Here is a 101,905-nt window from a genome sequence, read left to right as displayed (position 1 = left end):
TCTCTACAGAAATGCATGTTTTACATGGGGGGGGGGGCGTTTTGAAGACAGGGGAACATGCTAGGGCGGGGTCTTTAGGACAGCAGGGCTCTGCACAACTTAAGGCTGACCCTGTCTAGCGCACTAAAACAACAAACGCTGACCTGGGGGAATAACCTTCATTAGAGAATGACACAAGGACAAATTTTCCCCATCCCCGTGAGTTCTTTTCCTGTCTCTGCAAGCTCTGTCCTCATCTGCACAAGCCTCAAACACTTTTAAATCATAAGCGTTCGAGGTTTGTGTGGTTAAGGCAGAGCTTACAGGAATGGCGCAGGGACAGCGACAAAACTCACGGGGGATGGGGAAATGGAGTTCCTGTGGGGATGGGGACAAATTTGTCCCCGTGTCATTCTCTAACCTGCATGAAGCAGCAATTACCACCCCAACAACTGGGCACACTGGATAGGCCAGGCTGGTCTTTAGCTGCTGTCATTTACTATCCGGCCAGTATTAAGCCTGCAGTGATCACCAATTACAGTGGCACCAACCACCATGGGCAGAAAATAACCCAGATATTCAATGCTGGTTCTAATCTAGGTATCGGCACTGTATATCCAGCTCTCCAGCAGTCGACAGAAGTTAGCCGGGTGCCAGATGATACTCCGAGCAGTGCCGAGATAACTACCCTGTTAGATTTTTTGGAACCCCCAACTTTGCTCGTATCCTAGCACCTATCCAGCTAGTGGACTGAAAATCACTGCCGATAGGACCTGGAGTGCCCTGGCGTTAACCAGACAGTGTCACGGCAGTCCATGCTGATATTCAGCAGCACTGTCAAGTGTTGATGAACATCAATGATGGAGCTGGCCAGCAAAATTTAACGTTTGTAGCTGGTTGAATCCTTTTAAATATCCATCCCTAGTGTGGCTGCCATGTTAATCCACTTTAAAGATAAGAAATAACAAATAAAGAAAAATACAATCATACCTTTTTTATTAAACTAACTTAACACATTTTTGACCAGCATTTGAAGGCCAGAACACAAGAATAGCCATACAGGGTCGGATCAAGCTCAGTTTCCTGTTTCTAACAATGCCAATCCAGGTAACAGTACCTGGCAGAAACCCAAATAGTACCAACATTCCATGCTACCGATCCCAGGGCAACCCGTGGTTTCTCCCCTGTCTGTCTCAATAGCAGACCCTGTACTTTTCCTCCAGGAACTTATCCAAACCTTTTTTAAACCCAGCTACACTAAGCACTGCTACCACATTCTCTGGAAATGAGTTCAAGAGCTTAATTTTTTTTGAGTGAAAAACATTTCCTCCTATTTGTTTTAAAATATTTCCATGTAACTTCATTGAGTGTCCCCTAGTCTTTGTAATTTTTGAAAGAGCGAAATCCACTGCTTATTCCTAGAATAAGCAGCATAAAATCAGTTTTACTTGGGATCTAGCTAGGTACTTGGAACTTGGGTTGGCCACTGTTAGAAACAGGATACTGGGCTTGATGCACCTTTGGTCTGTCCCAGTATGGCAGTTCTTATGTTCAATTCACTTTTACCCATTCTATATCACTCAGGATTTTGTAGATCTTAATAAAAATCTCTCCTCAGCCATCTCTTTTCCCACCTCCTTCTCAGGTCATACCAGTGTGAGCAAAAGATGACAATATCAGAATATATAAGGGAGACACAAAAGCATTCCAATTACAGTCTCAAGGGTTGTAAGGATGAGAAACTAGACAGATGTATGGTGTTTCTTACTCCCAACCACATATCCACACGTTTCCCTTCAGACGGTTATTGGAATGCTTGTACGTTTCATTTATGTATTCTGATATTGTCATCTTTTGCTCATACTGTCCTGAGCTGAGAAAGAAGGTTCTGGCCTTTGAAAGCTTGTAAAATAATGTATTAAGTTAGTCCAATAAAAAAAGGTATTATTATCTTCTTTTCTTTCTATTTATTATACTAAGATATAAACTTGGCCAACAAAACCGGTTCCTTCTCTCTTCCTGCTGTAAACACTGCAGAGACAACTGAATCCTCCCCACATTCATTGCAGAGTCCTTGGTGCTTTTCCTAGGCTTTACTTCCTCACTTCCCCCACAGTTAAGAATCCTCTACTTAGTGTTACCATATTTGTGAAGACAAAAAAAAAAAAAAAGGAGGACACATGACCCCCCACCCATGCTCCACTCATTTCCTTGGTCCCCCTTCCCATCCTCTGTACCCTTTTAGTGCTTCTCCATCTCCCCCTTCCTCCAATTCTCCTCTCCCTCAAGTGCTTCTCTCTCACACACACTTTCTCCTTCCAACTCTCCTCTCCTGTGGTGCTTCTTTCTTGATTTTCTTTCTCTCTCTCCTTCCAACCCCCTCCCCCCATGGGTTCCTTTCTTTCTCCTTCCAACCTCCTCTCCTGCTGTTTCGGTCTCTCCCCTCCCATCCAGCACTACCCTATACCATGCTCTTTTCTCCAGCACTCTTTTCTTTCCATAATGCTTCTCCAGTACTCTATCCTTCCTTTCATGCTATTTCTCCAGCTCCCCTCCCTCCCACATGTTGTTTCTCCAGCCCCCATCCCCTCAAATGCTGCTTCCCCTCACAACCTCTCTAGCTCCCGACTCCCCCACATACCTACCCCCCAGGACCACTGCTGTAGTTTAATCTTCGGGCAGCTAGCAGCAACAATGGGGTGATCCTGCTGCTGTTGGCCTGCCCCGGAAGCCGCCTCTCTGAAGCGACTTCCTGTTCTCACGTAGGCGGGACCTGCAGAGAGACAGCTTCCGGGTCAGGACAGCGGCAGCAGGCTCTCCTCATTACTGCTGCCAGCTGCCCAAAGATTAAACTACAGCATCCAGGCCCGTGGAGGAGGTAAGTAGGGGAGTTGGGAGAGCTGGCTCCCCCATTTGAAAAAAAAAACATCTGGACACCCAGATGACTGGTAACCCCTACCTCTACTTATCTCAGGCTTTACTCCCTTACTCTCCCACAGCTAAGAATCATCTGTGCTTATCCCAGGCTCTATCCTCACCCCTCACCCAATAGCTGATCCTCTGTGCTAATCCAGGATTTACCCCTCACTCTTCCCCCAGCCAAGGATCCTCTGTGCTTCTCCCTAGCTTTCTTGAATATCATTACCATTAACTTCCCTTTTTGCCTGAGAGGCCACTCCATGCACCCATTGCCCTTAATGTGAAAGAATAATTGTTCTGATTCAGGCAGGCTACGGATCTCTTGTTAACTTTGCTGTTTTTTCTCCCAAAGGTATAATTTTTTTTTTAAAATACAATAAGGGATGCCATTTCCAGTTGAAAAGTCAGAACAATCCGTATTCTGACTGACTTACCTCTTTTAAAAAAGGTTCCTGTCATTTCCCAGTGGGTTCAGTTCCTGTACCAGCAGCTGAATTCCACCGATATGGAGCTAATATTGTGAGGCCAAACATCCTGGCAGGAACCAGCCAACTCTTGCACAGGAAAAGTGCATTTATGCTCCATAATATTAGGGTTACCTTATGGCTCCAGAAAAAAAGAGGATGGATTGAGAAATCCAGGTTTTATTTCCATTGCTTTCAATAGAAGTAAAGCCTGGATGTCTCAATCCATCCATGTTCAAGTCTGTCCACAGAATACAGTGAGAGTGAACATAAAACATGAAGTCAGACACAATATGGGTTGATGAAAAGCAGTGCAAGAAAAATATCAGACCAGTCCCACATTAAGAAAGGATCAAATCAAACCTTACAAAACAGGAAGTATAAAAGAAGTGCGCCAGGGAATTTAAGTAGCTTTTCTGACAATTGCCCATTTAGAGCTGGGCAAGTCTGTAAACGTTCTTTCAAGTGTCTTTTCTTGGGTTTTGTTTTGTTTTTCTACACCGGTTCATAGCTAGCAGCACTCGCTCAATATGCTGGCAGTTGTGACACCATTTCTGCCTGTGAGTTCATCTCTGTAACATCACCTGTACCTGGGACCATCCCAGGACAGGCACATGCTGCATGCCTTCTCTCTGTAAATCTCTTGGCTTTGACGTCCATGCCTGCATCACAGCACAAACCAGTTCAGGTCTCACTAACTTCCTGAAGGCAGAAACAGTTCTTGAGATTTCAGCTGCTGCTGCTGGTGGCAGTGAGGAACATTGGTTCTAGGGGGAAGGGGGAAGAAGAAGTTAGTGTTATATGGTTCGTGTTACTAGAGAGAGGGATGCTGACATCCTGCGGTGCAGCTCCAAAAGCCATGGCAGAAAAAATTGGTGCCTTGCTGCCAGCGCGACTTGTGCACCACTCTTTTTACTGATGATTCGGTTCCAGCTTATAGGAAAGGTCAAAGAGCAGATTCTGATTGTCAATAACTTGGAACTGCCGCACATAAGCTTTTGCCTGCAAGTGATTCAAGGACGATTCAGTCTCTAGACCTGCAGGGAAGATAGGAAAATGCAGAATAATGTGAGCCAAGTTGTAGTTTCAAGAAAACACAGCAGAGGGCGTTCACCCTTTTCAAATATCCATTCAAAAGTAAACTGTGGGATACATCACATTAACAACCAAACAAAAAAGAAGGAACTTGCCTGAGTTCTCACGGGAAGCAGCGCAGGACCAGGCAGGCAACCTGGTGCACCGCTATGCCACCAGAGAACAGAAGAGGAGGCAGCCATGTCTGCCGTTCTCGGTGGAAGCGGGGACCAGGCAACCAGCAACCCTTCTGCGCCACTCTCAGCGAGTGGGGCGCCAGAAGTTTTTTTAAAAAGGTACGCGTAAGGGGGTGTGTGGAGGAAGAAGAGGGCTGGCAAGAAAGGGAGGGTGGCAACATTAAAATAAGTTAACTGGGGGGGGGGCGCTTTGCATATTCGCTCTATTATACGCATCCTTATTTCCACCCACTTTTGGGGGGAAAAAGAGTGCGTCCAATGGAGCAAAAAATACAGTAACTGTTTAAATTCCAGACATATCATAACACAGTGTATTAAAACAAATCTATCTTGTGGACCCAACACAGCCGTGTTTCGGCTTTAAAAAGCCTGCCTCAAGGGTGTGGATGGTGATCAGATAGATGGTGTTAAAACAAGTGACTGTCTAATAGCTCAAATGGCAACGGAGCACTAAAAACCTGTGTAGCTACTCAACCGTCAACAGCGAAAAAGAAGGCAAGTATGATGTCCAATCCAACCACACCAGTTTTATTATATAGACACTGTCCCAACCATGATCATAGTATCGGCAAAATGGATTTCCTTCCTCAGGGGACAACAATACATTGGAAGTCAACTCAAATATACAAATTCGGTAGACCAAACCATTGGCTAAATTATGGCGTAAAAGCACGGTCACTGCAAGTACTGAATATAATCCAAGGTGCACTGACTGCTGTGAGGAAACTGACTGCCAGCCAAGTGGTGTAATACCAAAAAGTCACTACAAAATGTCTGTTTTTCCCCCCTATACTGCTTCATAACCGGCATACCATATCCACAATACCACCAATGTGTCCTAGCCAGTTCACCACAGACAGATTCTACGATGACATATATAACTGATGAGGTTTATAAAGATTTTGAATCACTGTGGGTAGAGAATGATACAGTGGCTGTTACCCTTGGCTAGTCACAGGTAACCAACCGAAACAGTGGAAGAAAAAGTCGTTGTCGCCGTGGGTACGGAACAAGGCCATTCACCGCCTCATGGAGCGGTGAATGGCCTTGTCTCCACAGTTAAGGTCGGGAATGCATGCGGTTCCCTCCCTCTCCTTACCAGGGCGATTTTGTGGTGGTTTTTCATCTCACAGCTGCCCGAGCCAGCTTTCATCAAGTCGCATTTGGCTGCCGAAACTTCTCCAAAAACAGGAAGTTGCATCAGAGGAGAAGTTTCGGCAGCCAAACTCAACTTGAAAGCCAGCTCGGGCAGCTGGGAGATTAAAAAAGCCCAGAAAATCACCACAATAAGGTGAGGGGAAGGAAGGAATGGAGGGAGATGCCCTCGGATGACTCAGAGATGACTTCAGTGATCGGGAGGGAGGGAGGATCTCCAGCAATCAGGAGGGAGGGAGGATTTCTGGCGATCGGGGGGGGGGGCTGCTGGACCACGCACGCTGAAGGGAAGTGGAGAGAGAGGGAGGGGTGAGAGAAACAGATGCTGAAAGGAAATAGGAAAGAGAGAGTGGGGAGAAGACACTGAAGGGAAATGGGCAAGAGAGAGGGGAAGATGCTGAAGGGAAATGGGGAAAAGAGAGATGCCAGACTATGGGGGGGAGTGGAGTGAAGAAGATTGGTGCCAGAACAATTGGGGGTGGGGGTGGGGGTGGAGGGAGAGATGGAAGGGAGAGAGAAGGCAGACAATGGATGATATGAATTGAATGAGAACATGAGGAAAGCAGAAACCAGACAACAAAGGCAAAAAAAAAAATTATATTTCTTTTCTTTTGCTTTAGGATAAAGTAGTATATTAGTTGTGTTGATAAACATTTATAAACAAAGCCCTGCCAGCTCAACATCTCTTTCTCTAGTCAGCAGCCAGAACTTTGATTTATAAAATGACAATTGTACAGAATATTGTTTCTTTTTATACTTTAATAAAATAAGTTCAGTATAAAACGATTCTGAGGCTTGCGTGGATGGAATCAGATGGTTTGTGGGGACGGGGACCAAGCTCCTCGGGGACAGGACGGTGATGGGGACCGAGCTTGCAGGGCTGGGACAGTGACCGGGATGAACTCGCAGGGACGGGACGGTGACAAGCACAAATTTCCCCCCCTGTTATTCTCTAACTGTGAGGGCACCCAAAGCACCTAGATTCCATTTCAAAACACAAATGCAACCCAGTATCATCACGCCTAACATTTAGGCACCTGTACATAAGCGGAAGTCCCACCCCCTTGCAAAACCGCCACTCTAGAAGTTTAGAAGTCATTGTATTTACCACTCTATGTTTGTTCTTCTGTAGTAACTACAAAATTTCTGACAAATGTTCATAAATTATTAATCCCTTATTCCCCCAATAGAACTTTAAGATCAGACCAACAGCATCTACTAACGATCCCCTTGCTAAAAATAATAAATACGCGCCGTCAGTATATCTTTTCAGTCACAGCTCCTCAAACCTGGAATTCTCTCCCCACTTATCTACGAGAAGAAATCAATTTAGATAAATTCAAAAATAAACTGAAAACTTTCTTATTTAACGACGCTTTTATAAATTAACACTATTGATTTCCTTTAATAATATTCAACAAGTCCTGGAACCAAATGTTTCTTCTCCTCACAAAATTTATTCAATCATTCTTTTCCCATCCATATGTGTTTTCCATTTTTTGTTCCCCACTCTGCTTAAATATATTGTAATTTCTTCCCCTACCTATCCCTTCGTTTCCAGTTTGTGTAGTTATTGTCTGTGTCTCGTTAGTCTTTAACTATTTTAAAACTTCTTTTAGTTTGTAAACTTAATTCATATGTAAATCGCTTTGAATGTAGACAAAGCGATTAATCAAATAAATATTAAACTTGAAAAAAACTTGAAACTTGAAAAAAATGTGTGACAGAAAGTGCTAATATTCACAAATACTTACGCAGTGGAATGCTGCGGTAACTCCGGATCGTCCTCACTTTCTCTGCCACAGAGTGCTACATGAAAGGGAGCATAAGGTTAGTCTTCTGGTGGTGCATCCTGTCCTAGCAAACAGAGGGACCCTGCACATGGGGTGGGCATCTTGAGCCACTATTGCCCAATGGTCAGTACTTTGGAAAGACAAGTGACAAGGCAGACCAGTGGCAGGCATGGAAAGAAATACCAGGAATACACTATGCTACGTAAGATCAACAGAAGAGAATGGCATAGGAACAAATTTTTCCCCATCCCCGCAGGAACTCAATTTCTCCATTCCGTCCCCCATGAGTTTTGTCCCTGTCCCATTCCTGTAAGCTCTGCCTTAACCACACAAGCCTTGAACACTTATGATTTTAAAGTGTTTGGAGCTTGTTAAGATGAGGACAGAGCTTGCAGGAATGGGGCAGGGGCAGGGACAGGAAAAGAACTCTGGGGATGGGATAGGAAAATGAGTTCCTGCAGGGACATGGAAAAATTTGTCCCCATATCATGCTCTAATCAACAGTCTACTGAGCCTAGCATCCTGTCTGACAGAGGCTAGTCCAGGTCACTTGATAAAGACCAATAGGTTATTGTTCACTGGTTTATACCAAATAATTGTTAATTATTCTCTGCACCTGCATTGCATAAATTGATCTGAACTGTTTTCTGATATACTGTAACTTCGCTGTAAATGTACAGTCTCTTAACCTGTAAACCGCTTTGAACTGTTTTGTGGTATTGCGGTATACAAAAATAAAGTTATTATTATTATTATTATTATAAAGGGACAACCCCTTTCTTGTTACTCCCACAAGTTAGGAGGAAAGGACACCTGATGGGACTGCAATGGTTATTCCATAATCACAGACTACAAAACCTTCAAAAAAGAAATAAAAACCCTTCTATTCATAAAACACATAAAACCAAACTAACACAATCAGAAATGTCCCAAGCATCACCTGCAACTACTACATATGAACTTCTAATATCATGACAACTCAGATGGAATCCTTAGCAACTCAAAGAAATATACAAACTATTCCTAAATACTTCTAATCTCCGGACAATCCATTTGTAATCCGCCTTGAACCGCAAGGTAATGGCGGAATAGAAATCCCTAATGTAATGTATAAGTCACAAGCACCTGCCACTGTAATGGATTTTTATCTCCTAGATGAAGCTGAAAATCATGCTTAATACCACAGATTCTTACATCACTAGGCAGCATTCACATGACAGCTCTACAGTAAATGATAACCCTTGTGATTACATCTGATCGATGCCACATTCTGTTTTCTACCACAAATAATTCAGTGCACAGCATTCAAGACCCAAATAACACTGTCTCTAGCAAGCCAGGCACTTTTACAATCAGAGTGATCATGGATAGATTCCCAAATTTTGACCCTTTAGAGTTAAGTAAAAATCAGATGATGTCTTCTTCCTTTTTTTTAACAATATTGTCTGCTTTTTTTGCTGGAGAAAGTTTGAGGTTGCCATGGAAACCCTGGCTCTGATTCTGCTGCGTGGGCCTCTAGGCAGCAGCTCCCAGCCTGCCACCAGCATAATTGCAGATCTTCAGCTTTGCGATCGGGCAGTCCCCCCAGTGTCTGCAAGGCCCGGGTGTAGTGCACAAGAGGGATGCCACATTGTCAGTTGTGCACACCTGGCACCGAATCACACTTCTGGCAAGCTCACGCTCACCAGTGGGGATCTCAGTAGCTCTTCAGAAAGGGACACTGCTAGCAGATGCAAACTCACCATTTTTTCTACATTAACTAATCCATCCAGGAAGGTTTTGCTGCCTTCATTCAGAAAAGTCAAATCTGGAATAAAAGAAAGAGAATTTTATTTCCAAGCATATTTCTCCACAGATGGAAGAGTGATAACGCAGCAGACGGAGCCTGGGAACAGAGGGAGCTGAACAGAAGGAGGAATGGTGATCAACATTAATAAGTCACACAAGAAAAGAGAAAGGAAGGAAGTTTGGAAAGAGAACGCCAGATTCTATTATGTGGCCTTTCTTGGGTCAGAAACTGTGAAAAGTAAAGTCAGCCAGTTCCTATTTCTTATCCTATCTTTGCAGGTCTTTACTACCCTCTGTTGCAGCCCCCAAAACCCTTACGCTTTGTTCATCTCTGCCCTGAACTGCTCTCTAAAAGAGGTTCTTGTGAATGGTCACTTACCTTTCAGTATCAGAGAGCATAAGAATAGCCCAGCAGCCCATACTCATGGTGGCCAATCTAGGTCTCTAGTACCTGGCCAAAACCCCAAGAGTACCAACATTTTATGCTACCGATCCAGGACAAGCAGTGACTTCCCCTGTGTCTTTCTCAATAACAGACTATGGACTTTTCCTCCAGGAACTTGTCCAAATCCTTCTTAAAACCAGCTACGCTATCCACTCTTACCACAACCTCTGGCAATGTGTTCCAGAGCTTAACTATTCTCTGAGTGAAAAAATATTTCTTCCTATTGGTTTTAAAAGTATTTCCCTGTAACTTCATCGAGTGTCCCTTAGTCTTTGTCATTTTGGACGGTTCCTGTGAATGGTCACTTACCTTTCAGTATCAGAGGCACAAAGGGAATCACAGGAGGCTTCATCTTGGAAATGACCTCTCGGTAGCTCTTGTGATTTCTGCATGGGTCCTGGAAAGAGAAGGACAGCAAGATTTATTCTCCCCCACTATTAAAATCTAATCTAATTTTGTATTCTGCTGAATCCTATAAAGGTGCAAAGCAGATAACAGCGATAGTCATATAATATAAGAGCCAAAAGCATAATATGGAACGTGCCAAAATATAATCAAATCAACAGATACATTGCTGAAATAGAAAAGTTTTCAGTGAACCTCTAAAAAGACAGTAAAAATGAAGACATCTGCCAACACTAAACAGCTTGGAACCCAAAAAGAACTTTAATGTAAACCTTTTGGTGAAGGAAAGTGTGCATGTGCTGACAGATCTTAAAAATTTGGCATTAATAGGGTACAAAAATAATTGAATCATATGTTCAGGACCAGTTCCTTCAAATAGTTTAAAGACAGTACAGGCCACTTTGAAATGAATTTGAGCCTGGATGGGGAGCCAGTGCACAGGTCAATAATGGAGTGACTCTAGTTGTTCACCTAAAAATCATTAAGAAGGGTATCACGACCAGGACGAAGGAAGTCATCCTGCCACTGTATCGTGCAATGGTGCGCCCGCACCTGGAGTACTGTGTCCAGTACTGGTCGCCATACCTCAAGAAGGACATGGCGGTACTTGAGAGAGTCCAGAAAAGAGCAACTAAGCTAATAAAGGGTATGGAAGACCTCTCATATACTGACAGACTGAAGAAGCTGGGGCTTTTCTCCCTGGAAAAGCGGAGACTTAGAGGAGACATGATAGAAACCTTCAAGATCATGAAGGGCATAGAAAGGGTAGACAGGGACAGATTTTTCAAATTACGGGGAACCACAAGTACAAGGGGGCACTCAGAGAAATTGAAAGGGGGAAAGGTTTAGAACAAACGCCAGGAAGTTCTTTTTCACTCAGAGGGTGGTGGATACATGGAACGCACTACCGGAGGATGTGATAAGCAGGAGCACGCTACAGGGCTTCAAAGAGGGTCTGGACAGGTACCTGGAGGACAAAGGGATTGAGGGGTACAGATAGGAGTAGAGGTAGGTAATAGGGATAGGATTAGAGGATTAGAGGCAGTTACAAAATTAGTCAGGGACACTGTTCAGGCAATTAGGCCTGATGGACCGCTGCGGGAGCGGACCGCTGGGCAGGATGGACCTCTGGTCTGACTCAGCGGAGGCAACTTCTTATGTTCTTAATCATATGAGCTGCCACATTTTATAGCGTCTAAAGTTTCATAATTAACTTATTTGAAATGCATCAGCCTGATTAAAGGACCAAACTTTTTCTGAATAATGTTCTTCCACAAATAAAGACATTCTAGCTGTCACAGTCTGAAAAAAACAAACCCAGTCTTAATTATTTGATTGATCTGGAGCTCAAATGTGAGATTAGTATTTCAAATGAACTCCAACACCGAAGAGGATTTCTCAATTTGTAAAGATAAGCCAGTAGTTAAAGTCTGAGGAACCAATCTAAACGGGTTACTGGACCATAACAGCATGTTCTCTCTCGTGTTCAATTTCAGGACATACGAATTAGACCAGCTTTCTTTCGCTTCAATACAATTTGACAGTTTAGAGAGCGCCACATCACTCAAAATTGTGAAAGGAACAAGTATAAACATTCCATCAACATATGAATAGTGTAGGACATCTAAATTAAGTTGATTCGTAGAGCTAGTAAAGAAAATCGGAGAGAGCAGAGAGTTTTGAGGTGGCAAAAAAAAATTCCTTCATTTTAACTTGGGAGAACCTATTAATTAAGAACTCTCTAAACCGGTGTCTTGCAAACTTTGTGAAACTGTGGCACACTAAACGTGGTGGCCGTAGCTCGAGGCATCCAGAAGTCCGTGGATGTCACGCGCATGTGTGACATCACCACGCCAACAGTCGCACATGTACGAAGGCCCTCCAGAAGGGGCCCTGAGTCACCAGTGCGGGGTGCTGGAAGGGGCGACATGCAGAGAGAAAGAGAGGCGCCGGATGATTGCCTTACAGGATATGCCTCTTGCCGCAAGAGGCACGTCCTGTAAGCAGTCAGCTGGCACCTCTCCTCCTCCCCACTCTCATGGCACACCTGGAATCTTGGGCGGTACACTAATGTGCCACACTGGTGTAAAATATCTTAAACCTGCCTGCGGTAGAGAATGACACAGTGGCAAAATTCATCACCGTTCCCGTAGATAACCGCGGGAAACCATCTCCATGTCATTCTTTAAGGAGAGAGGGAAGAATCAAAGTATGAATGGGCACAACTACTGATCCTCAAGCCATGCTTTGAAGAATACTGGTGTAGAAGGAATGGGGTTCAAATATACACAAATGAATGACAGTCTCTGGTATCCAGAGCAGATATTGTGATGTCATAATGCCTCATTCCACCAATGCCTAAAAGCCAACCTCATCAGTGATGTCACAATGGCATCATTATCCTATACTTGGCTCACATAAGAATCAGAGTATAAATGGGCTCAGCCACTGACCCTCAAGCCTTGCATTGAAGAATGCTGGTGTAGAAAGACTGAGGTTGAGATAGACATATTGGGACAGACTGAAGGTCCATCAAGCCCAGTATCCTGTTTCCAGCAGTGGCCAACCCAGGTCCCAAGTACCTGGCAGAAGCTCAAAGAGTAGCAACATTCCAGAGCTGAGATTGTGATGTCATAATGCCTCATTCCACCAATGCCTAAAAGCCAATCTCATCAGTGATGTCACAATGGCATCATTATCCTATACTTGGCTCACATAAGAATCAGAGTATGAATGGGCATAGCCACTGACACTCAAGCCGTGCACTGAAGAATGCTGGTGTAGAAGGACTGATGTTGAGATAGACACTAAAGAATGACATGGGATGGTTTCCTGCAGTTATCCGCAGGGAAGGGAACGATGATGAATTTTGTCGCCATGTCATTCTCTAGCCTGGAGAGCTTCATTTGTAAAATAACACAAATGCAGCTGAAAAGTCAAACTGAAGAACTGAATCCTTAGCCTTTGACAGAAAATTCTTCGCATCAGTTGTTAAAGACAGCAAAAGAGATTCTGTACTATGTGCAGGTCAAAAATCAAATTGAGTCCCACTCAAATAATTACAGTGCTACATAACATCAGCCCAATGTGTGAAAGGAGATTACCTCTAGTGCATGACCGCACCTCTATTTCAGCACTTGTGCTATAGTGAAAAACAGACAGGCGTTCCTCATTGCTCCTGCAGGGAGGGATCTACAGAGCTGTTCTGAGCTTTAGTTCTGCACAGAGGCAGAGCTGCCAAAACACGTGTAGCATCCAGAGCCAGGGCACAGTAAAGGACGCGCCTGTCATTTCAAGCAAGTCAAAGCAAGTTCTCCTCTGCACCCACTGAGAAGCCTCAGCCCAGCCATCATACTCTCCCCACATCTTTGTGGCATTGCTCACCTGTATCTGAGGGGGGGGGGGAGGAGGAGAGAGGAATCTGGGGCTAGGACTGACCTCATCATGCTGGTCAGTCAAAAGAAAATATAGCTAGAGGAGACATAGAGCCTACAGCACCCAGTCTGCACCGAAACTGTTTCACTCCCTTTCCCAGAAGAGGCTGCAGATTTAATAAAACATGACTAGACATTTTTCAGTTTAATCTTTCAGATTCCCATGAAACTTTAAACAGTGTCGACAGAAATCAGCATGATTAGGCTGTGGTCAAGGAAATAAAACTGAAGCCATGAGTGGTGGCCCTCCAATCTCTCACAGCCTCCTGGGAGCCTTGGCTATGCTTCCACTTCACTTGCTGTGTCCTCAAGAGATTTGGGTCTGGATGTACAAAGTTCTATACCAAAGTAGAAAATACCATGGTAGAAGCAAGTTTTCTTTTACTGGTGATGCTCGGCACAATAGCATGCAAATTACTGTATATGCATGCTATTTGTGCAGAGAATTGTCAGTAAAATAGGGAGGAACTGTGTCTGGCACTTGCTCAGAAGAGCAATTGATAGGTACAGCTACTCCCTCCTGTCAAGTTGCTCTCCCTGCCCAAATCAAGTGAGCTGCAGGTCTCCCGGAGGCCAGCGGGGGCTTCGTTGCTTCCCCTGCAGCTCAGCTGTTCCGGGCTTCTTCCTCTGCCAGTTCAGCCACTATCAGCTGAGCTGTCAGGGGAAGCTCCAAAGCCACCAATCAGCAGCTTTGGGGAAGTTCTACTGGCTCAGATGATCAGCCGGCAGGGAGAGCAGAAACAAAAGTGACCCCAAAAACAAAACCCTGGTGGTCTAATGGGCTGCCCTGCCCCAATGCCAAGAGCCACCCCATACCCCTGTCAATAAAAAAAAAAAAGTTGACCCGAGGGATTCCCACTCCCTCCTGCCCCAGGCCTAGCCCCCCCCCACCATGCCATGTCCTGCCCCTGACCACCCCCCCTACCTTTTTGTTGAAAAGTTGAGCAAGAGGGTTGCTCACTTCCTCCTGCTAGCAGGCCAGTCTCTTCAAAATGGCAGGCCTTCCTCTTCCAGGGACCTAAAACCCAGATTGGCTCAGGCACCTAAGGCCCCGCATGGGAATCAACGCATTTCCTGGCTGTGCATTACATGGAGTACTCATTAGAATACTAATGAGCCCCTTGTAATGCATTAGCATAGTATTCTTAGAGGCCGTTATGACAATTGGTAGCAGCCATGGAGAACTCTTATGAGCATTGACAGAGCATTTCCTTGCAAATAACATTAGTTAAAACCAGTCTTACTTGCAAGGAAACCTTTTGTGCTTTGGGTTCTTGGTAAATTATTTTACAGTAGACTTGTGCTAGAGGAAAACATAGAAACATGAAGGCAGATAAAGGCCAAATGGCCCATCCAGTCTGCCCATCCGCAGCATCCACTATCTCCTCCTCTCCCTATGCATTGTGAGATCATAGAACTTTATGGTTATAGAAACATGATAGCAGATAAAGGCCAAATGGTCCATCCAGTCTGCCCATCCGCAGCATCCACTATCTCCTCCTCTCCCTATTGGCTAAGGCTTTTTACACCTGTATTGTGAGGTCATAGAGCATTATTGTTATAAGCGAAGGCTCTTAACACTTGCATTGTGAGGTCATAGAACTTTATGGCTATAGAAACATGATAGCAGATAAAGGCCAAATGGTCAATCCAGTCTGCCCATCAGCAGCATTCACTATTATGACAGCAGATAAAGGCCAAATGGCTCATCCACAGCATCTACTATCTCCTCCTCTCCGTAAGAGATGCCCCCATGGTTTCTTGAATTTAGGCACAGTTTCTGGGGAATTTTATAAATGGTGCCGCTAGGCACTAATTGTAGCTGCTTAGTGACACCTAAGTTCGGAATCAGCACCAATTAATTGGCACAGTAATTGACCATGCCAGTTTTCAGCCAATCAAAACAAAAATATTAATTAAACAATTTAAGAGTTCGGCATCAAACTCTTAGGACGCCTAGCAACTCCTAAGTGGAGGCGCCCTCCCACGCCTATGGGAATTGGAGTGGTTGAATAAGGCATCATTAGGCATCTAACACAGATGCTGCCAATTAGGTGAGTGAAACGCTGGCCTAATGGAACGGCACCTATGTTTAGGACACCTAGCGATGCTTATGTTTGCTTAGGTGCCGCTAGGCATGGTTCTATAAAGGATGCTTAGCAGTTGATTGACAACTGTGCTAAACGGTGCCACCAAGCACCATTTATAGAATCTGGCCCTTTTTATCTCCACTACCTCTTCTGGGAGACTATTCCACACATCCACCACCCTTTCTGTAAAAAAGTACTTCCTTAGATTACTCCTGAGCCTATCACCTCTTAACTTCATCCTATGCCCTCTCATTCCAGAGCTTCCTTTCAAATGAAACAGACTAGACTCATGCACATTTATATCACATAGGTATTTAAACATCTCTATTGTATCTCCCCTTCTCCCGCCTTTCCTTCAAAGTATACATATTGAGATCTTTAAGTCTGTCACCATACGCCTTATGATGATGACCACCAACCATTTTGATAGCCTTCTTCTGGACCGAAGGATGATAGGGTGCATAGGGAGAGGTATGGCCAGTAGGAAAAAGGAAGTATTGATGCCCCTGTATAAGACTCTGGTGAGACCTCATTTAGAATATTGTGTACAATTCTGGAGTCTCTCCAGAGGAAGGATACTAAAATGGTCAGTAGGAATACTGTCTCTATCTGCTCAGGACAGGAAAGGGCAGTTTCATCCAGCAGCAGAACCTCATCTTCATTCTGGTATGTTAAGTAAGTGATCACCTTTTTTTGGCACAAATACATGCCCAAGAGTGCAGAAACAGTGACTGAACTGAGAATAGAGCCCAAGAATCATCAGTTGCTTCAGTGGTGTAGCGAGGGTAAGTGGTGCCTGTGGCAATGGCGCCCATCTCCCGCCCTCTTCTCCACCCCCCTCCTGCTCCTTCCTGACCCCCATGCTGTGCACGTGCTCCCTTCCCTTTCCCCGTACCTTTTTAATTTTCTAGGCTGATAACAGCATAAACTTGCTGCCCGCGTCATGTCAGCTATCCCTCTGATGTCACTTCATAGGCGCGGGGCCTGGAAGTGGCATTAGAGGGATAGCCACGGGAAGCAAGTTCGTAATGCTGCTCTTGCAGGAAAAATTAAAGAGGTACGAGGGAAGGGAAAGGGCGCATGCGCGTGGCAGGGGTTATCGAGAAGAAGGGGGGTAGAGAGAAGGAGGGGCACCTGTGCCCGGGGTGGATCTCCCCCCCCCCTCCCCCACTGCACCCTCCTTACTACACCAGTGAGTGGCTGAACTGAGAACAGAGCCCGGGAGTTTTAACATCAGCCTACTACCAAACTCCTGCCACTGTTGAAGTGCGATCTGCACAGCCACCTCTGGAGTGCAGCATAGCAGTAGATGGTGGGTAAGGAGAGGGCAAAAGGAGACAGTCAGACTTTATTCTTAGCTCTCATTTTTTCACCATCTCCTGGTGAAAAACCTTAAGAACCAGAAATCAGCTTTCAGTCACCAATACTTATTACGGACTCTGCGGATATGAACTGACTTCCCCCACACCTCTTCCCTGCCCCAGCCACCCTTTGAACGGTAACTTACTGTTAAATTCTCAAACTTGTGAAACAGGCTCTTGAATTTCCCAGGCATTTTCTGAAAACAAGAAAAAGGAAGGTCATAGATAAAAACGCAAAGTACCTATTGGACATAAGGCCTCAACAGGATAAGTGGTCCAGGCAGACTTCTGACATAAGTCAAAGGTCAGAGGACTACCCTATCAAAAGGAGATGTCAACTCTGGGAGTGTCAAGCGGCTTAGTTGGGCCCAGAGGGAGCAAAATGCTAGCAAAAAAATAAAACACACACGTACAGTGTCTTAAAGTCCATTGCTGGAGAAGATTTAGGCCATTTTTCATGTTAGGGGGAAAAAACCCTTTTGATCACTGGTATAGCTTCATAAGACTTTATCTTTAGCAGTGGGGGGGGGGGTCAATGGTAAAGCCTGGGATAAGCCCAGAAAATCCTTAGCTGTATGGGGTGTCAAGTGGTAATGGGTACAGAGAATCCTCGGTGTTGGAGAAAGAAAAGTAGGCTTTTATCTATTCTTAGCGGCAGCGTAAGGGAAAACAGCATGGCCACTCAGTTCAATCAAGTGTTGCACTGGCTGATTTGTACTTGGGAGAGGGTCCTGAGGGCATAGCTTGCCTCCAGCTTATTGAACACCAGAGACCCAGGAGACCTGAAAGGCTCTACATGTGGTGTAGTAATGGACAAATGAACAGGTCCTGCCTTTGACCTACCTCCCATGTTAATCGCAGTCTGCTAACCGCAGCATTGTCCAATCCCAGGACCACAGCAAAGAAAGTCAGCATGTCCTGATTCTGTTTACAGCTGGAAACAGAGAGGAATAGAGTCACACAGAGTACATGCCCAATACCAGGGGTGAGGAGTAGGGAAGGTGTACTGGGAACTTAAAATATACACTATACTATCCATCCCCCACCCCCATTATCACTGCATCACACTAGAACTTCAGAAACATTGATTCTGCATATTAAGGTGATGCCCATGAAGCCTGTATAGGGAAAGAAGAGGAGCTGAAATTCATTTTCTCAGCTCAGATATTCTATGGTATTCTATCAGTTCAATGCCCAGGTTCACATATGTATGTAAGGTTTTTTTTTTTAATAGTGTAGAGGGTTCAAAGTACATTATCGGGTGTGTCTACAGTGCCTCCTCTCAAGAAGTGCATTACAGGTCTTAAGCAGTAGCAAACTGTAGTAAGGAAGTACTCTGGAGAAAAATGCCTTTCCTGGGATCAATGACAGCAAGAAACCACTCCCAGGAGAGCCACTCCCATTCAAATGATACTCCCCTCCCCCCACCCTGAAGCTGGTTATACAACACTCCTTGGAAAAGATCATCTGTGCCAAGAAGGGAGGGAAGCAATGGAGATTTCTCGCCAAGAATCTCTGCACAATACACGGGCTTTCTTATAGGCTCCCCAAGGATGCATCAAGGGTCAAATCACACATAGACCCAGCAAAAATGGCTAATGCCCTGTGCAGTCATGCAGGTGACAACTTTGCCTTCCCCACTTAATCAGCAGCATTTTGCCCTCTCGGCAGAGGGGAGGGGCTGTGCTAGGCCAGCTTGGGCTCCATGCTCCTCGCCTGTAGTACCGAGCCACTTACAGCGCAGCGATACGGATGAACTTCTTTAGCAGCTGGGTTCGTTTGCCCACAGACTCACAGAGCAGGACCTCGGTGGTGACCCAGTGCTGCACCTCGCTGCAGCGCTGAAGAAGCAACTCCAAATTCGCTGTCTCCCGCCTGCCCCTCTCACTGTGGAAAACGTAATCCACAAACTCCAGCTGCAGCCAGGGGAAAGCAGAAAGAAGAGAAAATCAAATGATCTGTGTAATTTAGTGCATTGCCCTGAAATGATATAAGCAGACTGATCCTAGCCCCTACACCCCCATCCCTGGAGCCTATTGTGGATGCTCTTCCCTGAGGGATAGTGAACTTTAATTAAGACACTGCCCACTGACTGCACATGTCTTTGATGTTGCTTTGGTTTCTAAAATCTCGAAAATTCATCCAAACTGGAATTACACCTTTTTTTTAACTTCTGAAAAGTCTATCCAGAGTGACAAAAAGTTCGACACAAGGTAATGCTATATTAAGCCAATGTGTAATGCCTCCTGTTTGGGTAAAGGAGCAGAGAAGGTGTGAATGGGTCAATTGGATTTTATGACCAGGAAGTTGTGCTGGATGACCATTAGTCTGGCTTTACAATGCACAGGACAGAAGTGGTATCAGATGACCTATTAAAGTGGCTCAATAAGGGATATAGTCAGTGGCGTAGCAAGGGTGAGAGGCACCCCCTCCCTCACCCTCATCTCTGACCCCCCAATCCTTCTCTGATCCCCCTTGCCGCACACATGTACCTCTTCCCTTCAATATGCTCCTCGCGACCCCAGTGGCTCTCCCTCTGATATCACTTCCTGGAAATGATGTCAGCGGGAGAGCTGACGTGGTCACGAGGAACACACTGAAGTTGTTGTTCATGGCGGTGAACAACTAGAGGTACAGGGGAAGGGAAGGGGGTGCATGCATGGTGAAGGGATGAGTGCGAAGAGGTGGGGGGCAAAAAGGAGAAGTGCTGGCACCCCCACCAACCTGGCGCCCGGGGAGGAACGCACCCCTTACCCCCTGTTACTACGCTACTGTCTTTCAGGTTTGGCAAAATAGGTTGTCAGTTTCATGTGGTGGGTATCAGGGGAAAGTGTGGGGCTGGATGTCTTCCTTTTCAGAACAGAGACCTAGAGCTTGGCTGTCGGAACCCTGGATTCCAAGTAGTAGAGTATCACAGGTTTCAGTATTATCTGTTTATTAATACTGTACCCATGACATTTTGGGCCAGATTCAGTAAATGGCAGTACAAAATAAGTTCTAGGAAAAAAAAAAAAAATCAGTGCTCAGTGCTAATCTATAAAAGGGCACTCCGTGATCAGTGCCTAGCAGGGATTCCCGCACCCAACCCTGGGCACAAGGACTTATGCCAGCTGAAACCTGCTGTAAATCCTGGAACACAAATTGGGAGCAGATACCCAGAATTCTCTAACATAGTCTGCAGCTTTTGGGAACACCCCTAACCTGACCATGCTCCTACCACAGCCATACCACTTTCTGGTTGGCATGCTATGGGATTTGCGTGCTACAGGAGTTAGGTGCCAATTAATGTCAATAGTTGTTAATCAATTAAGTTGCACACTCTTCTCTGGATTACACCCATTTGGGCACCTTAAAGAATCCAAGGGTCTGTACAGTTCGCAGGTGGACAAGGTGGTGCTGGAAGGGCTGAATGTGTCTGGCACACACAGAGGCAAGAGCTAAATTAAATATTTCGAGGTCAGAAATAAACTTCCATCACAAGGCCAAATTATTTTAGGAAGACAGTCTTTGCCATGGGCACTGAAGGTGAAGGATTTAGGGATACAGGTGAACCCTAAGCATTTCCCTGAACAGGTTTGTGCCTTGACTAAAACCAGCTTTACAAACCTAGACCCTACTTTTCATGAAAAGATCTAGCCACAATAGCTCGGGCTCTCATTACAACAGGACTGGGTTATTACAATTCTATGTATGCTGAATTGCCCAACAGAGTCTCTGCTGATTGAGGCTAGGGCAAAACATATGCAAAGCTATGGGTGAGAGGTGTCAACAGATGGACTGTGTTTCACCTACATTGAAGACACCAAAAAGGGAGCCCAAGGAGCCTCAACGATGAGCCAATCAAGGCACAACAGAGGAGTCGTGAGGATGAGATGTCAATAATTCAGCCACGGGTGTAAAGTTCAAAGTTCACTTTATTGATAGTAGCACTGCGAGGAGTCGACACTGACAGTGTTTCAGCATCTATGCCTTTGTCAAGAGTCTCAATGGCTGGTAGTTCTATCAAATAAATAGAGCATTCAAGACAGGTCAAATTTAGAAGCAAGCAGGAAAATAACTGGCGTCCAAAGCGGCACAACTCTGGCTTCCAAAGGAAAGTAGGGCAACTGTTAAGCTACTGATGGCTACCTCTAAGATGGCGAGTGGATTAATGCTGAGGTAGGTAGTATATGAGCTGTTAGGCATCAGTAGACAAGGGCTTGTTAGAAGTACCCGGGTGACCTACAGTAGATAGGTATGGAAAATATTGAGTCTCTTCTGTGACATCCCCAGTTCTTTGGTACACCTTATCAGTGGGGTCTAAGACGATTCATCATGGCCGAGGATCATCGCAGCCATTTCATTGCTGAAACTGCCACAATGAATAGTCCACAGCAGCACATGGCCTCTTATAGGGGGGCTATGCCTCTCCACATACCCCCTTCTGTGTTTAACCTTTGTATTCTTTCCTATTAATGTACTGTATTTCTTTCCCTTATCCCTTCTGCATCTTGTTGATCATCCATGTGGATATCCTTGTATTTGAATTTTTAATCTATTTACTTATTTTTATGTAACCGGTTCAGACATTTGATGAGCGGTATATCAAAATTTAAATAAACTTGAAACTTGAGTGCCCCACAAAAAATAAGAGCGCCCCCTATATCCCTCCCACCCACCCACCCAAGGTAGGAGCATCCTTGTCCCACATACCTCTTGAAAAGTTTGTTGGCGCGAGCAGCATATTCCACCACCTGCTTGCGCCAGCCTCAGCTCCCCTCTGATGTCACGTCCTGGTCCCACGACTAGTAAGTGATGTCAGAAGGGGGCCAAGGCCGGCCGAGTAGGGGGTGCAAGATGCTGCTCACACTGGCAAACTTTTCAAGAGGTATGCAAGTGGGGAGAAGAGAGAATCATTATGTTATAAAGTGTTGTTTGGCCTTACTGCAAATTATCTGAAGGAACATTTTGAACTGGCTTTATCTAAATGGTCTCAACACCTCTTTAATATAATTCACTTTCCCTTCTGTTATGAAATATCGATATTAAAAAAAAAATACTTTGATAGGATATTCTCGATTCAAGCAGCAGTCAGAGACAAGGAACTTAAAGTCAATGCTGTATCGTATAAACATTTCAGAAAACTCTTGAAAACTTATCTATTTGATAAATTTTTGTAATGTATGATCAGGATTTAACAATCCCATTATTTTGTTGTAATTCCTGAGATTGTCTCAGATTGTGAACCGCATAGAACTAAATAAGGTTATGCGGTATACAAATAATAATGGAATGGAATGTAAGGAGGAGAGGCACTGGCATGGGGGGGTGATTAGATGCACCAGTATGGGGGGGGGAGAGACACCGGTGGGAGGAAAAAGGAGAGACACCAGTTGGCAAAGCAGAGAGGAGAAGAAGCATCAGCGAGGGGAAGGAGGAGAGGCACCAGTGGAGAGGGGGAGGGATTGTGGACAAAGAGAAGGAGAGGCACCAGCACCAGGAGGAGAGGCACTGGTGGAGGGGAGACTGTGCAGATTATTTACAATGTGGGAAACAGGTAAAATCGTGGCAGATGTTTATAGGAATTCAGGTGTGTCTGAGAAGAGAAAGCATAGTCAAAAGGGGAAGGGGATGGGATAGATGGAGCAATAGCTGTTATCCAGACTGTGTTGGGGAGAAGAGTGGAAAAGCTGGTTTGCATTATGGAGCACATTGGTGACTGGATATTGACTGGATTCTCTTCTAACACAATAATTTGTAGTGTTCTAAGAAGGTTGTAAATTGCTTTGGATCAAGTGATAAATAAATGAACTGAATGAAATAAATAAATCCTTCCTTTGCTTCCCCTCTTCCTGCTGTTCAATATGCATATTGTATATGCATTGGTATTTGTCACAGACAGCAAAAGGACACACACCTCATGGACACACTTGAAGAGCTCCCAGTGAAACGCTGACAGGTGATTGGAAACATCTTCTGCCTCAAGCCGGTGAATCTCAGTGTCTCCTGGTGATACTGGGATCTCCTCTGGCAGAGGGACCTGGAGGGGTCAGAGTTGCAGTAATCAGAACTCTCTTACTGAAGGGCTCTACCACTTCATAGGAAAAACATCATCACTCCCCCAAGCCTCCAAATTACAAACATTGTACAAAGAAAATGGTGGTTCTATTTCAGCTAGATTACTGTAATTCAGTTTACTTGGGGATATCCATTAAACTTCAGAAGGAAATGCAGCTCTTACAAAACATAGCAACTAGAATGATTTTTCAGTTAAAGAAATATGACAAGATGGCCACTTGCTTGGTACATCTTCATTGGCTTCCAGGCCAGGCCTGGGTTGTATATAAGATGGCCTGTTTGATATTTAAGGCAGCAATCGGCGTTTTGCTGACTGTTGCTGGGCATTATACCCAGAAATTCAATGTCAGGCCTTGTCCGGGCATTGAATTTCTAGGTATACAGAACCAGTGAAAGAATAACCAGTAAAGTGCAATACTCAGCACTTAACCAGCGATGAAAAACTGCGTATTATTTGGTTCTGTTTATGCGGTTATCTTAGCTGGTTAAATGCTCAAAATTGGCATTTAATCGGCTAAGTGCCAACTCTGCCCCTGGAACACCCCCAAAATAGCTGGTTTTGGCTTGGACACTAACCAGGCATTTTCAGTGGCACTGAAAATGCCTGGTAAAGCCATGGATAGGCGATTTAAACGGCCAGGCACCTCTCCTGGCTGTTTAAATAATTTTGAATAATGGCCCTTAGATTCTATGGGGTCATAAGAACATAAGAATAACCACACTGGGCAACTAGCCCAGTATCCTGTATCCTGTCACAAGTACCTGTCAGAAACCCAAATAGAAGCAAAATTCTACGCTACCAGGCTTCTGTTTACTAATGTGGTGGATATTTCGACAACTAACTGTACACATCGCTTGTCTAACTGTTGTTTGCTACGTTTTCCTTTAGTGAAGGTCCCAGGTTTTAAAGAAATTTTGGACCGCACTTGTTTTCAGGCAGCACAAATGTGGAAGAGCTTACCCTTAATTAACACTATACAATAATTTCCTAATTTGCTTTCTGTAAACATTTAAACACTCTTTTTATTTTACAAATTGTTGATTCAAGAGAGTTTATAATGCATTTAACTGTTTTGTTAATAAATAAGAATGCTCCACTTATTAGTTTAAGAGCACTATCTCAACGGAAAAAAAAAAAGCCTCAGGTATTATCATGGTAGTGCTCTTAAACTAATAAGTGGAGCATTCTTATGTATTAATATTTATTTACCCACTTCCACTATTTTAAACAGTTTAACTGTTTTGTGCCATTTTCTAATCTAATCTAATCTAAACCTTAAGTTGATATACCGCATCATCTCCATGAGAATAGAGCTCGACACGGTTTACAAGAGAAGAAGAAAAAGGATTACATGAACTTATGTGTAGAAGTGGGGAGAGAAAGGGGGGAAGGATAGAGTTAAAATTTGCTGAAAAGCCAGGTTTTCAGTTGTTTGCGGAATTGCTGAAGGGAGCTCAGGTTCCGCAGCGGGGTGGTGAGGTCGTTCCAAAGACCTGTGATTTTGAAGAGAAGGGATTTTCCCAGTTTGCCTGCATAGTGGATGCCGCGTGGAGAGGGGAAGGCTAGTTTAAGCCTTTGGGCAGTTCTGGAGGAGTCGGGACTGGAGGAGTTGAAAGACAGTGGGATAAGAGGAGGCAGGATTCCGTGAATGATCTTGAAAGCCAGGCAGGAACATTTGAAATGGATTCTGGAGATTATTGGGAGCCAATGAAGTTTGGCAAGGAGTGGGGAGGCATGGTCAGACTTGCGTTTTGAGAAGATCAGTTTGGCTGCAGTATTTTGTTTTTATTTTTTAGTATTATTATTTCCTTTAGCTGAGACTGGCTAAATCTATATTTATTTATTTTTAGCATTTATATACCACTTCTAGCCTAGGGGGCTCATAATCAAAACAGAAAAACGTCTTAAAACCGGCCTAAATCGGTACTTGGACGATTAGTGAGACAAGTCGTCCAAGTGCCGATAATCAAACCGGGTTTTAGAATTTAAAAATGACCTAGGCCCTCACGGTGCTGCTTAACGACCACAGCTAAAAGGGGCTTTTCAGGAGGAGTGTCGAGGGTGGGATTTGGGCGGGACATGGGTCATCCTAAACTTAGTCATACTGTATGTATAACCAAAAGTTTTACAACACTGCCAAGATGGAATTTGGACGTTGTGACTTAGGCCATCTAAAACCAGGTCTAAGTCCACAGAAGGTATCCAAATAAGAACCAAATAAGAACTGCAGACACAAAGTATAGACCCCCCACACACTGCCCCTGTGATCACTGACCCCCCTCCCCCCCCCCACCACCACCATAAAAATCGTAATAACTTTACATATCTGCCTCCAGAATATCAGCACCTGGCAACTTGGCATAAGAAAGCCTAGTAGAGCTGCATAGAGGTGGCTTAAGTGGTCTTAGGGGTGGGTTAATGAACCATGGACCCAGGCCCATAAGCCACTCTAATCACTGAATTCATGGTGAAAAATGTGCACCCCCCAAAAAACCTTTTTGTACTGCTATATAAGTGGCTCCTGCAGCCATAAGGGCTATTGGGGTGGTAGATAGGTGGGTCTAGTAGATTCTGGGAGTGTTTTGGGGGGCTCACCATGACCTATAAGGGAGCTGTAGTGAGATGTTTATGTGGGACCCTTTTTGTTACGTTCATAGCAGTGCCCTGTAAGGTGCCCCACTACTCTGGTGCCATGTCTGGGTGTGCAGTCCATCACTTTTCCTGCCTCTCCTGCGCCCAAAAGGTCTTTCTCTAGGCGTTTGTGAGTTGGACCAATTTTTGGACGAAAATGGGATATAAAGATGGACGATCAGATGGCTGGACGTATAGTTGGACGATTTTCGAAAAGAAAAAAAAAAAAAAATGTTGGACGTATTTTTCGAAAATGGACCTTTTCCTGTGTCCGACTTTGGGCAACTTGCGACTTAGGCCCAAAACGGACTTAGACGTTTCTTTTGATTATGCCTCTCCACATGGTTTACATTAAGATACTCAAGCATTTTTCCCTCTCTGTCCTGGTGTGCTCACACTCAATCTATGTGGGGCAAAAAGGGGATTAAGGAGCAGCGTGGGATGGTGTGGAAAACATGAAGATGGACCTTGTGAAGCTTGAGGAATGGTCTGAAATTCGGCAACTAAGATAGTGTGTGATCTTATTTTAAGCTGCTTAGGACCAGTGATGGAAATGAGTGGATTGGACTGGATTTATTTCATTTGATATACTGCTTGAACTTAGGTATTAAGCGATTTACAATACTAGATATAGGCACTGAGCTACTCTCTCTGTCCGAAAAGACTCACAATCTAATTAAGCATATAAGAGAAGACATCACTAACATTACGGAGATATATAATAAGAGGGAGGAAAAGAAAGTACCCCATGGAAAGTAAAGATCATTGAAGGCAAAGAACAAAGAAAATGAGTATTATCCCAGGACAAGCAGGCACCCTATTCTCACGTGTGGGTGACATCATTCACAGAGCTCGGATGTAGACAGCCCCGCAAGCAGACTTGCTTGAAGGAAACTCAGAAGTTTCGAGTCTGCCGCACCGCGCATGCACGAGTGCCTTCCCGCCCAGAACAGGGCGCATCTCCTCTGTTCTCAGTTTTCCGCGGAGCCAAGAAGTCCGTCTTTGACGCTCTGCACTGAACTTAGTTCGCTTCCTGTCTTCTCTCACCGCGGCTCGTGTTTTATTTTATTTATTACCGGGTCGCTGCGTTTTTCTTTTAGTTATTTTACCACACGAGAGACTGCTTAAGAAGATATGGAACCACGGGGTGCAAGGGGAGGTCCACCAATGGATCAAAAACTGGCTGGCAAACAGGAAGCAGAGGGTTGGTGTAAAGGGCCATTACTCAGGCTGGAAAGGGGTCACGAGCGGAGTTCCACAGGGGTCGGTGCTAGGACCGCTCCTGTTCAATATCTACATAAACGATCTAGAGGCGGGAACCAAGTGTGAGGTCATTAAATTTGCAGATGACACCAAACTATACAGCAGGACTCAAACCAGGGAAGACTGCAAAGATCTCCAAAAGGATCTAACGCAGCTGGAAAAGTGGGCCGAAAAATGGCAAATGAGCTTCAACATAGGAAAATGCAAGGTCATGCACGTGGGGAAAAAGAACCCGATGTTCACGTACAGAATGGGGGGAACACCGCTAGGGGTCAGTAACCTGGAGAGAGACCTGGGAGTGATGGTAGACGCAACACTGAAGGCATCGGCGCAGTGCGCCACAGCCTCAAAGAAAGCAAACAGAATGTTGGGTATCATTAAAAAGGGTATTACGACCAGGACAAAGGAAGTCATCATGCCGCTGTATCGTGCAATGGTGAGGCCGCATCTGGAGTACTGTGTCCAGTACTGGTCGCTGTACCTCAAGAAGGACATGGCAGTACTTGAAGGAGTACAAAGAAGAGCAACTAAACTGATAAAGGGAATGGAAAATCTCCCATATACCGACAGATTGAAGCAGTTGGGACTTTTCTCACTGGAAAAGCGGAGACTTAGAGGAGACATGATAGAAACCTTCAAGATCCTGAAGGGCATAGAAAAAATAGACAGAGACAGATTTTTCAATTTAAGGGGCACCACAAGTACGAGGGGGCACTCGGAGAAATTAAAAGGGGACAGGTTTAGAACAAACGCTAGGAAGTTCTTTTTCACTCAGAGGGTGGTGGATACATGGAACGCGCTTCCAGAGGCTGTTGTAGACAAGAAAACATTAAATGGTTTCAAAGAAGGTTTGGATAGATTCCTAGAAGAAAAAGGGATTGAAGGGTATAGATAGGTATAGACCACTACTCAGGCAATGGGCCTGATGGGCCGCCGCGGGAGCGGACCGCTGGGCAGGATGGACCTATGGTCTGCCTCAGCGGAGGCAACTTCTTATGTTCTTATGGTTAAAAAAAAAAAGTTTTATTTTCGTCAGCTGACTGGCGGGGCCTGCCGCACTCCCTCAGCCTGTAGGCTTCGACTTTGCGGCGGCTATCTTTCTTTCTATGTCCCAACCGGTCACGGGCTTCAAGAAGTGTAGCCTCAAACGTCATCAACTTCAAGTGGAGAAGATTTTTAGTATGGACATCCCTGCTCTACCCTCGACCTCTGACTTGGTCAAGCCTGCTGCAAGATGTCCTCCTGCCTCCACAACTCCGACCTCAAGTCTCATCAGACCTTCCTCATTTGGAAAGTCCTCGACCGCGAGTAAATCTGTCAAGTCTTCTCCTGAGCTTCCCTCAGGTCAGATACCTCAGCAGACGGTTCTGGCGGTGGTCCTCAAGCATCACTCCTCCAAGTCGAAGCATGCTTCTTCTGCCACCTTAGAGCCTTTAGCCTCAGCAAGTGGTCCAGTTTCAGACTCGGATCCACAATTGCAGGCTATCATCCAGACCATTCTAGAGCGGGAATTTGTTCAGTTACTGAGCAAATACAGTCCTCCCTTGACTCTGCCTTCTGCAGTCCAGCCTGAGCACTCAGCAGGCTCACAAGAGGTCGAGTCCTTGCCTGTGCTTCGAGCTGAATCTACACACTCTATGCAAGGAGTCGAGTCTTTGCGAGTGTTTCGACTGGAATCTTCACACTCTATGCAAGGAGTCGAGTCTTTGCGAGTGTCTCGACTGGAATCTTCACACTCCATACAAGGAGTCGAGTCTTTGGGTGTGCTTCGAGATTCCTCGATCCAAACCACTGAGCCTATGGGGTTTCGATCTACAGCTTCCAGTTCTATGCTCTTTCCAAAGGCATTGCCCGTTTTGAGGCACAGGGCGAAGTCTCGACCTCACACGAGACCTGTTCCAGGCAGCACTCTTGTCGCTGGTCGAGGCCCTCATTGAGGCGCAGGTCTTCTTCCAGAGAGAAGCCTACTTCGTCCAGGCCTAGCAGCTCTTCGAGGCCTCCAACTCCTTGATCGAGGACACCGATCGCAGAACCCGAGGGCTCAGCTGATTCCAATGCCCCGTTCCAGTTTGCCTATTCACTGGGATACCAATACTCCAGAGAGGCCTCGCCTTCGTTTTCCACTCGAGGTCATCGAGTCCCTCTTGAGGCCATGCTCTGGTGGATCACTTGCCCTTTTCCTCCTTCCTCTGTCAGAAGGCTGAGGACCTGGACCTTAAATTGGACGCTGGATCAAAGTACTCTAAAGAGTAATTAGAGGAAATGAGTATGCCTCGACCTCCTGCAGAGTCTCTCAAGCTTTCTCTTAACAGGCTTCTGTCTCAGACTTTCAAATGAAACCTGGACACTCCTTATGCTTTCCCTGCTGTTCCAGGCAAGCTGGAATCCAGGTATAGAACTCTACATTGCAAGGGCTTTGAGAACTCCCAACTATCTCATCAATCCCTTCTTGTGGAATCTTCACTGAAGAGGAGTCATCCTTCCAGGGTCTATGCTACTGTACCTCCTGGAGGAGAGGGCAGGACCATGGACAAGTTTGGCCATTGTCTTTATCAAAATTCGATGATGGCATCCAGGGTTTAAAATTATCATTTCATCTTTACTACTTATTTCTAATGTTCCCTGGTTTCTCTAATGGCCTTAGTTTCAAGTTTATTAAAAATCTTTTTAAATCGCTTAATCGGTATTCTAAGCGGTGTAAACTCTAAAATTATTTAAATACAAGTTAAAACAAGGGATGCTAGGTAAAAACCAAGCATCATAACGAAACACTGATACATATGGACTTATTTCAAACAATAGGAGAGTGGGGAAGAACTACAATCATGAAAGAAAAGTGCAACATTAAAGGAGGTCACCCACATGTGAGAATGGGCTGCCTGCTTGTCCTGGGATAAAGCACAGTTATTTACCATAACAGGTGTTATCCAGGGACAGCAAGCAGCTATTTTCACAACCCATCCACCTCCCCTGGTTGGCTTCTCTGCTAGCTATCTGAACTGAGGAGACGTGCCCTGTGCTGGGCGGGAAGGCACTCGTGCATGTGCAGTGCGGCAGACTCGAAACTTCTGAGTTTTCTACAAGCAAGCCTGCTTGCGAGGCTGTCCACATCTGGGCTCCATGGATGATGTCACCCACGCGTGAGAATAGCTGCCTGCTGTCCCTGGATAACACGGTAAGTAACCTGTTATCCATTCCCTCTTTAAGACACATTGGCACCATGCATACTAATATCTTTTCTGTTACGACCCCTACCATCTGGAACTCAGCACCAAATTATATAAGAGAAAGTTCATCACTTGATAAAATTTAAAAGTAGCTTGAAGGCCTTTCTTTTTAAAGACGCATTTGGAGTATAATAGTCCTTTTAAGGACTGTAATGGAACTTCGTTCCTTGCTTTTCTTATTCATTTTAATCTTTTCTACAAAGTGCTAGATTATTTATTTTTTGTTCCCTCCCTTTTGTTTTGATCCTTCTCCCTCTCTTTTTCATTACACAAATGTATTTCTACCCTTTTTCATTTTGTTTCGGTAAGTTAATGTTCGTCTATGTGTTTGACTGTCTGTTTTAATAATTATAATTTGTTTTTAATGTATGCCTTTCTACTCTTTGTTTTTATATATTATGTAAAACCGCTTTGAATTTTGATAAGGCGGTATATCAAATTTTTAAATAAATGTGAAACGATCCATAGTGAAGATGAAAGAGAATAGGTTTCAATAGTTTCCAGAAGTGGATTAGAAAGGGTCCCCAATGAATTGGTCTAATGACAATTCATCTAATGGACAATTGGTCTAAAATACATGATGGCTAATGGGTCAGTTGGTCTAGGACAATGGGTCTAATATAGTCTTGTCCAACCTATGGCCTGAAGGCCAGAACACAGCCCTCCAAGTGCTGCTATACAATCTGAATTTGGCTGCATCAAAACTGCACAACTCTGTCTTCCTTGCTACAATTCTGGCTTTCTTCAAGCTTGAGGTGTACAGTGCAAGAGATCTGAGAGCTTCCAAACTTCCTATACTGCACAAATCAAGCTTGAAGGAAGCCAGAGTTGTGCCAGGTAAAAGAAAGTCTGGGGGACATGAGAGATTGAAACAGGAGAGAGAAAGAGAGACTGAGTGAAGGCTGGGAGCAGAGGCGTAGCTAGGTGGAGTGTAAGGGGAGCAGCCACTCTCCCAGATTTTAAATGAAATGGCAAATTGGGCCTGCAGCCTCACATGGCACCTATTTTACAAAAGGTCTGTTCCTCCCAACATCAAAACCTAGCTATGTTTCTGGCTAGGGGGTACATGAGAGAAAATGAGACTTGGTGAAGGCTGGGGGTGGGGGATTACTGGAGAGAAAGAGAAACTAGGTGAAAGTGGGAGGGGTACATGAGAGAGAAAGAGAGGGACTAGGTGTCGACCTGACCTCGACACATCGGACCAAAGTATCAAACAAGGATACTGAACCAGAAATTTCTAAAAGAGGGCTCGGGACTGAGAGGGAACTTTTGGGAAAAGGACACAGGGACGCAATGCAGGGAGCAAATGCACAAACGAACCTAGCAAGCAGAATTAAGAGAGAGCAACAGGAGCCAGAGGGACATCCAAACATGGGGGAGCAGGCTGAGGACAACATAGACACACCGCAGGATGGGGATGAACACAACAAAGCTCCGGGGCTGGCAACCCATGAGGAGGTTGGCAGGGGCGCCAAACCACGAGGAAAACCAGCGGAAAAGGCAAACAACCAGGACTTAAATTGCCTATACACTAATGCTAGGAGCCTAAGAGCCAAAATGGGAGAACTAGAAGTCATAGCCAATACAAAGGACCTGGACATAATAGGAGTCACAGAAACGTGGTGGACTGACGACAACAAATGGGATGTGGCCATACCAGGGTACAAACTCTACAGGAGGGACAGGACACACAAGAAGGGTGGTGGAATAGCGCTTTATATAAAGGACTCCATACCTTCAACCAGGATAGAAACAACAGTAAGGGCGGACGACTTGGAATCACTATGGATTAAGCTACCTGGAGGAGCTGGAGCAGACATAAAATTGGGCCTATACTATCGCCCACCTGGACAAACGGAAGCACTCGACCAGGACCTGGAGGCTGAGCTGAGGCAGATATGCAAAAGCGGAAGCGTGATGGTGATGGGAGACTTCAATTACCCTGGGATAGACTGGAGTATTGGACACTCAAACTGCACAAGGGAGACCAAATTCCTGGAAACCACGAGGGACTGTTTCATGGAACAGCTGGTCACGGAACCAACACGGGGGGATGCAACTCTAGACCTAATCCTCAATGGACTAGGGGGACCTGCAAAGGAGGTGGCGGTTCTAGAACCCCTAGGAAACAGCGATCACAACATGATCCAGTGCAAGCTGGAAATTGGACCATCAAAGGTGAAAAGATCCACAGCGACAGCACTCAACTTCAAAAAAGGGAATTATGATGGCATGAGGAAACTGGTGGGAAAGAAACTCAATGGTAGCAAAAGGAAGATGGAGTCTGTAGAAAAAGCCTGGTCCCTACTCAAGGGCACGGTGCAAGAGGCACAGAACCTGTACATCCCCAGATTCAGGAAGGGGTGCAAAAAAAACCGGACAAAAAACCCAGCGTGGATAACAACTGCAGTGAAAAAGGCGATAAGTGACAAGAAAGCATCGTTCAAAAAATGGAAAAAGGACCAAACAAAGGACAACCAAAAGGAACACAAAGAACACCAAAGGAAGTGTCACCGTGTGGTTAAAAAAGCTAAAAGGGAATATGAGGAGAGACTGGCGGGGGAAGCAACAAACTTCAAATCGTTCTTCAGATATGTGAAGGGGAAGCAACCGGCAAGGGAAGAAGTGGGGCCATTGGATGATGGAGACAAAAAAGGAGTGGTAAAAGAGGAAAAAGAGATAGCAGACAGGTTAAATAAGTTCTTCACGTCAGTCTTCACGAGGGAGGATACATCCAATATTCCGGAACCGGAGGACATCGTAAATGGGGATCGAGATGAAAAGCTGGTCCAACTAGAGGTAAGCCAAGAGGATGTCCTCAGGCAGATAGACAGACTAAAGAGCGACAAATCGCCAGGTCCGGACGGCATTCACCCAAGGGTACTCAAGGAACTAAGGAACGTAATAGCAGAGCCACTTCGCCAAATATGTAACCTATCCTTAAAAACTGGAGAGATCCCGGAGGATTGGAAAATTGCAAATGTCACACCCATCTTCAAGAAGGGTTCAAGGGGGGACCCGGGGAACTACAGGCCGGTGAGCTTGACCTCGGTCCCGGGAAAAATGATGGAAGCACTGATTAAGGACAGTATCTGTGAACACATAGAAAACAATGGACAGCTAAAGTCGAGCCAGCACGGCTTCTGCAAGGGTAGGTCATGCCTCACAAACTTATTGTACTTCTTTGAGGGGGTAAACAGACAGGTGGATAAAGGGGAATCCATTGACATCATTTACCTTGACTTTCAAAAAGCCTTTGACAAGGTACCGCACGAAAGACTGCTTAAAAAGCTGTGGAGACACGGGGTGCAAGGGGAGGTCCACCGATGGATCAAAAACTGGCTGGCAGACAGGAAACAGAGGGTTGGAGTGAAGGGCCATTACTCAGACTGGCATGGGGTCACGAGCGGAGTTCCGCAGGGGTCGGTGCTGGGACCGCTCCTGTTCAATATATTTATTAATGACCTGGAGGCGGGAACAAATTGCGAAGTTATTAAATTTGCGGATGACACCAAACTCTACCGCAGGGTTGAAACCATGGAAGACTGCGAAGATCTGCAAAGGGACCTAACGACGCTAGAAGAATGGGCCAAAAAATGGCAAATGAACTTTAATGTAGGGAAATGCAAGGTCATGCATGTAGGGAAAAAGAACCCGATGTTCAGCTACAAAATGGGAGGATCATTGCTAGGGGTAAGTAACCTTGAAAGAGACCTGGGAGTGATGGTGGACACGTCTTTAAAGGCATCGGCACAGTGCGCCACAGCCTCAAGAAAAGCAAACAAAATGTTGGGTATCATTAAGAAGGGTATCACGACCAGGACGAAGGAGGTCATCCTGCCACTGTATCGTGCAATGGTGCGACCGCATCTGGAGTACTGTGTCCAATATTGGTCGCCGTACCTCAAAAAGGACATGGCGGTACTTGAGAGAGTCCAGAGAAGAGCAACTAAACTGATAAGAGGTATGGAAAATCTCTCATATACTGACAGACTGAAAAAGCTGGGGCTGTTCTCCCTGGAAAAACGGAGACTTAGAGGAGACATGATAGAAACCTTCAAGATCCTGAAGGGTATAGAAAAAGTAGACAGGGACAGATTTTTCAGATTACGGGGAACCACAAGTACAAGGGGGCACTCGGAAAAATTAAAAGGAGACAGGTTTAAAACAAATGCCAGAAAGTTCTTTTTCACCCAGAGGGTGGTGGACACATGGAACGCGCTTCCGGAGGCTGTGATAGGCCGGAGCACGTTACAAGGCTTCAAAGAAGGTTTGGATAGGTTCCTAGAGGATAAAGGAATTGAGGGGTACAGATAAGAGTAGCGGTAGGTTATAGGGATAGTCTGGGACCATTGCTCAGGCAATGGGCCTGATGGGCCACCGCGGGAGCGGACCGCTGGGCGAGATGGACCTCTGGTCTGCCTCAGCGGAGGCAACTTCTTATGTTCTTATGTTCTTATGTTCTTATGTGTCAGAGAGTCTGTGAGTGTATGGTTCTCAGTGCGCGAGTGCACATGTGTTTTTTGGCCCTCCAAATGTTATAAAAATATAAAATGTTGCTCCCCCCTAAAAAGAAAAAGGTTGACCAAGCCTAGTCTAATAGCTCAACTGATCTAAACAAAAGAGGACACAGGATACTGATGCAAAAATCAGTATAATTAAAACTACAACAAAAGACAGATCTTAGTCCTTTTGATTTTCAGAAATCAAATATCAGAAGTTAATTTTATCAACTCCTTTGACTGGGTGACCAGAGAATTGGTTATAGGGAGTGTGCTAGATGTGGTGTACTTAGATTTTAGCAAAGCCTTTGACACTGTTCCACATAGGTGTCTAATAAATAAACTGAATGCCTTCAGGATGTGTCCCAAAGTGATGGAATGGATCAAGAACTGGTTGAGTGGAAGGTAATAGAGGGTAGTGGTCAATGGAGATCGCTCTGAGGAAAGGGATGTTACCAGTGGTGTGCCTTAAAGGTTGGTTCTTGGGCCTGTTCTTTTTTAACATTTTTGCAAGTGATATTGCTGAAGGGCTGTCTGGTAAGGTTTGTCTTTTAGAGGATTATACCAAAATCAGCAATAGAGTAGACACCCTTGATTGTGTGGAAAACATGAAGTACCTTGTGAAGCTTGAGGAATGGTCTAAAATTTGGCAGCTAAGATAGTATGTGATGATCTTAAGGTGGCGAAACAGGTTGAAAAGGCAACAGTGAAAGCTAGAAGGATTCTTGGATGTATAGGGAGAGGAATGGCTAGTAGGAAAAAGGAGGTGTTGATATCCACATATAAGACTCTGGTGAGGCTTCATTTAGAATATTGTGTACAATTCTGGAGACCATACCTCCAAAACAATATAAACAGGATGAAGTCAGTCCAGAGGAAGGCTACTAAAATGGTCGGTGGTCTATGTCATAAGGTTACAGGGACAGACTTAAAGATCTCAATATATATACTTTGGAGGAAAGGCGGGAGAGAGGAGATATGATAGAGGTGTTTAGTATCTACATGGTATAAATATACAAGAGGCGAGGCTCTTTCAACTGAAAGGAAACTCCAGAGTGAGAGGGCATGGGTTGAAGTTGTTGAAAGAGGCTATGCTTTCACGCGCGGTTTTTTCTTGCTTTTGAGAAATCCTCATCTGCGCAGAGTTATGGCTCAGTATTGTTTTCAGTTTTTAATCCACGTGTTTTTATATCAGGACTTATAGGGACCCCTGAGGTAGACAGCATTGTCGAAACACGGACTGTGTTGAGTCCACAGTTCCCAATGGTTTGGGTCCTAGATATATTTTATGTGGATTATCAAATTGTATATTTTTAAATAAAGCCTGCATCTTGAATATCACCATCTCCATAGAGTTTTTGTTTTCAATGAAGTTAAGAGGTGATATGCTCAGGAGTAATTAAGGAAATACTTTTTTACAGAAAGGGTGGAAGATGTGTGGAATCATCTCTCAGAAGAGGTGGTGGAGGCAAAAACTGTATCTGAATTAAAAAAAAGTGTGGGACAGGCACGTGGGACCTCTTAGGAAGAGGAGGAGATAGTGGATGCTGCGGATGGGCAGACTGGATGGGCCATTTGGCCTTTATCTGCCATCATGTTTCTACTGTAAGTTTCTATTAAGTTATATATATGGGTGAAGAAAATTAATGAAAAAGTTAAAAAGCATGAACGTTTGACAGTGTTCTAAAAATAGTGGGCAGTGTCATGTAGGGTTAATGCGTTGATTAAAGGATGTGGCGTATTCTCATTATTGACTTTATAAAGTGATCCGACACATGACAAATGCACGACTTCACATCGTTATCTTGATTATTTAATTTTCGTTCTAATTGCCCATTAGATGAATTAACGTTTGGATGAATTGGTCTTTAGACAAACTGAGTCATTAGACCAATTGACCGACAGATGAACTGCCATTAGCCAAACTGTACCAAATCCAATTAGAAATGCTTGAGATTAGATTAGATTAAAAGAGCTCTTTAGGGAGAATTTACGTGTTTATAGATCCCTTTCCTCAAAAGCATACAATATAAGGTGGAGTAAAGGCAGGTTTGGAGTCCAAGTGCAGAGGTGTTATAGTTCTGTGCTATTCTCAATGAAACAGTTATGAAAATGTTAGCCTCAGTACCCAGTTGGGTTAATAATTTTTCATTGTTAGCAGATGAGATGGAGAATGTCTCACTGTAATAGGCTGTGGTGAGAAGGAGATTTCTCATTTTACAAGTTTCAGGACAGGCTCTTACCAGGGCTTCTAAGCTGTCTTTAGTGCAGGCAAAAAGATGGCTATTAATCCCAAGAGTTGTAAACACACAATCTTCATCTGGCTTCAGATTCACTTTCTCTACAGCGAGGGAAAAAAAAGAAAACATTTTAAGTGCCTCCTTTGGTTTCTTGAGAGCACCCCTTATCCCCCATCACGTACTCCATTCAAGAGAAGTCCAGCAGTACCCTTCACGCTGTCCATCACTTCCTTGCTTTGCTTCACATATACACAGGCCTCTCACACGTGTATATGCGGTGACCCGTCAAATGTGTACGGGGCATTTGCACACACGGACAAATACACGCACCAGTGGTGACTGCCCTGATTTTTTTTGAAGAGGGGGAACCCCCCCACACTCCACTCAAAATATTCACTTTCAATCTAGCGTGCACCAGTGGTGACCACCCCGATACAGGATAATAGTCTTTTTGAGCGTTACAAAGTAACCCTTTTTTTGAGAGGGGGGAACCCCCCAACACACAAAATATTCACTTTTAATCTAGTGTTAGGGTTAGGTTTACAAGGGGGGGGGGGTTAGGGTTAGGTTTACAGAGGCCCTGATTTGCTCACAATCCTCAAGCCCCTCCCAAGGGCCTTCCAGATATCCTTGACAGCCCGCACATGTCATACATGCACTTATCCATGCATGCAAGTGTCGGGGTGCATTTGTCAGAGTGCAAGTTTCCTGCGCTCATTTGTCGGTGTACCATATATGCAGTGGGATACAGAAGCTCTCAAGCCCCTACCCACCTTGATAGAACTAGAGTGAAATGTGTCATGGTGTACTGAAATTTCACATAAGTATGCACAACACCTCATGGACTGTCCCCATCTACTACATTTATAATTCACCAGAGATAAAATTGGCTATATTGATTTGCAGAGGTGATTGATGTTTTCTTATTAAAATCACCAACTACATGTCTCTGACCATGGCTGTCAAACAGATAAAAACTCATGATGAATGCTTGCTGTTGGGGGGGGGGGGGGGGGGGCCTACCTCCCGAGGATGCCACAGCCACCAAGATGAGATCCTCATCCCGGCCACTGGGTTCATCCGAGTACTGCAGCTTCTCTGAGACAGAGGTCAGGATATCCTCCACGGAAGCTGACAGGCGACTTCGGATTGTTACGTAGGAGTGGTCTGGCATGTAAACACGGCAGAAAACTGCACAGAAAGTGAGGTGGGGGTGGAGAAAGACAGACATAGGTGTAAGAAACCAAAATTTACAAGAAGACAACAGACCAAAGACTGATGGTTAACCCCCAGGATTTTTTCTGTATATATTAATGAGATTTGTACATATTAATTTAAACGCAAGAAACCAATTTTCTTTGTATTTGTTACTTTGCATGTAGTACCTGTTCTGGACACCAAGCTCTGGAAGACTGAGGTTGACTGTCTCTGAACTAATGCTCCCAATATCCAACAGTAGATTACAGAATACAATATAATGCAATTTTTGTCCAATCAAGCCATTAGATTGTCCAAAGGGCTTTATAATGAAAAATTAACTGTGTAAATGCCAGGAGCTGTTTGTGAGGGGTGGGAGTTGGGAGGGGGGAAATGAAGGATGACAGAACAATTTCATATTCTCTTTTGATGTACTTGTTCCAGCACATTTTCGATGGCCTCTGTGAAAGATCACTTTGAAGTCTTTCCCACTACAGTTCATCCTGGGGATATTTTTTTTAATCCAACCTGTGGTACAAACTGAGAGGAATCCAAAATACGACAAGCAAAGAACTTTATTATTATTATTTTTTTTTTCCTGAAGGAAATGCTGAGTTCCTAAACCCTGCAACTAGGCACTTGATCAAAGGATTAACATCAAAGACAACCTTGATGCACGGAAGGCACAGAAGAATAAAAACCTCCTATTTAAAATGAGAGAAAAAAAAAAAAAAGGGAACAAATAGCACTGAGCACTTCTCCTCAGTTATTGTAGGAAGCAGAATCCCCTCTGATTTATCAACAGTCACTTTCTGCAAGGTGTGCCTAAGATGTGAGAGCAGTTGAATCCCTCCCCTCCTTGCGCCCTTATTAAACTCACTCACTTTCATCTGAGCCCCGGAAGGCCACCCTCGGCTGCAAGCAGGAGTCGATCCGTCGAAAGTGTCGGAAGAGGGGCTTTACCTGCTTCGCAGAGGCTGCACTGTCTTCAGTGACCCTATAGGGGAGAATGGGTGCAGTGTGAAGGATCAGCTGAACATACAATCGCCATTCCCCAATAGCTCTACCTTTGGTCCTGGTAACACAGAAGCACTCCTGAAATTCTGCCATCAATAAAAGCACATTAAACAGCTCAGCATATCACCAAAAAGTGTGGTAGCAAGTGACGGAAGAGACTCTCCTTCCCCCTGTATAGCTGCTGGAGGTAGAGAGGTTCTATCTCATGTAATCCTGCACCAGGGTCAAAAGTCTGCACTTCTACTCCTGCCAGGTTGTCATAGAGCTTCTCCATGGACATAAAACCTATTGCCTACAAAGAACTTCTTCACCCACATCTCACCAAGACCCCACAATTCAAGCCATACCTGAGTTCAGCCATTTCCAGAAGCTGGTGAAGCTTCACCACAGTCTCTTCCAAATCTGGATACAGTGCCACATCTTTCATCACCAGCACATAAAGATCCTATAAGCAAGGACATCTCTGTTGGCATGAGGGATGCTAATTTCAGGGTTTAGCAGTACCAGATTTCCACAGCATTCTAATGAAAGGTAGGGGAATAAGCCATTCAAAAGCTTTTGGACCTCCATTGCTAGAGTTTTCCAGAGACTCTGGCGAAGTGCACAGCTCAGGGGCTGGAAAAGCAGAGGTGGAGGTGGCACAGAAGTCGCTCCCTGAACGACCAGAGCATGTAGGTGAAGGTCTGCACCTCAGGTCAGATTAAATGTATTGCAGGTCATCTCCTTTTCATGGTACCTGTCATGCCATTTGTGCAGGAAGTCAGTGAACATTTACAAGAAGCTGAAAGGACACCGCTGGAGGTTTTCCAAAACAGCAAATAAAAGCATTTCCAGCAAAAAAATGGTCTCCGGGCACAAACCTCTCAGATGCTCATCTACCCAGGATCTGAATCAGACACCTCACAAGCCTATTTAGAACAGGGCTCATTACCAGAGAGGGTCTTTGGTTCCATCCTGACCTGCTTTCCTTTGGACAGTTCCCTCCCTATGGCTGCAGTAAAGGGGGGGGGGGGGGGGGAGTCCGACCATTTTACCTTGATTAATTTGAAACTGCATTCTTCCTCTTGTAAGATGTCCTTGTAGGTCTTCATGAAGTGCAACAGAACCTCCAGCACTGCCTGTTTCTGCTGCAGCGGCCCACTCTGGGCCCAGGAAGGGGAGGAGTAATTACTGGCCCCCAAGAAAGTCAACCACCATTAAGGACATAGAAACATTTCAATAAAATGCAGGTTCTATAAATCAGGAAGCGGCAGCAAAAGGTGCCAGAATGGGGTAGGAGGGAGACAAGGGATACTGCAGCAAGTCCCAGCTAATCTGTGGCCTGGTGAAAACTGATTAATTGTCACAAGCTGCAATTGCTTCACTTCATATGGAGGAACTGCACTTAAGGAATAAAACCCAGTGGAAACAGCAACTTATCTCAACTCTGTGCTGTTTGTTTCTACAGCAATGTCTGGTCTTGCTACTAAGGTGACAGAATCAGTAATGTTTTGGCACCACGGACAGGGTGGAGAATTTGTGCAATGGCCTCCCAGTGAAAATGGTGGACATGAACATTGTATCTGAATTCAAGCAAGCTTAGAACAAGCATATAGAATCTCTAAGGGAGAGGTAGTGACAGTGGATAGTGTGGATGGGCAGACTAGAAAGGCCATATGGTCTTTATCTGCCTTCATATTTATGTTTCACTGGCTGAGAAGTACAGTGGTCCAAGCTCTCTTTTCTTTGTACACAGTAGAGAATGACACAGTGACAGAATTCATCACCGTCCCCATGGATAACCGCAGGAAACCATCTCCGTGTCATTCTTTAAGGAGAGAGGGAAGAATTGGTGTATGAATGAGCACAGCCACTGACCCTCAAGCCTTGCATTGAAAAATGCTGGTGTAGAAAGACTGAGGTTGAGATAGACATACTGGGACAGACTGAAGGTCAATCAAGCCCAGTATCCTGTTTCCAGCAGTGGCCAACCCAGGTCCCAAGTACCTGGCAGAAGCTCAAAGAGTAGCAACATTCCAGAGCTGAGATTGTGATGTCATAATGCCTCATTCCACCAATGCCTATAAGTCAGCCTCATCAGTGATGGCTTCATTATCCTATACTTGGCTCACTTAAGCTTCAGAGTATGAATGGGCACAGCCACTGACCCTTAAGCCTTGCATTAAAGAATGCTGCTATAGAAGGATCGAGGTTGAGTAGACACTAAAGAATGACACGGGATGGTTTCCTGCAGTTATCCGTGGAGACAGGAATGGTGATGAATTCTCTAGTACACAGCATCCTCCCCCTAACCCCCCCCCTCAAAAAAAAATCCCTTCCAGAAAGGATATTGCTGCTGCAGCTCCTGAAACAGCTTCTCTGCTGGCAGGAAGAGTGAATGAGTGAGGATGAGATCGTCTAGGAACACATCTAGAGAAGAAGGTGACAGGAAAGAGAAGCAATGCCATTAAACATATGCAACACCCCACTAGTGAAGCTCTCATCTCCACAAACCTCCAGGATGAAAGAAACTCTCAACTCTAAGCACCCTCTGATCTGCAGTCCCAAGGAAGTCCATGGAGTCAGGAATAAGAAGACCAGAACACATTCACTGTGTCCCTGCTGGACTGGAGTCAGTGGAGAAAGCAGGCTGGAAGTTTTCACCATACAATGTGGGAGATTTTGGGCAAGCTTGCTGGAGACCCCATCATTGCCTCCTTAACTCAAATGAATGTGTGCAACTTTCTGTGCCTCGATTTGAATCCAGCCTGCAACCTTAGGCATCATAAAAGTAACACAAAGGTGAGTAAAAGCTCCGCCTAGATGACCCTCCTGGAACTTTTAAAGCCCTGTACTATGAATAAGATGCATTCCCCTGGGAAAGGAGGCCAGGGCAGGTCTGATGTAGAGAATGACAGGGACAAATGTTTCCCGGTCCCGTGGGAACTCATTTTCCCGTCCCGGCAAATTATTTTCCTGTCTGTGCCCCATTTCTGCTATCTCTGTCCTCATCTGCACAAGCCTCGAACACTTTAATATCATAACTGTTCGAGGCTTGTGCAGTTAAGGCAGAGCTTATAGGAATGGGGCAGGGACAGTGACAGCAATAAAATTCATGGGGATGGGGAAATGAGTTACTGCGGGGATGGGGACAAATTTTTCCCCTTGTCATTCTCTAGTCTGAGGCTCAATCTTAGGGCTGAGACACTGCCTATCACACCCTGCTACCAACCAGTGGCGTACCATGGGCGGGATGGTGGGTACGGACCGCCCTGGGTGCCAGCCCTAGGGGGGTGCAAAGCCAGCTGGCCAGGTCCAGAACCTCCCGCACTGCTCTAAATGGCACCTGCACCTCAGTGCGGCTGCCGCACTTATTCCGAAGCAGAGTCGGCAGCCACGCTGAAGTGCATCTGCCCCCTTTCTCTCCTTCCACCACTCTTCTATGCTCCTCTCTCCCTCCAAACCAGCAAGGTCCTGCAATGACTGTTTCTGCTGCCTCTGCTCTGGAAGAGGTAAGTGACGTCAGAGGGGGTGGACTGGCAGCCGCAGTCATCACGGGACCTTGCTGCAACTCCCTGCGTCTGCAGGCCCACCTCCTCCGACGTCACTTGCCTCTTCCGGAGCAGAGGCAGCAGAAACAGTCATTGCAGGACCTTGCTGGTTTGGAGGGAGAGAGGAGCATAGAAGGGTGGTGGAAGGAGAGAAAGGGGGCAGATGCTTATGAAATTGGTGTGCAGGGAAAGGAGAGAGAGACATAAGGGGGAAGGAGACTGGATGGAATTGGGTTGGAGGGAAAGAAAAGGGACAGATGCTGATGGAAGAGGGGGGAAGGGAGAGGAGAGAGTGAAATGCCAGACCATGGGGGTATGGGAGAGGTAAGGGAAGAAGAGGAGAGGAGAGATGCCAGACCATTGGAGGAGGGAAGGGAAGAAGATGGATGCCAGACCAATGGGGGTGAAGGAAGAAATGGAAGGGGGAGGCATAAAGTTTCTTGAAGGGGAACAGGAGAGAAGATGCCATATAGAAGGGGCAGAGAGATGTTAGACAGTGACAAGAAGATGAGGAAGAGAGTGACAAGAAGATGAAAAGGGGATAGAGGGGTATAGATAGAGGATTACTGCACAGGTCCTGGACCTGTTGGGCCGCCGTGTGAGCGGACTGCTGGGCGCGATGGACCTCAGGTCTGACCCAGCGGAGGCATTTCTTATGTTCTTATGAGGAAAGTAGAAACCAGACAAGACAAGGTAGAAAAAAAATTCTATTTATTTATTTTTTTGCTTTAGGGGAGATGCATTGCTGTTTCTGTGGTGTTGCATTATATGCAGAGTCCAGCTTCTTGGTGGTTCAATTTAACCTTTGTCTATGTATTTCTGTTTTATCTCCCCTTTTACAAAACTATAGAGCGTTTTTTAGCGTCGGACGTGGTGGTAACAGCTCTGATGCTCAGAATTCTATGAGATTCTGAGCTGTTACCACCATGGCTAAAAACCACACTACAGTTTTGTAAAAGGGGTGAGGTTAGTTTGTGATTACATATTCCATACCAGATGAAGGTGTTTTCTGTGTTAGAAAGACATGGTTTTCTGTTAGGATTTATCTGTACTAGTCTGGCTTGTTTAGTTTTACAATGGGTGTATTGATGTTGTACTGCTCACTGCAGTATGTAAGATGTTGCTTTTTCCTAGGTACACTCTTGTGTGATGTGTGGATTGTTACTAAAAATAATGTTTTTCATACAGATGGGGGGGGTGTGTGTGTCAACAAATGATGGGCCCCGGGTGTCACATAGGCTAAGTAAACCACTGCTACCAACACCCACTCTTTGTCTTCCTACTGGACTAGGGGGGGGGGGGTCAGCAGTCAACGGGATGGTATTTGGCATCCAAGCAGCAGCATGAGAATAGAAGGTGAATTCAGCAAGAGTCCAAAGATAAAAAGTGCAAATTGTAACCCCTCTATCTTAGAGAATGACACGGGGACAAATTTGTCCCCATTCCGTCCCCGTGAGTTTTGTTGCTGCCTTTGTACCATTCTTGTAAGCTCTACCTGAGTCACACAAGCCTTGGACACATGATTTTAAAGTGTTTGAGGCTTGTGTAGATGAGGATGGAGCTTGTAGGAATGGGGCAGGGACAGGAAAAGAACTTGTGGGGACAAGACGGGAAAAAAATTTGTCCTCGTGTCATTCTCTACTCTACCTAATGAGCTAGGAATCTCTTATTTTGTAAGACTATTTTCAAATGTGTTTGGCAAGGGGACTGCAAATATGCCAGTAATCATATTTCCGATTAACAGCTTGTGAACATAAATTATGAGCCTTTTTAATGTAGTGGGGGAACAAGTCCCTCTGTAATTCACTCTGGCATGGGCATATGGGGTGGACAGAGAAAGGTTCAAGCCAGTAATTTATTTGGCACAGCACCCTTTAATTAGGGCTTCTGATTCCAGGTGTCTATAGTTTGGAATTTAGAGATTTATTTTTGAGGCAATCAGATGCTTTTCCAGACTTGAAAAGATAGTAGTTTAAGAGTATTCAAATTGTGGGGGGGGGGGGGGGGGGGAAATTGTAGATGTTTTGTAAGCAATCTATTCCACCAATCCACCATATCGTTTACGACTCCACACGTAAAACCATATTTTCAGTTGTGGCTCCAACTTTATGGAATGCCCTTCCTGCTAATCTGAGACAGGAAGATTGTCTAATCCAAATTCAAATCAAACCTTAAGACACTTCTGTTCAAAGACACGAGATAAGCTGACATTTCCCTCTGACGCATGTGTCCACATTTTCGTTATCCTATCTCCCCTCGTGTCATCCTTTTTTATATTGTAATTTTATTACCTTAACCTCCTTACATATCAAGTTTTATTCTTGTGTTGTTGGGGGGGGGGGTCTCTGTTTTTAATACCTTTATTTTATATTTTGAAACTGAATGGTAAACTGCTTAGATTTTGAGACAGACAGTACATCAAATAGAAATAAACTTAAAACACAGCTTTCCAGTGCCAGCCCCTTTCTTCAAGATAATCTTCTTCCCTCCCAACCTTATCAGCTTTGTGCTTATACCAGGCCCAGCAGTGAACCCCCCCCCCAACCCTCCCCCCACCACCACTACACTCGTGGAAGCTTATGCTCTTACTCCCACCACTCTCTGCTGTTGCACCAGCTCTGCTGCAGCCAGCATCACAGGAGGTTTTGAAAAGTGAAAAGAAGTGCCTGTTTTCATGTTTCAAAGCCTTTCTAGTGCTGGTAGCATCTGGCAAAACTGCAGAGAGCAACAGGAGTAAGAGCATAAGCTCTGACTGCCACTGAGAGACTCTGCAGAAGTCGACAACTCTAATGATGTCACCTCGCTGTGATGGCAGCTGCTAGATGACATCATTGCAGCAAGAAGAACAGGCCACTTTTTCAGGGTTTTAGGTTGGTTGGTTGGTTATAAACAAAAATCCCAAATTCCCCTGGGGGGTTGTTTTAATTGTAACTAAAAATCAGAAACCCTATTTATAAATAAATAGTGTAAGATATTCAGGCATCAGCCAATCAGATGTTCGCTCTCGTACTGCAAACAGCAACTGTGAGAATCGGGGAAGTCAGAGTTCAAATCCTACTTCTCCCACTGACCCTCCTAGTAACCTTGGCAAGTCATTTCTTTTTCCTTTGCCTCAGGTACATCACAAACCATAATCAAATAACTTGTATACCTTCTTGTAACTCGCTTTGAGCCAACACCAAGAATGCCTGAGCTAAATCTAATAAATACTGGACACATAAAAAAGAAGAAAATTCAGTTTATGTCTCTGGTGATGGATTCTGCAAAGGCTCTACCTGTCCCCCTCTTCCCTATTCAATGTTGCTTTATGGGCACCGGCTGCCTTGGGTAAGAGAAGATATTTTCATGCCCAGAGCACTTAGCCATAGATCAAACAACAAGGCAAGTGTTCAAATTGTATCTGTTTAAAATGGACACAGAGTCTCTGATGCCCACTTAAAAGCATACAGGTACTAGAGATTGTGCCCCAGCCTCAGTCACCCAGCCCAGGCTCTGCTTCTCACACTTGTTGCCTCGATGCAGCGCAGGTTGAATTATAAAATTAGGCTATGCTTCAGACCTTAAAAAAAAACAACCATTTACATCTGATGCAGTAAACTAATAATGACAAGCAAATTACTTTGCATTAGAAAATATGCAGTCGGAAAAATGTGGCTCTTTACTGCATCAAGAGTAAAGTATTTCCTTTCCTGTTAATGCATGAATGAATTTAGCTCATGCAATGACCAGAAGAGAGATGTTAGAAAAAATAACAAACAAACAATCTTGCTGGCTCTATAACCAGCATCCTAAAAGTAAGCCCTGGTGATCCTAATGGAGCCCCTGGATGCGCCTAACTACCTCTGAACACTGAAACACAGAAGCAATGGACACTAGCCCATGACTATAATACTGACATCTTCTAAAATGGCAATGCCTGACCCCTGGTGGTGTGCTCTGAAGTACAACTAGAGGTTAGTCTACCAAATATGGTATGCTCGCAGCACTGGAGATAGTAGCACCGGAGCAGGCAGATATCAATCCTGCCTTCTACAGCTTAGAGGTGGTTGAGGAGAGTCCAAAGGAGTCTAAGGAAGGGGAAGCTCCACTAGGACTACCAGGGATTATTTTCAGGTATCAGGGGAAGGGGGCCCACGGGCCATGAAGGATCTTAAGTCATCTGAGGTGAAGTGTTACACCTCACTTCAGATGATCTTTTTGCTCCTGGCTATATCTTTATAACAGCTGGTGTAAAGATCCAATGTTAAGACAAGAATAAAAATCTATACTAAGTTTTAAGACAGAGTTTTGTGTTGGGCTTGTTTGGTTTTTTAAACTTTGAGAGTTTCAAGTTTATTAAAATTTGATAACCCGCTTATCAAATTTTTAAGCAGCATACATAAAAGGAAATTAAAATAATGGGAGTACAAATTTTAGACAAATACAGATGTACCTTAAGACACAAAGGGTTAGGGATGGAACAAAAAAAAATGCATAGAATAGAGAGACATATAGGGGAGCCCTTACATATTTAACTATTTGCATGCAATTTCATGTCCACTGCTCTATTGGTGGTTTTCCTTGAAATTTCTCCATACTAAAGTGGAAAAATCTCAAGCAAACTGGTATGTTAAAGCACACTACAGTCTTACCACATCATCCCACAGACAGGTTAGATACGTGCATCCCCATTTCCACAAAGGGTAATCCACACACTTCAACTCTAAGTCCAATTCCACCATGAATGTAGTGGTTAGAGTGGCTCATGGGCCTGGGACTTTCTCTCTGTGGTTCACTAGCCCACCCCCAAGGCTACTTAAGACACCTGTACTAGACTTTCCTATAGCAGGTGCCGATAACATAACATAACTTTATTTTTCTATACCGCCTTAATCAAAAGAATTCTAGGCGGTTTCCAAAAAAGAAAAACTGGACAATCAGTGAAATACAAAATGATAAGAAAAGGAATACAGCCTGTTATATTAAAAAGACATAAAAAATTTAAAATTAATAGAGTAAAATTAATTATATTAAAGATAAAAGCACAGATTAAGAGATACATTTGTCAAATAATATTGTCTTAATTTCTTTTCCAGAGATAGGTATGTACATTTTTATTCTGATCTTTTTAGCTGTGTGTGGGGGTCAGTGATCACTGGGGGAGTGTGTGGGGGTCTTTACGTTGTCTCTGCAGTAGTTATCTAGTCACTTTGGCACTTATACCTGCTTTTACATTGTCTAACTCTACCTTGACTTCCAAAAAGCCTTCGACAAGGTACCTCACGAACGACTACTCAAGAAGCTGTGGAACCACGGGGTGCAAGGGGATGTCCACCGATGGATCGAACACTGGCTGGCAGGCAGGAAACAGAGGGTTGGAGTAAAGGGCCATTACTCAGACTGGCAATGGGTCACGAGCGGAGTTCCACAGGGGTCGGTGTAGAGAAATGCAAGGTCATGCATGTAGGGAAAAAGAACCCGATGTTCAGCTACAAAATGGGGGGAATAATGCTAGGGGTGAGCAACCTTGAAAGAGACCTGGGGGTGATGGTGGACACAACATTGAAACCTTCGGCGCAGTGTGCGACAGCCTCAAAGAAAGCAAACAGAATGCTGGGCATCATCAAAAAGGGTATCACAACCAGGACGAAGGAAGTCATCATGCCGCTGTATCGCGCAATGGTGCGCCCGCACCTGGAGTACTGTGTCCAGTACTGGTCGCCGTACCTCAAGAAGGACATGGCGGTACTTGAGGGGGTCCAGAGAAGAGCAACTAAATTGATAAAAGGTATGGAAAATTTTGCATACGCTGACAGGTTGAAAATGCTGGGGCTGTTCTCCCTGGAGAAGAGGAGACTTAGAGGGGACATGATAGAAACCTTCAAAATCCTAAAGGGCATTGAGAAGGTGAATAAGGACAGATTTTTCAAACTGTGGGGGCCCACAACCACTAGGGGTCACTCGGAGAAATTGAAAGGGGACAGGTTTAGAACAAATGCTAGGCAGTTCTTTTTTACCCAGAGGGTGGTGGACACATGGAACGCGCTTCCAGAGGATGTGATAGGCCAGAGCACTTTACAGGGGTTCAAGGAAGGTTTGGATAGGTTCCTGGAGGATAAGGGGATTGAGGGGTACAGATAGGACTAGAGGTAGGTCATAGAAGGGGTCAGAAACCACTTCACAGGTCATAGACCTGATGGGTCACCGCGAGATGGACCTCTGGTCTGACCCAGTGGAGGCAACTTCTTATGTTCTTATGAATGGTTGTGGGGGGTGGGGGGTGTCCTTGTACATCCGTACTCTCCTCCCTCCTCTTCTTCTTTTTACTTTCCCTCCTTTCTTTCTTCTCCTCTTAGGTCAGCATTTCATTCTATGTTGAGCCCCACTCTCGTTGGTACCTTGGGGTTGGGGTGGGGGGGAGTTCTGGTACGTCTGGGGGTATATATGTTCTGTTGCAGGGAATGGCTGTCGGTGCGAGTGTGGTGGTGATTGCAGTGGTTGGTCCTTTTTGGGGACGTTTAAATACAAAATGGTGGAAGGTTGCGACACTTGATGTCTTGATGTATTTTCTTGTCCTATTGAGCTTCCCCTGGATGAGCCGAGGTTTGCTCCGTTTTGCTCTCTTGTCCTTCTGAGATCCTGGGGGGATTCGGTTGCGGGGGTTGATGTTATTGTTCTTGATGCTTATCTCTTGTATTTGGACGTTTTCACACTGCTGACGTACACTTTGTATTGTCTGGTTATGACCTTTTTCACTTTCAATAAAAATATGTTTTTAAAAAAAAAAAAACAACACTCCTCCAGATACGCCCCTTTTAGCTTTAGGCGCACAGCGGCATTCAGAGGCCTAAAAAGTCCCTGGATATATCCAGAAAGTTGGTTTGATTATCGGCACTTGGACGACCTGTCTTTTAGGTTGTCCAATTGCCGATTTGGGTGGGTTTTTAGATGCGTTTAAGTTTTGATTATGAACCCCATATTGACCAGGAAGAATGTTGAGGTCCAAGGGTGGGATGATATTGACAGTGACTAGGGAATTGGGAGTGCCCTATGTTGTGATGAGGGCTACAATGTTTTCAATAACTGGCATGAAAATGTGGAATGCACTAACGGGGAACTTGTGACTCTGTGTCTGATCATGTAAATTTCAAGAAGTTGCTGAAAACACAGTTATTTGTTAATGCATTTATGTAATATTTCTCAGCATGAAGGGCATAGAGAGAGTCGAGAGGGACAAATTCTTCAAACTTTCAAAAAATAAAAGAACAAGAGGGCATTCAGAAAAGTTGAAAGGGGACAGATTCAAAACGAATGCTAGGAAGTTCTTCTTTACCCAACATGTGGTGGACACCTGGAATGCGCTTCCAGAGGACGTTATAAGGCAGAGTACGGTACTGGGATTTAAGAAAGGATTGGACAATTTCCTGCTGGAAAAGGGAATAGAGGGGTATAGATAACGGATTACTGCACAGGTCCTGGACCTGTTGGGCCGCCGCGTGAGCGGACTGCTGGGCACGATGGACCTCAGGTCTGACCTAGCGGAGGCATTGCTTATGTTCTGTAAGTAAGATGTTCTTGCCTTCGTAATGATATTTGTCTTAATGATATATAAGTTTAATTGGAAACCGCTTGGTAACAGGGGGTATATAAATTTTTTAAATAAATAATATAGCAACAGCCATCTTAGGCAAGCATACTTTGCAGGCCTGAATGTTTAAACCAGAGCTAGGGTAAATATTGACACCTAGATTGCAAAAGAACGCAAGGCTACATGAGTTTATAATTTATACACATTAACTGTACACTCTGCCCACCCAGAAAGTGCATGCTATTACAACTTGGCACGTGCATAAAGTACCGTGTTTCCCCCAAATAAGACAGTGTCTTATATTCATTTGGGGCCCACAAGAGGCACTAGGTCTTATTTTCAGGTAGGGCTTATTTTTTTCATGTACGTGATCATCTCTCCCTTCTTCTCCTTCACCCCAATTCTTCCTCTTTGCTTTCCCCCACATGTGCAACATCTTTCCTCCCCTCTCACCCATCCCCTTGTGCCTTCCCTCTGCAGCATCTTTCTACCCCTCCATCCCTCCCATCCCTCTGTGCAGCAGAACCCTTGCCCAGCTTCCATCCTTCCTTCCCTCCCATCCCTCTGTGCAGCAGAACCCTTGCCCAGCTACCATCCTTCCTTCCCTCCCATCCCTGGTGCAGCAGAACCCTTGCCCAGCTTCCATCCTTCCTTCCCTCCCATCTCTGGTGCAGCAGAACCCTTGCCCAGCTTCCATCCTTCCTTCCCTCCCATCCCTGGTGCAGCAGAACCCTTGCCCAGCTTCCATCCTTCCTTCCCTCCCATCCCTGGTGCAGCAGAACCCTTGCCCAGCTTCCATCCTTCCTTCCCTCCCATCTCTGGTGCAGGAGAATCCTTGAATACCTGCTGTGCAGCCAAACTGCCGATGATCTTCCATCCTTCCCTCCCAACCAATCCCCACCGACCGTAACCATAAATACCTTGCTACAGAGGAGCATTGGGCCAGTAGCACTCACAGGCTGCTTCGCGGCCTTCTCGCTGGGGCCATCTGTGTACTGATGCTCCTCTGCAGCAAGGTATTTATGGCTTCAGTCAGTGGGGATTGGTTAGGAGAGAATGGTGGAGGGTCAGTGTGGGTGCAACGGTTCTGGGGGCTTATTTTTAGTGATAGGGCTTATTTTCGGGGAAACACGGTACTAATACTACTATTACTAATAATAATTTCTATAGTGCTACTAGATGTACATAGCACAGTACACATTGTTTGCAGGTACTTTTTCTCTGTCCCTAGTAGATTCACAAGGAGATCTTGAATTCATTACAGAAAGAATTGATCTGACAATTATTAACGGAACCCACATGGGCTAGAACTATTCTTGACTTGGTGCTTACAAACGGGAAAAGTGTTTCTGAGGTTACAGTGGGTGATCATTTGGCATCTAGTGATCACAGAATGGTGAGGTTCAATATTAAAACGAGGGATGAGAGTTCTTACTCAAGTTTGAAAGTTCTAGACTTCAAAAGAACTAAATTTGTCAAGATGGGGGGGGGGGGGTGGGAATACCTCAAGGAGGAGTTAGTTGGATGGGAACAGTTGAATGAAGTAGAAAAGCAGTGGGCAAAACTGAAAGGAGCCATTCTAAAGGTGACAAACCTTTAGGTTAGGAAAGTACAAAAAGGAAAAGAAGACCACTTCTGGTTAATGTAGTAATTGAAAAGGTGAGAGAAAAAAGAATAGCCTTCATAAATTACCATATATACTCAATTATAAACCAAGATTTGGGGGCCACAAAAATGGGGGCCTCAGTTTACATTCAGGTAAGTGCCCACCCATCCACCTGGACCTGTTGTAGGCCTTCACTGGACCTGCTGCAAGCCCTGGTGGTTCAGAGGTAGTCCAGGATAGGAGGGATCCCTCCTGCCTCCTGTCCCAGCCAACTCTGACACATCCCACCTCCCTCCTGCTTCCCAGCTTTTTTTTTTTAAACCTACCTTTAAAGCCCTGGTGATATAGCAGTAAACCGAGGCAAGAGCAATCTTCCTATTTTCCTTCCCCATGCAGAGTCACTATCTGAATGGCTGCCGCAAGTTCTCACAGCAACCTTGTGAGTTTCCGTGGTTTTGTGAGGTTGCTGTGAGAACTTGTGACAGCCATTCATTAGCAGCTTTGCACAGGGCAAGAGTGTATGAAGATCACTTCTGCTCCGGTTCACTACTGGATCATCAGGGCTTTAAAGGTAGGCTTTTTAAAAGTCTGGGAGTCGGGAGGGAGGTGGGATGTATCAGAGTTGGCCAGGACAGGAGGGATCCCTTCTGTCCCGGACCACTGCTGGACCGCCAGGGCTTATGGCAGGCCCGGGGGAGGGGTACAGGGTGCAGAGCCTGGCAGGGCAGGGTGCAAAGCCTGGCAGGGCAGGGGAAAAAGACAGTGAGGGAGGGGGCTGGGTACAGAGCCTGGCAGGTCAGGGAGGGAGGGGGGCTAGGTGCAGAATCGGGCAGGGGAGGGGGCTGGGTGCAGAGCCTGACAGGGCAGGGCACTTGTATATAAATCCCCAATTTATATTTGAGTCAACCTTTTTTTTTTGAGGAAAAAAGGTCATCTCGGTTTATATTTGGATCAGATTAAATTTGAGTATGTACAGTACAAGATAATTCAGAAAGAGAAAGACATACATAAATAAGTAGAAAAGCTAAGAGAAATGAGAAAAGCTGTCAGAAAAGCAAAGATGCAAATGGAAGAAAAGATAGCTGATAAAGTAAAATTGGTGGACAAAACATTTTTTAGATATGCGATAGGAAGAAGTGTCAAAATGGCATAGTGAGGTTCAAGGGTGAGGTGACAAATATGCAGAAACTGATAAGAACAAGGCTGAATTGCTTAACAATTATTTCTGTTTTGTGTTCATGGAAGAAAGACCAGAGTTAGAACCACAAATGGGAATGGATGTGTAGTAGACGGGGAAAGATTCTCAGAAGACTGTTTTTGTGAGGAACTAACTAAATTAAAAATAGACAAAGCGATGGGGCCTAATGGGATACATCCAAGGGTACTCAAGGAACTCAAAGAGTTTCTGGCAGCTACGTTGTATCACATTTTTAATGCTTTCTTAAGAGAGTCTGGTGTGGTCCCAGAGGATTGGAGAAAGGGCAGATATGGTCCCTCTGTACAACAGTGCAAGTAAGGAGGAGGTTGGAAATTACAAACTGATTATTTTTACCTCGGAAGTGGGTAAACTAATGGAAACGCTTCTTAAGCGGAGGATAGTGAGATTTCTAGAATCAAATGGACTGCAGGACCCAAGGCAACATGGTTTTACGAGAGGCAGGTCTTGTCAGACAAATCTGATGGATTTCTTTGACAGGGGGCCAGATTCTCTAAGCTCCTATACCAGGGTAAAAAAATACCATGGTGGGAGTAATTTTTGTTTTACTGGTGGATTCTCAGCACAATGACATGCAAATTATATGCATGCTATGTGTGCAGAAAATCGCCAGTAAAGGGGAGGAGGAACTATGCTCAGAAGAAAAATCACTAGCACAGCTCCTCCTCCTCCTGCCTGTCTGAACTGGCAAGTAGGGAGTGAAGAGCTGCTTTTTTTAAATGGGTGCAGCTGTTGTGTGTGCACAACACATACACACAAGAGCTTACCTATAAAAAAACAAGGCCACTTGACAGCATGCTCTCTCCCCCCAGACAGCCCCCCACCACACCAAGCCTGATGGTCTAGTAGGCTATCTGAAACGTGGCCTTTTATTTTTTTTTCATCAAAATGAGACATCTATTCATTTTTAGTTCTGCCCTAATCCTGTCCTAGCCCTGCTCCCCCAATCCCGCCCTAGCCCTACCCCACCTCCAATTTCTTCCATTCATTTTTCATGTACACACAATATCTTATTAATTCATAATGGTAACCATAAAATTTTTTTAAAAAACCACAAAGCACACTGTACGCAGAGAAAATGTTAATTATCATTTATATTCGGGGGGTTTTCAACGATGTCAAGGCAGATGACTTTAAAATATGCAATGTCACCTCAGTAACGATAGAAAAATAGACAAATACAGTGCAAAATATAAACAGCAGATATAAATTCTCAAAACTGACATATTTTGATCACTAAATTGAAAATAAAATCATTTTTCCTACCTTTGTTGTCTGGTGATTTCATGAGTCTCTGGTTGCACTTCCTTCTGACTGTGCATCCAATCTTTCTTTCTTTCTTTTTTTATCCAACATTTCTTTCACAATCCAGCCTCATCCCCTTTGGGTCCAGGTCCCTCTCTTGTTTTCCCAGATCCAGTGTCAGTTCTCCTATGTACCAGCTCTTCCTCTCTCTCCCTCCTCTGTTATGATCTTGCATCTCTCTGTTCTTCCTCAGGGTCTCTCCCCCTCTGTCTGTATCTTCCATAGTCCTGCATCTGCCTCCTGTCTTTCCCCTTTGCTCCAGGCATTTTTCTTTCTAGTCTTTCTTCTGCTTACAACTCCCCCTTCTCTGCCTCTTTCTCTCCTTCCTTCCTCCCTTCTTCCTATGTCCCCCTCGCTGCCTTCCAGCCTTTGTCCCACCCCCTCCCCCAAAGCCAGCCTGCCTTCCTCCCTCCAGCGCAGAAGCCTGGCCTACCGTCGATTCTTCTACTTACAACCTCCTACCCCTGGTCCGCTGCCGCCACCGCCCGCTGCTGCTTCCTGCCCCCCACCGCCGCAACTACAGGCGCCAGCCCACAAGCCTTCCCCCGATGTCAATTCTGACATCGGAGAGAAGGTCCGGGCTAGCCAATCGCTGCCTGGATGGCACAGAACTTCTTCTCTGAAGTCAGAATGGACGGGGAGAAGGCTTGTGGGCCGGCGCCTAGCCCTTCCCTTCCTGCAGTTGCGGGAGGGAAGTAGGGAGAGAGCCTAGGCTCCGCAATCACATGTCCAGTTGTCCCCATGCACAGCTTTGGGATGCTGCCTCTGAAAACGGGACATTTCGGCATCCCAAAATGGGACAATGGGACAGGGGATCTAAAAACGGGATAGTCCCGTTCAAAATGGGATGTATGGTCACATTAGCTATCCCCCCTCTGACCCCCCCAACCCCCATACCTTTTTTTAGAAGACTAGCAGGTGGGATGCTCACTCCCTCCTGCCGGTAAGCCCACCTCTTCAAAATGGTGGGCCTTCGCCTTCCCGGTGCCTAAGACCCCTTAAGTACCTGAGCCAATCAGTCTTAGACCCCCCTCATTCCCAGTGCATCTCCAGAACTTTACACAATATTATAATGGTGTCTCACCAGAGACTTATACAGGGGAATCAGTTCCTCCTTTTTTCTACTAGCCATTCCTCTCCCTATGCATCCAAACATCCTTCTAGCTTTCGCCATTGCCTTTTCAACCCCAGCCCTAGCTCTACACAAATTAAACCCTGAAAGCGTTCCCACGTATACTGTGTGAAAGTAGGCCTTAGACTGGTTTGTAATTGCATCTACTTTGTATGCTGGTATACCACCATGCAAGTTTAGAACAGCCATTTTCCACATGTAAGCCAGACTTTGTAAGATTACCCCCACTCCCACCCCCCATTATCAATTCCTATTCACTAAAAAAAAAGAACACCAAATGCTGCTCTGCCTCCTCCCCTACAAAACAGGCTGGAGATTTGTTGAGTTTGCAGGAGATTCAAAAACACCAGAAACACCAACCAGATGCAGAATGTGGAGCCCATCGATGCCTGAGGCTTTGGGAAAAATGCCATCCTCCTCCCTCCAGGGAAACATAAAAATTGGGGATGAGAAAATCAAAACTTGATATGAAGAGAGCCTGATGTAAATTTGGATCATCTAGCAGAGCTACAGACGTTAAAGCAGAAAGACATCAGCCCATACCTAAGCCAGGAAAGCAGCACTACCTGGCTCAAATTCATACTTCCGGCACAACATGCTGGCTGCCAGCTTCCTCCATAGGATCTTTGGGCTTCAAAGCGTGGGGAGAGGAGGAGAAAGAGATCTGCACAAACAGTCTGAAGTCCAGCGGGTGTGATAAGACAGAGTACGGTATTGGGATTCAAGAGGGGATTGGATGATTTCCTGAAGGAAAAGGGGATAGAAGAGTATAAATAGAGGATTACTATACAGGTCCTGGATACAGGTCCAGGGCCACGTGAGCGGACTGCTGGCAAGATGGACCCCTGGTCTGACCCAGCAGAGGCACTGCTTATGTTCTTATGCCAAAATGGCCTAGTACATGGACATACTCTTCAGGATATGTGATCTCCTACTAACACTCACTTCTGTGCACAAATTTTTGCACACCATGGCATTTCACAGAGCAGAGGCCTGTGCCCATAGCTACTCCACTAGAGCTTGACATTTTAGGGCAACATGGATTTTAGCCCATCTTTCAATGTTGCTCAAGGTAGCTTACAAACCCCTTCCTCAAAGAGCTTACAATTTAAGTGAGTACAGGAAGCAATGGGAGATTAAGTGACTTGCCCAAGAAGGTCATAAGGCATGCCAGTGGGAGGCAGAGGATTTGAACTAGAGAACTGCAAAGGACAGAAATTTCACTCATCCCCGCCTGTCCCCATTGGAATCTAATCCATATCCATCTGTACCTGCTATGATCCATACCATCCCCACCCTCCCTGCAATTAATCTTCTTCATCCCCACAGAAATCAATGCACTTAAGTTACTCATTCACAGTTCTCAGTTTCCTCTCGACCCCAGCTTCCCATGGTTTTTTAGGTGGTATTCACCATTCAACCAATGAGTGTTCCAAGCCTCAGTCTGGTGTCCCCTCTTGGCACGCCAAGCCTCATTCTGGTGCTCCATTTCCCTCTCTCAGGCCCCGATGCTCAAAACTTACCATGCCTGTGATGTTTGACGCTAAAACAGTTCTAACTGGTTAAGAATATGAGCATTTTAGATTCCAATGCACAAAATGGCTCTGCACAGTCTATTCCGTGCCCTTTAGCAGCCTCCAAGAACACTATAGAAATGTATTGCAACAAGCTCATTAATATTACAATTAGCACTCCGGACAATGATATTGCTGGGTGATGCACAAAATGAAACACCGACCTTTAACCGACCTCCAAAATTACAGGCAGGTCTGGAGGCAACAGTAGCGTCTTTGGCATGTCTCCTGCACATTCGTTAAAAATGTTTGCTAGCAGGTCTGGGGCTACTGATTGCACGACGGCATATATATATCTTGAATTTTCATGTTTGTACGGTTCACTGGCATTTCTCCGTCCCCCCCAATGGTGTCAACGGACGTGCACCTATGATGTGCTACAATAAGACACGCCTATGATTGATGCTCATGTGTGCCTACGACGTATTTTTGCCTGGCCCTGCGCACATTTATACTTCTTTCTGTGAACTATTCTGCGCAAGTGTCAGTCGCTTTCTCCAACGATAGATCTAACGGAATTTCCGTCAACCTCATTTGCATGTGAAGCTTTTTGAGCATCGCTTGTCGTTTTGAAATTGGAAAATTTGCCGGCAATACAACAACACACAAGATTTTAACAGGGACTTTTGAGCATCAGGCCCTCAGTGTATTCTAAGCCTTATTTTGGCATCACCAGAGATTTTGACTACACTCCCCTGGGAATCCTGCAGCTACTTCTTCCATCCTTGTGGACTGGGTTACTAGACATCCGGATTTACTTGGACATATCCTCTTTTTAGACAGTGTCCGGATGTCTTTCTAACCTGTAAGCTGTTTGTCTGGGGTTTCGGCTAGGGGCTGTGTCTGAGAGGGCCTCCGTGCATGTGAGGATGTGATGACATCACACACATGCGCACATGCGGGCGACATCATTGTGTCACATCCGTGCATGCTCAGAGGCCCTCCCAGACACAACCACGAGCTTAAGAGGAGGTTGTGTGGGGGCGGGGCTGGGGCAAGAATGGGACATTGCTGGGGGCGGGGCAACCTGTCCAGGTTTTTACTATTCTTTAAGCCCATTACATTAACGGGTATATCTTTCTTTCTCTCTCTCTCCTTGGCCTCTTTCTGTCTGTCTTTCTCTCTCCTTGGCCACTGTCTGTCTCTCTTTCTTTCTGTCTCTCTCTTTCCTCAGCTATCCACCACCACCCCTTGCTTGCTCCACCTGCCCAGCAGTAGGCCTTCCCCCTTCCATATACCTCCCCCCCCTGTTCAGCAGCACCCCTTCCCTGCTCCCCCTGTCCAGCAGCAGCCCTTCTTCCTTCGTTTTACCTCCTCCTTGTCCAGCAGCACCTCTTTCCTGCTCCCCCTGTCCAGCAGTAGGCCTTCGGCCTTCCTTTTACCTCCTCCCTGTCCAGCAGCACCTCTTACCTGATGCCCCTATCCAGCAGTAGGCATTCTCCTTTCCCTGGCAGCTTCAGGGCTTTTGCTAGGCCAGCCCACCTCACATTATCGATGTGGGCCAGCCTAGAAAATGCCCCGTGGCTGCTGCGTTTGCTGGTCTGGGGGTGAGAAGAGGAGTCCCAGCAGCAGCAGTGCAGGAGTAAAACCGCCACTGCCGCTGAAATCGCTGCATTCACCGCAAGCTGGCACACACGCCTCAAGCTGCTGCACGCACCGCAAATATAATACAGCCACAGAAGAAGATACCACTCTGTCAGGGATCACAGCCTCCTAAGTGCACATGTGTGCTTAGGGTTTTATTATAAAGAATATACCAATTATTTCCTAAATGGTTTATATTCAGGTACTCAAGCATTATCTGTCCTGGTGCGCTCACACTCTATCTAATGTACCTGGGGCAATGGGGAATTAGGTGACTTGCCCAGGGTCACAAGGAGCAGCATGGGATTTGAACCCACAACCTCAGGGTGCTGAGACTGTAGCTTTAACCATTGTGCCACTCTAGAAATCAAAATGTAGTAAAAGTGATCCAAGTGTAGAACAATCCAGCCATTGTGACATCACTGATGAGGTTGGCTCTTAGGCATTGGTGAAATGAGGCATTATGATGTCACAATACCAGCTCTGGTTATCAGAGACTGAAATGTTTCACACTATTTATTTATTCAATTTTCTATACAGTTCCCCAAAGGGAGCTCAGAATGGTTTACATGACTTTATTCAGGTAATGAAGCATTTTCCCTATCTGTCCTGGTGGGCTCACACTCTATCTAATGTACCTGGGGCAATGGGGAATTAGGTGACTTGCCCAGGGTCACAAGGAGCAGCGTGGGATTTGAACCCACAACCTCAGGGTGCTGAGACTGTAGCTTTAACCACTGTGCCACTCTAGAAATCAAAATGTAGTAAAAGTGATCCAAGTGTAGAACAATCCAGCCATTGTGACATCACTGATGAGGTTGGTGAAATGAGGCATTATGATGTCACAATACCAGCTCTGGTTATCAGAGACTGAAATGTTTCACACTATTTATTTATTCAATTTTCTATACAGTTCCCCAAAGGGAGCTCAGAATGGTTTACATGACTTTATTCAGGTAATGAAGCATTTTCCCTATCTGTCCTGGTGGGCTCACACTCTATCTAATGTACCTGGGGCAATGGGAAATTAGGTGACTTGCCCAATGCACTGAGAAGTCGGACACAAGCACTTATGGCAGCCACAGAGCTAGTGTAAACATCGTGCATAAATGTCGGAGATACCTGTGTAACCTATATAATCTATAAGTTACATGCATAAGTGTGAATTCCACCCAGGCTCTGTCAGTGTATTATTTCTCCCCATCTTGTAGATACACATTATTTAACTTACGTGCATATTTACAGAATAGCATTTAGGCAGAATTTAGAAGATATGCCTTTCCAAGAATTAAAAAAATATATAATTATTATTTCCCTGAGCTATCCCCCTCCCCATTGGCCAAACTTTCCTAAAATGCAGTGTTTTTTATTTCAAACATTTTTTAAAAATATATATTTGTTCACTCGTAAAGCAAAATAGCCTCAGGCCCCTGTTTCTCCGCACTAGCTTCTCCAAATCTTCTAGAAGCAAAAGTCTGTCAGAGAAAGTATCACTTCTCACCATATTCTTCCCTCTGGCTTTTCACAAACTGCCAAGGCCATCTCCACCACACACTGCATGACCCTGAGCAAGCACTTAACCCATCTGGAATCAGACTGAAGGCTGCAAACTCTTTATTAAAGAGATTTTTGCTCATTCACAATTTGCCAAATTCATAACGCTTGGCTAGAACGGCACAAACATAGAGCAAAAAGTGAAACAGTGCTGTCCATATGGTCTGTTATGGTATAAGACGTCATCTCCTCAGACTCAGCCCGAGCAAGGATGAATGGATGAACAGTATGCAGTATAAGACAACACAGACTGTTAATTTATCCAGGGATCCCCACAAAACCACTCCTCTTTTATTTGCTCTAAGAAGCCCTATAACGTAAAGAGCTTCACCTCATATTCCCAGAAAGATCGCCCCCACACAGCTCAGTCCTGAGGCTCACATACTGTCTGGGATTTCTATAGTCCAGCTAAAGGGAATAAAAAAAAAAAAAAAATTGGCCCAGTATATTGCTTTAGTAAAGCACACCTGGAGCTGGAGGAGGACCCAACCTTTGAGGTTTCACTCCACCTTCCCTCTCACTACTTTATCTAAAGAGAGAAACAATCTCCTTGGGTGCCTCAACCTACACTCTTGGCAGACAAACAGAGAGAGGAGGGAAAAGTGCAGAAATTCTAAAAGTGGAGCTAATCTATAGCTCTGATCCCATGCCAACCTTTTCGCAGGCAGATAAGTACAAACATACACAGGTGAGGAAACAAAACAGCAAAGCCCTGGAAAAGCAAGCAGAGGTAGATAGCAGGGGAGGGGCGACAGTGCCAAACAGGAGGTCCAGGCTGCGGGGGTGGTCCCTCCGGGAAAGGGTGCAGCAGACAAGACCCAAATCCCTCTTTTCCTGGAAGTGGCCTGTTTTAATGTTATCAGAGGAGCTCCTAGATTTGCAAGTGTTTATGGTTTGCAGCAAAACGTATCATTATGACCTGAATAGGGAGCAGGGGGACCTCCCCTACCTGCCTCTCTCTCCTTTTTGGAAGGATTTTCTGAGCAATTCCAAGAAAGAGAGCTGGATGAATAGGGACACAGTGCCAAAATGTCATCTATGCATTATTCTGTAAATACACATAGTACATATTTGACTGGTAGGCAAACACATGGACAGAATAAGGTAGGACTCAAACTTACGCACATAAATATTGCATAGATATGAACTGTGTACCTTAGACTTTCCAGACAATGAGGGATATAAATTTATTAAATACATAATAAACAAACAAATAGTACTAAGTTATATGCATATCTCTGGCAATTACGGACGAGCTGTCCGGCTGGTGTACATGCTTGCACAGGTATCTAAGCTGTTACGTGAGCATTTTATAAAGGGATATAGACATCTGCTTTCCATGAAAGAATCAGCTTCCTTTTATAGAACTGCTTTCTACCTCACATCCCTTCTTGCAAAAAGGCTTCTGCCCTCCAACCGCCAGAATGTAAGGCCATCATCTTAATTTTCTTTCCCAATAAATTAACTGCCTTTTTATAGAGATTTTTTTTCCTCAGATGCAAAGATCTCACCTAGAGAATGACACGGTGACAAATTTTTCTCCATTCACGCAGGAACTCCATTTTCCCATCCCTGTGAGTTCTGTCGCTGTCTTTGTCCCATTCCCATAAGTGCCGCCTTAACTTTAAAGTGTTTGAGGCTTGTGCAGGTGAGAACAGAGCTTGCAGGAATGGGGCAGGGACAGGAAAAGTGTCATTCTGTAATCTTGCCCTCAGCCCCCCCACCCAAAGCAGAAATATTCACTCTTATCCTAGATACTCACCCCGGCATGGAGTCGGCATTACCAGATGCACTCGTCACTCTTACCTCCTCCACCACTGTCAATGTCCCCATATTCTTATCTTCCCCATCTCAAGCGCCAACCTGGGCTCCACATTACCAGGGACTCCCTCTACCCCTACTCTCCGTTCCTGTACTCATTACAAGTACACTTCGTGACATTTTGGGAGCCTGTTATCCAATCAAGCAATGCAGTTTGCTGAACAAGTCACAAGAGCCACTCCCCTCCCCCCAACAATAGAATTTCTCCACTCATGAACCTAATAGATGCACATAAGCCTCAAAGACCTCACTCAGTAAGAAACATTGTCATTAGAGTCATAACCTAATCAAAATCCTAAAGGGCATAGAGAAAGTGAATAAGAACAGATTCTTCAAACTATGGGGAGCCACAAGCACTAGGGGTCACTCGGAGAAATTTAAAGGGGACAGGTTTAGAACAAATGCTAGGAAGTTCTTTTTTACCCAGAGGGTGGTGGACACATGGAACAAGCTTCCAGAGGAGGTGATAAGCCAGAACTCTGTACAGGGGTTCAAGAAAGGTTTGGATAGGTTCCTGGAGGATAAGGGGATAGAGGGGTACAGATAGAACTTGAGGTAGGTTATAGAAATGGTCAGTAACCACTTCACAGGTCGCGGACCTGATGGGCCGCCGCGGGAGCGGACCGCTGGGCAGGATGGACCTCTGGTCTGACCCAGTGGAGGCAACTTCTTATGTTCTTATAACCCCCCCCACACACACACACACACACACACACACACAAAACCAACCAACTGGATTGACTCACAGAGATAAAGGGAACTACTCTTAAGCCTGACCTGTCTGTTTTCATTTGGAGAGAAAACCACTCACCCCAGCTCCACTCACTTTATACCTAGCCCATTACATCCCTACTCCAGTAAAAACCAACAAAAGAGAGAGATGAGAGTACAATTAGAAATAGCTACTGTTCAACTTGCCCCTGGCTGTGATTTTATTCAAAATCTATTTGTGCCAAGAGGTGGTAAAGGATGATATAAATTACTTCCCCAGAGAACATGCTTCTGTGCCTGAGGAGACATGGACAGGCAGGGAGACCCAATCAGGTCATCTTTACAAGTCCCTCCTGGTTTACAGGAGGAAGTGGGCAGAAGTTCGGATGACAAATCTCCTTTAATTCATCAGGAGAGAAAAGCCAGTCTGTGCCCCCCTGTCCTTTTTACCTCACTCACACAGTGGGGAGGTCCAGCTCACTTTATCTGTTCCTGGGGAATGCAATGATGAAGGCACAAGGGCTCCAGTTTCTTGGATGCAGGGGGCTCAGGAAGTGGTGCAGCAGAGCAGAGGAAAGCAATAGTGGGAGGATTGGGGTTGCCTACATGGGATCCCTGTGTATTCAGAAATAAGGAGGGAAGGTTATGTGTCAGACAAACAGAACACTCTTTACCTATAAGAGAACATTTGATTGATGGAGGATATAGCGAGACAGAAACGCTCTATACTGGGGGGAAGGGGGCGAGATGCCATAGTCTTCCTTACCTGCTGCAGGACACGAACAGTGGCCCCCCAGGAGCTGCTCCAGCAGGCGACCCAGCAGCTGACACGGGGTGTCCGGGGGTCCGGGACTGAGCGGCGGGCTCGCTTCCTTCAGGCCGGGCAGCATGGGGGGGCCGGCGGGGCCGGAGGGGCGGCGCGGCCCGGCCAGCAGCGAGCTCTGCTTCTTCAGCAACTTCTCCAGCGGCTTCATTCGGCCGGGGCCCGGGGCCCTCTCTACCCTGCCATCCCCGATCCCCGCTTCTCTCTCTCTCCCGGCTTTCTCTCCCCTCCTGCTTCTTCTCGTCTATTTGTCTCTCTCTCTCTAGGTCGAGATCGGAGTCTGGATCTCCCCTCCTTTTCCTTCTTCTTCTCTCTTCCTTCCTTCCTCCCTCCTCCTTCTCCCCTATCTCAGGTAGGGTTGAATCTTGCCTTGCTGGAAGGGGAGGAAAGGTAAACCGTTCCCCCGCCCTCTCTCCTCCCACCACAACCCGACCCCGCCTACATTCCTCCCACCAGTTCTAAGCCCCACCCCAGGCTCCTCCTACGCAATTATTTGCATTCTTGGATTCCCGAAAAGCTGGAGGTAGAGCAGGGGTCCCAGTAGCTATAAAACTTCCTAAATCCAAGCTATCGGCTGTTACTGATCCCAGACAGAATGGGGGGGGGGGGGAGAGGGGTCTACATAAGGAGGCTTCTCGTGCTCATTATTATATGGACATTTTTAGTGCACTTCTCCCTTGCTGTAATTATTCTGCAAAAAAAAATGGTTACTCTGTAGCCAGATCAAACTGTACATTATGGCTTTTTCTGAGTACACATGCAGCCACCTCTGGTACTGCAGGTTAAGGAGGTTAAGGAGGTTAAGGAGCGTTAAGGAGGTTAAGGAGCGTTGGGCGCACGTTACTAAGCCACATGATGCAAAAAGGAGGTTCATGTGGCAATTAATTCAGACAGTAGACATGGGAACACACTATATTAAAACAAATTAATGAAGCCATTAGTAAACCTGTTTATATAACGTGCACAGCATGATAACATTTTTCACGAGTTCTGGAAAAGCGTAGAAAGGGTTAGTTTGAATGCCAATTTGGGGGATTTAAATGCCCCCCCTTTTTTTTTTTTTTTTTACCAGATCAAAGCAACTCAACACTGTGCACATGTCCAAACAAAAAGGAAAAGTGCCAACATACACCTGCGCATGGACCTGAATGTAATCTTCTGCATAAAGATTAGCCTCCCAAAACTTTTATGTGCAAAAAAGACATTTTTGCAAGGCTAATATTTATGTGCAGGACATTATTCCGTTTTTATGCGCTGGCACTTTCATGGTTTTGTTCAAACATGTGCACAGAAAAGGCACTCTTTTACTGCGGGATCTTTGTGCGTTTGTGCCGGGCAGGCTTTCCCTGATTAATGCACAAATTCAACGCATCTGATTACAGCATCACTCGTTAATCTCGAGGTAGAAACCATGTGCTCAGCCGTGGCTCTACCGTGTAGCTTTTTTTCATCGGCCCCAGGGATCTCAAGGGGGGGGAAAAAAAGAGACAACTCTTATTAAACTGAGGGCCAGATGGATTATTTTATTGGATTTTACATGGTAAATGGTACTGCCCTGAGGGGGGATGATCTGTAAACTTTCTGCATTCTTCCCTGGATTCTGCGCTTCCTTAGCCCAGCGCCCTGGGACAATCCATTGTGAAATGGGGAGGGGGGTGGCCTGATCGAGAAAACAGTGCACATGTACATAGTAAGCAAGTTTTCTGTCATTCAGCCCAGAGCACAAGATGCTGTTATGGTCCATGTCTGGCTGGCACAGGTTTTTAAAATAGGAATGAAGTAGAGGAAAAGGTCAAAGGGTCTTCTCATTCCCAGACATTAATCTGTAAAGTTACTCAAAGACCTGGCCATGAGGAATGGAGTGTCTGAATGGGCCAGCCACTGCTTATACAGTACTGGGCCCGCAACAAGCTCCTTCCTCACATAGCTACAGAGTAACAAAACGTAATTTTGCATCTCTGCCAAGAATCTGCAACATTTCCCCCCCCCCCCCCCCCCACTTCTAAATTTTTTACATTGTTATACTTTCTTTTGAGCACTGCACCAGCTCATCAATGATATCCTGATGCAAATGACAAGGTCTTCTAACACAACATGGTAACAGACCTTTTATATGACTCGGTGTGCTGACTACACTTGTATGTTATGAATATAAGCCCTTACAGTCAGGGCAGGATTAATTCGTCGAGGGCCCCTAGGCACCCAAGTACACCGGGCCCCACTGCCCCGCCCCACCACGCGCCCAGGCGGAAACAGGAAGCTGCGTCAGAGGGAAGCTTTGGGCAAGCAGCACCGCTTGCACAATTACAGTTCCCGTTGCCTTTCTTACCCGCGTTGCTTGCTTGTCTTACTTTCCGTCGATGGGGAGGGGGAGGGGTCGCGTTGCCGATTGATGCTGGAGGGGCCCATCGCTGTTTGGAAAAAACAATGTTGATGCCCTCCTTCATTGGGCCCCCCTGACCATTTTGGGCCCTAGGCACGTGCCTATTTGGCCTATTGGTTAATCCTGCCCTGCTTACAGTAACAGATAAAGACCCACACAACCATGCAATCTGCCCAATAAGATGACCAGAATTATTACAATAATGCTCATGCTATCTGGGTGTTAAAAGGCACTTTGAAACTTTAACATGCAACTTGCATAGTACATCTTGCAAGGCCGTGAACATGTCCATCTTTTACACATGTAAGGAGTGCCAGATTTCAGCTTGTAAGTGGATGCATCAACATTTAGCCACACAGATGTCTGCTTAAATGCTAGCATTTTATACCAGAATCTGGTCACCCAGTTATTGATTTAGGCTCAGTGTGCCACCAAATCTGTGGTGCCCAGTTATAATTTTGACCCAATAGTGGTCTTCCAGTCTGCCAAGTGAGGATGCCAGGGCAGTCCATGCCATGCAGTTCAACCTACTTTCCCTGTGCCTGTTTTTGAGGGGTCTGTATCTGTTGCACAGTGCAGGTTACTTTCCCCATGTCACCCCTCTTTTTTTCCTGCTCCTAGAACAGATGTTTTGTTGGGGTTTTGGGGGTTTGGTTTCTTTAACATTATTAAATTATCCTATAAACTGTGAAGATAATACTCAAAACTTGACTTGCGTCTCATCTTGAGCTTGCATTTGGAAAAGGTGAGTATTTACATCCAAAATCCAAATCAGGACAGAGACCTCCGAGAATCAAAGGGCCAACCATACAGAGACAGAGACAACAAACCTCAGGGCCAACCCTTTCACTAAGCAGATGAGGCATCTGCCTAGGGCAGCACCATTTGGAGGGGGGTGGCAGTGAGCGCCAGCAAGACAGACGGCAGCAGTGCCCACATGTCAAGGTCGACTTCAGGCCTAGAGCGAGCATGAGACCTCAAAGGCTTGCACTGCGTTTCAAAGGATGGAGGTATTTTTCTTGGAGTGCTGCCTTTAGTTTTCTAGCTTCTTCCTTATGGAGATCACTGCTACTTGAAATTCATCTTGAAAATTCCTATCAGCAGCTCTACAAAGCTGCCAAGCTTTCCCTTCTGTTTAAATGGCTCGCTGCTGTGGAGGGTCTGCTGGCATGAGCTACTATTCTGGTGTACGCAAATTTGCTTCTCATGTCTTTCCAGTTTAAATAGTTTTCCGATACATCCCTTTCTTTTTTTGTGTTTTGTTAATGTATACAGGGAATTTATTGTATTTGTTTACTGCATTTCACTGGCTAACCTGTGCTGTGAACCACTATGCTGTCCATGAATGATGGAATAACAAGTACCTCGATAAAGATGAAGGTGGAAATGGCAGTGATGGGCAGCAGCAAATGAGAAGATTCTAGACATGGCAGAAGGAAGGAGAGATGCTGGACATAGTGGAAGAAGGAAGAAGGAAGAGAAAGAGATGCTGGACACCTAGGGAATAGGAAAAAGGAGATGCTGGACTGTGTGAAAGATATGTATGGCTGAAGGTTCATCTAGAGACGGGGTGGGCAACTTTTATGCTCAGAGGGTCATATGAATATCAGTACTATTCCTGGCGAGCCACATTATACCACGTTGGAACCAGAAATGCACAGAGCTTCATATACCTTTTGTGATAATTAAATAAATACAATTTTAGCTAAAACGATGGAGACAAATTTCTAGAGTGGCTATTCTGAAAATATTGTTGAAATACAGTGTTTTAAATTGCCAAAACTTTGGTTAATTACATTTTCTGTGTATGTTTCCCATGTTTTTACAGGCTACATTTGTGGGGTGGAGATTGCTGTGCCACGTTGCACGAATTTAAGGTATTAGGTTTTTGTTTTTTGTTTTTGCACAAGCTGCTTTCTCATTTTTAAGGTTCTTCGTAGTTGTTTTCAGAAAGGCAGCGCAAGTACCTAGACTTCCAGAAAGCCTTCGATAAGGTACCACATGAGCGGTTGCTCAGGAAGCTATGGAACCATGGGGTACACGGGGAGGTCCACCGATGGATCAAAAACTGGCTGGCAGACAGGAAGCAGAGGGTTGGTGTAAAGGGCCATTACTCGGACTGGCAAGGGGTCACGAGCGGGGTTCCTCAAGGATCGGTGCTGGGACCGCTCCTGTTTAACATATTCATTGACGACCTGGAGGCGGGAACAAAATGCGAGGTCATCAAATTTGCAGATGACACCAAACTATTCAGCAAGGTTGAAACCACGGTTGACTGCGAAAATCTCCAAAGGGATCTTACGACATTGGAAGAATGGGCGAAAAAGTGGCAAATGAGCTTCAATGTAGGGAAATGCAAGGTCATGCATATAGGGAGAAGGAACCCGATGTTCACTTACAAAATGGGGGGATCAATGCTAGGGGTCAGTAATCTGGAAAGAGACTTGGGAGTGATGGTAGACACGACATTGAAGGCGTCGGCACAATGCGCCACAGCCTCCAGGAAAGCAAACCAAATGTTAGGTATCATTAAGAAGGGTATCTCGACCAGAACGAAGGAAGTCATCCTGCCACTGTACCGGGCTATGGTGCGCCCGCATCTGGAATACTGTGTACAGTACTGGTCACCGTACCTCAAAAAGGACATGGCAATGCTTGAGGGAGTCCAGAGAAGAGCAACTAAACTGATTAAGGGTATGGAAAACCTTACATACACTGACAGACTGAAGAAGCTGGGGCTGTTCTCCCTGGAAAAGCGGAGACTCAGAGGAGATATGATAGAGACCTTCAAGATCCTGAGGGGCATCGAAAAGGTTGACAAAGACAGATTTTTCAATTTGAAAGAAACCACAAGAACAAGGGGTCACTCGATGAAATTGAAGGGGGACAGGTTTAAAACAAACGCAAGGAAGTACTTTTTCACACAGAGGGTGGTGGACACATGGAACACCCTTCCGGAGGCCGTGATAAGGAATAGCACAGTACAGGGTTTCAAGGATGACCTGGATAGGTTCCTGGAAGACAAAGGGATTGAGGGGTACAGATAAGAGCAGTGGAAGGTTTAGAGATAACTGTAGAGGTAGGCAATAAAATTAGTCAGGGACCGCTGACCAGGCAATATGCCTGATGGGCCGCCGCGTGAGCGGACCGCTGGGCTGGATGGACCTCTGGTCTGCCCCGGCGGAGGCGACTACTTATGTACTTATGTACTTATTTACAAATCCCCCCCCCTGAGGAAGATCCGTTATGGATTGAAACACCAGTACCCGAGAAGGCGTCGGGAATTTGCTGGTTGTGGCTGGCTCCACCAAAGATAAGTGTTGCCTCCAGTTTGGGGCTATTGAGTCTCTACGGGCAAGTGTGTAAAAGATTGTAACGGTTTCCTTTTCTTAAGTTTTGAAATGGGTTCATGCAACAGTGTTGCTTAATGTGAAGGATTAGTGCTTAGGCAGTTTTTATGGACAATTCCTTAAGGGAAGGGAAGGAGGAGTGAGCATAAGCGACTATGAAAAAAAAAAAAGTACAGGATGTGGATTTAAAATGATATCGAAATCATAAGAGGTCCTCTGATCTGATTTCCTACTACGCTATGATATGCTCATCTTCCATGTTAAGTGATGTGTTTAATGGGAATTCCATGTATAATTGAAGAGTGAAAGATAAATTATTAGAATTAATCAGAAGGTTTTGGCGCTCAGAAGGAGATATTTGAAAAATGTGTTGTAAAATAAAAGTTTTTTTAACATCTTTTCTATCGAGCTTTTGACGTGGGTGAACTGTGTTTTGAGGCCTGAACTTGGCAGCATTGTAGTACATAAAATACAATGGCTGGCTCAGTTCAGCTGCAGGCCACAGGTTGCTCACCTCTGGCCCAGGGTGTTCAGATACCTCACCAAGCCTTGATCAAATTGCTTGTCTCAGGCATGCTGCACCATTGGGGGAGTGTGTGGCGCGGTGGTTGAAGCTACAGCCTCAGCACCCTGGGGTTGTGGGTTCAAGCCCCGCACTGCTCCTTGTGACCTTGGGCAAGTCACTTAATCCTCCAGAGCCCCAGGTACATTAGATAGATTGTGAGCCTGCTGGGACAGATAGGGAAAATGCTTGAGTACCTGATTGTAAAACCGCTTAGATAACCTTGATAGGCGGTAGATAAAATCCTAATAAACTTGAAACTTGATCCATCTCCTCCTCTCCCTATTGGCTAAGGCTCTTAACATTTGCATCTCCTCTCCCTATTGGCTAAGGCTCTTAACATTTGCATCTCCTCTCCCTATTGGCTAAGGCTCTTAACATTTGCATCTCCTCTTCCTATAGGCTAAGGCTCTTAACATTTGCATCTCCTCTTCCTATAGGCTAAGGCTCTTTACATTTGCATCTCCTCTTCCTATAGGCTAAGGCTCTTTACATTTGCATCTCCTCTCCCTATTGGCTAAGGCTCTTAACATTTGCATCTCCTCTTCCTATAGGCTAAGGCTCTTAACATTTGCATCTCCTCTTCCTATAGGCTAAGGCTCTTTACACCTGCATTGTGAGGTCACAGAACTTTAGAAACATGATGGCAGATAAAGGCCAAATGGCCCATCCGCAGCAGGAGGAGTGTGTGGCGCAGTGGTTGGATCTACAGCCTCAGCACCCTGGGGTTGTGGGTTCAAGCCCCGCACTGCTCCTTGTGACCTTGGGCAAGTCACTTAATCCTCCAGAGCCCCAGGTACATTAGATAGATTGTGAGCCCGCTGAGACAGATAGGGAAAATGCTTGAGTACCTGATTGTAAAACCGCTTAGATAACCTTGATAGGCGGTAGATAAAATCCTAATAAACTTGAAACTTGATCCATCTCCTCCTCTCCCTATTGGCTAAGGCTCTTAACATTTGCATCTCCTCTTCCTATAGGCTAAGGCTCTTAACATTTGCATCTCCTCTTCCTATAGGCTAAGGCTCTTAACATTTGCATCTCCTCTTCCTATAGGCTAAGGCTCTTTACACCTGCATTGTGAGGTCACAGAACTTTAGAAACATGATGGCAGATAAAGGCCAAATGGCCCATCCGCAGCAGGAGGAGTGTGTGGCGCAGTGGTTGGATCTACAGCCTCAGCACCCTGGGGTTGTGGGTTCAAGCCCCGCACTGCTCCTTGTGACCTTGGGCAAGTCACTTAATCCTCCAGAGCCCCAGGTACATTAGATAGATTGTGAGCCCGCTGAGACAGATAGGGAAAATGCTTGAGTACCTGATTGTAAAACCGCTTAGATAACCTTGATAGGCGGTAGATAAAATCCTAATAAACTTGAAACTTGATCCATCTCCTCCTCTCCCTATTGGCTAAGGCTCTTAACATTTGCATCTCCTCTTCCTATAGGCTAAGGCTCTTAACATTTGCATCTCCTCTTCCTATAGGCTAAGGCTCTTAACATTTGCATCTCCTCTTCCTATAGGCTAAGGCTCTTTACACCTGCATTGTGAGGTCACAGAACTTTAGAAACATGATGGCAGATAAAGGCCAAATGGCCCATCCGCAGCAGGAGGAGTGTGTGGCGCAGTGGTTGGATCTACAGCCTCAGCACCCTGGGGTTGTGGGTTCAAGCCCCGCACTGCTCCTTGTGACCTTGGGCAAGTCACTTAATCCTCCAGAGCCCCAGGTACATTAGATAGATTGTGAGCCCGCTGAGACAGATAGGGAAAATGCTTGAGTACCTGATTGTAAAACCGCTTAGATAACCTTGATAGGCGGTAGATAAAATCCTAATAAACTTGAAACTTGATCCATCTCCTCCTCTCCCTATTGGCTAAGGCTCTTAACATTTGCATCTCCTCTTCCTATAGGCTAAGGCTCTTAACATTTGCATCTCCTCTTCCTATAGGCTAAGGCTCTTTACACCTGCATTGTGAGGTCACAGAACTTTAGAAACATGATGGCAGATAAAGGCCAAATGGCCCATCCGCAGCAGGAGGAGTGTGTGGCGCAGTGGTTGGATCTACAGCCTCAGCACCCTGGGGTTGTGGGTTCAAGCCCCGCACTGCTCCTTGTGACCTTGGGCAAGTCACTTAATCCTCCAGAGCCCCAGGTACATTAGATAGATTGTGAGCCCGCTGAGACAGATAGGGAAAATGCTTGAGTACCTGATTGTAAAACCGCTTAGATAACCTTGATAGGCGGTAGATAAAATCCTAATAAACTTGAAACTTGATCCATCTCCTCCTCTCCCTATTGGCTAAGGCTCTTAACATTTGCATCTCCTCTTCCTATAGGCTAAGGCTCTTAACATTTGCATCTCCTCTTCCTATAGGCTAAGGCTCTTTACACCTGCATTGTGAGGTCACAGAACTTTAGAAACATGATGGCAGATAAAGGCCAAATGGCCCATCCGCAGCAGGAGGAGTGTGTGGCGCAGTGGTTGGATCTACAGCCTCAGCACCCTGGGGTTGTGGGTTCAAGCCCCGCACTGCTCCTTGTGACCTTGGGCAAGTCACTTAATCCTCCAGAGCCCCAGGTACATTAGATAGATTGTGAGCCCGCTGAGACAGATAGGGAAAATGCTTGAGTACCTGATTGTAAAACCGCTTAGATAACCTTGATAGGCGGTAGATAAAATCCTAATAAACTTGAAACTTGATCCATCTCCTCCTCTCCCTATTGGCTAAGGCTCTTAACATTTGCATCTCCTCTTCCTATAGGCTAAGGCTCTTAACATTTGCATCTCCTCTTCCTATAGGCTAAGGCTCTTTACACCTGCATTGTGAGGTCACAGAACTTTAGAAACATGATGGCAGATAAAGGCCAAATGGCCCATCCGCAGCAGGAGGAGTGTGTGGCGCAGTGGTTGGATCTACAGCCTCAGCACCCTGGGGTTGTGGGTTCAAGCCCCGCACTGCTCCTTGTGACCTTGGGCAAGTCACTTAATCCTCCAGAGCCCCAGGTACATTAGATAGATTGTGAGCCCGCTGAGACAGATAGGGAAAATGCTTGAGTACCTGATTGTAAAACCGCTTAGATAACCTTGATAGGCGGTAGATAAAATCCTAATAAACTTGAAACTTGATCCATCTCCTCCTCTCCCTATTGGCTAAGGCTCTTAACATTTGCATCTCCTCTTCCTATAGGCTAAGGCTCTTAACATTTGCATCTCCTCTTCCTATAGGCTAAGGCTCTTTACACCTGCATTGTGAGGTCACAGAACTTTAGAAACATGATGGCAGATAAAGGCCAAATGGCCCATCCGCAGCAGGAGGAGTGTGTGGCGCAGTGGTTGGATCTACAGCCTCAGCACCCTGGGGTTGTGGGTTCAAGCCCCGCACTGCTCCTTGTGACCTTGGGCAAGTCACTTAATCCTCCAGAGCCCCAGGTACATTAGATAGATTGTGAGCCCGCTGAGACAGATAGGGAAAATGCTTGAGTACCTGATTGTAAAACCGCTTAGATAACCTTGATAGGCGGTAGATAAAATCCTAATAAACTTGAAACTTGATCCATCTCCTCCTCTCCCTATTGGCTAAGGCTCTTAACATTTGCATCTCCTCTCCCTATTGGCTAAGGCTCTTAACATTTGCATCTCCTCTCCCTATTGGCTAAGGCTCTTAACATTTGCATCTCCTCTTCCTATAGGCTAAGGCTCTTAACATTTGCATCTCCTCTTCCTATAGGCTAAGGCTCTTTACATTTGCATCTCCTCTTCCTATAGGCTAAGGCTCTTTACATTTGCATCTCCTCTCCCTATTGGCTAAGGCTCTTAACATTTGCATCTCCTCTTCCTATAGGCTAAGGCTCTTAACATTTGCATCTCCTCTTCCTATAGGCTAAGGCTCTTTACACCTGCATTGTGAGGTCACAGAACTTTAGAAACATGATGGCAGATAAAGGCCAAATGGCCCATCCGCAGCAGGAGGAGTGTGTGGCGCAGTGGTTGGATCTACAGCCTCAGCACCCTGGGGTTGTGGGTTCAAGCCCCGCACTGCTCCTTGTGACCTTGGGCAAGTCACTTAATCCTCCAGAGCCCCAGGTACATTAGATAGATTGTGAGCCCGCTGAGACAGATAGGGAAAATGCTTGAGTACCTGATTGTAAAACCGCTTAGATAACCTTGATAGGCGGTAGATAAAATCCTAATAAACTTGAAACTTGATCCATCTCCTCCTCTCCCTATTGGCTAAGGCTCTTAACATTTGCATCTCCTCTCCCTATTGGCTAAGGCTCTTAACATTTGCATCTCCTCTCCCTATTGGCTAAGGCTCTTAACATTTGCATCTCCTCTCCCTATTGGCTAAGGCTCTTAACATTTGCATCTCCTCTTCCTATAGGCTAAGGCTCTTAACATTTGCATCTCCTCTTCCTATAGGCTAAGGCTCTTTACATTTGCATCTCCTCTTCCTATAGGCTAAGGCTCTTTACATTTGCATCTCCTCTCCCTATTGGCTAAGGCTCTTAACATTTGCATCTCCTCTTCCTATAGGCTAAGGCTCTTAACATTTGCATCTCCTCTTCCTATAGGCTAAGGCTCTTTACACCTGCATTGTGAGGTCACAGAACTTTAGAAACATGATGGCAGATAAAGGCCAAATGGCCCATCCGCAGCAGGAGGAGTGTGTGGCGCAGTGGTTGGATCTACAGCCTCAGCACCCTGGGGTTGTGGGTTCAAGCCCCGCACTGCTCCTTGTGACCTTGGGCAAGTCACTTAATCCTCCAGAGCCCCAGGTACATTAGATAGATTGTGAGCCCGCTGAGACAGATAGGGAAAATGCTTGAGTACCTGATTGTAAAACCGCTTAGATAACCTTGATAGGCGGTAGATAAAATCCTAATAAACTTGAAACTTGATCCATCTCCTCCTCTCCCTATTGGCTAAGGCTCTTAACATTTGCATCTCCTCTCCCTATTGGCTAAGGCTCTTAACATTTGCATCTCCTCTCCCTATTGGCTAAGGCTCTTAACATTTGCATCTCCTCTTCCTATAGGCTAAGGCTCTTAACATTTGCATCTCCTCTTCTTATAGGCTAAGGCTCTTTACATTTGCATCTCCTCTTCCTATAGGCTAAGGCTCTTTACATTTGCATCTCCTCTCCCTATTGGCTAAGGCTCTTAACATTTGCATCTCCTCTTCCTATAGGCTAAGGCTCTTAACATTTGCATCTCCTCTTCCTATAGGCTAAGGCTCTTTACACCTGCATTGTGAGGTCACAGAACTTTAGAAACATGATTGCAGATAAAGGCCAAATGGCCCATCCGCAGCAGGAGGAGTGTGTGGCGCAGTGGTTGGATCTACAGCCTCAGCACCCTGGGGTTGTGGGTTCAAGCCCCGCACTGCTCCTTGTGACCTTGGGCAAGTCACTTAATCCTCCAGAGCCCCAGGTACATTAGATAGATTGTGAGCCCGCTGAGACAGATAGGGAAAATGCTTGAGTACCTGATTGTAAAACCGCTTAGATAACCTTGATAGGCGGTAGATAAAATCCTAATAAACTTGAAACTTGATCCATCTCCTCCTCTCCCTATTGGCTAAGGCTCTTAACATTTGCATCTCCTCTCCCTATTGGCTAAGGCTCTTAACATTTGCATCTCCTCTCCCTATTGGCTAAGGCTCTTAACATTTGCATCTCCTCTTCCTATAGGCTAAGGCTCTTAACATTTGCATCTCCTCTTCCTATAGGCTAAGGCTCTTTACATTTGCATCTCCTCTTCCTATAGGCTAAGGCTCTTTACATTTGCATCTCCTCTCCCTATTGGCTAAGGCTCTTAACATTTGCATCTCCTCTTCCTATAGGCTAAGGCTCTTAACATTTGCATCTCCTCTTCCTATAGGCTAAGGCTCTTTACACCTGCATTGTGAGGTCACAGAACTTTAGAAACATGATTGCAGATAAAGGCCAAATGGCCCATCCGCAGCAGGAGGAGTGTGTGGCGCAGTGGTTGGATCTACAGCCTCAGCACCCTGGGGTTGTGGGTTCAAGCCCCGCACTGCTCCTTGTGACCTTGGGCAAGTCACTTAATCCTCCAGAGCCCCAGGTACATTAGATAGATTGTGAGCCCGCTGAGACAGATAGGGAAAATGCTTGAGTACCTGATTGTAAAACCGCTTAGATAACCTTGATAGGCGGTAGATAAAATCCTAATAAACTTGAAACTTGATCCATCTCCTCCTCTCCCTATTGGCTAAGGCTCTTAACATTTGCATCTCCTCTTCCTATAGGCTAAGGCTCTTAACATTTGCATCTCCTCTTCCTATAGGCTAAGGCTCTTTACACCTGCATTGTGAGGTCACAGAACTTTAGAAACATGATGGCAGATAAAGGCCAAATGGCCCATCCGCAGCAGGAGGAGTGTGTGGCGCAGTGGTTGGATCTACAGCCTCAGCACCCTGGGGTTGTGGGTTCAAGCCCCGCACTGCTCCTTGTGACCTTGGGCAAGTCACTTAATCCTCCAGAGCCCCAGGTACATTAGATAGATTGTGAGCCCGCTGAGACAGATAGGGAAAATGCTTGAGTACCTGATTGTAAAACCGCTTAGATAACCTTGATAGGCGGTAGATAAAATCCTAATAAACTTGAAACTTGATCCATCTCCTCCTCTCCCTATTGGCTAAGGCTCTTAACATTTGCATCTCCTCTTCCTATAGGCTAAGGCTCTTAACATTTGCATCTCCTCTTCCTATAGGCTAAGGCTCTTTACACCTGCATTGTGAGGTCACAGAACTTTAGAAACATGATGGCAGATAAAGGCCAAATGGCCCATCCGCAGCAGGAGGAGTGTGTGGCGCAGTGGTTGGATCTACAGCCTCAGCACCCTGGGGTTGTGGGTTCAAGCCCCGCACTGCTCCTTGTGACCTTGGGCAAGTCACTTAATCCTCCAGAGCCCCAGGTACATTAGATAGATTGTGAGCCCGCTGAGACAGATAGGGAAAATGCTTGAGTACCTGATTGTAAAACCGCTTAGATAACCTTGATAGGCGGTAGATAAAATCCTAATAAACTTGAAACTTGATCCATCTCCTCCTCTCCCTATTGGCTAAGGCTCTTAACATTTGCATCTCCTCTTCCTATAGGCTAAGGCTCTTAACATTTGCATCTCCTCTTCCTATAGGCTAAGGCTCTTTACACCTGCATTGTGAGGTCACAGAACTTTAGAAACATGATGGCAGATAAAGGCCAAATGGCCCATCCGCAGCAGGAGGAGTGTGTGGCGCAGTGGTTGGATCTACAGCCTCAGCACCCTGGGGTTGTGGGTTCAAGCCCCGCACTGCTCCTTGTGACCTTGGGCAAGTCACTTAATCCTCCAGAGCCCCAGGTACATTAGATAGATTGTGAGCCCGCTGAGACAGATAGGGAAAATGCTTGAGTACCTGATTGTAAAACCGCTTAGATAACCTTGATAGGCGGTAGATAAAATCCTAATAAACTTGAAACTTGATCCATCTCCTCCTCTCCCTATTGGCTAAGGCTCTTAACATTTGCATCTCCTCTTCCTATAGGCTAAGGCTCTTAACATTTGCATCTCCTCTTCCTATAGGCTAAGGCTCTTAACATTTGCATCTCCTCTTCCTATAGGCTAAGGCTCTTTACACCTGCATTGTGAGGTCACAGAACTTTAGAAACATGATGGCAGATAAAGGCCAAATGGCCCATCCGCAGCAGGAGGAGTGTGTGGCGCAGTGGTTGGATCTACAGCCTCAGCACCCTGGGGTTGTGGGTTCAAGCCCCGCACTGCTCCTTGTGACCTTGGGCAAGTCACTTAATCCTCCAGAGCCCCAGGTACATTAGATAGATTGTGAGCCCGCTGAGACAGATAGGGAAAATGCTTGAGTACCTGATTGTAAAACCGCTTAGATAACCTTGATAGGCGGTAGATAAAATCCTAATAAACTTGAAACTTGATCCATCTCCTCCTCTCCCTATTGGCTAAGGCTCTTAACATTTGCATCTCCTCTTCCTATAGGCTAAGGCTCTTAACATTTGCATCTCCTCTTCCTATAGGCTAAGGCTCTTTACACCTGCATTGTGAGGTCACAGAACTTTAGAAACATGATGGCAGATAAAGGCCAAATGGCCCATCCGCAGCAGGAGGAGTGTGTGGCGCAGTGGTTGGATCTACAGCCTCAGCACCCTGGGGTTGTGGGTTCAAGCCCCGCACTGCTCCTTGTGACCTTGGGCAAGTCACTTAATCCTCCAGAGCCCCAGGTACATTAGATAGATTGTGAGCCCGCTGAGACAGATAGGGAAAATGCTTGAGTACCTGATTGTAAAACCGCTTAGATAACCTTGATAGGCGGTAGATAAAATCCTAATAAACTTGAAACTTGATCCATCTCCTCCTCTCCCTATTGGCTAAGGCTCTTAACATTTGCATCTCCTCTTCCTATAGGCTAAGGCTCTTAACATTTGCATCTCCTCTTCCTATAGGCTAAGGCTCTTTACACCTGCATTGTGAGGTCACAGAACTTTAGAAACATGATGGCAGATAAAGGCCAAATGGCCCATCCGCAGCAGGAGGAGTGTGTGGCGCAGTGGTTGGATCTACAGCCTCAGCACCCTGGGGTTGTGGGTTCAAGCCCCGCACTGCTCCTTGTGACCTTGGGCAAGTCACTTAATCCTCCAGAGCCCCAGGTACATTAGATAGATTGTGAGCCCGCTGAGACAGATAGGGAAAATGCTTGAGTACCTGATTGTAAAACCGCTTAGATAACCTTGATAGGCGGTAGATAAAATCCTAATAAACTTGAAACTTGATCCATCTCCTCCTCTCCCTATTGGCTAAGGCTCTTAACATTTGCATCTCCTCTCCCTATTGGCTAAGGCTCTTAACATTTGCATCTCCTCTCCCTATTGGCTAAGGCTCTTAACATTTGCATCTCCTCTTCCTATAGGCTAAGGCTCTTAACATTTGCATCTCCTCTTCCTATAGGCTAAGGCTCTTTACATTTGCATCTCCTCTTCCTATAGGCTAAGGCTCTTTACATTTGCATCTCCTCTCCCTATTGGCTAAGGCTCTTAACATTTGCATCTCCTCTCCCTATAGGCTAAGGCTCTTAACATTTGCATCTCCTCTTCCTATAGGCTAAGGCTCTTTACACCTGCATTGTGAGGTCACAGAACTTTAGAAACATGATGGCAGATAAAGGCCAAATGGCCCATCCGCAGCAGGAGGAGTGTGTGGCGCAGTGGTTGGATCTACAGCCTCAGCACCCTGGGGTTGTGGGTTCAAGCCCCGCACTGCTCCTTGTGACCTTGGGCAAGTCACTTAATCCTCCAGAGCCCCAGGTACATTAGATAGATTGTGAGCCCGCTGAGACAGATAGGGAAAATGCTTGAGTACCTGATTGTAAAACCGCTTAGATAACCTTGATAGGCGGTAGATAAAATCCTAATAAACTTGAAACTTGATCCATCTCCTCCTCTCCCTATTGGCTAAGGCTCTTAACATTTGCATCTCCTCTTCCTATAGGCTAAGGCTCTTAACATTTGCATCTCCTCTCCCTATTGGCTAAGGCTCTTAACATTTGCATCTCCTCTTCCTATAGGCTAAGGCTCTTAACATTTGCATCTCCTCTTCCTATAGGCTAAGGCTCTTAACATTTGCATCTCCTCTTCCTATAGGCTAAGGCTCTTTACATTTGCATCTCCTCTCCCTATTGGCTAAGGCTCTTAACATTTGCATCTCCTCTTCCTATAGGCTAAGGCTCTTAACATTTGCATCTCCTCTTCCTATAGGCTAAGGCTCTTTACACCTGCATTGTGAGGTCACAGAACTTTAGAAACATGATGGCAGATAAAGGCCAAATGGCCCATCCGCAGCAGGAGGAGTGTGTGGCGCAGTGGTTGGATCTACAGCCTCAGCACCCTGGGGTTGTGGGTTCAAGCCCCGCACTGCTCCTTGTGACCTTGGGCAAGTCACTTAATCCTCCAGAGCCCCAGGTACATTAGATAGATTGTGAGCCCGCTGAGACAGATAGGGAAAATGCTTGAGTACCTGATTGTAAAACCGCTTAGATAACCTTGATAGGCGGTAGATAAAATCCTAATAAACTTGAAACTTGATCCATCTCCTCCTCTCCCTATTGGCTAAGGCTCTTAACATTTGCATCTCCTCTTCCTATAGGCTAAGGCTCTTAACATTTGCATCTCCTCTTCCTATAGGCTAAGGCTCTTTACACCTGCATTGTGAGGTCACAGAACTTTAGAAACATGATGGCAGATAAAGGCCAAATGGCCCATCCGCAGCAGGAGGAGTGTGTGGCGCAGTGGTTGGATCTACAGCCTCAGCACCCTGGGGTTGTGGGTTCAAGCCCCGCACTGCTCCTTGTGACCTTGGGCAAGTCACTTAATCCTCCAGAGCCCCAGGTACATTAGATAGATTGTGAGCCCGCTGAGACAGATAGGGAAAATGCTTGAGTACCTGATTGTAAAACCGCTTAGATAACCTTGATAGGCGGTAGATAAAATCCTAATAAACTTGAAACTTGATCCATCTCCTCCTCTCCCTATTGGCTAAGGCTCTTAACATTTGCATCTCCTCTTCCTATAGGCTAAGGCTCTTAACATTTGCATCTCCTCTTCCTATAGGCTAAGGCTCTTAACATTTGCATCTCCTCTTCCTATAGGCTAAGGCTCTTTACACCTGCATTGTGAGGTCACAGAACTTTAGAAACATGATGGCAGATAAAGGCCAAATGGCCCATCCGCAGCAGGAGGAGTGTGTGGCGCAGTGGTTGGATCTACAGCCTCAGCACCCTGGGGTTGTGGGTTCAAGCCCCGCACTGCTCCTTGTGACCTTGGGCAAGTCACTTAATCCTCCAGAGCCCCAGGTACATTAGATAGATTGTGAGCCCGCTGAGACAGATAGGGAAAATGCTTGAGTACCTGATTGTAAAACCGCTTAGATAACCTTGATAGGCGGTAGATAAAATCCTAATAAACTTGAAACTTGATCCATCTCCTCCTCTCCCTATTGGCTAAGGCTCTTAACATTTGCATCTCCTCTTCCTATAGGCTAAGGCTCTTAACATTTGCATCTCCTCTTCCTATAGGCTAAGGCTCTTTACACCTGCATTGTGAGGTCACAGAACTTTAGAAACATGATGGCAGATAAAGGCCAAATGGCCCATCCGCAGCAGGAGGAGTGTGTGGCGCAGTGGTTGGATCTACAGCCTCAGCACCCTGGGGTTGTGGGTTCAAGCCCCGCACTGCTCCTTGTGACCTTGGGCAAGTCACTTAATCCTCCAGAGCCCCAGGTACATTAGATAGATTGTGAGCCCGCTGAGACAGATAGGGAAAATGCTTGAGTACCTGATTGTAAAACCGCTTAGATAACCTTGATAGGCGGTAGATAAAATCCTAATAAACTTGAAACTTGATCCATCTCCTCCTCTCCCTATTGGCTAAGGCTCTTAACATTTGCATCTCCTCTTCCTATAGGCTAAGGCTCTTAACATTTGCATCTCCTCTTCCTATAGGCTAAGGCTCTTAACATTTGCATCTCCTCTTCCTATAGGCTAAGGCTCTTTACACCTGCATTGTGAGGTCACAGAACTTTAGAAACATGATGGCAGATAAAGGCCAAATGGCCCATCCGCAGCAGGAGGAGTGTGTGGCGCAGTGGTTGGATCTACAGCCTCAGCACCCTGGGGTTGTGGGTTCAAGCCCCGCACTGCTCCTTGTGACCTTGGGCAAGTCACTTAATCCTCCATAGCCCCAGGTACGTTAGATAGATTGTGAGCCCACCGGGACAGAGAGGGAAAAATGCTTGAGTACCTGATTGTAAAACCGCTTAGATAACCTTGATAGGCGGTAGATAAAATCCTAATAAACTTGAAACTTGATCCATCTCCTCCTCTCCCTATTGGCTAAGGCTCTTAACATTTGCATCTCCTCTTCCTATAGGCTAAGGCTCTTAACATTTGCATCTCCTCTTCCTATAGGCTAAGGCTCTTTACACCTGCATTGTGAGGTCACAGAACTTTAGAAACATGATGGCAGATAAAGGCCAAATGGCCCATCCGCAGCAGGAGGAGTGTGTGGCGCAGTGGTTGGATCTACAGCCTCAGCACCCTGGGGTTGTGGGTTCAAGCCCCGCACTGCTCCTTGTGACCTTGGGCAAGTCACTTAATCCTCCAGAGCCCCAGGTACATTAGATAGATTGTGAGCCCGCTGAGACAGATAGGGAAAATGCTTGAGTACCTGATTGTAAAACCGCTTAGATAACCTTGATAGGCGGTAGATAAAATCCTAATAAACTTGAAACTTGATCCATCTCCTCCTCTCCCTATTGGCTAAGGCTCTTAACATTTGCATCTCCTCTTCCTATAGGCTAAGGCTCTTAACATTTGCATCTCCTCTTCCTATAGGCTAAGGCTCTTAACATTTGCATCTCCTCTTCCTATAGGCTAAGGCTCTTTACACCTGCATTGTGAGGTCACAGAACTTTAGAAACATGATGGCAGATAAAGGCCAAATGGCCCATCCGCAGCAGGAGGAGTGTGTGGCGCAGTGGTTGGATCTACAGCCTCAGCACCCTGGGGTTGTGGGTTCAAGCCCCGCACTGCTCCTTGTGACCTTGGGCAATTTAAGGGACACGTATCAGAACTTTAGTAAGTGTCCTTAGGCATATGTTGTTTAAAGATGCAAAGGTAGGCCCTGTTTATCTTTCCCTTCTTTGAAGACAGGTAATGTTTAAACAGAGTTGTAGTGAAGTGAATTCAATTGTTTTGTTAAGCCGTATTTACAGACAGCTTTAGTTAAGAAGCTCTGCTGGTCAAGGCTTTTTCTTACCTTTTGGACTTCAATCTCTAGCTAGGAAAAATGCTGATGTGTTTAAAGTTTCATGTGACCTGTATCCATATATGGTTTGTATTTACGTCACATGCTGACACATGCTGGCAAACCTGATTCGTATAAAAGATGTGAAACTCACAATAAAAGACGGACATATTTGAAAGATGGTTTCTGGTCTTTAAGATGTGTCCCCAGGTACCTGACTTACATATGACAGAGACAGAGAAAGTATGGGGCAGGAATTGGGACCTGAATCCTTTTCAGTTGGGGGCACGTCCGCGATGGGCAGATGATATCACCAATATTTTGTGAGTATTTCTGAATTTTTTCTGTTCTTTAATACTCACTGGGTAGTGGTGACCTGTACCCAACCCTTTATTTTAAGTTCAAGCTTTGGGTTCTATTATGGAGTTTTTTTGGGGAAAAATCTCGGGGTACTTTTGGTAAGCACCCCTCATATATATACGCAGCTGCCATTCTTTCGGAAAGAATGAAATTATTTATAGAACCCCCCTGCCCACTCTGTCATTTGTAAGGTTTTTTATAGAGTATAAGATTTTATTGTCTCTTATTACTGTACCTCGCTTATAAGGTAAGATAAGCGAATATTTTTGCATTGTTATATTGGCTTTGTAATGAGTAATAAGGCACTTAGGTTACTCCTAGACAAATGAGACTTGTACGGCTGTATGACATTTTTCCTTCAGCTCCCATCTTTCTGTGTCACCAATGTTTACTACTGAGGTAGGACATGCTGTTATGTGGAATGAATTGAATGCGCTGTTTGAATCAGTCTAAGATCTTTCCCTTGTAGTTTGTACACAAGCACTATTTCTTGTCTTCCTTTTGATCCTGACTAATTTTGTGCGTTTTTTCTACCGGCTGCTTTCTTTGTGTTCTGTGCTGGATCATAAAAAAAAAAAAAAAAAAAAAAAAAAAAAAAAAAAGAAACAAGAAAAAGAAAAAATTCCGTTTTAAAGGTTTTCTTTCTTGTGCAGAGCAAAGCTAATCTGTTCTTTGCTTTCATTATCAGGGTCTGTGCATGAATGTTTTTGTCCCTTCCCCCAGACTTCTCTGTTTGGGCTTCCACTGACCCCCTATAGTGCTTCTTTGAAGTTACTCATTCTTGGTTTTATAAAGCAGTAAGGTGAGATTCCACTGCTTGTCTCTTGACTTTTCTCCGGCATTATCAAAACCACCATCTCTTCTTATAATACGCCCATCGCTCTTGTTGCCAAAGCTGATGGCATTCCCTGTTTCGTCCTAGATTTAGGGCTGTTAGTGTTTTGGTAATTCTCATTGCCCTTATGTTTCTTCCACCATTCCATCGGCAGCCAATGATTTTTTTCTGTCATTATCCTAAAGAATGCTTTATTTTTAGTCCCTTTGGTGAGGCTGCCTTCACCCTTAAGCAACAGTATACCTAGTGTGGAATGTCCTTCGGGCTATTCTACAAGTCATGCACTGCCCCTCATGGTCCTATTCTTATTTTGTACAACTTTTTGTGTTCCATAATTCAGGAGACCTGTCAGGCTGATAGTTTGTACCTTTTATAATGATTGTCTGTGTGTGGTCACAAGGTGTCATGAAATAAACTGCACTGGTGTACATCTGAAGTGAAATACCTGGGTTTTGTCCTGTCTCATGGTCAGAGGAAAATCTGCACTTTCTGCATTGCTGCTGTTCTGCCCCGCCCAGCTACCAAGAAAGACATGCTTACTTTTCTTGCTATGATTGGTCACTGCCGCCAATGGATCTCTGCTTGTTCCTTCTATGACCAGATTCTGAGACAGACCCTGGTTTCTGAAATGACTGCTCTTATCAGATGGACTTATGAAATGTTGGACATTTAAGATGTGCTTTGGTTTCTAGCTCAAGTTTGGGTTTTCCTGCTTATGCCCACATGTTTTATCTCTTTGTTTGGGACTATTGTAACACCATGAAGGGAGAACATGGCGGTAAATTACGCTCTGTTGCCTTTTTTTATAGTCACTCCTGTTCAAGTTCCCTGGCTGCTTGTGCTATGGTGGTAGAGATGGTTACTTTTCTGATCCTAGGTCACCCCATTACCCTTCATACTTTTCACGATGTCCAAGCCCTTCTTTTAAATAGGCTTCTGGGTCTCAAGGGTGAACAGGATTCTCTTCCTCTCTTTTTTCACAGCTTCAGTCCTTTGTTACCACCCCCTCCTCTGAATTTGATGCCTGGCATTTGGCAGGTGCCCAAAGCCGCCCTTTTGGACGGACTTTGGTGCAAAGAGGGGAAACCCTGGATACCAGCTGCTAGCTCTCCCTTATTCATTGCCCAATATCATGGTATTGGTTATCGTAGTGCTCGCTCGACATTTTAACTTCTTGCTAGTGATATTTTCATTCTTGACCTTTTGCTCCTTGATACAGAGATATATAGCTCGATAATTACAGCTGGCACGGTTGTGAATTGAAAATAAATTGGAAAATACAATTCCTTTCTATTGTTTTAGCTGAAATTAGGATGTTGCTAATTTAAAATGGGTTTTTCCGGATTTATACATAGCCATCCCAGATCCATTTTGGCACAGATATTTCTAATGTTTTCCATGGGTCCTCTTTATCACTGCAGAGATAGAGACGCTCCAAAGAGACATTAGCTTTATGCCTTTTTTCAAATATGAGATGGTTATGATATACATTATTTGTTGTTTTGGTTTTTTTATATCAATGTGTTTATTTGCAGAGTTAAATTCAGCCCTGCACACTTGACAGATGGAGTAATAGCTCCACGCTTAAAACTTTATGTTTTGTCTGTGTCATGTCTACTTGTTTTAGTTTAGTGGGTACCCCAGGATACATAATATTGGCCATTTCTAGAGCTCTTTTTCCACTTCTTACTAGCCTAACTGCGCAATGTTCTTTTACTTATAGCTTTTATATTCTGAATATAGTTTAGTTAGGGGTTATAAGAAAAAGCTTTATTTTATACAGCATTTATTTCGTGGTGTTCCCTACATATGATCCATTCAATATACATTTCTGAATACATTCAGTACATCAGTATGGTCTCTCTGAAGTGCATAATAGTTATATGCAGCACGATAAAAACATATCCTTTTGGATTGTTCAATTAAGAACCTTAAGTAACTGAGTATTGTCTCTCTCTTTGCCATGGCTATGCCAAGTAAATGAATTGGTATTGTTACATGTTGCCACATTCAGTACAGGTAACATGGTTTTTCTTGTTTTCTATCTCTTATTTGGATCACATTGGAGTACAGCTGCTGAATGATATTTGGAATGCTTTTCAAGCATTTCTTTTCAAGTATCTCTTTCTGTATGCACGGACATCTGGCTGCTCTCCCTTTGAGATTCTCACGGGATGACCTTTCCCCGCCCCATGGGTAGATTTTCCCTTGATACAGGAGGAATACGTCCAAAAGCTAATTGAAATATTAGGGCTTGTTCAAAGAAACGTGTCTTGCACTTCTCCTTTCTCTCCACAGATTCCTACCCATTTTTTCCAGCCTGGTGATTATCCAGCAGCTTTCCAAGGATCGGAAGCAGACGGATTTCCCCTTTGGCCTTCCCACTACTGTGATCGCTGTGACCAGGCCCGCTGCACTTACTGAGGAGTTTCCTGTTTGGATCCACGCAAGTCGCTTGAAGAGGGTTAACCTAAAACCCCAGAAGCAAGTCTTCCCTGCGCAGATTTCACCTCCTCCAGTGGAACAACATAATGATCCCATTGCAGCATTCTACCAACTTTATCATTCTCTTACTGGCACCGCTGCTGCTAGTTTTTCTCCCTGTATGGATCATTTCTAACTGGGTCTACAGGGATGATGTGTTCTGGGTCCACGACACTTTCTGCCCATACCCATCTGTAAATGACACTCCTGCTGTAAACAGCACCCCCGACACCTCTTTGCGAACACGATATCAAGCTGGACTACTCCCTCGCAAAGGCTGTCCTTCAATTGGAATCCAGAAAAGACCGATAGTATGCTACCCTTTGGTATAATTCCAGCAGTGTACAAGTTGCCACCTTCTCCTTTGAGTATTGTGACATTGTGGACTGTTCATCAATTGATATCCCAAAGCTGTGCCATTGGTCCTCAGAGATTCCTAAAACTAAGGACATATATGTATATGTTACTGACTCACGTTGAGGGGTTAAGTGTGCATTCTGGGGAGTGGTAGGGTGGAATATTAATACTGAATGGGCTTATAAACTAGAAAATACTCTGAAAAACAGTGGACCAAAATGGTAAATCACTGCTTACTTGTATGACCCTTCATAAGGTTGGACACTGTTATAGGAAAAGTGTTCCTGCACAAATTATTAAGCTTTCTCTTACTATTGACAACCCTAGACCTACTGATGAAGGTATGTACATTATGGACATGAGGTTTAAGGGTGGGTCTAGCTATCATCAGTTTTCTTACGGGATCTATCTACCTCCACTCATCCTCTCCCGCCATTTTGTGGGGGCCCCAAAAAATACTAACCCACTGGCCCCTACATTCAATAAACTTACTGACATGATGGCTATTGCCAATCCCACTTTTGAAGATATTGTGGCTGTTGAGGTAGGGTTTTCAGAACGTAACCTTTGGTTAGAATGGATGAAATTCACTGCTGATCAACATAATAAGAGTAATTGTTACATATGTGCTCAAGCTAGACCCCATCTAGGAACCGTACATCTGGACCTCCCTCCTGGTATCCAACCATGCCTTTTTGGGTTATTTACCTATCCTCTTTGTGCACTGCAGTGTTCTAAATACCCTTTGTTGCCAGGACAGCAAAAGCTTGATATTGCCGTTATCATCTATAAGGGCAATTACACATGTCATGTTTCTAATCTGACACAGAGTAGTTTTGTAGGTAATTTACCCCCAGGTTATTGTTCTGTCTTGGCTCATAGGTATGCCCCATTGTTGCTGCATCAGATTTGATATTTACTGGCTTTATGGAGACTTTTGGCTCCCTGTTAAGCTACCCAGCCAGTGGATAGGCCAGTGCACTTTAGTTAAGGTTACCATGCTTCTGCATATTCTTTCTGAAAGGCATCCTTCCTATTCACATGGTTTTTCCTTTTATTTGTCTTGATATAAATCTGATCACATGTATACATAGATGCTATAGGGGTCCCAAGAGGGGTCCCAGATGAATTTAAGGCCCGAGCTCAGGTTAAGGCTGGGTTTGAGTTCCTTATTCCCTTTATTACTATTAATAAGAATGTTGATCGGATTAGTTAAAATTATTATAATCAGCAACGCTTTGTGAACTATTCTAGGGACGCCTTGCAAAGTATTACTGATTAATTAGGCTCCACTTCTCAGATGGTTCTCAAAATCGTATGGCCCTAGCTAGGATTCTAGCTGAAAAATTCTCCTCAGTATTTTAAGCTGTTGTACTTTTCTTTCTGACAATATAGGTCCTCCTATGGACATTCAGAAATTAGCAGACCTCTTTGCTGAGTTCAAATGTAACCCTGATTTATCTAATTTTTGGGATCAGCACTTTAGTTGAATGCATAATCTCTTATTATTTGCACTCTTGTCTTGACTGCTCATGTACTGTGTTATTCGTATTACAGCTCCTAAAAAAACCCCTCCTTGAGAGACATACCTAGAGTATCACTCCCTTCCAGCTCATGCTGTGTATTTGTGACGTCATTTACATGACGTAAGAGGGGATTTTAAGGGACACGTATCAGAACTTTAGTAAGTGTCCTTAGGCATATGTTGTTTAAAGATGCAAAGGTAGGCCCTGTTTATCTTTCCCTTCTTTGAAGACAGGTAATGTTTAAACAGAGTTGTAGTGAAGTGAATTCAATTGTTTTGTTAAGCCGTATTTACAGACAGCTTTAGTTAAGAAGCTCTGCTGGTCAAGGCTTTTTCTTACCTTTTGGACTTCAATCTCTAGCTAGGAAAAATGCTGATGTGTTTAAAGTTTCATGTGACCTGTATCCATATATGGTTTGTATTTACGTCACATGCTGACACATGCTGGCAAACCTGATTCGTATAAAAGATGTGAAACTCACAATAAAAGACGGACATATTTGAAAGATGGTTTCTGGTCTTTAAGATGTGTCCCCAGGTACCTGACTTACATATGACAGAGACAGAGAAAGTATGGGGCAGGAATTGGGACCTGAATCCTTTTCAGGCAAGTCACTTAATCCTCCATAGCCCCAGGTACGTTAAATAGATTGTGAGCCCACCGGGACAGAGAGGGAAAAATGCTTGAGTACCTGATTGTAAAACCGCTTAGATAACCTTGATAGGCGGTAGATAAAATCCTAATAAACTTGAAACTGAGAGACTTAACTGCCTCGCTCCCATCCTTTTGCTAATGTTCATTTTTCATATGTGGTCACTCAGTGCCTTCCACCATTTGCCTCTCTACTCTTCATTCGCATCAACCACTCAGCACAGGAAGTCTGCAGTTCAGTTTGTTTTACTTCTCTGCCTGTTAAGGCCCTAAAAATCCCCTTCAGCTTGGAAATTGTGCAGAGTAAGTGCTCTCCCGCCCACAGCTCCTCTAGTTAGCTAGCCCTATGGTTTCAAAAATACTACTTTCAAAGAGATACTCAATGTCCTATGAGACAAACAAGTTGATGCCAATTGACCCCCAAACCAAAGCCTGAGAAATGCGCATCTTCCAGCAGTATTCCGCTATTATTCTTCACAACCTTATGGAAAATTTGAAATGGAACGGGAGCACCAAATTAACATAATGAAATGAGAGGAACAAGGAAGAGTTTGCTTTAACCCTTGTAATGCTGGCATACTGCTCTCTATACCCCCCTTGCAATGCTGGCATACTGCTCTCTATATCCCCCTTGCAATGCTGGCATACTGCTCTCTATATCCCCCTTGCAATGCTGGCATACTGCTCTCTATACCCCCCTTGCAATGCTGGCATACTGCTCTCTATATCCCCCTTGCAATGCTGGCATATTGCTCTCTATACCACCCTTGCAATGCTGGCATACTGCTCTCTATACCACCCTTGCAATGCTGGCATACTGCTCTCTATACCCCCCTTGCAATGCTGGCATACTGCTCTCTATACCACCCTTGCAATGCTGGCATATTGCTCTCTATACCACCCTTGCAATGCTGGCATACTGCTCTCTATACCACCCTTGCAATGCTGGCATACTGCTCTCTATACCACCCTTGCGTGTTATGATGCATTCCTCCTGTCTGAGTGGGTTACTTCTTTTCAATAACATGACTTTTTGTTCACCCACCTATCTGTCATGAAGCAGAGTATATAATGTGATGGGCACACTGCCCCTCTTCACCCCCACCATCTCCATGACCTGTCATAAGGCAGCAAGGCATTAGAACAGCAAGAAGCAACCTTACTCATAGCAGCTGCTTCAACACCCTCAGCTTCCATGTAGCAGAGAAATTCAGGGTCTGCCAGAGAGCATCAGGGCTGCTTTATTCCCCTTCCTGGGACATGAAGGAACATGCAAACCATGATGTGCCTGAGAAGGGGGTTAGGAATCAAATGTTACAAATAACATGGCAAGACGTTGAGAATTTCACTATGATCAGTGGCGTGGAAGGGGTGTGTGTGGAGGGGGCAGTTTGCCCTGGGCGCAGCCTTCCTCAAAGAGCTGGCACTCCTCCTGCTCTCCATCCCCCTTCACGCGCCTCCCCCTGCTACACACACACCTTCCCCCTTACCTTTTTAACTACAGCACAAGCAGCCATGAAGTTGCTGCTCACATCGGCTTTGGCACTCTCTCTGACATCACTTCCGGGACCCGCAGTAGGAGGTGATGTCAGAGAGAGTGCTGAAGTTCATAGCTGCTTGCGCTGAAGATAAAAAGGTAAGGGGAAGAAGAGGAGTGTGTGTGTGCGTGAGGGAAGAGGGTGGGAGAGGGGTGCTGCTCATCCCTGCTATGCCACTGACTGTGATTTGTATTTTTGTATAAAGGTTGTCTTTTGGCTCGAGTCCACTTCCTCCACAGTTCAGCTTCCAGCCATATGCTGATGAGGGTTCTGAGCTGTTCCCCCCCCCCCCCACCACCACCACACACACACAATAGGGTTACATAGAAATAGAGAAAAATTCATAAGAACAGCCTCACTGGGTCAGACCAATGGTCCATCAAGCCCAGTAGCCTGTTCTCACGGTGGCCAATCCAGGTCACTGGCCAAAATCCAAGGAGTAGCAACATTCCATGCTACCGATCCATATCAAGCAGTGGCTTCCCCCATGTCTTTCTCAATAACAGACTATGGACTTTTCCTCCAGAAACTTGCCCAAACCTTTCTTAAAACCAGCTACGCTATCCGCTCTTACCACATCCTCTGGCAATGCATTCCAGAGCTTAACTATTCTCTGAGTGAAAAATGTTTTCCTCCAATTGGTTTTAAAAGTATTTCCCTGCAGTTTCATCGAGTGTCCCCTAGTCTTTGTAATTTTTGACGGAGTGAAAAATCGATCCACTTGTACCCGTTCTACTCCACTCAGGATTTTGTAGACTTCAATCCTATCTCCCCTCGGCCTTCTGTTTTCCAAGCTGAAGAGCCCTAACCTTTTTAGTCTTTCCATCCCCTTTATCATCTTGGTCGCTCTTCTTTGAACCTTTTCTATCGCCACTATGTATTTCTTGAGATAAAGAGACCAGAATTGAACGCAATACTCCAGGTGAGGTCGCACCATGGAGCAATACAGGGGCATTATAACATTCAGGCAGATAAAAACTATATTGCCTATCTAGTCTGCCCATCCGTGCCATTTACTATCCCTTCCTGTTACTGAGAGATGCTATTTACTTGTCCCAAGCTATCTTAGTCTCCACCACTTCCACAGGGACTCTATTCCATTAAGTCACCACACTTTTCATGAAGATGTATTTTCTCAGGTTACTTCTGAGTCTGTCCCCTTTCACTTTCATCCTATGTCCCTTCATTCCAGAGCTTGCTTTCAACTGAGAGACTTGTTTCCTTTATGCTACATAAGTATTTAAATGTCTCTATCATATCTCCTCTTTCTTCCAAAGTATACATATTGAGATCTTTAAGTCTATGCCCACTAATTATTTTACAGCTACCTGTGGACCGACTCCATCCTGTTTATATCTCTTTGAAGGTGCAGTCTCCAGATATGAACACAATATTCTAAATGAAGTCTCACCAAAGTCTTATACAGGGACATCATTGCCTCCTTTTCCCTACTAGCAATTCCTCTCCTTATGATTCCAAGCATCCTTCTAGCTTTCACTGTCACCTTTTCTACCTGTTTGGCCACTGTAAGATAATTACATATGATCACACCAATGTCCCACTTCTCTTTCATGCATAAAACTTGTATTTTATTTAAAAATTTATTACATAAGAACATAAGAATTGCCGCTGCTGGGTCAGACCAGGGGTCCATCGTGCCCTGCAGTCTGCTCACGCGGTGGCCTTTAGGTCAAAGACCAGTGCTTGAAATGAGTCCAGCCTCACCCGCGTACGTTCCAGTTTAGCGGGAACTTGTCCAACTTTGTCTTGAATCTCTGGAGGGTGTTTTCCCCTATAACAGCCTCCGGAAGAGCGTTCCAGTTTTCTACCACTCTCTGGGTGAAAAAGAACTTACTTACGTTTGTACGGAATCTATCCCCTTTTAACTTTAGAGAGTGCCTCTCGTTCTCTCTACCTTGGAGAGGGTGAACAACCTGTCTTTATCTACTAAGTCTATTCCCTTCAGTATCTTGAATGTTTCAATCATGTCCCCTCTCCCTCTCTTCAAGGGAGAAGAGGCCCAGTTTCTCTAATCTTTCGCTGTACGGCAACTCCTCCAGCCCCTTAACCATTTTAGTCACTCTTCTCTGGACCCTTTCGAGTAGTACCGTGTCCTTCTTCATGTATGGCAACTAGTGCTGGACGCTGTACTCCAGGTGAGGGCGCACCATGGCCCAGTACAGCGCATGATAACCTTCTCCGATCCATTCGTGATCCCCTTCTTTATCATTCCTAGCATTCTATTCGCCCTTTTCGCCGCCGTATCCATCAATCCTGCAAAGGGTACAATAAAAAATACAGAATAAAATTCAAACAAACAAACCATAGCATTTTTAGCACTGGCGACGATGGCTGTTGTGGGAAATGCCAATGGTGTCCGCTCACTATTCAGGGAGTTGATTGGTTAGTGCCAGGGAGGGATTTGGTTTTGACATCTAGGAGGGTTACGAATTGCAACTCTCAGGGAGTTGTGTATGCAGTAGTATGCCCATGTGACCTGGTTTACATTGGCCGTACGAGCCGCAAGATTAAGCTCCGTTTAACAGAACACAAGTCCCGAATACTGAATGGGATTGTCCAGGCTCCTTTGGTTGAGCACTGGATGAAATATAAACACACTGTTCAGCAGTTGAGATGGCGAATCATTTACAAGGTGACGGATGAGGGGGGGGGGAGGGGGATCCGAGGTGTTTGAATGAACAGGAGCAAAGATATATTTTTTGGTTGAATACGGTAGAGCCCGAAGGGCTGAATAGTATGATCGAGTGGAATTCCCTGGTATGAGTGGGTTTTCCGAGTCAGGCCAATGGACAGCGAGGAGGGCGGGCACTTTACAACAGCTGAACAGTATTTAATTGATGTTCCTGGACGCCGCCGCCATCTTTTGCTCTTTAAACTTTTTGGAGTCGGATGACGGCGGCGCACCATGGTAAGATTTATGCATTTATGTATTAATGAAATTATTTAGGATAAGGGAGGGGGCGGTTTGCAAAGAGAGATAACGGCTCCTTCTCTATACATTTGTTTTTACAGGGAGACCCTTGAAAAAGCACGATATACGTGCGAAACATGTCGGGTCTGGCTCCCTTGGTTGGCTGAGATAAGTATGATCCGTGGAGGATTTCACTTTTCAATCCAATGCAATTGAGATATTTATTATAAATTTATAAGAGTAATCAAAAGAAAAAAGTAAAAATTAAAAAGTTTTAAAAAAATATTTTTGTGGCAAATTAAAGACAGCCAATGATGAAGTTCCACCAGAAGCTTCCCGCGATTTGAATATAACTTTCTGCGGTGGAGTGGTGGGGCTGAGGAGTCTTGAAAAGCAATATAGTATTGTGAGGAATGAGTTAAGATCCAGACCATTATAATCTATGAGTAGATTTGAAAATAGGCATTTTTGGAGGAGGGGAAAGGGCAGGAGGTGGGCCGACCTAGACTTAGTCGTACTGCAAGTATAACCAAAAGTGTAACGAGACTGCCCAGACAGAACTTATACGTTTTGACTTAGACCAAGTCAAAACAGGTATAAGTTCCAAATAGGGGCCGCTGAACTGATTGCGGCTGCCGCAATCAGCTCAGCAGCCCAGGGAACCTGTCCCTCCCCACACATCTCGTGTGATTGGGTTTTGTCGGGGTGCCGGCAAGCGAGCTTGGGCTCCCTCCTGCTGGTCAGCGGTTGGGGGGGGTAATTGACTTCTGGCAGGAAGGCCTGGGATCCCCCCTGCTGGTTGGGGGTTCGGGGGTTGGGGGGTAATTGACTTCTGGCAGGAGGGCCTGGGATCCCTCCTGCTGGTTAGCTGTTCAGGGTTCGGGGGTGATTCTTTCCAGCAGGAAAGATTGGGCATCTCTCCTGCTGGTAATCGCGAGGTTCGGGGGGGGGGATCGCGGCAGGAGAGATTAGGCATCTCTCTCCTGCCGCGATCGGGGGGGGGAGGGCAGTTAAAGGACTCTGTAGCCGTCATTGTTTATGATAGACACCGGTTACAGAATCCTGCTTTTAGGCAAAGGACTGGCCCCTCCTTCGCCAAAAAGGTCTGGTTTGGGGCATTTGGGACTTGGGCAATTTTTTGGTCAGGAATGTGTTGTAGGGATAGACATAGTGGCAGTCTGGGTGAGTAGATTTCTGAACATGGAGGTAAACCATTCTTAAAAAAAACAACCCAACTAATTTTGGACATTTTTTTGAGAATGGACATTTCCTGCTGCCTACTTTCAGTGTCTAGTGACTTAGGCCAAAAGGGGACTTAGATGGGGTTTTTTATTATGCCCCTCCACGGACTTTTCCTCCAGGAAATAGTCCAATACCATGGGTTCCACGGGATTTCCGCAATCCCCTTTCCCATGCAGCTCTCTAATGCAGAGGAATAAGGAACATATGTGAAAATGGGTTTCATAATCAAAAAAAAGTTTAAGTGAAGAAATTCTGGGACAAAGGCCAGGGTCCATTTGAGAATTTAGACTCAGGCCCTCGACTTCCATTCCTAGCTTAATTTGTTTATGTATTGAAGTTCAGACACTGACAGGAATGAGTTGTGAACTACTGTTTTACAGGCAAAGGATGTAAATGTGAACCAGACTCTTCTGGCAGCTTAAGGAACATTTTTTTAAAGTTATCTTTCACAAACCTGTGTTGCAGTGGCTAAAGCTAAAGCTTCAGCACCCTGGGGTTGTGGATTTGGGCCCAAGCTGCTCCTTGTGATCCTGGGCTAGTCACAATTCCCTCATTGCCTAAAGTAGATTAGATAGAGTGTGAACCCGCTGGGACAGACAGGGAAAATTGTTTCAGTACCTGAGTAAATTAATGTAAACTGTTCTGAGTTCCCCAGGGAGAATGGTATAGAACAGTGTTTTGCAAACTTTGTCAAGCCGCAGCACACTAGACATAGTGGCTGCGGCTTGAGGCATCCGGAAGTGCATGGACATCGACATGATGATGTCACATGCATGCATGATGTCATCAGGTCAACATCCGTGCATGCGCGAAAGCCCTCCAGACGGGCCCTGAGCCACCAGTAGGGGTGTCTTCAGGGAAGAGGGCCAGAAAGGAGAGGCGCTGGCACTGGCTGATTTACTACAGGATGTGCCTCTCACCACGAGAGGGACATCGTGTTGGCAGTCAGCCTGCGCCTCTCCTCCTTCCCGGTGTTGCGGCGCCCCTGAAATCTCAGGAGGCACAATGGTGTGCTGCGACACACGGTTTGCGATACACTGGTATAGAAAATGGAATTAATTAATTAAAGAGAGAGGGAGAGTGTGAGCAGTGTTATATAACAACTGACTGCAGTAATTACTACAGTACAGTCTGAAATCACAGTGTCAGTTTTCATCCAAGTCACATGCACCTCAGTGTGCCATGACAGTCTAGGGCTGGATGATGCTACAGGCTGCTGCAGCTCTAGCAATTGAGGGTTTGCCCTTTGTACTTGTTGTCACTGATATAACACACGCACTCCCTTGTCTCCATCAGTACCAAAAATACATATCATGTGTACCATGAAAGATGCACTGAAGCTGGCTGTTGAAGCGCCCTGTGAGAGCTGCAATATCATACAATTTTTAAGTGATTTGTAAAAATAAATAAGACCATGTCTGTCTAATACTCCAGCTCACACCTGAATTTCAGCACTTCTCAGTCCCTGAATCTCTGAACCTTTGCTCTCTTAAGTCCTTGTGCTCCCAAATCCTTTGGCCTTTGCTCTCTCACTTCTCTTCTCCGGCTTTTGAATCTCTCAGCGTTTACGCTCATGTCTTACATGCACTCACTGCTTATTACAATGGCAGGCAAACTATTTCCCATTTCTCCTATTAGTTGAAGATCCCAAAAGGGAATAGCACTAAGTATGCTGCATGTGGAAGAGATTCTGCTCTGCTTTATGTGACAAGTGTAATAAAGTTGTTTATGGGAGAGAGACAGTGATATGGCCTAGTTTAACAAGATTCTAATTAGGGTTGGGGGGGGTGCAGTACGCTAGCAGCCTAAAGAGGCGTACATGGTAGAAAGCACTTGTGGCCCCTCCTGTTTTCTGTCATTTTTATATATTTGGTCTCACCAATATAAGCCAGGACTACAAGCAACAGAAGAGCAGTGGGTCAAAGGTTAAAGTCCCACCAGGTACTGGGTGGGACTTAGATAGAGAAAGAAGACAGTGTCTCAATGTAAACTCTGCAGTTCCTAATCACTCATAAATATTTCACGGCTTTTCACTCCTGAAATGAAAACTCTTGTGCTTCCATGACACATCAACGCCATCCTCTCTCCTCACAGTTCCCTCATGAAATATTAACAGCATATCAGTGTTAATAATCCATTATACACCTTCCTTGCCATGGACCGTTTGCCCTCTGTGTTTAATCTATAGCTGTAATTACTTGCTGAACTGCTGAGCTGTGATGTGGAGCTGAGAGCCCTGGAGAGTCAAATTCCAAATTCCATCTGCACTCCTCCCCCCTATGACCTTCACCAACCTCCTTAACCTCCCTGCATTTAAGTGTGGTAGGATTTCCTTAACACATCTATTTTACCAATCAACCAACCCCCCCCTCCCCTTTTACAAAACCGTAGCATTGGAGCTGATACCATCGCAGCCAGCCCTAAAAATCACGTTACGGTTTTGTAAATGGGAGGGGGGTATTGTTTTGAGAATCTCCCATTTCTAGATGTTTTTGTGCTCAGTATGTATTTCTTTACATCCCATTTTCCAAAAGAAAAAATTTGCTAGAGAAACGCACAAAAAGAAGCCATAGGGATGGTTGTGTAGTACCATTCCTAGTAAACTGGCCATACAGACATCCCAGCAGAGTAGAGAGGCAGCCTAGAGGTCAGTACAGTGGACTTCACACTAAAGGACACCTTAACATTCTGTGAGCAGTGGTGTAGCTAGGGAGTTTGGCGCCCGGCATCACTGCGTCGTGCACCCCCTGCTCTTCCCCGCTGCGCCGTGCACCTCCTCCCACCCCCTACTTACCTCTTGAAATGTTTGCCAGCATGGCATCTTCCACCTGCCACTCGTGCTGGCCTCGCCTCCCTTCTGATGTCATGACCTGGTCCCGCGACCAGGAAGTGACATCAGAAGAGAGCCGAGGCTGCCACCAGCAGCAAGTGGAAGATGCTTCTCGCGCTGGTGAACGTATCTAGAGGTACATGGGAGGGGGCAGAGAGGAGGAGAGGTGTCGGCACCTGGGAAGATCTGACCACCTCAACCCCCTTACTATGCCACTGAATGTGAGCCCTCCAGGAACACCTAAAAACCTCTCTACCTAACTGTACACCACTACAAGCGCCCTCAGGTCTGCAGGCATCTGCTATCTATAGGTACAGTTGTTATTTTGTGGATTTTGGAAGGCTCACAATTTGCACTACAAGTGGGATATGGACCTGGGTCCTTTTTGCTACAGTCCACTCCACTGACCACTAGCCTACTCCTGGGACTAGCTTGTTGCTTTACTAGGAATGGCCATACTATCTGAACCTGGTATATACTGTCACTGCCACAACTTTGGAAGATGGGGGTGGGGGTCAGTAACCACTGACTAGGGGATTAAGGAGGGAGGGATGTCATGCCTTAATCCATCCAGTAGTCAGCTGGTCAGTTATGGTAACATTTTGGTGACTTAGTCATGATTGAACCAGGTCCAAATAAAAGCATCTTAATTTTTGCCCTAGTCTAGACATTTTTACATAAGAACATAAGAATTGCTGCTGCATGGTCAGACCAGTGGTCCATCGTGCCCAGCAGTCCGCTCACATGGTGGCCCTTAGGTCAAAGGCCAGTGCCCTAACTGATACTAGCCTTATCTGCGTACATTCTGGTTCAGCAGGAACTTGTCTAACTTCGTCTTGAATCCCTGGAGGGTGTTTTCCCCAATGACAGACTACGGAAGAGCGTTCCAGTTCTCTACCACTCTCTGGGTGAAGAAGAACTTCCTTACGTTTGTACGGAATCTATCCCCTTATAACTTTAGAGAGTGCCCTCTCGTTCTCTCTACCTTGGAGAGGGTGAACAACCTGTCTTTATCTACTAAGTCTATTCCCTTCAGTATCTTGAATGTTTCAATCATATCCCCCCTGTCTCCTTTTTTCAAGGGAGAAGAGGCTCAGTTTCTCCAATCTCTCACTGTACGGCAAATCCTCCAGCCCCTTAACCATTTTAGTCGCTCTTCTCTGTGTCCTTCTTCATGTACGGTGACCAGTGCTGGACGCAGTATTCCAGGTGAGGGGCGTACCATGGCCCGGTACAGCGGCATGATAACCTTCTCTGATCTGTTCGTGATCCCCTTTTAATCATTCCTAACATTCTGTTCACCCTTTTCGCTGCTGCTGCTGCACATTGAGCGGACAGCTTCATTGACTTGTCGACCAGTACTCCCAAGTCTCTTTCATGGGGGGGTCTCTCCAAGTACTGCACCAGACATCCTGTATAAGATTTTTGTTGCCGACATGCATCACCTTATACTTATCCATATTAAACCTCATTTGCCATGTCGCAGCCCATTTCTCGAGTGTGTTTATGTCACGTTGCATCTTAGCAATCCTCTGTCGTCTTCACTACTCTGAATAACTTCGTATCGTCTGCAAATTTAATCACCTTACTCGTCGTACCAATTTGCAGGTCGTTTATAAATATGTTGAAGAGCACAGGTCCAAGCACCAAATCCTGCAGCACTCCACTCGTGACGCTTTTCCAGTCCAACTATTGTCCATTTACCCTCACGTGCTGTTTCCTATTCACCAGCCAGTTTTTACTTCACATGAGTATTTCACCTTCGATTCCATGGCTCGCAATTTTTCGAAGTAGTTGTTCATGCGGAACCTTGTCGAACGCCTTCTGAAAATCCAGATATACAATGTCGACTGGGTCACCCTTGTCTATCTGCCTGTTTACTCCCTCGAAGAAGTGCAGCAAGTTTATCAGGCATGATCTTCCCTTGCTGAAGCCGTGCTGGCTGATCCTCATCAGATTGTATCCGTCAAAGTGATCAATGATGCAGTCCTTTATTAGTGCCTCTACCATCTTTCCCGGTACCGAGGTCAGACTCACCAGTCTGTAGTTTCCCGGATCTCCCCTCGAACCTTTCTTGAAGATCTGTGTAACATTCGCCATATTCCGGTCTTCCGGAATCCTTCCTGAATTTATTCCATTATCCCAGTAAAATGCCCAGAGTCTAAGCCTGTCCAAATCCCACCTACAAATGCCCTGATATGTCCCCCTTGTGATTTAGACAAACTGCAGAGATGACCATCTCAAATCTGAGTTTCAAAAATATTCCCCAAGAAGGATATCCATCTGGTGCTTTCTGATGCCTTTGAGACATTTTTCTCCTTCTGGTACTCTCTCTATAGAAAGAAAACATCTGTAAAGCACATTGCTACAGTCAGAGGCAACAGGAGGGAAAGAGTGACAGTAGGGGTATACTGAGTAGGGAAAAAGTCAAAAGGGAGAACCAGGTAAGAACACTGGAAATAATAATAGTGAAAAGAAAACCGCACAGTAGCTGGGTAGAGATACCAGGGCTATTGCATAGTAACCTAGTAAATGACAACAGATAAAAGACCTGAGTGGTAGCAGGACAGAAGAAAGGCTCATTCCTTTATAACCTTTACTAGCTGCCCACCTCCTGGCTGATCAGGTCTACCTTTGACCTTCTCGCTGGTCCAATTTTCCAGTGGCAAAGGGAATTCACCCTTTTATCGGAATAAGCCTGGGGGAGGAAGGTTTTCTTACTAATATTATACAAACTAAGGACAGAAGGGCGATTTATATCAATAAATAACTCAGACACAACCCCACACAGAACAAACGAACATGCTCAGCAATGCTAAAAGGCTTAAACAAGGAAGGTTTTCCCCATCTTCCTCCCCTCCAGGGAAGGGGCAGCAGCACCAGGTTACCCTTCCCTTCCTAGGCACTGGCCCATTTGTTTCAATAGAAGTAAAGCCCAGATGTCCTCCTTACTTCCATTGCTTTCAGTAGAAGTAAAACCTGGATGTCTCAATCTGTCCTTTTTCTGGAGCCATATGGTAATCCTATGGGACCCTCATCCCTTTCTAGTCTAACAGCAGGATAAAGGCCAGCATAGTGCTTCACACAAGTATTCTCAGAAGAAATCTGCATCCTAACATTCGTTCTTATGAAGATAAAAATTGTGCTCAATGACTTAAGTCTTAGAAGGATATGGCAATACTCGAGAGGGTTCAGAGGAGAGCGACACGCCTGATAAAAGGGATGGAAAACCTTTCATACGCTGAGAGATTGGAAAAACTGGGACTTTTTTCCCTGGAGAAGAGAAGACTTAGAGGGGATATGATAGAGACTTACAAGATCATGAAGGGAATAGAGAGGGACAGATTCTTCAAACTTTCGAAAAATAAAAGAACAAGAGGGCATTCGGAAAAGTTGAAAGGGGACAGATTCAAAACAAATGCCAGGAAGTTCTTCTTTACCCAACGTGTGGTGGACACCTGGAATGCGCTTCCAGAGGGCGTAATAGGGCAGAGTACGGTACTGGGGTTCAAGAGGGAATTGGACAACTTTCTGCTGGAAAAGGGAATAGAGGGGTATAGATAGAGGATTACTGCACAGGTCCTGGACCTGTTGGGCCGCCGCGTGAGCGGACTGCTGGGCACGATGGACCTCAGGTCTGACCCAGTAGAGGCATTTCTTATGTTCTTATGTTCTTACAGCCAAACACAATGCATTGTATAAATGTTATCTCTTCAGAAAGAGTTCTGAAGAGCGTTCTCTTGACTCTGTGTGAAATGCATCCACTGTTGAGCACCTTTCCTGAGCTGGTTTTCAGACTTCCCCCATCAACTACTACTACTACTACTACTATTAATTATTTCAGCACTGCACAGAGTCACAAAGAAGAAGAAAACAGTCCCTGCTCAAAAGAGTTTACAATCTAAACAGCCAAGACAGATAACAGGATGTCATGAATACAGTTATGGGGAAGGTTAATCAGCTGGCTGGGTTGGAGGGCAGAGGGGCGTACAGGACAATCAAGTCATTGTGACATCACTGATGAGGTTGGCTCTTATTGGTAGAATGAGGCATTATGACATCACAATTTCAGCTCTGCTTCCTAAAGACTGAAACTCTTCACACCACTGCTACTATGGATTATTTCTATAGTGCTACCAGACGCACGCAGCACTGTACAAAGTCACAAAGAAGACCGTCCCTGCTCGAAAGAGCTTACAATCTAAACAGCCAAGACAAACAAACAGGATGTCATGGATACAGTTAAGGGGAATGGTTAATCGGCTGGCTGGGTTGGAAGGCAGAGGAGTAGGGTTAAGGATCGAAGGCTATCTCTTTGCGTCTCAACCCCCTTTGGACAGCATCCTATTATTAAGGTTCAACTGATTT

At 45.2% G+C, this 101,905-nt stretch overlaps 1 protein-coding gene across 1 annotated transcript; it reads right to left on the bottom strand.

Moving 5' to 3' along the window:
* Positions 1 to 3,696: 3,696 nt before the first annotated feature.
* On the bottom strand, positions 3,697 to 64,041 carry RAPGEFL1 (Rap guanine nucleotide exchange factor like 1). The gene is made up of 15 exons (XM_033917312.1): positions 63,606 to 64,041; positions 41,570 to 41,648; positions 40,274 to 40,424; positions 39,587 to 39,684; positions 39,107 to 39,219; positions 38,049 to 38,216; positions 37,029 to 37,126; positions 23,001 to 23,123; positions 18,842 to 19,020; positions 17,948 to 18,038; positions 17,251 to 17,301; positions 10,124 to 10,211; positions 9,324 to 9,388; positions 7,543 to 7,597; positions 3,697 to 4,399 (listed from the first exon to the last, which is right to left on the bottom strand). The coding sequence occupies exons 1-15, from the start codon at positions 63,811 to 63,813 to the stop codon at positions 4,275 to 4,277; spliced, it is 1,692 nt and encodes a 563-aa protein (XP_033773203.1). The 5' UTR covers positions 63,814 to 64,041; the 3' UTR covers positions 3,697 to 4,274.
* Positions 64,042 to 101,905: the final 37,864 nt, after the last annotated feature.

The sequence above is a fragment of the Geotrypetes seraphini genome, chromosome 13 (genome assembly GCF_902459505.1).
Source record: "Geotrypetes seraphini chromosome 13, aGeoSer1.1, whole genome shotgun sequence".
Classification (NCBI taxonomy): domain Eukaryota; kingdom Metazoa; phylum Chordata; class Amphibia; order Gymnophiona; family Dermophiidae; genus Geotrypetes; species Geotrypetes seraphini.
The sequence above is the reverse complement of the archived record's forward strand: the minus strand, read 5'-3'. Positions and strand labels throughout refer to the sequence as shown.

Excerpts from the sequence above, each read along its gene's own strand:
- RAPGEFL1 (XM_033917312.1), bottom strand. The coding sequence starts at position 63,813 with ATGAAGCCGCTGGAGAAGTTGCTGAAGAAGCAGAGCTCGCTGCTGGCC. Across the intron at positions 39,220-39,586 it reads CTGGAAATGGCTGAACTCAG|GGTCACTGAAGACAGTGCAG; the intron begins GTATGGCTTGAA and ends TCTCCCCTATAG. Across the intron at positions 37,127-38,048 it reads GGCTGTGGCATCCTCGGGAG|AGAAAGTGAATCTGAAGCCA; the intron begins GTAGGCCCCCCC and ends CCCTCGCTGTAG.